Here is a 109,601-nt window from a genome sequence, read left to right as displayed (position 1 = left end):
TCTTTAAAAGTTTGGTCTCGATTGACCATCGAATTGGTGATAAAATAAGAAGAAAAATTCTTTGTAGCACTCATGTGTGTGCTTTGAGATGCTTAAAAAAAAGCTTCACGCATGACTTCGAGATCTCAAAATCTAACTCCGAGGTCTCAAAATCAAATTCTCGAAAAAAAATCATTCGTTCTCGAAAACTACGTCACTTTAGGGGAAGCCGTTTCTCACAATGTATAACTATCAACCTCTCCACATTTCTCGTTACCGCAAGTAAGGTTTTACGTCGATAATTATTTTGAAAAATTACCAATAGTGTCCACTGCCTTTAAAGCTTCATTTGGATAAAAAAAAAAAAATACAGCGCAAACCCGAAACAAAGAGTACGTCTCGTCTATCCTTGGACCCCCAACTAACAACATTGAAGCGAAGTGGCTCGTAAAAAGCCATTAATAGGCATACGCTTCCATGCGTAGGGCATATGTAATAATTTCATAATTGATTTATTTTCGGGGGATGTTAATCAGTGAAAATTCTAACAAGCCAAACATTGAAAATAAATATAAAGTTTAGTTGTTTCAATTGTTTCAAGAGGCTAAGTGACTTAGTTTGTTGAGTATTTGAATTTAGCCATAATATTGACATACCTCCATTTGAATTTACGTAGTGTGGTGCACCGTAGGCATATTATAGCTGTTGTTGTCGAGCAATAATCTGATGATAGAACGCACGTCACGGAGGTAGCGATGGCGAGGAATTTGCCGAATAAAGGAAAGCACACACGATTAATTAAGGCAATTAGGATTTAGCGTAGCCAAATGTCCTTGATGACAAAGAATCGTGGTACAGAAAAAAGAATCGTGGTACAGATAAACTGATGCCAGCTAATAGGCCCTACTCATCCCAAGTGGCTAACAACAATTGTCGAGTATAATTTAATTTTCCATCCTCTTTAGTTCAATTGGTACCACAATTTGAAAATGGATTTTTTTTGTTTTTCACATAATAGTGATCCCGATCTTCAGAAAACATTTTGTTTTTTAGGCTGTGAACTTCGAAAAGGTTTTTGGTCGAATGATATTAATGGAGGATTGTTTGTTTGTAAAAATTAATTTACAAGAACAAACATTCATGAAATTTGACATTTCCAGCCCATTGAGTTATCAATCTCACCTCTTTTTAATCCCTGTTGTTGGTGAGGGAGCACTGGTCACTAAAGCACTTGATGTACGTGGGTCCCGTGCCTGGATAACATTGGAGATCGGTGACCACTGCAACAAAATGACGAGAATTAGTGATTTTAGAAAGAAAGAAAAAAATGTTGACACAGTGACATCATCGTTGCATCATCTCCTTTCACTTTATTGATGTAATGCAATTACTCGACCCAAAATAACCCACAGCACCAACATCAATTGCTGTATGTTATTAAATCTTTAGACGTACACAATGATTACAAGTTGGACAGAGGCTGTCAAGGTTAAAACAAAAAAGTATAAAAACTGTCATCTAAGAGATGTGTAAAACCAGACCCCTAAACGTTAAAAATATAATAGCAACATTATACCAAAACCATAATTTATTTTCAATCCCAACTTTACAAAACCTTTTTTAACGCAATTTGCCAAGGTATACCCATACACAAATTAGACTTACAGTTAGATTGGTATAGCAATGATAAGCAATTGGGCCTGCAGTAAGAATTTTGTTGGATTTGAACGCCAGAGTTTTGTTGGTTGTTCCATATTCCTATGATTGAGTTTGGTTTAATACCTTTATTGCCCTTTATTGCACAACAATGAAAATACATAGTGGTGCAAAAGCTGAACATGCACGCAGATCAATAGTTGCCTGTTTGTGAATAAATAGTTGTGCGCGCATTGCACTACTCTGTCAATGTTTTAAAGGCAGTGGACACTATTGGTAATTACTCAAAATAATTATTAGTATAAAACTAGTAATTTTCCACGAATTTGATTTCGAGACCTCAAGTTTAGAACTTGAGGTCTCGAAATTAACCATCTAAACGCACACAACTACGAGTGACAAGGGTGTTTTTTCTTTCATTATTACCTCGCAACTTCAACGACCAATTGAGCTCAATTTTTCACAGGTTTGTTATTTCATGCATATGTTGACATACACCAAATGAGAAGACTGGTCTTTGACAATTACCAATAGTGTCCACTGTCTTTAAAGTCTGTTAGAAAAAGAAATAAAATTAATATGGGAGAAAAGAGGGGTGAAAGGGAGTTGCTAGACATTCAACTAAATAATTACAACTTATTCAGCAAATATTATTTTCCACGCCTGAAAAAAACAGAAAAACTGTTTTCCAAAAAATAACGATAAACATAATATTGAACCTAAGTGTGACCCCCCCCCCCCCCCCGCATGAAGAGCGATTTGTGGATCCGCGCCTGCTTACGGTTAGTTTGATGTTGGGCCATAAACTTACTAATATGAATTATTTTATATTTGAAAGGACAATCTGACATTTCTGCATCAGGATGGAAACGTGAGTCAAATTTGTGTTTTGTTTTGTCTTCGGCATTTTGGTTGGCTGACTAACCGCAGCATCATGCCAGCTTGCATGGAACACACGACACGTTCCCAGTCACCCCTATGAAATGATGTAAAAACAGCATATCGCTCGTGCAGATCTGTGCACACTAACACTGGGGGAGGTGCCGATTTCGCAGAGAAAGGGGGAAGCTAACGATTAGTAATAAGCTGTCAAATATCATCATGTGATTTGGTATTAAGACATCTTGCTTGGAGGTTTTTAGAGTTACTTTAGATAAATCTGAACTGGTTCTGAGTTCGGCCGTGTAGAAGGCATTTGGTGGTAGAGCGCTCCCTAATAAATCCCGTTATTGAAGATGTATCATGTTGAGTTATTCTACTTAATTGAAATGTATGCTTTTTCGTGCATGGCGCATGACACAAGTCTAATGGTGTTCCCAATAAACCGGGCATATCTCGCGCGTGTTCAAATTGGCACACGTTAACATACAACCTCGTTCTCTGTGGTGTATGATCTCACCGCGCCATTTTTCCCCTGATCATTATAAGCCCTAACCCAATCTTGAAATCCAAATAATTATTTGTAATATTTTAACAAAATATTAAATATCGTTGCATTCGATTAGCTTACAGTTGAAAGTACTCCACTTTCAATTCAGTCTATTTTCATCATATCAATTCGAAGAGGGAACAAAATCACAATTATAATAATAATAATAAGACGTTTGTAAAGCGCCTAATGCAAAAGCCTCTAAGCGCGTTAAAGAAACAATAAAATAAACAATTAGAGAAAGATACAAGATAAAAATAGGCAAACTACAAAAAAGAAGCTTTAAACAAATGACATTACATTGTAGTGCACTTTTATCTTGTATACTTTCTCAAAAACGTAAACCAACCATTACTAGCTGCACCGATTCGCAGCAAAACAAGTATCATAATAATTGTTTTGTTAAGCAGTTAAAATCTACGACCCTAATAAGGGGAGAGGACCCCCGTTAACGCGTGACCAACGAGTCCGGCGCCCATTGGTTGACGGAGTTGAAGCATCGTAGTAGCTTGTATATGAAACACGTCCCGCTCTCAATCTCTTCTACTGAAGAGACATTTCAGAAACCAGAGTGAAGTGTAGTACGGTACCAAGATGGCTCACTGCGAGGGAAAGTGGCTAGAGAAAAACCTGTTGATATTTCTCTTTGGAGTCCTCGTGTGGTTTTACCCGCTATCCTGCTTGTGCCTCGATCTCACAGGTAAGTATTTAATTAACGTAACTAGGGAACGAAACATACTTCAAAGCAAATTATTACTTCGGTTTTCGGAACTGTCCCTATATCGCTTTAAAATGTTGTTGGGAACATTTCATTGAACAAGTCTCGTTTTGAACTATCGCCCAAAAATCCAGAAAGATTATTTTAATGTCCACGCAGGAAATAAAATCTCTAAAATACGCAATAATAGAACCGTTAAGCTCTGATTCAAGGGACATGAAATGGAATGAAATAAAAACCTTTTATCTTTTTTTCTAATAAAATCATAACGAATTGAAATGTATTGTAAATATTTGACACTATCCAAAGCGGATTTTGTGGTTTCTACTAAAAGGTATAATTTTCATTAATATTAAATATGATTACCAAAATTACACATTCCCATCAAAACAAACATCGATCAAAAGGATTGCGTCCATAACGAATACACTTCCAAAATTGAATCATGTTCATTTCAGCGTTGGATCTCCATGGAATGCAAGCCAGCCAGATCTCGGACTACGACAATTCAAAATTTTCAGCCGCATCTCGAGCAGTTGACGGCAACTTAAATACAAGCTACGCTGATGGGTCTTGCTCTAACACTGGTAAGAGGAAAATTTATTAAAGTTAAAAATGTTTGCAAGATGCACATTACATTGGTGGGTAGAAGTGAGTGTAACTCGGGGCAAAGAACATACAATCCTCGCTTTTTAAAATTGTGTTTGGTGTTGTAATCTTCACACACTCGTATGGTATCGTCGGTTGCTCCAGGAACTGACGAGTGCGAATCATAAAATTCCTTGTTTAGAGAAGATCGCAGTTGAAGTTGAACTCGTGAACTCGTGGTTTTTTTTTTAACTGCTGTTAAGGATAGTGCTTACAATTTTTAGCAAAAACATTTGAAACAAAGTAAAACAAACTTCATCCTTAGTACGACCTGCCGATATATTTTTCAATCTTGCAACTATTTTGAGCAGTTAATAAATGTACTTTGAGCGGGTTTGAACCAACAAATCAACATGCCTGTGTCATATAATTTAGCGATATTTAAGTAAAGATTTGGGGCTACATTTAGGTCAGGCGAGGTTTAGGGCTCGGGCTACAATTAGAGGCCGCACAGACGTCTGTGCGGCACCTAAATGTAGCCCGAGCCCTAAATGTAGCCTGACCTAAATGTAGCTCCAAACATGTACCTAAATGTAGCCCGGACCTAAATGTAGCCCCAAACATGTACCCAAATGTAGCCCGGACCTAAATGAAGCCCCAAACATGTACCTAATTGTAGCCCGGACCTAAATGTAGCCCCAAACATGTACCTGAATGTAGCCCGGACCCAAATGTAGCCCCAAACATGTATCTAAATGTAGCCCGGACCTAAATGTAGCCCGAAACATGTATCTAAATGTAGCCCGGACCTAAATGTAGCCCCAAACATGTTTCTAAATGTAGCCCGGACCTAAATGTAGCCCCAAACATGTACCTAAATGTAGCCTGACCTAAATGTAGCCCCAAACATGTATCTAAATGTAGCCCGGACCTAAATGTAGCCCGAAACATGTACCTAATTGTAGCCCGGACCTAAATGTAGCCCCAAACATGTACCTTAATGTAGCCCGGACCCAAATGTAGCCCCAAACATGTATCTAAATGTAGCCCGGACCTAAATGTAGCCCGAAACATGTACCTAATTGTAGCCCGGACCTAAATGTAGCCCCAAACATGTACCTAAATGTAGCCCGGACCCAAATGTAGCCCCAAACATGTATCTAAATGTAGCCCGGACCTAAATGTAGCCCGAAACATGTATCTAAATGTAGCCCGGACCTAAATGTAGCCCCAAACATGTTTCTAAATGTAGCCCGGACCTAAATGTAGCCCAAAACATGTACCTAAATGTAGCACGGACCTAAATGTAGCCCCAAACATGTACCTTAATGTAGCCTGGACCTGAAATGAACTTAGCCACAGACATGACACTACTGCTTATGGTGTTCCAAAGACGAAACTCTGCGTCGCCGTCGCCGTCGCCGTCGCCGTTGCCTCCGCCTCTTGACTCTTGAGGGCGCTGTTTCACAATCCCGCACAAATCTATATTTAAAGATGTAAATGCGCCTTATATTCAGCAACATAATCTGAGTAAATGTGCTGTTGCGCCTTCAAGAGTTCAGAAATGTTTCCGTCGCCGTCGCCGCCGCAGTCGCCCTCGCCGTCGCCGTCGCCGTCGCTTCTGAATTTTTGCTCAACAGCACATTTTACTCAGATTATTACTGGATCGATTGCTGTCACGGTTGGTTTCGTTCCATCACATGTGCCGGAGCAAAGAGCAGGGCCCAATTTCATAGAGCTGCTAAGCATAAAAATTTGCTGAGCATGACAAAAACAGGATTTCTCAACCAAATTTCCACGTGATTTTCAGGATAATCAAACAACAGCTGAATACAAGTACCAAGCAATAATCAACAAATGTAAATTTTGTTGGTAATCCTGTTTGTATCAAGGAAGAAATTTCATGCTAAGCAAATTTTCGTGCTTGGCAGCTCTATGAAATTAAGCCCAGATTCGATCGTCAATACTGGTGGCTAAAAAAATTAATGAAGTATAGGTTTTCCCGGCTAATTTCAGCAAAAAAAGTCAATTATTTTCATTAACATGCATTCAAACTCACGCAGTTTCCCCTAATCCTCTCAAACTAGGGTTTCTTTTTAGCTATTAATGCATTCAATTTCGTTTTCGTGCACACTTGATGGCATTTTTCTCGTTCAGATTCGCTTCGGTCATTCTATTTCATTTTAGGTGTTCAAGATTACACTTTGACCATTCTTAAGTTGAATTTCTACTACCTATTAACAATTAATAAATACCTTGGACGGTTTCAAGATTCTGATTGGTCAAAACCCGGTCACGTGTGGGAGTGAAACGATGGTATAAAGACCGGCTTTGGAAAATAGCGAATTAGTGGCCACTAAATCAGCATACATTGTGTAAACTTTGCGCGTTGCACTGTATCGCATGCTTTATATCCATGTTAGTTTCATTGCAACTTCGCACGCGTGTAACAGGTGCGCGCGTATAACTGACGCTGAGCTCATGTGCGCGTTTTAATGCACAAAGAACAGCTTTCGTACAATCATTTGCCTCCTTTGACCCCAGTAGAGGCGCTGAACAGATCATTATTTAAAAGAGTCAGTCACTGGTCTCAAAGATCAGTAATGTGATTAATGCACGAAAGAGATGGGAACCATCAAAAGCTCAAATATGGCCCCTGAACATGTCTGGAAGTACCGCCGAGAGAAAAGTCACACAAAATTTTGACAATTTTAGCCGTTTAATTCGCTAAACAATGTATTTATTAATGGGAATAATAGTGTTCGGACCCGGTCTTCACTGCGTGGTATTGACCGGGTTGGTGGCTGGCGCTGTTAACGGACCGAGCCCGGCTCGGTCCGTTAACAGCGCCAGCCACCATTACCATGCCGGTCATTACCATGCAGTGCAGACCGGGTACTCGCACTGTTATTCCTTAAAGCCATTGGACACTTTCGGTAAACAGTATTGTCCAAAGGCCCACACTTCGTGTATCACAACGTATATATAAACTAGACATTAAGTGTTTGTGAACAAACACAAAGCTGTTCCGTGTTGTTTTGTTTGGATTATGTGCTTCAATGCCCAAGGAATCTTTAACGGAAAAAGAGGTTTCAAAAAAGTTGTGTAGCTCTTGATATAAGGTCACACTTCCCGGTTGACCCGTACAGTTTCGCTATTCCTATTGGTGGAGAGCGCGTCACGTGGATGTGTATAAACCTTTGTTAATGACCAGTAAAAAGTGTTGAAACATGGGCGTGACACGCGAGCTCGCACCTGTGCTTATATTATAAAACAGTTTCTTCATTCCTATGGGTCAAGAGCAACGGCCGGGACAGTTCTGCCACATCACGCGATACGCGCGACGCGCACAGCATTTTTCAACTGAATTTGAAATTTACCATGTTCAGATAGCAATTGATGTGTTGCAGGCGCAAAAATGGAAAACGTCTTTTAAAACATCATGTGATGACGCCATCATTACGTCATTTCACCATTCACAAGAACTTGCTAATATCTAACAATCTACAAAGTTTCAACATAATCGCATCATTACTTCGAGAGTTATACGACTTTAAAAGTGCACCTTTATTGCCGCGTCACGTGACCCCCGATGACGTCATTGATCTGAAACTTCACACATTGATGCCTGACAGTTAACGTGTGTGTAAAATTGAAAGTGATTACAAAAAATTTCACCGCAGACATCTTCAAAAAGTCCATTTTGAAGAGTTATTAACCTGCCGCTAGAGGGCGCTGTTGCAATGTGTGACGTCATCAACATTTTCTTTGAACTGCCCACCCTTGCTGGACACTTACGTCCTTGGGCAACTTCATAACTTTTACCACTTTTGAGTTACAGGGCACTTCCGTTTTTGGCCCGTTCCGACCGGAAGTAGATGTCATGTTAGGTCACGCACACGAAAAAAAAAAGACCTAATTTTTCCCTACCCAATCCCGCAAACAGAAACCTACGGTCTCTTTTGGCTGACTTGATATAGATTTTCAAACATTTCCCAGGAAATAATTAACCCTGCTCAGGGGCAGGGTTAAGGGATTCAACCATGGGGTAAGGCCTAGTATTTTTCTGAATGGCATTTTCAAAGGATTGCATAATAATGTCCATGATGATATAGGGCCAAGGTAATTAAAGGTTTTATAGAAAAAATACCGCATGGTTGATTTTGCACAATTTGACAATAGCAGTAGAAAGAAGAAGCAATCTTCCTTTCTAACACCAACAGTGCTGTTTTCCCATTGTGCAAAGAAAGAACACTGAATAGGCTTTAGCCCTATATTGTCTAGCATTTTTTCATGGCTTCATAAAGACTTTTAAATGTGTGTTTCTTCTTGAAAAAAACAAAACTATTATCCTACCGACCTATAGTTTTTTTTTTCCCCAAGGTTTTCAGTTTTTATCTGCAATGGTTAGGGGTCCGTTCATATCCAGCTTCACGCAGGCAGTCAGCCAATTTTTAGAAAACTTTTCCGTTTCTTGTAGGCCTATATGCCCATCTAGCTGTTTTTGGACTGCATCGTCGGCAAAAAATGCAACTAGTTTCAAAGTGTTATCATCACTCCATCGGTCACTTCTACCCATCGTAAGAAGTTGAGCAACAAATTGAACTAAAATATTTACTGTCAGGTGGTAGACAGCACTCCTTTAACCCTACCCCTTAACTGGGTAAATTATTTCCCGGGAAAATGTTATTTCCCCGGAATTTTTTTGTAGTGTGAACAGATCGACTAACATTTCCCGGGAATTTCCCGGGAAATACCTGTAGTGTGAAAAGCGCTTTAGTGTGAAAGGGGCTTGGTTTTATTTTTTATTATTTATTAGCCCGCCTTCGAACCAAAACACAAGCTGCGGCAGCCTCTGAGAAAAATCGATATTGTATCATAGGTGCTGTCATAACAACTCAAACGATTGGAACAGTGAGTTATTTACACTGCCGGGTCCATTTTTAACAAATCATCAACAATTTATTAGGGAAATTTCATCAGCGCTACGACATTAAAAATGTCAGTTCAAGATCGCTTGCTGCTTCCGGTGGTTGAATGGATGACCCAGTAAAAGGGAGTGAGAACCTGTTGATGTTTTATTTAATTAAGAGTGAACGGACACCAGTCGCAAGAATAATGTATAAGGAGAGGCTTGCATCTTACCTTATTTTTTTTTTTTTGTAAAAAAACAAAACAAAAAACATTAAGCTGTGTGCCGCTATACAGATAATCCAGAAAGGCTGAATAACCACCAGAAATAAAAGTATCTTAAAGGCAGTGGGCACTATTGGTATTTACTTAAAATAAATTTTAGCATAAAACTTAGGGAGCTGTTGATAGCATAAAACATTGTGAGAAACGACTCCCTCTGAAGTAACGTTGTTTTCGAGAAAGAAGTAATTTTCCACGAATTTGATTTCGAGACCTCAGAATAAATTGTTAGGTTTCAAAATCAAGCATCTAAAAGCACACAACTTCGAGTGACAATGGTGTTTTTCGTTCATTATTATCTTATTATCTCGCAACTTCGACAACCAATTGAGTTTAAATTTTAACAGATTTGTTAGTTTATGCATATGTTGAGATACACCAAGTGACAATTACCAATAGTGTCCAGTGTCTTTAAGCCGCAATCTTTTGTAATCTTTATATCAGCTTTTGGTGAACTCATTCTGTGGTATTCGATCATGCATGGGTAATTTTGTGCTATAGTTCCATTTCCATATTACCTCTTTGAGTTCTGTTTTCTGTTGTGTGCATTTGAAATAATGTCTTTACTATCAAAATATTATATTTGTAAATATTCTTATCTCAAAAAAACTGTCTTAATTCGACCTCTGGCTGTGATAACTTTGTTATAAATAAACCATAACAATACAATTCAATTTTCCCGGGGTTCTCTGATCAAGGGCCCCGGACAAAAAGCCCATGTAGGTTTTATCTGTAATGATTCGTGAATTTTCGCCGCGATCTTTTTCCAAGAAATGTATTAAAGACACTGGACACTGTTGGTAAGTGTCAAAGACCAGTTTTCTCACTTGGTGTATCTCAACATATGTATAAAATAACAAACCTGTGAAAATTTGGGCTCAATTGGTCGTCGAAGTTGCGAGATAATAATGAAAGAAAAAACACCCTTGTCACACGAAGTTGTGTGCGTTTAGATGGTTGACTTCGAGACCTCAAGTTCTAAATCTGAGGTCTCGAAATCAAATTCGTGGAAAATTACTTCTTTCTCGAAAACTATGTCACTTCAGAGGGAGCCGTTTCTCACAATGTTTTATACCATCAACCTCTCCCCATTACTCGTCACCAAGTAAGGTTTTATGCAAATAATTGTTTTGAGTAATTACCAATAGTGTCCACAAAGGTTGAAAGGAAAAGGAAAAAAAATAATCAAATCAGCTTGAAAAAGCTCCAAGAAATGTCAATGTTGGAACAACGAGTATTTGAATCCACAAACAGGGCCCATGCATGGTAGGCCTTGCGTTGATTTACTTTGTTGTTAACTTTTTTCGATGTTGTTATTAATTTTGTGTTATTCAGTCAAGCATTTTACACAAGATTACACACTAGACTTTTCAAGGGATTGACGTAAAACAATTAATTGATTACCAATCTTGTTTAGGCACCTTCATGTAAAAATACACTCATAACCTCCTCCCTCGCCTTTTCACGTCTTACTTCACCTTTAATAAAGACGTTCATATAACCACAACTTAGATGTAGTAACAATATGCATGTCCCTTTCGCACGCACATTATACACAACCATTACTCTCCGTGATCACGGTTCTCGTCTTTGGAGTTTGTTCATAGGTAGAGTTTGTTCATAGAGAGCTGTCTTTCTTTATTCTACTACCGCGGAGTATATCATCGGATGTTCGGGAGACTTCTCGGTTCTGAAAATAACTGTTCTGCTTTTTTGTTTAACTACTATAATACCTTCCTTCGGGTTACAAACTATAATGAGCAATAGTACTACATTGTACGGGGCACATGTTGTCAATGGCCAATAGGGGTATTACCCTCCTCTAGTTAGACAGATGTTTTGAAAACTTTAGAAAATTTACTTAACATTCAGAAATGTATGATATCTCAACTCCAAAATTTTCCTCAAAACGCACCCCGGATTTGTATTTAACAATCAAACAATTCTCCAAAATTTGAACCTGACAAAATAAGATTTTAAGGCAGCATTTTAAAATTGTCAATGACGAATAAACGCACTTGACACGTGTGGTTATTGTCAAGAGAACAGTTGTATGCTAACTTGTGTATCCCAACACTTGTTTAAAATAACAATTCTGTGAAAATTTGGGCTCAAGGTCATCGAATAAAAGGAACAAACAGCCTTACTGCATTATTTTGCGTGCTGTGAGATTCATAAGAACACCTCAGAGGGAGCCGTCTCCCACAATCTTGTTTACTACCAACAGCTCTCCGTTGCTCGTTACCAAGTAAGTTTTTATGCTAGCAATTATTAGTGTCCAGTGCCGTTAAAGCTCAAATTTAATTAAAACAAAACTAAAACGGCGAATCTACCATGGCTCGCTGCTGTATAATACGACGGATTATACGCATCTGAACCGAAACAGGGGTGATTCGCAGCACATGTGCTGTGTTGCTATTCGTCGTATATAAAATAAATATTGCACATATAGAAAAAACAAATACTGAGGCTTTAATTTTTACAATAATGTTGATGAAATGTGGCTGACAAAAGGCAAACTTGAACTTTACAACTTCGTGAATTTGTATGATCTTAATATTGACCGGTATTTGTTTAAAAACACTGAACACTATTTGTAATTGTCAAAGACTATTCTTCTTACTTGGTGTGTCTCAACATATATATAAAATAACAAACCTGTCAAGAATTGAGCTCAATTGGTCGTCGAAGTTGCGAGATAATAATGAAAGAAAAAATACCTTTGTCACACGAAGTTGTGTATTTCCAGATGCTTGATTTTGAGACCTCAAATCTAATTATGAGGTCTCCAAATTAAATTCGTGGAAAGTTACTTCTTTCTCTTTCTACGTTACTTCAAAGGGAGCCGTTTTAAACTATCAACAGCTCCCCCAAACTATAGATTGCTGAAGCTTATTTTATTTGAAATGAAATTGAATTAGCCGGGTGACTAATGTGAAAAAAAGTTCCCAGATAATTGGTGTGGATTTTTCTTTTCATAGTCTCGCAAACCATAAGTGTACGTTTTAAATTAGTTTTTTTAAGATAGGTGCAACTATGTCCTCTATGCAATACTATCCGGAGGACATTATTGCATATGCAATAATTTCCGCCAGGCGGTTTTGCATATGCAATCGTGTCCGCACGGACGCTGCTGCATAATGCAATTGTGTCCGCCTGGACACACTTGCATATGCAGTTGTGTCCGCCCCGTGCAAAAGCGTCATTGCAGTAAATTAAACGCCCTTGGTTGACGGAACACGTTCGCCATTTTGTACAGCTAAATGCATGTAATGAATGGCATTGGAAATGTTCGGCCGTTGGGTATTCGCTGCAATCATAAAATACGTAAATATTCATATGCATATGCAAAAGTGTCCGGAGTGGACAGTATTGCAGGGAGGACACAATTGAATCTAGACATGATTGCATTTGTGCACAAATGCATAGCTGTTTCGTCAATAACATTTTCAAATTTCTCAACTGAGTTTGAAATTTGTTGTGTTTCAAAGCAATTTGCCCAATGTGACATAAATAAATTTAAACAAATTGGATTGTACCATGTTCAGATAGCAATTTATGTGTTAAAAGTACAAAAATGAAAAAAATCATTAAAAAAATCATGTGATGACGCCATCAGGACGTCATTTCACCATTCACAAGAACTTGCCAATATCTAACAATCTACAAGGTTTCAACATAATCGCATCATTACTTCGAGAGTTATACGACTTCAAAAAGTGCACCTTTATTGCCGCGGCACTTGACCCCCGATGACGTCATTGATCTGAAACTTCACACACATGATGCCTGCCTGACCGTAGTGATGATAACGTCCAAGATCGCATCGTTTCTCGTAGGTTTGTCAACTACCTGCTTCAGGGCATGAGCTCTGCATATAGGATTGGTGTCAGTTCTGTTGAGATCCCCTATAAAATCACTAGGCCCACGTCTGGATGTTTTGAGTTCAGTAGATCGAGGGTTCTGACAATGTGATTAACCAGAGTTTGTTGCTGATGTTCCGATTTAGGTGGATGAGACAACCACACTCGATACTTGACGTGGGAGCCTATGGGGTCGGACCTGTAGCCACAGGCATTCAAGCTCTTCGGGCACTGTAATAATGGTTAGAACCATAGCGGGGATGTTGTCTCTAACATAAATCGCTACTCCACCCCCACTTCTTTCAGTTCTAATCTTGGTAAATATCTGGAGTGATCATGTTAAGAACAGCAATGTCAATTGGGGAGGAATATGGCTGCTTGAGGATAGCTTCAAGTTCATCAACTTTATTCATGGCTGAACGAATGTTTGTGAGGAAAAAAACCTGGGAGGGAGCTCAGCCTTGGGCAATTCGTGCTAGTAGTAGTTCAAGCAGGTTTTTGTTTGTGACACATCGGCACTGAGAGCACTGAGGGTAGACGTGGGTACGAGGTTGGTTTGGCAGATCGAGGTCTCACAATATACCTCAATTCTCCTTTGTAGAAGTTTCCCAGCACGACAACCACGTTTAGTTCTTTTGCAACATTGCTGGATCTCTAGACATTTGCTCAGTATGTCTTGGTTGGAAGAAACCCCGTTTTTATTGTTAATTTTGAGGCTTTTTAGGTAGCTAGAGCTATAGCTCTCCATTAGGCAGTTACTGTAGTGCTGGGGACCAGAATAGATAAAGTCATGTACCTAGTTAAAAGAATAGTTAAATGAACTTAATAAAATATATTGATTTTTTTTATATGATTTTTACATGCACTCATCTAATCTATCTATCCATCCATTCATTCATTCATCCAATCAATAATTTTTTTTATAAAATAATAACTAAATAGATGAACAAACAAACAAATAAACAAACAAACAAATAAGTAGATGTAGGTCCCTCGTGTTGTAATCAAAATAAAGCCGGTTTAAGCTAAGAGACAGATCAATGAGCCAATCTACTTAAAATTCAAATCTGCGTCCAACTAAATATTGTATTGCCCTCGGCCCCCTTACATCTTAATATTCGGACGGCTCTGTGCAGGATAGTGAAACAGCGCCCTCAAGAGTCCGGATGCGACGGCGACGGCGACGGCGACTGCGACGACGACTGCGACTGCGATGGCGACGGCGACGACGGCGACTGCGACTGCGACGGCGAATGCGACGGCGACGGCGACGGCGACGGAAGCATTTCTGAACTCTTGCAGGCGCAAGAGCACATTTTACTCAGATTATATTGCTGGATATAAGGCGCATTTACGGCTTTAAAGATAGTTTGGTGCAGGATTGTGAAACAGCACCCTCAAGAGTCAAGAGGCGGAGGCGACCGCGACGGCGACGGCGACGCAAAGTTTTGTCTTTGGAACACCATAAGCAGTAGTGTCATGTCTGTGGCTAAGTTCATTTAGGTCCGGGCTACATTTAGGTACATGTTTGGGGCTACATTTAGGTCCGGACTACATTTAGGTACATGTTTGGGGCTACATTTAGGTCCGGACTACATTTAGGTACACGTTTGGGGCTACATTTAGGTCCGGGCTACATTTAGGGCTCGGGTTACATTTAGGTGCCGCACAGACGTCATTATTCGAGGCTCGTGATTAACGCCAGAGAGTGGCTTCCGGACTAGGTCGGTCATCGTCACTCTTCTTTCACACATTCATTTCACATAGAGCTACGCAGTCAAATCTACATCAACACTAAATGTACATGTTTTCTACATGGTGGATGCACTAAACATAGTTATTACAGATGGACGCTGCATGCAGCAGACGACCGAAAGTAAGTTGTTCATATCTTTGTTTTGATTGGTCCGTGGTAATATGTTTTTTTCAGCTGCACCCACAATCACCCCGACCAATGAAAACACAGCCATTGAAAGCTCTTGTCACACGACATCATTGCATCCAATGATATCACTCGTTTTGAAAAGCAAGTACCTACGGATAAAGACAGTGGCCCAGTTAATGTGTCACAGGGAAATCTGTCCCCTATTGGGAAATTGCATAGACGAGAGAAGAAAAAAAACATTCCCGAGAGGGCGGTGTCACAACTGAAAAGGGCTTCGTGGAAACACAGAATAGTCACACCCGCGGTTTGTTGTATAAGTGATTCTGCACTACTTATACCTTTTGGGTTTCAGCCAATTATTGTCCTAATTTTCTGTAAATCATGCCTTCTCTTACGATGTTCATGTTGCAGGTTATAATGTCCATCCCTGGTGGAAGGTTGATCTGGAAGCAAACCACTGCCTCGGTCGTATCACCCTTGTCAACAGAGGAGATGATCGTAGTAAGTTCTTAAGCGTTAATAATTTAGAACGTGTTGATACTAACACTTATTAGTAACTGTTGTTGTTATGGATACTTTAACAATACTCATGGTGATTTATATGGTTTGTTCGCAGACAGAATTTCGTTAAGATAACTCTGACTTGAAAGGGAAGTTCTTATTGCAAACACCGACAAAATAATATAATCAAAGATTCTACTGCAATGCACATTGGTTTCTGCCAACCCAATGTCGTTGGTTGATGTTCGCGAGTATGCATTTGAACATAAATAATGTAACAACATGAAATGTTTTTATTGCCAAAGCCAGTAACATTGATAATCCTAGTATAACTGTACCAAACATCAAGTATTTGGACTAATTAAAAAAAAAATGTTGTGCATACTGAGTTAAAGCAAGTTTAACTAAGAGTTTAATTTTCATTGACAGATGAACGATTGAATGGTGCAGTGGTAAGGGCAGGCATACATAACGACATTTTCAACAACGCCGCGTGTGGGTTACCAGTGACAAGAGACCAAGCATCGATCCCTGGGGCACATCTACAGATTGTATGTGACCCTCCGGTGATTGCCCGGTACGTCAGTGTGGACGACGATTTTCATGTGAATGGAGAATGGGACAACCTCCTAACGCTCTGCGAAGTAATGGTTGAAGAGTACCCCATGGAAGACTGCCTTCAAACAACAGGTAAGGACATTAACAATAATATGAATTATGACAAAGAACGGTTTTTGCATTTTCTTGTAAAGGACCAATCTTGTAGAATGAGGAAATCTACAAACAATTTTTTATTATTATTCAGGTACACATCGTCTTGAATTGGTCTTTGGATGAACATTGTTTTGAGTAATTGCGTATTTCGGTTTTTGTCGGTTGTTTGAGAGTTTTACGTAGTGTGTCAAACTGCGCCAATTGGGGATTATTTCAAGAATCAATACTTAAGTTGGTTTATGACTGTTTTAGAATTAATGAAAAAACTGCGAGGGAAAGTGGCTAGAGAAAAACCTGTTGATATTTCTCTTTGGAATCCTCGTGTGGTTTTACCCGCTATCCTGCTTGTGCCTCGATCTCACAGGTAAGTATTTAATTAACGAAACTAACTAGGGAACGAAACATACTTCAAAGCAAATTATTACTTCGGTTTTCGGAACTGGTCTATATCGCTTAAAAATGTAGTTGGGAACGTTTCATTGAACAAGTCTCGTTTTGAGATATCGCCCAAAAATCCAGACAGATTATTTTAATGTCCACGCAGGAAATAAAATCTCTAAAATACGCAATAATAGGACCGTTAATCTCAGATTCAAGGGACATGAAATGAAATGAAACAAAAACCTTCATCTTTTTTTCTAATAAAATCATAACGAATTGAAATGTATTATAAATGTTTGACACTATCCAAAGCGGCTTTTGTGGTTTCTACTAAAAGGTATAACTTTCATTAATATTAAATATGATTACCAAAATTATACATTCCCATCAAAACAAACATCGATTAAAAGTATAGGATTGCGTCCACAACGAATACACTTCCAAAATTGAATCATGTTCATTTCAGCGTTGGATCTCCATGGAATGCAAGCCAGCCAGATCTCGGACTACGAGAATTCAAAATTTTCAGCCGCATCTCGAGCAGTTGACGGCAACTTAAATACAAGCTACGCTGATGGGTCTTGCTCTAACACTGGTAAGAGGAAAATTTATTAAAGTTAAAAATGTTTGCAAGATGCACATTACATTGGTGGGTAGAAGTGAGTGTAACTCGGGGCAAAGAACATACAATCCTCGCTTTTTAAAATTGTGTTCACACACTCGTACTTACAATTTTTAGCAAAAACATTTGAAACAAAGTAAAACAAACTTCCTCCTTAGTACGACCTGCTGATGTATTTTTCAATCTTGCAACTAATAAATGTACTTTGGGTTGGATAAAAACGAGGTTTAGGGCTCGGGCTGCAATTAGGGGCCGCACAGACGTCACACTTCGAGGCTCGTGAATAACGCCTGAGAGTGGCTTCCGGACAAGGTCGGTCCTCGTCCCTCTTCACCTTTCACCTACATTCATTTCACATAGAGATATGCGCAGTCAAATCTACACCAACACTAAATGCAAGTACATGTTTTCAACACGTTCTCGTTTTGGACAAAGACGCCTTTTTTCATATTAATGTTTTTCTTAAACACAAACCTACTGCTAGATATTCGTCGTATATGAAGTATGTGGAAGATTTGCTTCAACCGTTTCTTGGGCACAAGCCCATTGGGTTGTTTTTATTGTTCAACACCGCTACTCTAAACACCCCCATCCTCAATGTCTCCCCGACCTTTATGTTCCAACTACCCTTTCCCCAGAAACCCCTTCCTTTTACCCCCCCCCCCCTCCCTTTGTACCTCCCTTGTCTTCATAGAGTTTCATAAAAACATCATAAATTAGTTCTGCTGTAATCATTGACTCAGTGTTTGAACACAGAGACATCTGTCTCCCACCTCAAAACATCAATTAACAGTCGGGAAACTTTTACTACCAGAGACCATACCGAAAACATGTGTTGTTATCTATCCTATCCATCCCCCCCCACCCCCGCACAAAAACCCATTCCGTAAGGACTACCCACATATCGCCCCATACGTTCTTTAAAACTTTAATTTACATGATTCTCCATTAACAAGGGAAATACTTTCAGTGCGTTCCGGTATTACTTTATTTTTGTTTGTGCGTGTCCTCCTTCCTACAAACACTCTTTACGATGCTTATTATTCTACAAAACCATCAAAATGTTGTTTTTTGGTCACATATACAGTCTCGTCTTTATAGTCTGATTGCACAAGGGCTACGCGTTATTCTCTTTTCCCATACACACACTATGTTGTTGAATGGTATGTCGTTGTCGTGCAGCACCAATGATCGATCTCTAATAAACCCACACCCCCTTTCTTCCGTGGAGATATATAAAAACATCAAAGATAGTAAGTGCAGTTTTAACCGCCGTATTGACAGCTCCAAAAGCAACGTCCAAGCAACCAAGGGATGGTTTACTACCAGGGACCACACCAAAAACATGCGTTTTCCTCATCAACCTCTGCATTCTCTACCCATTTTCGTTTCCTACCCGCACTATCATACAAACGGCGCCTGCCCATCTATAGTAAAACTCTGTATAAAGATGCACTTATTTAATAAAATTTTTAAAAATCACAATTGTCTCATCTGATGGTCGGATACACAGCTACATGTATGATTCGCTTCTCCCCTTACACACTATGATTGCTACAATGAATGAAAGTGCGAGTTGTTTGACTCGTTTCAAATGAAAAACATGCATAATAAACTGGACTCAATAGATCGATTGCGCTCCATGCGTCACGTGACCTGTTGTGGGTTTTATTATATGTAAACAAACATGGGATAAAACGTGCGGTAAAAAGACATGATTACTGTTGCAATTTGTTGTTCAATAAAGACTCAATTCTCGAAATCACTGAAGAATATTCCGGGATTGTAACATGAGACCTTACCGGTGGCTGAACAATGCCAGTATTGGGTAAACACAGTTACACCAAATAGGAGCTGCAAATCCCTTATTTTTCACCCTCAAACTATTTGATTGGAAGGGGTAGCTGTCAACTATGAGTCGGATCAACTTCGTAATCTCCCTTCAGCCCGACTTGACGCTGTGCACAACGCAAACGGCGCGTGAGCATTTTGTAGTAGATTACTGGAAATATCAAACAGCAAATGTGATTTAAATCAATATCACAACGTTCAAATTAACAAAAAGGGCTTCGTTTTAAGTTAAGGGTTATTTAGCGAAAATACAGCCAATTATGGTCCGTCGGTACGAGTCTTCCCATGTCTTTACTGTGTAACTGTGTTTTTCAATACTCACTTAGGTCACGTGATCACATGAAAACATTTGTAATGCAATCGGTCTATTAAAGTGTTTAAATAATAACTATTCAAAGTGCAGATAAAAGCAACAGCTGTTAACAGGGTGGGTTTATGTGGGGTCTCGTATAAGAAGAAGAAGAATAAAATTAATAAAAGTAATTAAAAAAAAATAAAAAAGGACAAAAGAAAATGACAAAAAGAAAAGGATTTTAAGGCTATACCTAACTCGCAGGTCTTAACATTTGAATATATAGACAAAGGAGCAACGACAAAGATATATTAACTCAGCGTTATTTCACAGTTGATAGTGCAGTTTGGGACTGATGAGCAAACTACCGCCGAATGCACTTGGCACCAGGAGTCATCTGCCTTACTACCTAAACCGAAACGAGTCCTGAAACCGCAGCATCCGGAATGTTTGTGGTGTTTGTGTGGGTGTATGTGTGTGTGTGTCTTGGGGGGGGGGGGGTGGGAGCGGTGTCGGACAATGGAAACAACGCAATGGACTTTGTCCCCAGTTCAAGTAAATCTTATACCATAGATTGAACATCCACAGTAGATGGATATCTAGCAGTTATGGTGTTCGAAAGACGACACTTTGCGTCGCCGTCGCCGTCGCCATCAATGTCGCCGTCGCAGTCGCAGTCGCCGACGCCGTCACGGTCGCAGCCCTCGTCCCCCTAACATCTTTAAATATTTGGACAGCTCTGTGCAGGATAGTGAAACAGCGCCCTCAGGAGTCCGGAGGCGACGGCGATGACAACTGCGACGGCAACGGCGACGGCGATGGCGACCGCGACCGCGACGGCGACGGCGACAGCGACGCGAAGTGTCTTTTTTGGAACACCATTAAGCAGTAGTGCCATGTCTGTGGCTAAGTTCATTTAGGTCCGGGCTACATTTAGGTACGTGTTTGGGGCTACATTTAGGTCCGGGATACATCTAGGTACATGTTTGGGGCTACATTTAGGTCCGGGCTACATTTAGGGCTCGGGCTACATTACGGTGCCGCACACACGACATCATTGCATCCAATTATATCACTGACAGTGGCCCAGTTAATGTGTCACAGGGAAATCTGTTCCCTATTGGGAAATTGCATAGACGAGAGAAGAAAAAAAACATTCCCGAGAGGCGGTGTCACAACTGAAAAGGGCTTCGTGGAAACACAGAATAGTCACACCCGCGGTTTGCTGTATAAAAGTGATTCTGCACTACTTATACCTTTTGGGTTTCAGCCAATATTGTCCTAATTTTCTGTAAATCATGCCTTCTCTTACGATGTTCATGTTGCAGGTTATAATGCCCATCCCTGGTGGAAGGTTGACCTGGAAGCAAACCACTGCCTCGGTCGTATCACCCTTGTCAACAGAGGAGATGCTGGTAGTAAGTTCTTAAGCGTTAATAATTTAGAACGTGTTGATACTAACACTTATTAGTTGTTGTTATGGATACTATAACAATACTCATGGTGATTTCTATGGTTTGTTCGCAGACAGAATTTCGTTATTTTAAGATAACTCTGACTTGAAAGGGAAGTTCTTATTGCAAACACCGACAAAATATTTTAATCAAAGATTCTACTGCAATGCATATTGGTTTCTGCCAACCCAATGTCGTTGGTTGATGTTCGCGAGTATGCATTTGAACATAATTAATGTAACAACATGAAAAAATGTTATTGCCAAAGCCAGTAACATTGATAATCCTAGTATAACTGTACAAAACATCAAGCATTTGGACTAATTTGAAAAAAAAATGTTGTGCATCCTGAGTTAAAGCAAGTTTAACAAAGAGTTTAATTTCATTGACAGATGAACGATTGAATGGTGCGGTGGTAAGGGCAGGCATACATAACGACATTTTCAACAACGCCGCGTGTGGGTTACCAGTGACAAGAGACCAAGCATCGATCCCTGGGGCACACCTACAGATTGTATGTGACCCTCCGGTGATTGCCCGGTACGTCAGTGTGGACGACGATTTCCATGTGAATGGAGAATGGGACAACCTCCTAACGCTCTGCGAAGTAATGGTTGAAGAGTACCCCATGGAAGACTGCCTTCAAACAACAAGTAAGGACATTAACAAGAATATGAATTATGACAAAGAACGGTTTTTGCATTTTCTTGTAATGGACTAATCTTGTAGAATGAGGAAATCTACAAACAATTTTTTATTATTATTCAGGTACACATCGTCTTGAATTGGTCTTTGGATAAACATTGTATTGAGTAATTGCGTATTTCGGTTTTTGTTAGTTGTTTGAGAGTTTTACGTGTTGTGTCAAACTGCGCCAATTGGGGATAGTTTCAAGAATCAATACTTAAGTTGGTTTATTACTGTTTTAGAATTAATGAAAAAACGCCACTCACAAAATGTTAATAAAAGTGCGACACGGTCAATGTGTAGTTTAACTTGCTGCCCTGAACAGCTCATAAAAGATAACGCCATGAAAACCGGTTCGATTTTTTTTTTTAATCTAAGTTAATAATCAGTTTAAGTTATGTTTGTTGTTTGACAAAATCTAAGAAATCACATAAAATACCTCCTAATTTTCATTCTTTTTTGTCAGAGACGAAGGAAATATAAAATGCCACCGATTGCCGCTTTAATTCTCACTTTTTACAGAAGCCTGAACCTTCAAGAACAGTTTAAAACCAAATTTGGTTGCGACTTTTTGCGACTTTGGAAATTATTTAATTTTGAAGTATACCCCTATAATGAATGAGAGACGCCTGTTTTGACTCAACCACCTGTAACGACTCGATAGTGCGTGTGGTCAGCGATCACGTTTCTCTGTTCATCATCAAAGAAAGGACACCATTCATGAGTTTCACTTTTAGAAACTTTTATGAAAACACACTTTGCATCGCAAAATACTTTGTTCACACTGTTTTTGTTATACCCAGGTTAGCCAAACAAATGTTTGAACAAATTGTATGCCCTACGCATAATAATTAGTAGTTATAATAAAACTACTGCCGACCAATCACTACTTAGGAACATGATGACGTCATAGCCATTACGAAATCTACGTATCCAAAAATCCCTAAAAATCAACTTTTCACCATAAATATGTTGAAATATAATTTTGGCGCACTTAGATCCAATTCTGGCCCACTGTGTGTCGGTTGCTTGTTTCTTCGGCATTCTTGTTTTTTTTTAAGGGATTTACCGCCTACTGTGTCGTAATCTTTTCGAGAAAAAAAATATATGCAGAGACCTCGGAGAAGAGTTTTTTTTTTTTTTTTTAACGACCACAGCATGTTCTGGCTTTCTACTACTTGTTTCTAATTTGATTCAACCGCTATTGATATGTCCACAGTTGCAATGATCGTAAACCCGTCGGTCTCCATCACCTGCTTGTCCACTTTGATGTTTGTGGACAAAGAAATAACCAACGCACGCCCTCTGTCGGTCGTTCACATGAAGTCACCCATGCAATGTTTCATGCGTTGCAAGATGAATAACGAGTGTTGGTCTTTCGACTACGTCATGACTTCTGGTCAGTGCAGGCTCTACGATGTAAAGGCTGGAGACTTGAAGGCAGATGATCAGCCAGACTGCTTGGTGTATGCTGTAGTCCGTGGCTAGACCAGTATTGAAATATTACTTTACTTCGCAATCGATGGGCTGCATTTTCCCCCTTTTTTTAAAGAACAAATAACCCGTTTAACCATAACGATAAGGAATTCTTGGAGGGACACATTGTGATGAAAACAGGTTTATGAGCCAAAATTAAGTCCGAAATAAATCGAGTTCTTTATTTCCTACGTTCGAAACAATGTCGTAAAAAAAAATAATAATAATAATAATGATAATAATAATAATAATGTTTTCAGAGTATTATTTAAGAAATTTCTTTGTTTCGAGCGAACGGAAAATAAAGAAGTCAAACTATTTTATTTGACAGGTGATTTGTTCTGCCCTTTTGGATATTCGACTTGAGCCGCTTTGGGATCTCGGGATGACCCCAATCTGAAAAAGTCAATGCGACATTTGTTTCTTGTTAAACGGTGAACTCACAGACTTGGAAACCGAGCCTACTAAAAGGTAAACTGTAGATTTCCCGAAGATGCTATGACCAACAGTGACAGCATTGTTGGATATAATACTGACGTCTTAGGGTAATAAAAGTTGTCTATATCAAATCGATTCGTATTAGGGCGATGTCATCCAAATCAAGAATGATAACAAAAAAAAATATTGAAATTGGTATGTTGACACCCCCGAAATAGATTGTCCCCATCCTCATACTGCAAAGTCTTTGGAGATGACAGATTATATAAAGTAAAACATTAAGTAATAATGTATTGGCTACTGGGCAGGCAATAAAATCAATATCACAAACTTAGAAACCAAGCCTACAACCGTAGATTTCCCGATGATACCACATTATTGGATATATTACTGACTTATTAGGGTAATGAAACTGTCGTTAGTGAAACGAATTATTGACATTGGTTTGTCGACATGCCAAAATTTGAATGTCCCCATTCTTATACTGTGTAGTCGACATTGTTGATAAAATGATGTCGAATTCCTAGTGGTTTCAGTCAATCCGCACCCCATGCGTTAATAAGCCCAAATGTAAGGTTTTATCTGCAGTCTTTTGTGATGTATTCCATGCGTGAGCTCGGTTTAAATATATTTAATTAGTCCAAATGGTTTCTGAAATTCAGTCTTTTTCTGCCTTATTTGAAAAGTATTGACAGAAATTATGTAGCAGTAAATTGAAATAAAGAGCATATCTACCGTTTTGTATGAAAAATCGTTGCAACTAAAAAAAAACTGGACGTAAGAAAATGCTTCAAAAATAAAGAAAACAAGTCACAAAACACGGCATAATTGTTCCATTATGAACGTCGGCAACAGTCCCCAAATAGTATACACGGATAGATTGTTTCATAATTTTCCCAGAATTAATGTTAAAAGCGAGACCGGATCGTTCACCTAGTCCAGTCAGGATACAGCGATTTCCACCGGTAGTCCAAAACTCAACCATTAAACATCATGGTTTTCCTGCACGGTGATTGGCCGAAGATGACATCATCCATTGATTTGGCAGCTTGCTGTTCATCATGGGTATGGTGCCCCGACCGCCAAGCCAGCGTTAGTCAATAACAAAAGACCCTGTCAAGCATAAGCTGAATGAGCTGAATCTGGGGGGTCTGCTCATGCTAGACAGGGTCAACGAATCAAGACTAAAATAAAATATTGTATAAACAATGAAATCTGCAAAAGATGAAATTAAATCAGACTGTTTGAATGCTGAAGCTCAACAAAAAAGTGTTCCCTTTTTCGACCATCATAATTTCCTTTAAAACCTTATAATATCTAACACTTATTTTGTTCTGCTAGTCTTCTTTAAGCACACTTCATTAGTAATCGTAAAAGTTCGGTTACCATATACGTTGCGTCATCAAATAGCAAATACATTCATTGCATGAAAAATAATGCAAAATTAACCCCAACACATTTTTAGACTTCATACAAAAGGTTTTGGAGTTGTGACAAATTTCTTTTTTTAACCTACTTAAACTCATCTTTTTGGGGAAAACTATAATACTTCAAGCAATCATAATTCAAGGAAAGCGTTTCCAAAAACTGTTTGTAGCAATGTTGTCACGGATACATGACAGCAAATAAAAGCAACACAACCAATTAAGTTCATTGGGTTTGATTAAAACAAGCCACTCGTTTTTACAAATACTCTAATCCGGTTTAATATTTAAATTTAACTTTTACAGTTGTTTTAATTGAAATAGATGTTTAGTTTAAAATGCTTAATATTGTAAGTCTGAAAACTGTCATTGCATCGAGTTCAATTGAATATTTTTGTTTCGCACTGCAAATTTAAAAGGCATGACCTTGCCTAAACGATTGTGGTGTATCGAATATGTGTAGGCCTACATTGTCTCTAATTCCGTTGAGAGTTTAGTTGAACGCTTTTGTTAACCAATAGATGGCACTCTCTTATTTTAATGGTAGTCGCACCGCAAATTTTCAAGGATGTAAAACAGCATAGCTTTATGTTAATAAGGGATTTCATCTTAATTTAGTTATCTCAGTTGATACGTAACTTAAAACCTGTTGCAACAAAATCAGAAAAAAACTCACAAGCTTACCTTATCCGACTGTTTTCAACACTGTAAGTACAATTCAAATTGCACCCTGTCAAGCCACATGTAAGCAATCAGTCGAATACATGATTGGTCACAGTAAGGTGTGGCTATCACAGCCAGGTGTGGCTATTAGCCAAAGGCTATAAGACAAGCGTACGAATTCTGTGGGGATTTGTAAAGGGAGGGAGGTAGAATCATATTTTAATCAAAGGATTAATTCAGGTTAACTTCCTTCTTGAATTATTTTTGGCTAGGTGAAGGGAATTTTGCTTTGGTGTTAAATAAGGGAATCAATGTATGGTGAAGAGGTTTTCAACTTATGGTTTAATCCCGACGAGGTTTGGTTCTTGATAATTTTACCGAGACGAAGTCGAGATATATAATGAAGAAGCAGGCCTCGGCGGGTTTTCAACCACTAGTTGAAAACCGATTCAACACACTTTGATTCCCATTCATAAATACATTTTCGGTCAAAAAACATCAACACTTATGGTCAAAAAGTAAAGTAAATGCAAAAATTTTAATTTCCAATGATTTATTTCAACACAACACCCCTCCAGCTATGAAATGGTAAGGCCCAGTCAAGGCCCTCTGGTAAACAACTCCTTATAAGGGAATGCTCTGCGCGTCGCGCGTATCGCGTGATGTGGCACAACGTTACTGTCTCGGCCGTTGCTCTCGACCAATAGGAATGAAGAAACTGTCTTATAAGCACAGGTGCAAACTCACGTATCACGCCCATGTTTCAACACTTTTTACTGGTCATAAACAAAGGTTTATACACACCCACGTGACGCGCTCTCCACCAATAGGAACAGCGAAATTGTCTGATGTATTTATGAATGTTGTATTATGTTGGGGATGTGATGAACAAAATTTGTTTACAAACTGTCAGTTGTTAGTTTAGTCAACAATGGGCGGATAAATGCAATCTACGATCGAGAAAGGCAACCATAACCCACTCAACATGGAGTTATTGTAAATTAAAATAACTAGAGAAGAAGTATCGTTTGGAATTTTTGGAAGGATTTCTGTGAAGATTAGTTGTGTCATTTTTAAGGCCTAAATTTTGGGTTACCTTATAAATATTGTTTATTGGATACCACATGGTAAAAAAATGTACATGCTTAGCTAGATGTGTTGTACGGTTATGTTTATAAACTAAGCAGGATATTTATCGATGTTTTCAGTAATTTATAAAAACAGGTTGTAAGGTTAAATGAGAACATACAAGAATTATTCAGCTGTTTAAAGCACTGTCAACGTTTGGTAATTGTCGAAGACCAGTACTTTCACCTGGTTTATCTCAACATAATGTAATATTCATAAATTTGTAAACATTTTTGTCTCGATTGGTCTTGGAATTTGAAAGAAAATAATTTAAGAAAAAACATATTGCACGAATTTATGCGCTTTATATGCATGAGTGGCTTTAGACACGATGTCTTTCTCAGATTAAAATGTATATTTTGAGTAATCACCATGGAAACGTGTCCCGTTATACAGTTCTATTTGGAGCAAGAATTAGGAGGATAATAATGTATCGATGTGTTCAGTAATTTATAAAGCGGGTTGTTATGGCACATGAGAACTTACAATAATTATTAAAGACAGTGGACACTATTGGTGATTATCAAAGACCAGTCTTATCACTTGGTGTATCTCAACATATATGCATAAAATAACAAACCTGTGAAAATTTGAGCTCAATTGGTCATCGAAGTTGCGAGATAATAATGAAATAAAAAACAGCCCTGTCACACAATGGTGTGTGCTTACAGACGCTTGATTTCGAGACCTTAAGTTCTAAATCTGAGGTCTCGAACTCAAATTCATGGAAAATTACTTCTTTCTCGAAAACTACGTCACTTCAGAGAGAGCCGTTTCTCACAATGTTGTATACTACCAACCTTTCCCCCATTACTCGTTACCAAGGAAGGTTTTGTGCCTATAATTATTTTGAGTAATTACCAATAGTGTCCACTGCCTTTAAGCTGTTTAAAGACAGTGGTCACGTTTGGCAATAATATTGTCAAAGACCAGTGTTAGCAGTTGGTGTTATCACAATACAATGCAATGAAAAACAAATCTGTGAATATTTTGGGCTCGATTGATCATCGAAATGGTAAGAAAATAATAAAGGAAAAAATACAAATTATGTGCTTTCCAGATGCCTGAAAGGGCTTCAGGCGTGATGTCCTTGTCTGTTTAAAGTATTTTATCGCGTGAGAAATTACGTCTTTCTGAAATAATTTGTTACTTTAGAGGAAGTCTCACAACGTTATATAAAAAATACTATAAATTGCTCCCCCATTGCTCGTTACCGAGTACATCTGTATGCATTGTTTAGTAATTTATAATAACAAATTCTTATATAGCGCATTTCACAATAACCGTATCAATGATCTTTACATTAGTGTCCTAGTCATGGGGCCAATAACATCCCTGTAATGTTTCTCAGCTCCCTTGGGAGTATACAGCCCTGAGCTGCCTGTAAGGCGCTTGTGGCTTTTTCATACACAATAACAACCTCTACCCTCATTTATACCCCTGGGTGAAGAGAAGCACTTTTTACAGTAAAGTATCTTGCTCAAGGACAGAAGTGTCACGACCGGGATTCGAACCCACACTAATGTAACCAACCGACAATTGGAATACCCAGTCCTTTGTTTACGTAGTTATTTTTATTCACCGAATTCCTTTCCTTATAAGTAAGTTCAATTTATAAAGAATACTTGCAGTTCGCTGAGGCATTTAGGGTGTGGCGCGGAGCTATACTGCACTGGCAGTACATGGCTAATCATTCCTGCACAAGAAGCGACAGCGGCAAGACGTGTTTTAAGTGATTCGTTCTTTCCGTTACTTTTGGTTCACAACTTTAGCTAAATTAAGTTGTATAACATCTTCAAGCAATTAATGACACGCAGCTCCATGCCACCATTCAACGAAACCCGCCAGCACCATTCCAGCGAAGTTTCTGAGTAAGTTGCAAATTGTTATTATCAAATATTGGAATTGCTTTACTTGATATAAAGCCTATTAGACAATTGTTGAGCGTGTACATTTTCATTGCATTTAATATTGTGAACTTGTCGAGTTAGATTTTCATTGCTTTTAATTTTGGTACATTTTGTGGATTTGAATTGGTTCCACGAAACATCCTTTTCTGCCGAGACAGCCACTTAAGATTGGGCTGTAAAATTTACTATTGTGTTTAGATGACCTATGCGCCAAGTTGACTCTATTGGTTCCGTGAGATATTTCTGGTTAAACATTTTTTGAATTAATGTAAAGAAGGGTCATTAAATTAATTATTGATCAACGAAATGTAGTATTATTTAATAATGATAACGTTACATTAATTTCCATCTGGTATAAATCCCTTTTGATGTCTCTCACTGAGTCTAATCTTCGGGCTAGTTAAACCCGTCCCTACAACCTGTTAAGGTACGAGTAATACTCATTGTGTTTTCAAGGGTCTATGTAACTTTTGTGGGACAAAAAACACAATGTCCACAGATTTACACTAAACTTACACAGTTTGAAGATAATGATAGTATAAAGCTTCCCTGGAAATATTACGTGCTGAGGTGCTGTAGTTTTGGGGAAATGACTAAAACAATGTCACGAAAATAATTTTCTCATGAGCATAAAATTATTTTAATCATTTACAAACGTATTTTCATGACATTGTTTTACTCATTTCTCAAAAACTGCAGCACCTCAGTAAGTAACATTTGAAGGGAAGCTTTCCACTATCATTATCTTCAAACCCTGTAAGTTTAATGTAAATCTAAGGACATTTTGAAAAGGTACCTAAATCCTTTAAATTGTTTTAATATAAAAATGCCTCCATACAGTTTTGCGCCATAACAGATATGTTGAATTTTTGTGTAATCGACGAACGGTGTTCGTCTCTAACTGTGACGGTTCTTGAAGTGACAATTTCATTTAATAGAAATGCATTCTTTTGATTGAAGAACTAAGAGAATTTGTATAGTATATTGTAATAATTTTCTGTATTCGTTTTTCCACTCCCTTCAGTGCGAATGGAACAACATCATTCCCCATTTATTTTGCGGTAGCCTTTTTATGGCTTATAGACTTTATTTTTGTCGGCTCTTATTCCCAATAGCCTTACGATCTATAAAGCCTTACTTATTTGTTGTATTATAGTTTTGCATTGTTTCATCTAAAATAAACCACTGTTTCAATAACATCTGGAGTTTTCCAAAACCTGTTCTTTATTATTGTGTTCCTTGCCACTTGATTACACTATCAAACGTGGCCAGGACCTGTTCAGCTTCATTTGGAGCGAAAAATATTAAAACTACAGAGCAACCCGAAACAAGAGTCAGGTCTCAGTTGTCTTCGGACCCCAAGGTAAATAATTTAAAGCGATATGGCATATAAAAAGCCAATGACCCCCCCCCCCCCCTCCCCGAACAAAAACGGGAAAAAAAACGTGTGCCTTCTTACGTAGGGCACACGTTATAATTGCAAAACAAATTTTTAACATTGATAATGGCAGCAAAAATTCACTTTTCAACATAGGAATATCGGATTTCAAAGATATCTTGTCAGGAGTTACGAATCGAAATTTGAATAGGTCAAGGGTGAAGAGGTCAACCAGTAAAGACTCTACGTGTAGAATTAGCTCACTTATTAAAATACTGGTTTGCTATATAAATATCGGACTACAATAACTTTCAGGTCAAATTCTGGTCTTGACCGAAAGATTGGTCTAAGTGTCAAATTAAACACGTGCTGGATGTAAATATTTTCCAACTTGATTACCTGTATTTATTTCGTGTCTAATTGCCAAATTTTACCGGAGGTGTGTGTGACTCTCCAGAGGGCAATATCATTGAACTGGTTTCCCTCATTGTATAATAGCCACTTAAGCACGTTCAGAATCCTACTTTTGACCGCCATCGGTGAGTCAAGGCAATGTAAACTTGCACACGGTACCCTCAGCCAATGACAGGTGTTCATTGACCTCTGTGAGGGCGCTGTTTGGAGCTTCTGACGTCACATGCAAGGGAGTTTATTGGTTGACTGACGAAAAACAGCCCATTAGCTAGCCCAGTTATCTGGTGATTAGTCTGCACCACTCAGTTTGCGTACAACACTTGGCTTCTTTATTCTGTAAGTATTTGTGATACCGGCGAACGAGTGGTGGGTTGCCACTATGGCTCACTGCGAAGGAATGTTGCAGGAGAAAAACCTGTTGATATTTCTCTTTGGAATCCTCGTGTGGTTTTGCCCGCTATCCTGCTGGTGCCTCGATCTTACAGGTGAGTCTTTTAGATGCTTTCGAGAAAAAAAAATGAATTAACTCGAAATTTGAATTATTCCTATTCTAGACCTGTATACATATTATTAAGTCAATCTCTCAACCAACCAAATCCACATGCCAAATAAAGTAAAAGCGTTTACAGTCTACAATTGCTGTCTAATTTCAGTTCACTTTAAATAACTATACAAACAATTTTACATCAAATTAATGTTTTAAATGATATTTCAATTTGCCTAATCTTCAACAGTAGGCTAAACCACGAACAAAGAAAATGAACAAAGGTGTCAAATTAATGTGATTTGAAGGTAATGATATTAGAAAGCTTCCCTTAGAATATGTATAGTTGCTGAGGTACTGTTGTTTTTTACACTATTGGTAATTACTCAAAACAATTATTAGGATAACCACTAACTTGGTTACGATTAATGGGGAGCTGTTGATAGTGTAAAACATTGTGAGAAACGGCTCCCTCTGAAGTAACATAGTTGTCGAGAAAGAAGTAATTTTCCAGGAATTTGATTTCGAGACCTCAGCTTTAAAATTGATGTCTCGAAATCAAGCATCTGAAAGCACAAACCTTTGTGTGACAAGGGTATTTTTTCTTTCATTATTATCTCGCAACTTTGATGACCGAGGGAGCTAAAATTGTCACAGGTTTGTTATTGTATGCATAATGTTGAGATACAGCAAGTGAAAAGACTGGTCTTTGACAATTACCAATAGTGTCCAGCGTCTTTAACTGTAAAGTTTATGGATCGGACGAGTTGGTCTTTAAAAAGCGTTTGTAACCGTTTTTTTTTTTTTTTTAATGCATATGGCTGGAAAGATGTTTTAAAAGTAGAATACAATGATCCACACACATTTGCCTCGAAATTGCGTGGTTTTCCATTTACTGTGCGAACTAACACGGTCGGCCATTTATGGGATTCAAAAACTTGACTCCCATAAATGGCCGACCATGTTAGTCGACGAGGTAAAAGGAAAACCGTGCAATGATTGTGTGGATCGTTGTATTCTACTTTTACAACATCTTTCTACCCATAGAAATTTTATAACAAACGGTTACAAACGCTTTTCAAAGATCAAATCGTCCGATCCAAGGCACCGTGTTCCTTTAAGGCACACACTTTTTGTTTTCTAATCACTTTACAGAGGGGGTAGATCCAAGATTCCTGATTTGATTTGTTGAGTGTGTGTTATTTCTCCATAGTGTTTTCATTGACACGGATTTTAGAGTTACAATACGCTTCCTAATAACCAAAAACACAAGTACGAAAAACAATAAAATTTCAGTGCTTTGCTAACTTTTATTTTGCTTCCGTTTTAACGGATGCGTTAAAGAAATTGGGTTATATTTCTTACAGTGTTGGATCTTGATGAGATGCATGCCAGCCAGGTCTCGGACAACGGGGACTTTTCAGCAGATCTAGCGATTGACGGCAACTCAGACACAAATATCTATAATAGTCATTGTTCCCACACCAGTAAGTGTGAACTTTAAATAATAGGTTAATAAAGAAGGTGTAGGTCTAGAGCATATTATCCTGGCATGTTTACTTTGTTTGATGTTGGAATCTTATACGCTTTTTTATTTTATGTAAGCAACCATACAACCCAACCCTTAAAGGGAAGGTACACATTTGATTGTCAAAGACCAGTCTTCTCACTTATTGTATCCCAACATAAGCATCAAACAACAAGCCTGTGAAAATTTGAGCTAAATTGGTCATCGAAGTTGCGAGAAAATGATGAGAGAACAAACACCCTTGTTTGACGAATTTGTGTGCTTTCAGATAAAAGACTTTTGGCTAGAAGTCTTTTATTATTATAGTGAGAAATTACCTCTTTCTCAAAATATATGCTACTTTAGAGGGAGCCGTTTCTCACAATGTGTTATACTATAAACAGCTCTCCAATGCTTGTTACCAAGTCAGTTTTTAAGTTAATATTTGTTTTGAGTAATTACCAAACGTGTACCTTCCCTTTAACCAACATTACTATTTTATTTATTTTATTTGTATTGCCTTTTAACCAATGATTCTGCACCTATATTTCTTGGTTTCACCGTGATTTTTTCTCCACAATTCGACATCAAGACATCTCTTTTAATTCCTTGTTGTAGATGATTTTGATGCTCATCCCTGGTGGAAGGTGGACCTGGGCGCAAACCACTGCCTTGGTCGTATCACCCTTGTCAACAGAGGGGATTGCTGTCGTAAGTTCAAAACGTTGATACATTATAATTTAAAATGTCCTTTAAAAGACATAGTGGATGCTTATTATGACTGACCTGATCTGTAGGTTTATAGCAAGATACATTTGGTATCCGTAACCATAGAGTTTGTTTGGTTGATAATTGTGTCTTTTAACATTTATTTGAACTTCGACACTTGTTTATAATTGACCAACGAGGGCGCTATGATATCAAATTGGCGAGTAAGTGAAACAACTTCGTTAATGTGATAGGAGATACCAAACCCATAAAATTTGTTGTCCTTTTCATCAGGATAAAACTGACAAAACACCAGTCATAAGATTTATTTCGAGAAAATGGTTTGAACTCAACAGTTACGTAAGCCTATACACTCTTAAAGGCAGTGGACACTAATGGTAATTGTCAAAGACAAGTCTTCACAGTTGGTGTATCTCAACATATGCATAAAATAACAAACCTGTGAAAAGTTGAGCTCAATCGGTCATCGAACTTGTGAGATAATAATGAAAGAAAAAATACCCTTGTCACGGCGAAGTTGTGTGCGTTTAGATGATTTCGAGACCTCAAGTTTTAAACTTGAGGTCTCGAAATCAAATTCGTGGAAAATTACTTCTTTCTCGAAAACTATGGCACTTCAGAGGGAGCCATTTCTCACAATGTTTTCTACCATCAATCTCTCCCAATTACTCGTCACCAAGAAAGGTTTTACGCTAATAATTATTTTGAGTAATTACCTAAGTGTCCACTGCCTTTAGTTCAAGTGAGCAGAACGAGTTTTATTTTTATTGACAGCCGAAAGAATGAATGGCACAATCGTGAGAGCGGGCATAGAGAGCGACATTTTCAACAATGCCGCGTGCGGGCTACCAGTGACATCGGACCAAGCATCGATCCCTGGGGCACACATACCGATTGTGTGCGACCCGCCCGTGATTGCCCGGTACGTCAGTGTGGACGACGATGTTCCAACTGCAGACTCCAATGCACTAACACTGTGCGAAGTGATAGTCGAAGAGTACCCCATGGAAGACTGCGCTCTAATAGCAAGTAAGAAGAAGGAATAAAAACAAGAATTGTTTGGTTTATTTCTTTTCGTGAACTGCTGTTGTTGAATGGGGGAAAACAAGGAACAACGAAGTATTTTAAATCAGTACACATCATTTTGAACGGTCAACTTACTATATCATTGTACTTGCCATAAATAGTCCTGGGGTCGATTTCACAAAGAGTAATGACTAGTCCTAGGAGATAATATACACATTGCATGGATAGTCCTAGGACGAGTAACTGGTCCTAACTCAAGATAAGACTAGTCCTAACTCTTTGTGAAATCCACCCCTCGGAATGTTAAAATCATTGCGTCATTATCAATCTAGGGGTATTCAAATCCGTTCGGTTGTTTTATCGCTGTCCATTTGATTGGCAAAAATTCAGGTACTATTTGTGTTCGTATTCCGGTGTTCTTATTTTCAACCGACCTACCGCCGTTTACTTATGACGTAATCTTGTCGACAAAAGTGATGTAGAGATCTCGTAAAGTGCGTTTGTTTTAGCAAACAACTTCAACGTTTTGTACTTTTATATGTTATTATCTACATTTTTAAAATTCATTTTTTTATTTTCTGTATTTTTATAAACATGTATGTTTTTGTTGGAGAGGTCTGGGAGGGCACATCGCTTCGACGACAGTTTTTAAAACTTTTGCCTAACCCTTGACGGCCCCTGCCAACAAAGAATTATGTCCGAAGATTTAAAATAAAATAAATAAAATAAAATAACCGTTTTCTCGCATTCGACTACTGATTTTCTTTTTGTATTCAACAGCTCCCGATATGTCTACAGCTGCAATGATCGTAAACCCGTCGGTCTCCATCACCTGCTTGTCCACATTGATGTTTGTGGACAAAGAAATAACCAACGAACGCCCTCTGCTGGTCGTTCACATGAAGTCACCCATGCAATGTTTCATGCGTTGCAAGATTAATGGCGGGTGTTGGTCTTTCGACTACGTCATGACTTCTGGTCAGTGCAGGCTCTACGATGTAAAGGCTGGAGACGTGAAGGCAGATGATCAGCCAGGCTGCTTGGTGTATGCAGTAGTCCGTGGCTAGACCAGTATTGCAATATTAACTGACTCCGCACTCGATGTATTGCAAACTCATTTTGTTCATTTCTTTATTAAGTCTTATTAGTTTGTTAAACTGTAAAACACTTAACATAGAAACCACGGAGCAAGTTCCATCAATTTTTCGTCATCTCTAATTTATTTTAGGATGAACCGCCTCTAAAAAGTTCTACTCGATTTCTGTATGAGCTATCGGGTAGGCAAAACATATCACAGATTTGGAAACCCCAAAAAGATGATCATATTATCTCAAAAGTAACACCGAAATTTTTTGGGAAAAAAACATTTTGTCGAAATTTTTAAAGTAACATGTCGACATCCTAAGATTGTTCTTATGGTGATGACACCCGAAACAGGTTACTTGTTTGGTGCCCGACATCCCACAATAGAATGTCGTCATCCTAAGATACGAGAAAGTCATCATTTTGCAGGATGTCGTCAACCCTGGCTACTTTTATTTTCTATATTTTGTTGGCATAATTTTCGCATCTTTTTGATTGATTCCGTCATCATGGAATAGCTAAAACGAGGTCCGGGATGGGATTCGAACCCACGACCTATGCAATTCTAGAGCAGTGTCCTGCCAATATTAGGTATGTTTTTAGGATGTCATCATATTTTAACCATTACTAAGAATTCCAAACAACATGCTTTTATGATTTTTAATCACCGGCCATAACCCTATCTATATATAATATCTTCGTTTACACTACAGTTAATAGTTTGATAAATAAAGTTATGACAACATAAATTGAATATAATTGTGTCAATTATTTCCTTCAACTTCTACTACCCGGGGAAAGTGCCATAGAAATAATGTTCTTATTGAACTGTATCACTGGCAACGACCAACATACAGTACATGCACAAAGAAAACTATATAAAAGTTGTTTAGCGCCATCTCGTGAACCCACCTCTGTAGCATGAAGTGGGACATCGTTTAGCAGACTTCGAGGCTTGTGGCATTACACCAGAGATCCGTTATAAAGCCTACGTCAATCCCCATGCATGATCAGCTTTTACCTACATTCGATAGCCAATAACAATGCAGTCAAATGTCATTCGTATACATATAAAACATTTACTGACATACACAGTGCCTATTTCATGCATACGACCCAAACTTAGAGTTCCACATCTGTGTTTTGATTAGTCTGAGGTGATGTTTGTCAGCTGTACCCGCATCACATCGGACCAATCAAAACACAGATGTGAAAGCTTCCGTCACTGCACGTTTATCCAATGAAAATTCTTTCTTTTTCGTTTGAGGATTAACTCAAGACTGAGCCCAACAAAACTACTGACCTGGGCCAAATTTCATAGAGCTGTTTACCCGTTAGCAAATTTTGCTGCTTACTGTAGCAGACAAACAGGCTTATTTGTTAACGTATTTCACCATGATCTCTCCAGAAAGCTGGGCCCAATTTCATATAGCTGCTTAGCACACAAAATTGCTTAGCATGAAATTTCTTCCTTGATAAAAACAGCATTACCAACCAAATTTTCATTTGTATTTAGATGCTGTTTGCTTATCCTGAAAATCACCTGGATATTTTGTTGTTAATCCTGTTTTTATTTAGGCAAAATTGTCATACTAAGCAAATTTAAGTGCTTAGCAGCTCTATGAAATTGGGCCCAGAACATTTCTGGGTGTACATGCGTGTTCACCATTGCATTGGTCGTCACTCGTGTACTTACTGCGGGTTGGCTTGTTTGTACTCTTTGCTTATACGGTAAACAGCTTTATGAAATAGAAATTCTGCTATAAGGGACGCTCCGTAAGCACAAAACGGCTGTTTACATGTTTTATGATATTGGGCCATGCCATTAGACGTTTCAATGCATAAGACACCATCTCGAAGGGCCTTGTAAACACTAGTGCATCAACGATCGTTAATGCACTGTTTGTGATGCTGAATTTGCATCCGGTTGTCAATGAGACAAGGTCACGACAAACAACCTCGATAAGCATGCAGGCCCAGTTAAAGGCACGGGCCACAGTTGTTAATTATATAAACTAATTGCTAGCAATAAAACTTACGTAAAAAAGAGCCGTTGATATTATAAAACATTTGAGAGAAACGGATCCCTCTGAGGTAACGAAGTTTTCGAGAAAGAGGTAGTTTCTCACTCAAATAATCAAAGACTTCGGGACTGAAACCTTTTACTATACATCTGAAAGTACACAAAGTAATGCAACAAAGGTGTTTTTTCTGTCCTGGTTCTCTTGCAAAAATAATTACCAAATGAGCCCAAAATGTTCACAGATTTGTTTGCATATGCTGTGAGAACTCTAGTCTTTCACTATTACAAAACTTGACCAACGCCTTGATGGGGGGTCTGTGATCCTGTCTCTGCCTCTTCGACTCGCCGTTCATTACTCTTGTCTAGACTGGAAAAAAGACTAATGAGTCAGTCTACCCGCAGTACACTCGATTTAATAAGTCTCCTTTTGTGATTTATCTGCGCGAGTAGGCGTGATTTTTCATGCGTGACCTCGGTTTTAATACTAATTAGTCAAAAGGGCTTCTGAAATTCAGTCTTTTTCGGCCTTTTCTGAAAAGTCTCAACCAAAATAATGTACCAGTAAATTGAAACAAAGAGCATATCTGTCGTTATGTATTAAAAAAATCGGTGCAACTCAAATCCTATACAGGATTAATCTTAAGCTATGCAGAGTTTGGTGAAATCGACGGCTGCCATAGCTGGTCTACACAAAACGATTAAGGCTATGGCTACGGCTGGATTTCCTGATCATCATGCGTTGAAGTATATTGGACGTCCCTAGCAACACCTTTACCAAAAGTCGATAGCCGAAGCTCTAGCCGCTAGTTCAGATATGGTAAAGTAAACGTGTTCACGAAGGGCCATATGAACACCAAATCAACGATGTGTTAATAATCGTTGTCATGGATACCCTTGGGAGGCAAGCCGGCCGGTTAATTTCTGGGAAAATTTGCTAATTGGAGCAAAAATTATCATCAATTGTGTTTAAGCTGACCGCGAGAGCGTGTACGAGGTTTCGCGCAAATCTTGACATCCGGGCACCTCGAATAGCAACTACAGTTGCTTTTGATGAAAATTGATGTTTATTTATTAATTTCACCCATTATTTGTTTAAATAATTTTATCTATTAATTTATTAAATTTATATTGCGCGTTCTCCGACCAGCCTGTTCGTGGGCGAAAAAAACAAACCAAAAGAAATTTATAGGGAAAAAGTACACCAGTAGAAATAAGCAAAATTTGAATGAAAGACTAGAAGACAAAAACGTTACATGGACATCATAATACCGAGAAAAAAAATGCAAGTTAGGTTCATTAAATTATAGCATTTACGAAATTTACAATCAAATAAATATGTAGCATAAAAAATGACAGATTCAAAACTTACTGCACATCACAAATGCTCCCTTTATAAAATAAAAAGGGGGGTTAGGGGAAAAAGGGAAAATTTGGATATTGTAAAAGTAGACTACTCATCATTGGCGCTCCGAACTATACAAAGTGTACCAAACCATACCATATTATTTCAGCTTTTTTATAGAGTAGCATTACATAATTGATTTTTGCAACAAACTAGTTGCTGGCACTGTAGGTAACCCACCATGTACATAAACAACTGTGAAAGTTTTAAATTGATCGGCCATCTGGGTCACGAGAAAATAGTGAAAAACCGAACAACATGACAAAAACGCAAACTGAGCCTTTTAAACTCCTTTAACGGGAAATTAGTTTCATTTTTTCTCATCAATTTAAATTTGACATTTTTTTAGACAGAAATATTTCAAAGGATGTTTTCTACTATCAAAAGACCGTGTAAGTTTTATGTAAGTCTGTGATCTTAGACGAGTTTTTTTCTTACCAATTCTGTAATGTTCCTTTAATAACGATGATTATATAGGCTTAGCCATTTTGCACCGAAACTGACCACATTTTCCTGGCCACAAACTAACACCAAGGTTTAATTTACCTTCGCAACAAACGGCGAGCACCAACCTCAAAACATATGAAAAAAATAACGTTTCCACAAAGTCACACCCACCTTGTCTGTAGCGTGCATGGATGACCTACATTTTCACAAATTGACAAACAGAAAACGGAAAATCTATTGTTTGTAGAATCGATGGTTTTTTTTTCGAGCTCACCATAATTTCCAACAGCTTTCAATACCAAAACAGCGCTGTGAGAAGTATTTCGCTTCAAAGTGATGTTGTTATGTAAAAAAAAGAGTCCTGTGAAAACACATCACAAGCATATTATACGACGTTTGCAACTCTCGTGAGCAGGGTGTAATTTGATGTTCAAGAACCACGTCATAGTTACATTTCAAAAGTGAGTCTTATAATAGTTTCCCCAACTTAATTAAAAAAAAATTGCAATTCCTCAAAGCTTTTTGCAAGAGATAATGTGAAGATGGAAAAAACGTTAATTAAAAAGAAGAACAACATTGACGAACCCCACAAGTACAGCACGAATTGAACACCTGTTTTGTGTCTAGGGCTGTTCCCCCACAAGCCTCGGCTTATTTGAACAGCCTCCTACTAACTTGTTATATTGATACGTATTTTCAGCTTCATTGTAATTTGGCATGTTTACTCGTTGCTTGCATTGAATTACTATAACGTTATCTTAGTGATGCTGTATTTTCTAGTTGTTGCTACGGAAACAAATGTTACATTGAATAGGGGACTTACGGGACGCTTGGTGGCAGCAGACTTACCAGGTAAAATCTATTGTTCTCGGTAATGTGCGCGTGTTCGGAACCACGTTAACAATGAACATTACCTGGTAAGTCTGCTGCCACCTAGCGTTTCAAAGTCTACTTCTGAAAAAACGGGGAAAACACATAGATGTCTGTAGGAGCAAAACAATGTCAATTTAGTTAATAATAATGCTAATAGTAATAGTGGATTTTATAAAGAGCGCATATCCGTCCGGCGAACCCCTTCTTTGCACTGTTATCAATAATTTTAAATTTACCCCCATCATTCCAGATCGACCTGGGCAATCCTAATCCGTTGCTTTTAATGTAAGTTCAAAGGACCAACTAAGAAAATACTAACCACACATTGTTTTAAGTAGACTTGATAGACAATTGATTCAATGTTTGTCGCGGTGATAAGATCCCGACTCTCTCGATTCTCGCGACACTTGCGATGTTCTCGCAAGACTACCTGACCCCAGTGAGACTCAGCAGAGCCAGCAGCTTCTCGCGAGGTCAGTATGTTTTGCGAGAAGAATGAACGGGAAGCTATAGCTCCTGGGTGCACTACGCTGTCACAGCATTAAGGACTTGTGCACAAGTCCAATTGTACCCTGCGGTGTAATAATGAAGTCCATTTTGAACAAAAGTTGTTTACCCTGCCACGTTTTTCTTCAATTTTGAAATAAAAATCCATAAGTTCCCTATAAGACTAAGTCCCACAATTAAACCCAGGTCTGGTGGGGTTGACCATTGACCTGTTTTGTGAAACCCACACAACGTTTTGTTAACTTTATAGATCCGTGTTTAGGCAATCAATTCATCATCAACCCAGCTGCATGGATCACATCTATCACTTCTCTGAATTTTCAATATAAATAAAGGCACTGGACACATTTTGGTAGTTGTTCAAAGACCGGTATCTTAACTTGTGCCCAATCTCGTTGAGCTGCATGCTTAAGCAGTAAATGTTGCTTAGTCATCTTCTGCTAAACAGTATTGAGCAGGATACCAGTCACAAATTGTACACGTGATAAATGGTATTTTGGCTGGTGACCTTAGTTTGGTCAGCATACTTTGGTTGTGGTTAGCCGTTGTTGTGCTGCTCAGGGAATTTGGGCTGTGGTGGTTCCCAACATTTTGCATTAAATGTGAAAAATTCTGACTGAATTGGTCATCGAAGTTGCAAGAGATTAATAAAAGAAAAAATACCCTTGGTGCACAAATTCGTGTGCTTTCAGAAGTCTACGAAAACTATCTATGAAGGCTTTTAAAGGCAGTGGACACTATTGGTAATTACTAAAAATAATTATTAGCATAAAACCTTTCTTGGTGACAAGTAATGGGGAGAGGTTGGTGGTATAAAACATTGTGAGAAACAGCTCCATCTGAAGTGCCATAGTTTGGAGAAAGAAGTAATTTTCCACGAATTTGATTTCGAGACCTCAAGTTTAGAACTTGAGGTCTCGAAATCAACCATCTACACGCACACAACTTCGTGTGACAAGGGTGTTTTCTTCTTTCATTATTATCTCGCAACAATTGAATGACCGATTGAGCTAAAATTTTCACAGGTTTGTTATTTTATGCTTATGTTGAGATACACCAACTGTGAAGGCTAGTCTTTGACAATTACCAATAGTGTCCACTGCCTTTAACATTTTTAGTGAGGCCTCTTTCTCAAAAAGTACGTTACTTCAGAAGGGGATCCGTGTCTCACAATACTTTACTCTCCATAGCTCTCCGTTGCTCGTTGCCATGTAAATTTGTATGCTAACAATTATTTTGAGTAATTACCACAGTGCCTTTACAATGTTATTGAGAGAAACAATCACATTTTTCATGTGTTCTAGAGGGCATCTATCCTCATCTGTTTGTGGATGTATTAAAAAAAAAAAAAAAAAAAAAAATCAATCTATATACTTAATTTCCACCCACTCAAACAATACGTGGTTAAATTATTTGTTTTGTGTATTACACATTAAAGGCACTGAACACTAATGGTAATTACTCATTCAATTATCATTACTAGCATAACAACTTGATTGGTAACGAGCAAAGGTGAGCTGTTGATAGCATAGAATATTGTGAGAAACGGCTCCCTCTGAATAAATGTAGTTTCTGGGAAAGAGGTAATTTCTCACTCGAATAATAAAAGACTCAATGCTCAATTGAGTCAAAATTTTAAAAGATGTTATTTTATTCATAAAACACCAAGTGGGAATACTGGTCTTTGACAACTACCAAAGGTGTCCAGTGCATTTAAAGAGCGTCTCCGTTAAACGGGCGACAAGCCACTTAAAGGCACCGGATACCTTTGGTAATTGTCAAAGACCAATGTTCTCACTTGGTGTGTCCCAACTTATGCATAAAAAAACAACTGTGAGAATTTTGGCTCAATTGGTCATCAAATTTTCAAGAGGATAATGAAAGAAAAATACAGCCTTACTGCATTACTTGTTGTGCTTTCAGATGCACAATAAAAGGCTTCAGTCTAAGTCTTTTATTATTTGAGTGAGAAATTACCTCTTTCTCAAAAACTATGTTACTTCAGAGGGAGCCATTTCTCACAATGTTTCATACTTTTAACAGCACTCCAATAATGCTCGTTATAAAGTATGTTTTTATGTTAACAATTATGTTGAGATATTACCAATATTGTCCAGTGCCTTTAAACACTTATTCATAAATACCTACAGTTTCGCTATTCCTATTGGTGGAGAGCGCGTCTGGGGGGGGGGGGGTGTATAAACCTTTGTTTATCACCGGTAAAAAGTGTTAATTCATGCGACACGCGACCTTGCACCTGTTCTTTTTAAGACAGTTTCTTCATTCCTATTGGTCGAGAGCAACGGCTGAAACAGTTGTGCCACATCACGCGATTTTCGCGACGCGCACAGCATTCCCTTACAAGGAGTTGTTTACCCGAGGGCGGCGAAGGGCTTTACCATTTCATAGCTGGAGGGGTGTTGTGTTGAAAGGAATCATTTAACAATTATAATGTTTGCATTTATTTTACTTTTGACCAAAAAGTGATGATGTTTTTGACCGAAAATGTATTTATGAATGGGAATCAAAGTGTGTTGAATCGGTTTTCAACTAGTGGTTTAAACCCGCCGAGGTCTGGTTCTTTATAATTTACCTCGACTTCGTCTCGCTAAAATTATCAAGAACCAGGCCTCGTTGGGTTTAAACCACTAGTTGAAAACCTCTTCACCACACATTGATTCCCTTTATTAAAACTGGCCCGAATATCAAACGAGCAGTCAGACTATCTGAGAGCTTGCACGTATTTTTCTCATTAGTAAGCTATTGTGCTATCAGCAGACGATCTGGTGGATAGTGCAAAAATGGCTCGCTTGAAAGGAATATTGCTGGAGAAAAACCTGTTGATATATCTCTTTGGAATCCTCGTGTGCTTTTGCCCGCTTGGGTGCTGGGGAGTTTGTTACAAAGGTAAGTCATATTGTGAGCGTGTCTTACCAGTTAAAGACACTTCACATGCTTGTTATTTTATGCTTATGTTGGGATACACCAAGTGAGAAGACTGGTCTTTGACAATTACCAAACATGTACAGTGCCTTACAAAAGGGAAGTCTCCTTACAGACCAAGGCTATATTTCACCAAACACTAAGAAGATTCATCGTAAGAGATATTTGACCCTGGCCAAAGCAATGGGAGAAATTGGAGAAACTCACTTATACTGTTGTCAAGGTTATGTTATGTGCAATTAACAGGTGTATTTTTAAAGGCAGGGTTGTGGGTTCGAATCTCACTCGAGTAATCACATGAGTAAACTGTGCAAACATCGGTGTGTGGGTAAAAACAAAAATGATATGTATTTTTTGTTTCTTTTCTTTTTTTCCGAAATTATCATTTTTCTTTTACCATGTTCTCCTATACAAGTTTGTATTTAAGATACCCTTATGTTTTGTGTGTTGTGTAACGCACGTTAAAGAAGCCAGTGCACTTATCGAAGAAAATGATCCTGATTTGATTGGCAGCGTACTGCGCCACAGCACATTGTAAACCATTACATGTGCCAGGTTAAGGGGGTAGATTTCATATTTTGTTTTAAAACGTCTACAGTCCCGTATACCTTGCAGGGAAATACTAAGTGTGCGCTAAGAAGCAAAAGTACGGAGCGGCTAATAAAAATGTTGTATTATGATTTATTTTTTTTCAACAACAAAAAACACTTGACTCTAAAAATAAATAAAAAAATAAAAAAAATTGTGTGTAATTGTTGTCGGTGGGCGTAAGATAGCTCTGTTAATGCGTGGTAATTAAAGCCATTATACACTTTCGGTAAACAGTGTTGTCCAACTCCCACACTTCGTAAATCACAACTTGTATATAAAATAACAAACCTGTGAAAATTTAGGCTCAATCGGTCATCGGAGTCGGGAGAAAATAACGGGAAAACCCACTCCTGTTTTCGCGCGTTTCGCTGTGTCATGACATGTGTTTATAATAAATCCGTAATTCTCGCTATCGAGAATTTATATTGTTTTTATGTTTTTCTCAAAAAGTAAAGCATTTCATGGAACAGTGTTTCAATAGAAGTCTTTCACCATTACCTTCTGTAAACCCTGTAAATTAATTGTAAATCTGTGACCTTTTTTTTTTCCTGTACCGAAAGTGTATAATGGCTTTAACAAGTCTCCTGTCCATTCTTTGTACCGCTGTGGACAAAGATTCTGTCCCCCGATGAATATGTGTGTGTCCCCCTGAATATACCTGGCTATACCTATGCCAAAGTCCCCCGAGAGAGTGATTCCTTTCGCTATGATATTCTGTCCGCCGTGCTCAACGGATATTATGCCCTCGAAAGGAGAATGTGTCCCCCAGGCATAATCAAATACCGACGGAACTAATTTAATCGTGCTTTATTCCCCCACGCTGTACTGGTTTATTACAGAAATATTATCAAATTATTGCTCTGTTAAAGGCAGTGGACACTATTGGTACTTACTCAAAATAATTATTAGCATAAAACCTTCCTTGGTGACGAGTAATGGGGAGAGGTTGATAGTATGAAACATTGTGAGAAACGGCTCCCTCTGAAGTAGCGTAGTTTTCGAGAAAGAAGTAATTTTCCTCCAATTATTTTGATTTCAAGAACTCAGAATTAGATTTTGAGGTCTCGAATTCAAGCATCTGAAAGCACAAAACTTCATGTGACAAGGGTGTTATTTCTTTCATAGTTATCTCGCAACTTCGACGACCAATTGAGCTCAATTTTTCACAGGTTTGTTACTTTAATATTATTCCAGTCAAAATCTAATTCACCAAGGTATTTCATAAAATAAAGTAAATACCTTTAACTGCATGTAGTCTAGACTATGCACTTGGTGCATCGTCAATCATTTTAAATTGTCGTCGGCGGGCGTAAGTAGATATACTGCTTAGCAACTTAAACATTCTCATGTCCGTCGGGGATCCATGGAAGTTTTTTTTTTTTCATTACTATCTCGCAACTTCGACGACCGATTGAGCTCAAAAATTTACAGGTTTGTTAGTTTATGCATTATGACGTTGAGATACACCAAGTGAGAAGACTTGTCTTTGAAAATTACTAATAGTGTCCAGTGTCTTTAATGTTCCTGGTTTTATTCTATCAACCTCTCCCCATTACTCGTTACCAAGTAAGGTTTTATGGCAATAATTATTTTGAGTAATAAATTACCAATAGTGTCCACCATTTTCAAAACATGGTTCATTCCGAGTTCAATTATATTGCTTATAAACCATGTTTTGAAGACGGGAGTGTTATGGTTTATAGACCTGTTTTTTAAAGTCGTGCTTTCATTGTCTATAAACCTTGCTTTGAAGGTGCCTAACCTGGTTTAAACCGTTGTTAAAGGAACACGTTGCCTTGGATCGGTCGAGTTGGTCTGTGAAAAGCGTTTGTAATCGTTTTTTATAAAATGCATATAGGTAGAAAGATGTTGTTAAAGTAGAATACAATGATCCACACAAACATGCCTCGAAATTGCACGGTTTTCCTTTTACCTCGTCGACTAACACGGTCGGCCATTTATGGGAGTCAAATTTTTGACTCCCATAAATGGCCGACCGTGTTAGTTCGCAAAGTAATAGGAAAACCACGCAATTTCGAGGCAAACTTGTGTGGATCATTGTATTCTACTTTTAAAACATCTTTCCAACCATATGCATTTTATAAAAAACGGTTACAAACGCTTTTTATAGACCAACTCGTCCGATCCAAGGCAACGTGTTCCTTTAAGCTTTGATTGTATATTCATCGTATGTAAACCAAACAATTGACATATAATTGTAACAAACCATGGTAAAACAACTAATTGACAAGCCCCCCATCCCACCCATGTTCCCCTGCTAACAAACATCACAGCACGAAGTTGTTTGCTTTCAGATGCTTGATTTCGAGACCTCAAATTCTAAATCTGAGGTCTCGAAATCAAATTCGTGGAACTTATAATTCTTTCTCAAAAACTACATACCATCAGAGGGAGCCATTTCTCACAATGTTTTATATTATCAACCTCTCCCCATTACTCGTAATCAAGTAAGGTTTATATGATAATAATTATTTTGAGTAATTACCAATAGTGTACACTGCCTTCAAGAACCGGCTTTGTTATTTTGTTTTTCCAAGTGTTATCTAGGACAACTTAGAGTCGTTTCACACACTGTTTCGCCCTGCCCACAGTTGAAGTTTGCTTTATTTGCCTTGTATAAAAAAAAATGTGTTAATTAACTATTTGAAGTGGAAATCGTTCGGCTATAATTTGCCACACGACACACGTTTAAATATAAACAGCACTCTATTCAAACTTGAATTGATAGAACGACGAGCAATGCGAAACCTTATAGACCGTACGTACCATACACTCAAGTGCTGCACGCTGCCTGTTGCCGCGCCGTCATTGCTGGCTCGCGGCAGCGCAATGTTTTGTACACGAGGGAATCGTAAAATCGTAATCTTGTTAGCTTTTTTTATGCGAAATAAGTGTCTTTCTCAATAATTCCAACACTTCACCTCTGCAGGACAGTTTGAGAACATTAGGTACAATATGTTATTTAATTATTAAAAACTAAACAGATTATAAGTTTGGGCACGCACTAACACCAGTAAACTCCACTCTCTTATGATCATTCAAAAAAGAGCCATCCGGCTGGCAACACTCTCCAAACCACGTGATCACACATTACCTCTTTTTATCAAATTGCACACCCTTACACTTTCCGACATTAATAAATCTCAAACAGGCACCTTCATGTACGAATACACTCATAACCTCCTTCCTCGCCTTTTCACGTCTTACTTCACCTTTAATAAAGACGTCCATAACCACAACACTAGATCTAGTAACAACATGCATGTCTCTTTCACACGCACATCATACACATCAAACACTCTCCGTCACTATGGTCCTCGTCTTTGGAATTCGGTTGACCAGACTATCCAAACCTCATCCTCTGTGGCTAGGTTCAAAATATCTTATAAAAAGTTCCTTATTTCCCAGTATGTGACATAGTTTATATACCTATATTCTCATTGTAGTTTTCGCTTACTTTGTCATTGTCATTTTCTCCAGTAGTTCGTATGTATGTATGTCCGTCTGTCTGTCTGTCTGTTTGACGGTCTGTCTGTCTGTCTGTTTCGGCTATGTTTTGTCCTAAGCATTTACCTTTAGTTTATCTATTTTGTTATGTGAAGGCAAGCCGCTACAAGCTACCTGGCTTATTTTGGGCCTTGCCTCCACGCGTTTTCCGCCAGTTTATTCTTCTTTTTAATTCTATCATTTATATATACCTGTATGTATTACTATAATATTGTGGAAATGTTTTGTGGAAATAAATGTATATTGAATTGAATTGAATTGAATTGAATTGAATTAAGTTAATACTGAAATTCTATCGAAAAACCTGGGTCGATTTCACAAAGAGTTAAACATTATTAGGTCTAGTTCTAAGCTATGACTAGTCGTATGAGATGTAAAGTAAAACCGCATGAATAGTCTCAAGTTTGATCGAGTAACTCGTCAAAACTCGAGATAAGACTAGTCTTAACTCTGTGTGAAATCCACCACGTGCCTTCGATTTGTCATGTAAGATTCCCCACGTGCCAAAGTTATTTAAACACTCGTTTGTCATTTCTGTGCCAGAGCGTACACTTGTTTGATTAAAATGATTACCGTTCAATTAATAATAATAATGATAACCAATTCTTTACATTAGTGCCCTGGTCATAGGGCCAATAACATCACTCTTAAAGGAACACGTTGCCTTGGATCGGACGAGTTGGTCAAAACAAAAGCGTTTGTAACCGTTTTTTATAAAATGCATATGGTTGGAAAGATGTTATAAAAGTAGAATACAATGATCCACACAAGTTTGCCTCGAAATTGCGTGGTTTTCCTTCTACTGTGCGAACTAACATGGTCGGCCATTTATGGGAGTCAAAATTTTGACCCCCATAAATGGCCGACGTGTTAGTCGACGAGGTAAAAGGAAAACCACGCAATTTCGAGGCATGTTTGTGTGGATCATTGTATTCTACTTTTACAACATCTTTCTACCCATATGCATTTTATAAAAAACGGTTACAAACGCTTTTCAAAGACCAACTCGACCGATCCAAGGCAACGTGTTCCTTTAATGTTTCTCAGCTCCCTTGGGAGTATACAACCTGGTCAACAGTTAACCTCGCTCCAAAGTATCCTTCATTTACATAAATTATCAACCTCTACCCTCGCAGGTACCCATTTATACCCCCTGGGTGAAGAGAAGCAATAGTAAAGTATCTTGCTCAAGGACACAAGTCAAACGCTTTGACATCGATGGTTGAAAAATGTTTGTGGAGTCTCTGGTTAGCTAATATTCCACCTGCTCTCGATCCGTATTAATTTGCTTACAAGAAAATTAATTATTTGTCAAAAACTACAATATTTCAGAGGAACACTTCCCACAAAGTTTAATATTATCAACAGCTCTCCATTGCTCGTTACCAGTTAAGTTTTGTGTGCTAATAATTATTTAGAGTTACTACCAATCATAATGGTGTTCAGTGCCTTTCAGCTACATGACAAGTTAACTTTTTGGGGGTTAGATGCAATTTCTGGTTTAGAGAAAAAAATATCGTCCCGGATAGTGTTTAGGGGGTAAGTCTTGAATCGCCCTGTTTGTTGTAAAAATTATCACCGAGAGTTGAAAACGCCCCCACCGTAAAAACAAAGAACAAACACGTCTCTTTAATTAATGTGTTTTTCTTCCACAGCCGTGGATCTTCTTGGGAAAACTGCCAGCCAGGAATCAAATTACTATCACGTTACAGCTTTTCTTACAGCGGATCTAGCCATAGATGGCGACTCAAGAACACTCGTAAATGACTTCACCTGCTCTCTTACCAGTAAGTTGCGGAACTATGCTTTAAAGAACCCGTTGCCTTGGATCGGTTGAGTTGGTCTTATCAAAGCGTTTATGAAACCGTTTGTTATAAAATGCGTACGGTTAGATAGATGATTTGAAAGTAGAATATATATTGATCCACATAAACTTGCTTCGAAATTGCACGGTTTTCCTTAAAAGTCGCGAACAAACACGGTCGGCCATTCTGTGGAGTCAACATTTCGACTATAAAATGGCCGACCGTGTTAGTTCGCGACGTCCAACAAAAACCGTGCAGTTTCGAGGCATTTTTGAGTGGATTATTATTCTACTTTTAAATTATCTATCTAACCATAAATTATGCATTTCATAACAATGGTTTCAAACGCTTTTCAAATACCAACTCGCCTGATCCACGGCAACGTGTTCCTCAAGGGTCTGGGTATTTGTTGTAACTAACACAAAACACAATATCCAAAGATTTACATAACACGGTTTGGAGATAATGATGGAAAGTTTCCCTTAAAATATTACTTGCTGAGAGTTTTTTTTAGTTTTTGAGAAAGAGTAAAAGAGTCACGAAAATAATTATCGTTTCAGTGAGAGCATGGATGAATAATTGATTAGTCGTCGGTCAAAATGTCAAAGTATTTTACATCGTTTAGTTCTTTATTATGAACATTTAATTACTATGAACATTTTACCTGGTAAGTCTGCTGCCACCTAGTGTTCAAAAGTTTCCTATTGATCCAGTAAAAATAATCAATATAAAATTTATTTTAGAGTTCAGTCCTCATGCCTGGTGGAAGGTGGACTTGGGAGCCGACCATCTTCTCGGTCGCATCACCATCGTCAAGAGAGGTGACGGCATTAGTAAGTTTTACTACACCGTTTGTTTTAAAGACACTGGACACTATTGGTAATTGTCAAAGACTAGTCTTCTCACTTAATGTATCTCAACATACACATAAAAATAATAACAAACCTGTGAAAATTTGAGCTCAAATGGTCGTCGAAGTTGCGAGATAGTAATGAAAGAAAAACACACTTGTCACACGAAGTTGTGTGCTATCAGATGGTTGATTTCGAGACCTCAAATTCTAAATCTGAGGTCTCGAAATCAAATTCGTGGAAAATTACTTCTTTCTAAAAAACTATGTTACTTCAGAGGGAGCCGTTTCATACAATGTTTTATATTATCAACCTCTCCCCATTACTCGTACTAAGTTTTTGAGTAATTACCAATAGTGTCCACTGCCTTTAAATCACCCAAGCAAAAGCAAGTACATTCTTGCGTAAGAATGGAACAAAAAAACGTAAAACAACTAACTTCCTGGGGGAAAAAAGAATTAGCTGCTGCAACCAAAATGACCTGTACGGTATTATGGGATTCATGTCAAAAATAGTTAATGGCCTGACGTTTCGACCCTAGCAAAGATTTTCTCGAAGGCTAACAAAATAACTGTAATACAAAAATCATTTACTCGCACCATCCAGCGCTCGTTTGAGTGTTGAACCTGTTCTAACACCTGCCTCGCTTAACAGTATAGCATCGGCGTTTTTAAGTGACAATGTTTGACAGACTTATATTACAATCGATGGTGGCTGCCTTGAAGTTGAATGTTTCAGTTGATCACAACAAGAGATAATTAAAAAATAAAGCAAGGAAGAAGGAAATAAATGGTTACCTGTGGGATGTGGGTCTAGTCTGCCGATAGATAATTATTAATTTACTTACAGAGGGTCGTTTGACTGGTGCTCTTGTGAGGGTAGGCATAGACAGCGACATTTTCAACAATGCCGTGTGTGGGTCAGCAGTGACATGGGACCAAGCATCGATCCCTGGGGTACACATACAGGTTGTTTGCGACCCGCCTGTAATTACCCGGTACGTCAGTGTGGACAACAAGGCTAATGCGACAGCATTAGATGGTGTCAAAATAAGTCTGTGTGAAGTAATGGTTGAAGAGGTCCGCCCGGAAGAGGAATGCCCTAAAACAACAAGTAAGAAAAACTTTGAATACATGGTCTGCAATAACATTATGTGTGTATCAACTTGCATAGTTTATGTGTTTTCGAGAACTGTTCTTGCTTTGTATTTTATTGCCGCGGGCGGAGTATAGATTTTTCCGAATTTGTGAGACTTCCCATCAGTTCATAGATCACTCTAATCAGGTTCATTGAAATAGCTTGGCCCTTTTCTATCAAGATGACGTCATAACTAATTGTGCCCGGGTCATAATCTAAAATCTGTGCCAGGGGCACAGCAGTCGACTGTGTGGCCGCCCTGAAAATAAAGGCAGTCACTCACTCAGTACGCGTCCAATGTACGACTAACTTTCCGTCCGTGTAAACGGGACGAAGGCTATGGTTTGCGTATTATACCTGTTCGAAGTTTTTTGTGCAAGTTATGTGTGTTTGTGTCCACATGAAACCACTGTTTTGACGTTTACTAACGGTAGACCCACTTTTGTTCCTTTATTTAAAACCCAAGTTAAGTCAGTTACGGAGCCTTCATTCACCAAGTCGTGCATGTCCACCTTGCTCTACAACGGGAAATGTGTAAACGACCCAGGCCCTCTGTTAGATGAAGTTACCTCGAGGTCACCAATGCAATGTTTCCTGAGTTGCAAGAAGAATAACGAGTGTTTGTATTTCGACTACGTCACGACTTCGGGTCAGTGCAGACTCTACGATGTAAAGGCTGGAGACTTGGAAGCCATTGATGAGCCAGGCTGCTTGCTGTATATGATGGGCCGTGGCTAGACAGTTTTGCTAAAAAATATTCAGTATTCAGCCGATCTGAATAACCTTTTTAAATAATTATTGGAAAGAGATTGTAGGGTAGTGATATTTGAAAATCAGTTTCTTGTATAGACCAATCCGACGCGCACCGGGCGCACAAGACAGTGTTGAGTACCACGCGCCACTGCTGCGTGTACATGTGCCTAGTTTTGTGCACAAAGACATTTAGAGTACCAGATTTAGACAAAATTTTTGTTTCATGTCGATCGTCACACAAATTGCAAAAGTTTTGCAATAATTATTTGCATATTTAAATTCGGTGGTAATTAGCAATCTTTAAGGTCAATTTCATGAGGAAATCATGTTCCCTTTCACGCTTTATGGAAATAAGATGTTTTCCTCAACGACTTACACAATTTTCTTAGCAGGACATCATGATATACCAATGTAGAAACAAAATAGAAACCGAATACTCTTGAAAAGGGTGCTTGCGTCTTAGGCGAGTTAGGGGTCAAAGACTGCATGGCGGCGCCCAGCACTTGCGCGCCTCGATTGGTTTATTGTTGTCATAACGAACTGGTAAATATTTGTGACGATTTTTTTCATGTCTGTGTGCAAAAGTGTGAAATAAGCTGGATAAAATTGTTTGGCCGATTTTACCATAAACTAGCTGTAAGAGAAAAAGAGTAATTATTAATCGTGAATTTATTGTAGGGATCTCGACACTTATCTCACCAATCATGCTAACCCGGAAAGGGTTAACGTGGGATTTTAACACGGATTCCAGATCATAGTGTACCTGGAAATGTGACAGGCCCAAATAAGCCGGAAAATAAAAGTGTATATCATCGTACAACTTTGAAACAAAACGACTCATGTTTCCCTAAAATTATATTAATTTTTTGCTTGACCACTTTTTTCATCTCTGTATGACCCATATTCTGAGTCACAATAACCCAGGTAAGCAGGGGTCAAACTAGACTTGATTCAAGTCCCATTCTCGTGTGAGAGGTCCCTATGCATCACCCCCAACTAATTACTATAAAGCAACACGTAGCATACACAGTACAGTGCGCGCTCGTCGCCGTCCAAATGTGGTCCCGAGCATGCGGAACAGGTTGGGGAAAGCAGAGCATCAATAAAAAAAACAGTAGTTTCCTGAGCACGGGATCGGGACTTGAGTCAAGTCTAGGGTCAAACTTACTTAGAATAAATTATGAAAGAAGAAAGCAAATGAGATTTAGTATTTACTCCTGGTCACGCTTCTCGGGGTCAGGCTCCCAAATCCGTTCCAGAACCGTTTGTATTGTCTTGTTATTCCCACCAGATAGTCTTGAAAGAATTACCCCACCCGATCAGGGTCAAACGAAAAAGGAGTGTGACTTGGTATCCCTACATCAGAGCCATTGGGAGGAGAGTTGTGACAATTTGCAACTAGAAGCCATTTTGTGTCTCAGCTGCCCATCGGGTTGTATTGCATTTGGAAACAAATGGCAGTCAGCAACCACGTGGCCAAATAAAACTGGTCACTATTTCGCAACTCTCTCGATCAGAGCTCTCCCAACATCAAAGTTGTGTTTTGAGAGAGATTGCGCCACCAGGGACGACCAGTTTTCTTCGGTCACGTGGTTGCTGGGCGTCATTATTTTGATCCCAACGCACGGAACAACCCAAAGGGCAGACTTATCTGTTTTCATGTATTCGTTAATGCCGTTGGTGAAGGGGGTGGAGTGGGCTTAGCATGAGATTTCTTCCATGGTAAAAACAGGTTCACCAACCAGATTTCCATTTGTTTCATATTGCTTGTTATATCCTCTGCTTACCAGTTTTCACGCTATTATGCCTTTTTCTTTGAATTGGAAAAAAAATAATGATGCCATATATCAACCGATGCCCTAATTATCTTCATTTGTTAATATTAAGTATGCAAACATGTATTAAAACTTGATGGACATTGAAATGTTCACACCACACACCGATCTTCGAAAACTTCAACTGGCCCCATTTGTTTTGAGTTTTTCCTGTTTTCACGGCAAACGAGAAAGTATGGTTTCCCGGTGAAGCCATGCATGGAAGAAACATCTGCAGTGACTTCAAGTGTTCTTTGAGACTCTGTGTATGACTGTATAGCCAGCAGTTGCCTTCATTTTATTCAAAATATTTTTTTTATAATTAATTTTTAAAATTACCATGGAAACTTGCACACACAAAAATATATATATATAAAGTGTGAATAATTACTGGCTTCCAAATCTGATTTTTTTTTTTCTTGTTTTTCTTCTCATATTTATAATAAAGCGTATAAATAAACAGTGATAATTGAATCAACAAGCTGATGTTTAAATTTTAATATTAATAATAGTATTGATACGAGGGTTACAAAATAAAAATCTCCAAAAATATTAGAAAATGATATAAGGCACATGGCTTCTTTAAGCCTCGGTATTTTTTTTCAAGAATGCTCAGCAAAACATTCAGTCACATGATTTTGATCATCATGAATTGTGAATTGAAATAGCGTTTGATGAAACTTTTTCGGTGGGCAAATATTTTTATATGGCCTCAACATTATGACATATTTTTGTACCTTGTAGAAATGCCTAAAGTACCAAACTTTTTGCATTTGCAAGTGCAAATGACCAGTGGAGCCTTACGACTACGTGTTTCTAAGTTTTGGTCAAGGGGGAGAGGAGACTCTTTGCTTGGCAAATAAAACCACACAATTTTCATCTAGGGACTGTTTACATCGCGCACAGAGAGGTAAAAAATTTGCCACGATTTTAGGGACACCTCGAAAACAGGACCTCCTACGATACTGGTATTCAGGTGTTGTTTGCTTATCCTGTATAGAATCACATGGAAATTTGGTTGGTATTCCGTTTTTCTCAAGGAAGATATTTCATGCTAATGCAAAATTGTTGTGAAATTGGGCTCTTATCGTTTATCGAATGAAATGATTGTATCCAATGAAATCACTGGTTCAGAAAAGCAAGTACCAGTCTTTTGTCCTTGCGGGTCTCCGGCAGAGACATAGCACCAAAAACTATAGGCGTGCGGGGTCCAAGCCCGAGCCCAATTATTTTTTGTCCGTGGTTTCGAAAACGGCCGATGAGCGTCTATTTTGGTATAGCGCCCTCTGTTGTCAAATACCATGACCTCGAAAAATTAAATCTGCAGCAACAACTTTCTGTGAAAAACGAGTTACGATCGACAGCAGGAATAGAGTTTTAGTGATACTTTTGGTAAGTTCTTTTGTTTCGTTCTTTGCATATGAATTAGTGGTCATTGTCAATATTTTGATAATTTCAAGAGTTTGAGAAATTGTCTGTTTGTTGTCTGAGATGAAAAGGTTAGTATCAAGAACTACGAACGGAACTACGTACGTTCCAACGCTAAAAAACTTAACCGTCAAGCAAGGAAGGTGTGGTTAAATTTGTCAGATTGTCAGAAAGAAGGATCGGAGCATAGATGCAGGGCAGGGTAGAAATGTTGGAGTTAAAGACATTGGACACTATTGGTAATTGTCAAAGACCAGTCTTCTCACTTGGTGTATCTCAACATATGCATAAAATAACAAACCTGTGAAAATTTGAGCTCAATCGGGCGCAGAAGTTGCGCCATAGGCATAAGATTAAGAATGAAAGAAAAAACACCCTTCTAAGTTCTTGTCACACAAAGTTGTGTGCTTTCTGATGCTTGATTTCGAGACCTCAAGTTCTAAACTTGAGGTCTCGAAATCAAATTCGTGGAAAATTACTTCTTTTTCAGAAACTATGTCACTTTAGAGGGAGCTGTTTCTCACAATGTTTTATACTATCAACCTCTCCCCATTACTCGTATTCGTAATCAAGAAAGGTTTTATGATGATAATTATTTTGAGTATTATTACCAATAGTGTCCACTGCCTTTAATAAACCTGATGAATGAATATATACTTCATTATAAATACTTGACAAAATGAGGCACAGATCTTCTCTTCTTATTTATATTTATGCAGGGTTCGTCTTCAAGCAGTTCCAGTTCCTTGCACAATTAGGGACTGGAACTGCTTGAAGACGTACATTGTACCCTGCACTCTCACCCTCTCTAGATGCATTCAAGAATGCACTGATGAGGGTCTCACCTAGTTAGTAATCTTGCTGGCCAGTTTTTACTTGCACCATGTATATTTTTGCACCTGATTGGCTTACGGTCTCATGGTTTCACGCTTGCGCCCAGCCACAGTGGGGTAATCTTCAAATTTTCTGAAGCAGCACTTTAAAGGAAGAAGAAGAAGAGGAAGAGTATGATTATGATCGACAGTGACAACATTTCAAAAAAAGGAATACAGCGCCCCAGTTACTGGGTCTACACCATGCATTGATACCATACAAAGTGAGGTGTTTTCTTTACGTATGTAGATTACTGACTAAGAATAAACCCTAATGACGATGTCAAATGAAAGATTCCAATATACTCTTCTTTATTCCTCTACAGATGTATTTGAAAACGATGCCTCGGCAAGATAGAAAACTAGCGTTATCGGAGTCCATATCCTCGTATCAAGATTTCCCATCGAGGTCGCCAATTCGTGATGATCAGTTTACAGCCAGTAGATCACCACGGACAGTCACGGCTGCGCCAGAGAGTAACAGCAGAGGTAAGACTCACAAAATTGTGTGTGTGCCTTGAGTTAAGGATTTGAAACTTGAAGTCTTTCTTTGACGCTTTGTGGTAGCACCATGTGTAAATTTTTTTGAGTAGTGGTGGCTCATTGTTTTGATCAGTATGGCAGCACGAATGCCAGTCAACTTGCCCCCCAGCAAATTCGCCCACTACTAAGTCGCCCCTCACTTACAAAGTTGCCCCCTCTCAAAGTGGCCCCTTACAAAGTCGCCTCCTGACAGTGTCACCCCTCGACATAATTGGCCCGCTGTGAGTTTGAGCGATAAAGTCATTTCACAAAGCGCCGGCGCAAAATTGTTAGTTTGTGGCCTGATATGTTTCAAACTCTTTTTATAGACTTTCAGGAAAGTACAGAAATTAATGAAAATTAAACACACAAATTATGTAGCATGCTTGCACACCAAAACTCAAGTAATTTGATTGAAAAAGGCCCTACTTCAATTTCAAATAAGTAAATAGGGTAAATAGCCATCATCATCCCAGCAATCAGACAGTTAAACAAAAATAAGTATAGGTTTGACAATTTAAGACAACCAAACTTTTGAGATGCACAAATTTTAAAAATAAATTACTTCTTCAATTCAATCTCAAAACCAGGAAATAAAGTAAGTAAACCATCCTGATTCCTATCACCCCAACAAAGTTCGGCAATTGGTGGGGCGACTTTGTCAGGGGGCGACTCTGGGTGTCAGGGGGTGACTTTGTGAGGGGCCACTTCGATAGGGGGCAACTTTGTAAGTGAGGGGGCGACTTTGCTAGGGGGCCACATCGTAGTTGGCGACTTTGATGGGGGGCGAGTTGACTGGTTACCGGTAGCACGGTTGATACTTTGAATTGTTCCCATTTACCTACTGTACAGCTGTAAGGTCAGCTTTATTGAATCTACAAGAGAAAATCCGCAAGTTGGAGCAAGAGAGAGCCCAGGCGGAAGGGAACCTGAAATCACTGGCCAGTGAAACCACACACTATCGAGATTTAATGCAGAGACAACAACATGTGAAGCAAGCGCCCAACGTACCCAGTACTAAGCACTCCAAAGGTAAAATAATGTGAAGTCTTGTGCGCAGCGAAAACGAGATTGCGACCCAAACAAAGACTATAGTTTTCTATGAAATCAAATCTTCTTAATTTTTATATCAAAAATTTATGAAAATAAAAATAACCGAAGTATAATGTTATGAATGCAGTTAAAATTTGTAGCCTATACAATGCAAACATTTACAGTAAAACAAAATTATACTTATTTGAGCGAAAACTTCTAAATTCCTTATTTACTATACTACGCTTCACCACTAATGTGCAGTTACAGCCACCATTTCCTGCTTAGCACAAAATTGTTGCTGTGTGACAGGAAAAAGTTGATACATCATGTACGCATCCACTCAAGCAAGAATGTTTCTGCTTCTGCAAGTGTAAAATATTCGCTTACAGTAATTGAGAAGTGCTACGAGACTCGCTCATGTCACTATGATAAACTAAGGGAATCAATGTGTGGTGCAGAGGTTTTCAGCTAGTGGTTTAAACTTAACGAGGCCTGGTTCTTCATAATTTTACCGAGATGAAGTCAAGGTAAATTATCAAGAACCAGGCCTCGGTGGGTTTAAACCACTAGTTGAAAACCGATTCAACACACTTTGATTCCCATTCATAAATACCTTTTCGGTCAAAAAACATCAACACTTTATGGTCAAAAAGTGAAACAAATGAAAAATTATAATTGTTCAATGATTTCTTTTACAACAACACCCCTCCAGCTATGAAATGGTAAGGCCCTCGGGTAAACAACTCCTTATAAGGGAATGCTGTGCGCGTTGCGCGTATCGCTTGATGTGGTACAACTGTCCCGGCTGTTGCTCTCGACCAATAGGAATGGAGAAACTGTCTTAAAAGCACACGTGCAAGCTCATGTGTCACGCCCATGTTTCAACACATTTTACTGGTCACAAACAAAGGTTTATACACACCCACGTGACGCGCTCTCCACTAATAGGAATAGCGAAACTGTCTGAGGTATTTATGAATAGTAAATATAGCTGTATCATGTCCGCAGGTTAAAATTCAGGTCTGTGTACCTTTTGTTTTTTAAATAGAGCTGCAGAGCCAACTTGCCGGTGCTGAAAGTCGTAGCGAGTTATTAGAGAAACAACTAGAGTACATGAGAAACATGGTACGCAGCGCCGAACAGGAGAGAAACAGCGCCCTCAAGCAGCAGGAGCTACAGACCAGGCAACATGTGCAGGTGACGAGTGATCAAGTGAGCAGTCAGGGAGTGAAACTTAACAGCCTTGAGAGGGAGCATGAGCAACTGAAAGCTACGCAAGCTTTGGCCGAGGTACGCTCCTACTCCCGGCAGGGAAAACATTGTATATTTTTCAGGCATGAAATTCTTCCTACTTTAGTCTGATTTTCAATGTTTCTCTCTTCTTGTCCTTGGAAAAATCTGAAAAATTGTGATTTATATAGCTTGATTTGTCTATAAGAGCCAACACCATGTGTATCTTAGTTAGTCTTTGTACTCAAAATGTTTTACTACTTTTTCCAAGCTAAAGATATTGTGCCTGATTTAGGTTCTTTTTGCAACATGATCATGTAGTAAATTATGTTAAAGGCAGTGGACACTATTGGTCATGTTGGTAGTTGTCAAAGACCAGTCTTCTCACTTGGTGTATATCAACATATACATAAAATAACAAACCTGTGAAAATTTGAGCTCGATTGGTCGTCGGAGTTGCGAGATAACTATGAAAGAAAAAACAACCTTGTCACACGAAGTTGTGTGCGTTTAGATGGTTGATTTCAAGACCTCAAGTTCTAAATCTGAGGTCTCGAAATCAAATTCGTTGAAAATTACATTTTTCTCGAAAACTATGGCACTTCAGAGGGAAACGTTTCTCACTATGTTTTATACCATCAACTTCTCCCCATTCCTCGTCACCAAGAAAGGTTTTATGCTTATAATTATTTTGAGTAATTACCAATAGTGTCCACTGCCTTTAAAGGAACACGTTGCCTTGGATCGGTCGAGTTTGTCTTTGAAAAGCGTTTTTAACCGCTTGTTATAAAATGCATATGGGTAGAAAGATGTTGTAAAAGTAAAATACAATGATCCACACAAACATGCCTCTAAATTGCGTGGTTTTCCTTTTACCTCGTCGACTAACACGGTCGGCCATTTATGGGAGTCAAATTGTTGACTCCCATAAATGGCCGGCCGTGTTAGTTCGCACAGTAAAAGGAAAACCACGCAATTCTGAGGCAAATATGTGTTGATCATTGTATTCTACTTTTAAAACATCTTTCCAACCATATGCATTTTATAACAAACGGTTAAAAACGCTTTTTTGTCGACCAACTCGTCCGATCCAAGGCAACGTGTTCCTTTAAACATCCAATGCATGCACATTGTAATGCTTGCCCCATACTCAACATGTTCCAATTGAAATTTACAATTTCCACACAGAGGTGCCCTTTGCAAAGAGAAAAGGCCTTGGTGCCCTTGCCTTTTTCAATCACAAAGCATCAGGCCTGTTTATGTTATGGCTGAGCAGTTAACGGTTAAAGAGAACCAGACGCAAGCTCTTTGAGAATTTCTTAGATATGGTGCTTTATAGATGTAGTTATTACTTTTGATATTATTTTACACCCGTATTTGAGGTTTTATTACTTTACAAACATAATGAACGTGCATTTTGTTTTGAATTGTAATTTGAACAGAGTAAAATTCAAGATTTAGAGCACAAGTTGAAAGAAGGCAGACACCAAAGAGAAATACTGCAGTCAAGAGCTGCCCAGGTAAGCATGCTAAGCACACAAATATCTTGCTTAGCAAAAACAGGTTACCAGTCAATGTTTCCTTAAGTTTTCATTGTTGCAACTGGCGCCACACTCAATATTTGCTAAGCAAAGAAGTTTGCTAAGCAGTATTTTCTGCTCGGCAGGTTTATGAAATCAGGCCATGGTGTGTTGTAGCTGAGCGATCAAGTGCAATGGTTCCAATTTTTTGTGTTGCTGATCAGCAAATTTGAGGTTTGAGTCTCAGTCTTGAACAAGCAAAGCAAAATCCACATTTGTTTTCCTGAGAAACTGAACTCTTCTTTTTGCCAAACAATTACTTTCCAGACCACTCTTGATCAATAAACTCAGTTTACCGGGAGCGTCACAAAATGACAAACTCAAATGATGAAATCCATACAAAATGCGACCTCAAAAGAATGCGACCCCAATAAAATATTATTTTAAATGTTTCTTTTTTCTTTTGTAGTTGCAGACTGAAGTAAAATGCAAAGAGATTTTGGGTGAGTCTAATCCTTCGCACAAGGTGAAGAGAGCCAAGAAGAAGAAGACCAAACCGTCTAGCAAGAAACACACCATAGAGTTGCCATCTCAACGTAGAGTTCCCTGCACCTCCAGACATCTACGGTTGAAGATGGAGAATGTTCCATTCATTGCTGGACAGGTAGGCTCTTCACCAACTTCAGTGTTATACTTCGGTAACATCCGTGAAGTTTGATTGGTCGAGAACCAACTATGTGACGTGCAACAAAAACGCATGTACCACGGCTGTATCGCGCGGCGAGTAACATGAGTGATGTTAGCCGGTGTACTTATCTTGATTTTTTCCACCTCTGGTCGATTTTCAACGCTTAGTACGAAACTACATGTATGTAAAATGTTTGAAGATGCCAGCAGAACTTTGAGAAGAGGAATAGAATAATAATGTAGCCAAGGTGTAACAAAACAATTGTTGCACGCTGTGACTGGGGTCCGTGGGTTTTGTACACCCTCGAGAGGGGAAATGGCACCCTCCTCTTTGCCTGGGGTGCCTTTTTCCCCCTCGGGTGAACAAGACATCATGGACCCCTTTCACAATGGCAACAGTTGTGTAGTGTTCTCCCTGAGCAATGGTCTGTTTGCCAATAGACCGATCCATTAAGCTCCGCCCCTGTGCGTGTTATCAATCACAACGCAACGAAGGTCCGACAAATAAGGTCCGACATGCGTGCGCGTATCTTGGCGCGCGCGGCAGAGTTGTGCAGTAAGGCATTGGAGAGGCTCACGTGTTCTTGCTCACACTTGCGACGTGGGCGGAGCCTACTGGATCAGTCTATTGGTAGATAAACCAGCCGGTGTAAGGTAAAAATTTTCTCCAAGTAGTATGGTTGCCTTGTTCAGTGCGGGAAAAACCTTCCCTATTTAATAAGGCAATAACCGTGTAAGGTGCAAAGTTTCACTGTGTAGTGTTGATTTGGGTTAGTGGCTGGCTGCTGTTAAAGGCAGTGGACACTATTGGTAATTACTCAAAATAATTATTAGCGTAAAACCTTTTTTGGTAATGAGTAATGGGGAGAGGTTGATAGTATAAAACATTGTGTGAAACGGCTCCCTCTGAAGTAATGTACTATTTGAGGAAGAAGTAATTTTCCACGAATTTGATTTTGAGACCTCAGATTTAGAACTTGAGGTCTCAAAATCAAGCATCTGAAAGCACACAACTTCGTGTGACAAGGTTTTTTTTCTTCCATTATTATCTTGCAATTTCGACCAGCGATTGAAATCAAATTTTCACAGATTTGTTATTTTATGCATATGTTGAGATACACCAACTGTGAAGGCTAGTCTTTGACAATTACCAATAGTGTCCTCTTTGACAATTACTAATAGTGTCCAGTGTCTTTAACTGACCAACCTGAAGACAAAATCAATTGAACAGCGGCCAACCAAGGTCATCTGACTATATCATGCGCGGAACAGCCAAAATTAAAAATTGCCACTTATAAACAGTGACTGATAGTTAAATGGTCATACAGTTGGAGGGTTAACAAACTTCATTTGTTTATTTCTACAGGCTACAACCCCCAGCCATAATGTTAACGTCAACATGCAGAACTTAATAGCTCTGATGAAGACACACAATTCTGCGTATTGCGGTAATCCACCTGCCAAGGGACGGCCGAACAGCGGTCTGACTAAGACGGCCAAGTCACGTTCGGTATCGGTAACTAGTAGCGATAGTGACCTCTCTGATTTACTACTGGGGCTACAAGATGAGTTTGGACAGTTAGCATTGTGAGTACGGAAATCATGCATCACTTCCGAAATATTGAACTGATTTTGAATTTATTTAACATGTTAAAAACTCATATGTGAGGATCTCAGTACAAAAATCATTGGACCCCAGTGTCGTGGGTATTTACTTAAATGACCTGTGTCATCACATGTTTACAAAAGAGCCACAGAGCCTGGACTTCCTGCAGGCACGATTTGTACGCCAAGTAGATTTATCGGATGTTCGGGTGACTTCTCAGTTCTGAAAAGAACTGTCTGGCTTTTTAAGTACTACCCACGCGGAAGGTATAGAAAAATTGGCTTGGACTACTGCAGCTTATAGACCATGTGAACTTTGTTTACAATTAGTGTGACCTTGTACATTCTTTGGGTATTCTGGCAGGCTAGATACCTGCGCAGGTCATATGGGAAAGTTGACATTTTGTGTCATAATGTCTACACAGATCCAAGAATTATGAAAGTAAAAGCTGGACAAGTTTTGAGATGTGCCCTCTTTCATCATATCAAAAGTTGATAAGAATTAGACAGTGCAATCTCCATAATAAGAGTTTATGATTTCTTCCATTAGGCTGTGTACAAATCGTGCCTGCAGGAAGTCCAGGCTCTGTGGCTCTTTTGTAAACATGTGATGACACAGGTCACATCGTCTATACGATCGTAATTAACTGAACATAGATCTGCAAAAATAATGAGCACTGTGCGATGCCATCAGAACTTGCATCACAGACAGTGTTTTCACACTATTTTATCCATTTTTTTTTCCTTTTTGTTTGTTTGTTTGTTTTAGTGAACATCAAGAAATCACCAAACAAATCCAGGAGACAACAGAACAAAGGCTACAAGAAGATCTAGAGCAGGAATTATCGGCAATATGTGCTAGAATGGAGTCCAAAGGGGACCAGATTAGCAAACTAAAAAGACACAAGCAAAAGGTGAGCACTAAAGACAGATTGAGGATTGGTAGGACTTGAAACTTTGCATGGTCTAACAAAAACCATCTTTTAAGAAAACCCCAGGGCCCAATTTCATAGAGCTGCTTACAGCCAAAAAAATGCAGAAATGAGCAGGATACCAGTCAAAAGAGATTAACACAAGACATGGTAGCCTGGCTCGTAATCTTATTTTGGTAAACACCATTTTGTTGTGCTTTGCTACTTTTTGTTCTTAGGATCGGTCGCGTTGGTCTTTGAAAAGCGTTTCTAACCGTTTGTAATAAAATGCAAATGGGTAGAAAGATGTTGTAAAAGTAGAATACAATGATCCACACAAACATGCCTCGAAATTGCACGGTTTACCTTTTACCTCGTCGACTAACATGGTCGGCCATTTATGGGAGTCAAATTTTTTACTCCATAAATGGCCGACCGTGTTAGTCAGCAAAGTAAAAGGAAAACCACACAATTTTGAGGCAAATTTGTGTGGATTATTGTATTCTACTTTTAAAACATCTTTCCAACCATAATGCATTTTATAAAAAACGGTTACAAACGCTTTTTATAGACCAACTCGACCGATCCAAGGCAACGTGTTCCTTTCAGCAGCTCTGTGAAATTTGGCCCTGGCCAAAACACTACGGGTTGAATAATCATTTGCTTCTGCTGTCCTTTCATTATGGAATGACTTCCCAAATCATATTAAACTTTCCCCATCACTAGCCTTGCTTAAAACTTCCTTCAAGACTCACCTAATAGGGACTGTAATAACATTCTCTTCTTCAAATGTGTGGCTGTGCCATGAGTACCTCAAAGATAGATACCGCCGCTTTATAGGCTATGCTTAATCGTAGAAATAATCGTAACGGCTTTATTTTCTGTCTTACACCTGTCAGTTTTGTCCTGTTAGTTTTGTCCTGTATTTTTAATGTATGTCTGTTTTTTGGGTCTGTCTGTTCATAGGCTGGGGAACAAAAGCTGTGCTTCTCCCTGGACCTAGATGTTGCAATTTGTTTAAAGTTTCACCTTTTAATCTCTTTTATATTTACCCCCAAAAAATATGACAAGGCACTTTTACTATAAAGTATACTTTAAACCCCTCTTTCTCAGTTTCATCATTTCACGTTTCTTGTTGTTTCTATTGTCAAAACTTTAGAACCAAAGGTGGTAACAACATTGGAGCATTGATAAATGCTCTTCTAAACAAATTAAAGGATGACCTAGGTCAACAAGCCACTCACTTTGCTTGTTCGCATCACATTATGTTTTTATCTATTTATTTACCTAGTTTATTTTTATTTTTGTAGTGTTGTCTCAGTGAAGAAGTGTAATTTAAAAACAAATTTATAAAAAAAATTCTTCACAGATTACAAAAAAGACGACCGTCAACACAGCAAGACCGAAGCCAGTGCGCAAAGTGTGGTCACCATCTCCAGCAACAACATCAGCCATGAATGACGGAGAGGTTAAAGTCATCACTACAGTGAAGACCAGAGGTAAAGGCATCCAAGTGGTCAGCCCTGACCATCACTCACAGAGAAACCAGTGTCTGCTGAAGAACATGAAGACTCTACAAACGTCTCTCCGTAAACATGACGTGAGTTGGGATTAACTGGCTCACCGTTTTGCCTTTATCACGACGGCGAAGTAAACATGACTTCCACCACTGACCAGTGGGGTCTTGTCTTTGGTGAATTTTGTCTTCCGCGAGCATTGTAGTAATGACCATGATGACCCTCATGGTGTTGGTTTAGTCAGTACACACTGTACAGCTCACGCCACGCACACCCATGAGCAAGTTCGATCAACGACCATAGTCAGATAGTTAACCATAGTTCGACTTACTCTGATCGAACCCGCGTTTAGTCAACGATTGTTGGACCAATCTAGTCGACTATTCGCGACCAACCACTCGAGCTGGTTGAGGTTGGTCGCATCGTTGGTTACCAATAGCAATTTGTCATATCACAGTGTGCTGCAGGCAGAGAGGACCAGTTATTCTTAAAATAGCTGAAAAGGAGTGAGTATGGACTTTTTATGTGTTTACGACATAGAGGTATGGTTCACGGTCATCTTTTTCACATACGGTCGCTAGAAAATGACTAGAGTCGTTCGCACTTTTATTTCAGCGCTCATGCGCTTCGTACATCACAACTAACCACTTGACGGCGATTGTACCCTGATCAAACTTGCTCCATTCTGTGCAGTGCAGTATTGACTGTACAGTTCAGGCAGGTAGTGCTGCGCAAAGAAAGAAAAGGAAAAAAAAAAAAGGAAACAAAAAATGAACACGGAACTCAAACACATTGCTCAAGGCTAGGCCATTTGCAGCTCTTGTGTGCTATAATAATATGTTCTCTAAAGATTTAACTTCAAGAGAAAGGTCATTTTCTAATTGGGAAAACATTGTGTGAACATGTGGTAAGTCCACTTACTATCTCAAGCATTGTGAGTGAACGTCATTGTTCTCAGGTCTTCTATGTTTATGTATTGCTTGCTTACTAATTTCAACAGTACTACTGCATTACACTGTGGATTGTACATAATATTCCATGTTTATTTTTTGTTGTCCAACTGTTCGTCTGTGTGTTGCGATGCTACCTAAACGGGACAAAAACACAATGTCCACAGATTAACACTAAACTTACACAGTTTGAAGATAATGATAGTAGAAAGCTTCCCTGAAAATATTACTTGCAGAGATGCGGTAGTTTTTGAGGAATGAGTAAAACAGTGTCATGAAAGTCATTATTTGTCTCATTGATCATGAGACTAAAATTATTTAAGCATGTAAAAACGTTCTTTCATGACATTGTTTTACTCATTTCTCAAAAACTACAGCACCTCAGCAACTTATATTTCAAGGTACGCTTTCTACTATCATTATCATCAAACGGTGTAGGTTTAATGTAAATCTGTGGACATTGTGTTTTGTGTTACAAAAAGTACCCAAATACTTTAATACGATTTTTCAAGTGCTACATCTACAGACCATGTGATTTTTGAGATCACATGCTGACAAAAGATCCGCAGAGCCTAGACTTCCTGCAGAAAGTATTTACAAATCTCAGCGGAAGATAATAATAATAATGATAATAACTGTATTTATAACGCACCTTTTGCCAAAGGATGCAAAGCGCCAAAGGAGTGGGGCGAAGTTTGAGATATTAGACCTAATCCTTAGCACCATGTAATGGTTTGCAAGGTGCTGTGGCACAATATGCTGCCAATCCAGCCAGGAACACCGGGGCTAACCCCTTCTCTTTACGATAAGTGCACTGGGTTCTTTTACATCGTTTACACAACACAAACGGCTTTACTTCCCATCCGAGGGACGGGACTAAGCAATGGTTAAGTGTCTTGCTTAAGGACACAAGTGTCAAGGCTGGGGATTCGAACCCACACTCTACTGATCAGAAACACCAGAGTTTGAATTCAGTGCTCTTAACCGCTCGGCCATAACACTTCCAGATAACACTGAAACATTTCACTTCATTGGGGTTGCACCATAGTTTCTGGTGTACCCTTTTTGATATGCAGTAAAGGGAAACATCGACAAACTGGTTATAAATAACAGGCATGGTATTTTTCCCATTGCCCTTTGAAACAAAAATCAGATTTTTGTTCACTTAATAGCCTGAAAAATAGCCTGTGGAAGTGTCGTGGCCAAGCGGCTAAGAGCACCGAATTCAAACTCTGGTGTTTCTGATCAGTAGAGTGTGGGTTCGAATCCCCAGCCATGACAATTGTGTCCTTAAGCAAGACACTTTAAAAACCTGGTTTATAACTTATGTCTTTTACGTGGAAATTAGGATGGAAATTTAAAAAAATTCCCCTACATTTATGACCAGTGTTGTGTCTTGCCTGCCATGAAAGCCCTGGATTTTACATAACATGGACACCTTGTTTTTAAAGGTCACAAAAGAATACATAAATGTAGTTGCCTCACTATGCATTAATTTTGTTGTTTTCACTATGCAAAGTTTAATATTCCTTTTTTATTGTACTTTACTCACACCTTAGATTTTTGTTTCTGCTATGCAAAAATTTCAATCCATGTAGCTAAAGTTTCTTTTTCTTTTTTTGGATTTTGTATAATACATAATTTATGATGTAAATTATTTAACTGTGTAAATAATAATTAATTGATTAGTGCTCATATTCATAATTTATGAAGTTAACAATTGATTGTGCCAGTTTAGTTCAGTGCTTGAATGTAGCCTGGCTTAATCCAATGGTAGTTGTTTAGCGTATAAAGGCTGGCTGGGGTGGGGGGGGGGGCCTGTGGCCCTCAGCCCCTCACATATATTTCGAGTGCTTGCCTGGAAATTCATCTTTGAGAGGGCAAGGCCATTTGCATATTGCAAAGGGCACTTGAATTGGAATACCTGTAAAGTATTGAGAGACTTTTGAAGGGGCACCATAGCCAAGACCAGGGGCAACAGACGTCATGGCCTTCAGCAATTCCTGGCCCCCACCCCAACATAAATAGTTTACCACAGAAAGGAGGAAAGAAGGCATAGCCTGATAAAGACTATGCCTTAATTCATGTTTACAATTTCATAAGAAAATACTTGCAATTATCTGGAACCAAGAATGACCCCCCCCCCCCAAAAAAAAAAAAAAAAAAAAAAAAAAAAAAAACTAAACCACCACGGACAAAAACCAATCCCTCTTGTAAATTCATTTTGTATTTATTTATCTTCATTTGTATTTTTGCACCGAGAAATAACTTTAGTTATTTAGACGGCAGCTGCAGACTGGTCATCCCAATCTGAGTGGTTCTTGCATTTTCTTGAAGAATAAAATAGAAATTTAAAGTATAACATTTTGTATTAACTAGGTAATGATTCCTAAAATGCATTGAGGCTTGTAAATCTCTGATTAATACAAATTAATACAGCATTTTGTATTTAGATGTTTGTGTTGATTTTTGTTTTAATGAAATCAATATGTAATTAAAGAGTCGTGTTTTGTCTGAAAAATAAAATGAGGAGTCAGTAATGTTAATTTTTGTCAGCGTGAATTAAATGTCTGTTGCATTTTTTCTTTCAATTTGTTCAGTAACTTTACACAACAGTTTGAGAAAGAGCTAGCTAAAAAGTAAAACATCCTTTTTCTTTTGGCAACTCACACCGGTTATCTTCATGTATTGTCCTTTTCAAAACAGTGAACTTAATTGGTTCATGCACAAACCAGCAGGGGTGCTATTTAACGACCCAAGTAAGAGAATTAAATGTAAACATACTCGGTGATAATTTGATGTATCTTTCTGAGTTGTTGTGGCCAAACTTGGTCATTCTTTGTAAACTTGGTAATAATGTGTTCAAAAATCAAAACCGCATCCAAAAAAGGATAGGGGCATCTGGACCATGCACGGAATGCGGATTGACCGCAAGTCAAAAAGTTTTAGGATGTAATTTTATTTTACCTAGTTCACTTAGTTATGTTAGCAGCAAACAAACAGATATCCCCTACTGCACTAGGTTAAAAAAAATCTATAATGCGTTTCAAATTGGGCGCATTTTTAAATGGGCTCATGTACCGCGCATTCTTGCTAAACACGAATAAGTATCCGAACTAATGATCACTGCTTGTAAAAGATTCAACTTTACCCAGTCCTCCCTTACTTTCCACACTTGACCATTGCGAACCAACACTGTACTCGATGTAATACAAAGACGCATAAATAAAAGTGTGACTAAAGCTGAAAGTTCATGTGTTTATTAATTGTGCGTAAAATCAAGTTCATACTATGCCAACAATGTACACAAATACATAGAGTTCATTGCGACTCCTCCATCATGGACAGAGAGGGACCAGTTTTCTTCTGTTACATTTTCGGTCCAAATGCATCACATATTCATTAAAAAAATGGCAATGTGCTTGAGTGTAGACGCTGCGCAGGACCCCCAGCCAATTACAGCCCTACACGCGTGCATGTTTCATAAAAATAGATGGGGTCTACACTTTGTGGCAGATGGTCACAGTAACTTGAGCCGATTAATTTTAAGACAAAAACAATTTTCCTCGTTTTTTTCTTTTCTTCTTGTTTTCTTTTTGTGAGAACTATCTTTATTTTTGTCATGTGGGGCATATGGAAATTAATTGTTGGGTGACCTGATGGCACGCCCATATATAGAGCTATATATTCGTATATTCCCCACCGCGGCCCACTGTTGTACACTAGATCTGGAAGGACTGGGTGAAGTTTAGTAATTACTGGGGACGCATGCAATAATTGCATCGGATACTTGGTGTTTAGAAATTAGCTTCAGACCGTTTGAGAATAAGAATCTAGGTCACTTTCCTGTGTCTGCCTGTGGCTGGCTGCATGTGTCGTACATGTTTTTGTGAATTGTAGTCTTGTGGAGCTCGAGTGTGTTGTGCTAAATTGTGTGTATTCTCCATATTCTAGAGCCATATCGGTAAGGTGTTTGTTAAAGAATTATGTTTGGTTTAAATTTGACTATCTGACTGAGCAGTTTACTAGCCGGGGAAGTCCACACGTAGGATTAAAGTTTGGTGCGGGCTTTACGCCGACGACGCACAGTAATGACAGTGACTTTATGACTTGGTAATTTCTCACCGACCTAAAAATAGTACTACGAAGTACTTGAACTAAACCCTGCAATCATTTATATATAGCCTATATAGGCCTAGAATTTAAGTTGTTAAAAGCAGAAGAAGGCGGATGTTTATAATAATGTTCCTCCCTGCAGAGGAGAATGAGCAGTGGTGAGTGGTGAGAAACTGAAGTGAATGAAAGAAGTTCAAAATCAATCATTCTAATTTCAATCCCAGTTCAAATTATCATTATGATTGTCATTGTAACTATATTATTAAGAAGGATAACCTTCTTGACCTGCCACCACTTTTTCACTCATTTTTACAAAAAGGGATATCTCATATTGAGGTTTAAATCAAATTATAATTTATTTCACATCGAATGAAAAAGTGGTGGCATGATGATGATACGGAAACATTCCTAATATAATATTATTATACTTTTTTTCCCCCACATACACTTTATTTTGCAGTGGGCATATGTATACATTAAATGTACTCCTACTTACGAAAGAGTCCTATAATCTATATAATCCTAGAACTATGAAAAATTAGGTTTGTGCGCTATTGTCTCGAAACCGTACGGTAGCGGAACATCTTCAGATCATCACCTGCACAGCAGCAGGCGGACACATGCTTTCCCCATTCTATCCTGTCTTGTGCTAGTCTCAGAATCTCCAGCGGGGAGAGCAGAACATCCGGTAAAGAAACTAATCTTGCAGGGTTCAGCGTAAAGTAGGCGCTGACGACCTTGAGCAAGTTCGAGTGGGCCCGTGGTTGACTACAGACCAGCAATGTACATTCGCAGTGATGCACTCACTCGAACAACTCATTTTGAAGTCTAGTCAACCTTCCACCTTTTCGGTGCAGTGTCACTGGTTCCCCTTTGTGCTTTACACATGTTAGAATGGAATATGCTGTTGGGACCAGTGAAGAAACAATGGGCTCGAGGCTGGTTCCAAATGGTCGACCACAGTAGTCAACCAATGGTCGACCAGCCTGGGTTCGAGTGCGAATGGTCAACCTAAAGTTAATCATTGTGCACACTCGAACTTGCTCCTTGTTTGTGCCGGCCATATGACATGGGGAGTAGAGAGCATAGATAAAGAGTGGCTCATTAGTAGGCTTCCGCAGGATGTGTCTAACCTATCTGAGTTGTCCCCCTGATGGCAGCAAACGAGAAGGCCCAAGGGTTAGGTAGTTCAGCTTACATGTTAAGTCGAAGGTTGCAAGTTCAAAGTCAGGGCTCGATTTCACAAAGCACTGACATCAGTGCTTACTGACGTTATAATATAATAATAATAATTTGGGGGGCTAATCATCCTTACTCGCAGCTACATTGTAAGAGCTGAATTTCGAAGGACGCGGGTACAACGTGTTCGAGAAGCAGGCATGCAAGGGCGCCTTTGGCTACCAGCCTCATCAACCCATTATGACCACGGAGCACAGTCAAGATCGAAAGTGTTTGATTTTTCCCGAGGGAGGAAAACCGAATAGTCTGGAAAACCCTCGTGGCACAGCAGAGAACCAACGCACAACTCAACTCACATGGCCCTGGCCGGGAATTGAACCGAGGGCACCTTGGTGAGAGGCGAGCGCCTTATGCACAATCCAACTGTGCCATGTTAGCACTGACGTCAGTGCTTTCATCTTACGATGAATGTCAAGACATACATTCGTCGTAAGATGAGTTGTCAGTATCGCCATAGTGATTTGTATTGTGGCATCACACTTTACTAAGCACCTACGATTGATTCGAGTTAAGATTAATCGTAGCTCTTTGTGAAATCGGCCCCTGCTCTAGTAAATTTTTCTGTGTTTCAATTTCTGAGTATGAAGTGCTTGTTTCCTCTTGCAGAACTTCGAGCAAAACTTCAACAATGACTGACAAGGCAGTAACCGTAGAAGTAAATGAAGATGAGAAACCAACATGTCTGAGTGCAGCTCCTGAAAGCAATGACCAGACAGAAAACGCCAAACCGGAAAAGGAAATACTTCCCAAATGCACAGTTCGATCAGACAGCTCGGCTAGTTCAAGGAAGGATGGAAAAGACGGGAAGAAAGAAGGGAAAAAGAGCAAAAAAGGTTTGTGGAAAACAAAAATCCTGTGTTTTTTGTTTAGTGAGAAAAGATAATTACTGAGGCTGAAAGAGGAAATGTCTTGGTGAACTGTGCCTTGATGATTTTACAAACACGGAACAGGGTATTTTAGATTGCAGAGTACTTCCTGAGAAAGATATTCACTGGTCTTGAACCTCGCTCTTGAAGGGGCACATTTTTGCTCCGGTTAGGGGCATCTCTGCAATGTACATGTTTGAGGAAAAATGTCCAGTTGTAATGGAACTTTATAAATGGCACCACAGCAAAAGCACAGAGCATACATGTAACAGCAATTGCTGTGTGTGCGGTTGGTGATTTCGAGAAGTAGTAAACCACAGGGAAACTGAGTGGGTAAATTTTTAATAATTTGGGGTTGATTTTATTTTCTAGTGAAGGATGCAGATCACTTCAGTCGAGCTGTCCTGCAAAATCTCACCGGGCTTCAAACCACGGAAGAAAAGATTGGCTGTCTTAGTAAGAAATATGCAGAATTGGTAAGCATGGTTTTAATTAACTGTCCAAAGTCATAAAAAAAACAATAAATTTGAATGGTTAGACAGTAGGAGGTTTGACAGTACTGTGTAGATGCATTCACCACATGATACAGTAGGCTGGCATAGTTTATCTATCATTTAAAACCTCAGTGGATGATCTGAAATGGTCGTACAGTAGGAGGGTTGACCGTGTACATGTACTGTGTAGATGTATTCACCACAAGATACAATAAAATACAAAAATAAGGGTCAGGCGGACCCAGAGTAAATCAACCCCACAGAGGATGATATTGATTGGTCATGTTGGTCAGACAGTTGGAGTGTTGACTCATTTATATGGATTCATACATGAATTGAAGGCTGGCACCGTTTTCTTTTCTCAAATTTGCTGGTTTTGCTTTTAATGTTCGTAGATGGTAGACAAAGCTTAAATCCCATAAATTGTCCTACTTTTTTCCAAGTAACAAGTATCATGTTTGTATAATAAGAACTAGTTATTGTTATTAGTAGTAGTAAAACCACAATCGGATGTGATGGATTGGTCAGACATTTAGAAGGCTAACTATTGGTTCTTGATGTTCAAAGATGGCAGTCATAGAGCATAAATCCCACCCATAAAATGTTTCTACTTTTAAAAAAGATTTACCCAGTCAGTTTCCCTCGTGGTTTATATAGATGATCCCCTGGCTGCCACTTCCCAGGCTGTATCGTAATTTGGGTGTGATCCCTGGCTACACTGCAGTTAACGGTTGTATGGCTTCGGACTGGCACCACCGAACAAAGATATTGACAAAATAGGGACACCGCCAATATAGGGCTAGATAGCTCAGTTGGTAGAGCATCGACACGTTAATCCGGAGGTCGTTGGTTCGAATCCCACTCTAGTAAATTCTTTGTTCAACCCCAAAAGTTTATCATGTCTGTATTTAAGAACTATTTATTATGTTTAGTAGTAGTAAAACCACTGTGGATATTATTTTGTTTGATGTTCATAGATGGTAGAGCATAAAACCCTCCAAAGGGATTCCAAGGTACAGCAGAAGCATCAAGCGTTGTTACAGAGGGAACGAGATCAGCTTCAGAGTGAACACGGCAGAGCGCTGCTGGCTAAGAGCAAACTGGAAAGCTTGTGCAGAGAGCTCCAGCGCCATAACAAGTCAATCAAGGTAAAACCATTCATTTTCCGAATAGCCCAAATTACCCACAGCAATAGACCGATCCATTAGGCTCCGCCCACGGCGCACATGTGAGCAAGAACACTAGAGCCTCTCCAATGCCATTCTGCACAACTCTGCCAAGCATACGCGCACGCATGTCGGACCTTATTTTTTTCAGACTTTTGGTGGCGCAATGGGTTGTGATTGGTCAATACGCAATGGGGCGGAGCTTAATGGATTGTTCTACATGTATTATGGGATGGTAGACACAATGGTGCCGGGCAGGCTCGCCCAGAACTAACAAATTTTGCAGTCCCACCAAATCTTTTTTTTTACCATCTGCCTGGGTAGTAGTTAAAAAGCCAGACAGTTCCTTTCAGAATCGAGAAGTCTCCCGAACATCCAATAATCTACTCTGCGGTAGTAGAAGAAAGAAAGACGGTTCTCTAAGTACAAACTCTACCCGGGATGTAGATACACACATGGTGTTACTGCAAACCAAATATACAAATATAATCACGTGAGAAAATTTCAGCTAAATACAGCGTCTACTTGCTGAGAAAACAGCAAAACATTGTCACTGTTTTCACTTTATAAAAAAATGATCCATAGTGAATGAATTTCTGTTTTAGGAACTTAGGATGTTGTTAGAAGTTTCTTGACTTTTGTTACTTAAACAGGAAGAGAGTTTGCAGAGAACTAAAGAAGAGGAGGAAAAAAGGAAGGAGGTCTCGGCCAAGTTTCAGGTGAGACAATCTCAAGAGTTTGTTTTAATTGTTTTTCAATAAATGGATGTATCGAAAGGAAAGGCCATCAACCCTTCTCATTATATTTCGTTTTAAAGTATTTTCGAGAGGAAGTTTGTTAGAAACTCAAGATGAAACTAACGCCAAACTTAAATAATGTCTGGTCAACGATTGTGAATCTCTCAGCCCTCTTGATCCAATAGCTCATTGTTAACACAGAGGTTGCAGGTTTCAGTGCCGCTCTAGTCGTATATATTTTTGTTAACCCAATGTATTTGATTTCCTGACAGCAAACTATCAATGAGATCACAGCCCAGATGCAGGATAACCACACCCGCAACCTCAAACTGAAAGAAGAAAACCTGGAGCTAGCAACCAAGCTGAAGAGTCTCGTGGAACAATACGAACGAAGAGAAGAGGTTGGTCAAATTACTACACAGAAAGTAGTACAAACATTTAACAGTCATGTCTATAGACCTTTATCACTGTTTGGCCATCTTGATTTTACTCCATTCTAACTCATTGTGACCAAATTGAGGCTAGACGAAATAGTAGTCTGTTGCCATGCGCAATGAAAGTAGCATTCATTATTGTATTGGAAACGGGGAACATGACCAAGATGGTGACAGTGTGATTAAAGGTCTATAAAGTGCCAGTTGGGATTGGGATGACAAATGTTTTAGACTACACCAGGTCTGATACTTCACGGAGGCAATGAAGGCGACTGCCTCCCTGCCCCCTGGTCACTGCCTTGGTGCCCTTGAAATGCTACAGTAGAAATTTACAATTTCCCCATAATGTAAATGTAGGCCGTCCCTTTAGGAGAAAATGCCTCATGGTGCCCTTGCCCTTTCAAAAGCGAATCAAACAGGCCTGCAGCACACTGTTTACTCACAGGCTAGATAACTAGCTGAGCAGTCCAGAGACTTTGCAGAGTAGCAGAAGTTGTGCGTTGACAAAAACTGGTCTTTTCGGGAAAAACTCTGGAGGGGGCACTCTATGGACGATCCGGCCCGTCAATCAAACTGTCCGCATTCACCCATTTGACCAATCACAGCAATGATTGTGGTCGGACAAACTCGGTCAGGCGTGCGCGTATATTTGGCATGCGCGGCAGATTCGTGCAGAATGTCATTGGGAGTGCTCGTACACGTGTCTTGCTCATGTGCACAGTGGGCGGAGCTTAGTGGAAAGCCGGAACGGTCCATTGTGATTTGCTGGTCGGTATTGAATCAAGTTTTGTTGTGTTTATTTTCTTGACAGCACATCGAGAAGTTGTTTAAGCACAAGGAACTGGAGTCGCAGCTGTTTGATGCCAAGATACAGCAGGCAAATATCGCAATGCTGGAGGAGAAAGAAAGAAACCAAAGAGAGAAAGCTCTGGTAAGTAGAAGTATATTCGATGCTGCAGAATATTATTTGAGAAAATAGAAGCTATTGCAAATCACTACCAACCAAAAGGGTTCTACATATGGTATAAATGCCCCCAAACATGCCAAAAGTTGGTGATCTAATGTTTTGCCCCAGCAGAGTCTTTCTTGAAAGTTAAATGAGATTACAACACACACAAACAGGTAAACTGGTTTAACAGAAGCAGTCAGAGTGGAAACATGAAAACACGCCAACTGCCAAGTAATAAACCACAAGGTCTGACTGGTTAATTACTTGATTCTTGAAATACAAATTTGAATCCCTATAAAACATTGTGAGAAACAGCTCCCTCTGAAGTGACGTAGTTTTCGAGAAAGAAGTAATTTTCCACGAATTTGATTTCGAGACCTCAGATTTAGAATTTGTGGTCTCAAAATCAAGCATCTGAAAGCACACAACTTCGTGCGACAAGGGTGTTTTTTCTTTCATTAATATCTTGCAACTTTGACGACCGATTGAGCTCAAATTTTCACAGATTTGTTATTTTATGCATATGTTGAGATACACCAACTGTGAAGGCTAGCCTTTGACAATTACCAATAGTGTCCCCTTTGACAATTACTAATACTGTCCAGTGTCTTTAACTGACCAACCTGAAGGCAAAATCAATTGAACAGCGGCCAACCAAGGTCATCTGACTATATCATGCACGGAACAGCCAAAATTAAAAATTGCCACTTATAAACAGTGACTGATAGTTAAATGGTCATACAGTTGGAGGGTTAACAAACTTCATTCGTTTATTTCTACAGGCTACAACCCCCAGCCATAATGTTAACGTCAACATGCAGAACTTAATAGCTTAATGTTTGTTATTTTATGCATATGTTGAGATACACCAACTGTGAAGACTAGTCTTTGACAATTACCATTAGTGTCCAGTGTCTTTAAAGGATTAACTCATCTTTATGTGTGTATGTTTGTAATTTTTATATTATTTTGTGTAATAGTTGTTGGCTGATGCGACTGATAGTCAGAGAAAGTGTGAACTGCTCACCAAGCAAGAATCTCAACTTAAAACACAGGTTGGTTACTGTTTCAGTTCAAAACTTAAAAACTCTGTAATCCACTGGTTAAAGGGAAACTCTGCCTTGAGACCGGGCGTTTTGGAATAGAAAAAGCGTGTCATGGCCGAGTGGTTTAGAGCATCAAGTTCAAGTTCTTGTGGTTAAGTCATCGGAGTGTGGGTGAGCAAGATACTTTACTATAATTGCTTCTCTTCATAAATGGTTACCTCCGAGGGTAGAGGTTGACATTGTGTATGAAAAAACCTTTGGGGGGCCTTTGGAAAGATTACAGGAATGATATTGGCCCAATGACCAGGGGTGGATTTCACAAAGAGTTAAAACTAGTCTTAACTCGAGTTAGGATTAGCCATACGTTTTTAGTATCTCCTAGGACTATTCCTAAGTTAGGACAGGTCCTAACTCTTTGTCAAATCCACCCCAGGGCACTAATGTAAAGCGCATTGAGACTGTTATAGTGAAATGCGCTAATAAGACTTTGATAAAAAATGATTCGAGTGCTTTTTAAAAATGTCCACAGATTAACACGGTTTGAAGATATTGATAGTAGAAAGCTTCCCTTTAAATATTACTTACTTACTGAGGTGCTGTAGCTTTTAAGAAATTAGTAAAACAAGTCACAAAATTATTTTTTGTCTCAGTGAGACGAACATTATTTTAGCAAGTAAAAACGTATATAACCAGTTATTGGTTATGGTATTATACCATAATCATAGCATAACTGGTTATTACATTTTGAGACAAACAACATTTTTGTGACCTTGTTTTACTCATTTCTTAATAACTACAGCACTTCAAGGGAAGCTTTCTACTATCATTATCTTCAAACTGTGCAGCTTAAATTTAAATCTGTGGACATTGTGTTTTGTGTTAGAAAAAAGTACCTAGACCCTTTAATATGCTGTGGATGGGGTTGTTTTTTCACATCCCACTCACATGCCTGACTTGAAGAGGTCACCTCAAAGTTACTCATAATAAGGGAATCAATGTGTGGTGAAGAGGTTTTCAACTAGTGGTCAATCCCAACGAGGGGGAGGTAAATTATAAAGAACCAGGCCTTGGCAGGTTTAAACCACTAGTTGAAAACCGATTAAACACACTTTGAATCCCATTCGTAAATACCTTTTCGGTCAACAAAAACATCATCACTTTTGGGTCAAAAAGTAAAATAAATGCAAAAAATATAATTGTTAAATGATTTCTTTCAACACAACACCCCTCCAGCTATGAAATGGTAAAGCCCTCCGCCGCCCTCGGGTAAACAACTCCTTATAAGGGAATGCTGTGCGTGTATCGCGTGATGTGGCACAACTGTTTCAGCTGTTGCTCTCGACCAATAGGAATGAAGAAACTGTCTTATACAGTTATAAGAACAGGTGCAAGGTCGCGTGTCACGCCCATGAATTAACACTTTTTACCGGTCATAAACAAAGGTTTATACACACCCACGTGACGCGCTCTCCACCAATAGGAATAGCGAAACTGTCTGAGGTATTTATGAATCAGGGTGTGTTGTTGTTGTTTTTTCTTAATAGCTAACAGTATACACAGAGAAGTTTGAGGAATTTCAGAGCACACTGACAAAGAGTAATGAGGTGTTTCAAACATTCAAGCAAGAAATGGATAAAGTAAGTAGTTCTCTGTATTTTCTGTCACCTATTATTAAATAAGTAGTTCAGAATAAATTTGCAACAATCATTAAGATAAACTATTCAGAATATCCCAAATGGCAAGTTAGGGCTCTTAAAATCGAAGATAAACCACTAAGTGGAAACATTCATCGTCCTTCTTCCAAACTTGCCCTACAGTTTAAAAAAAATCCTTCCGGCAATAACTGCATTTAGCTCATTTAGCTCATATCTCTGATATCTTCCTCAACAATTGCGCCATCTTGAATTTCTTGTCAACTTTCAAATCGTCACTTGAAACTCATCTTTTCAGTACTTGTTATTCTGTTTAATTGTTTTTACTGTTTAAATGCACTGGACACTATTGGTGATTACTAAAAAATAATTGTTTGCATAAAAACTAACTTGGTAACGAGCAATGGAGAGCTGTTAATAGTATAAAACATTGTGAGAAATGGCTCCCTCTGAAGTAACGTAGATTTTTGAGAGAGAGGTAAATTCTCAATCAAATATTAAACGACCTCAGGCCTGAAGCCTTTCATTGGGCATTGAAAGCACACAAATTTGTGCAACAGGGGTGTATTTCACTTTCATTATTCTCTTGCAACTTCTCACTCAAATATTAAACGACTTCAGGCCTGAAGCCTTTCATTGGGCATTGAAAGCACACAAATTTGTGCAACAGGGGTGTATTTCACTTTCATTATTCTCTTGCAACCTCTCACTCAAATATTAAAAGACTCCATGCCTTAAGTTTCGATGATCAATTGAGTCAACGTTTTCACAGATTTGTTATTTTATGCACATTATAAGTTATCACACAACAAGTGGAATATGGAAAAATATAGCGCTTCTGCGTCCCATATCCAACGAGGCCGACGCTATATTTTCTGTATTTCCACGAGCGCGCGTGTGATAACATATTTATCTTCAAGCAAACTTGGCGCCTGACATAGAACACACAAGACGCAGGTAGTGATATTAGCCGTGCAATATAGGTTTTTATCATCACTCCGTTCTGCAAATCTGATTGGAGGATTAGCGCGTATTTGAAGAAAAATGGGGATACAGCTAGTGAGAATATTGGTCTTTGACAATTATAAAACGTGTCCAGTGATCTAATAATGCACCATGACCGATACTGGCGCTTAATAAGTGCTTATTCTTGTATTAATTTTAATTTATTTCAGATGACAAAGAAGATAAAGAAGCTTGAGAGCGAGACTAACATGTGGCGTGTACGATGGGAAAACACCAACAAGTCACTCCTTAACATGGCTGAACAGGTAAGTAAAATATAAAATCAGGCTTGAGTGTGAGACTAGCATATGGCGTGTATGATGGGAAAACACCAACAAGTCACTCCTTATCATGGCTGAACAGGTAAGGAAGATACATAATCAGGCTTGAGTGTGAGACTAGCATATGGCGTGTGCGATGGGAAAACACCTACAAGTCACTCCTTATCATGGCTGAACAGGTAAGGAAAATACATAATAAGGCTTGAGAGTGAGACTAGCATGTGGCGTGTATGATGGGAAAACACCAACAAGTCACTCCTTATCCTGGCTGAACAGGTAAGGAAGATACATAATCAGGCTTGAGAGTGAGACTAGCATATGGTGTGCACGATGGGAAAACACCAACAAGTCACTCCTTATCCTGGCTGAACAGGTAAGGAAGATACATAATCAGGCTTGAGTGTGAGACTAGCATATGGCGTGTGCGATGGGAAAACACCAACAAGTCACTCCTTATCCTGGCTGAACAGGTAAGGAAAATACATGATCAGGCTTGAGAGCGAGACTAACATGTGGCATGTACGTTGGGAAAACACCAACAAGTCACTCCTTATCATGGCTGAACAGGTAAAGAAAATACATAATCAGACTTGAGACTGAGACTAGCATATGGTGTGCATGATGGGAAAACACCAAAAAGTCGCTTCTTATCATGGCTGAACAGGTAAGGATGAGTGATACTATCATATAATGTGCACAGTGGGGGAAAAAAACAAATCCTTTTAAAAAATACTTTTGCTTTCAACCACAAGAGCTTTTTCCATTTTTTTATGGCCACAGATCATTTTCTTACCCCACACCATTTCTTTGGAATAGAGGTCGTTCAGACACAGTACTAAAGTTGGTTTAAGTCATGGTTCAACCCGATCGAGTTCAACTCTGTGTGTCGGAACGGTTCTAAAGTTAGTCCGAATGGAGTTCAACCCACAAAAGATAAACCGTCCAGGGAGGGGGTTTATCTTTAGACCGCTTTGGGTTTATCTTTTAACACTGTGTGGACAGAATAAAAAAGACTACATCCGGTTTAACTCACAACAGACGACCCATTGACCTCCGTAATCATTATGTAAACACACGGTGACCAATGAACAGGCCAATAAACAGGATGTTAGAGTAACAGGGTCGCGTTTGCTTTGACCTCTTAAAACCAAAGATACACCGTATTGGGTTTAACTCAGTGCTGTCTGAACGCAAGGGGTTTTTATTTTTATGACCACCCCCTGCTGCTCGTAGAAGTTAAACCGGTTCGGGTCTAACTTAGTACGCTGTCTGAACATACCCATAGTCTTCCTGTGCATATTCACCAGTTGTTCTATACACTGTTTTAAGTCTCTGTTTAAAACTTTTTTGAAGCTGCTTATTTGTAATCTGCTTACTACTCAAACTGTATCTTTCACTCATTGTATATTTTATTGTTCTCTTGATGAGCTTAGAGGCTTTGGCATTAGTAAGGCCCTTTACAAATGTCTTCATTATTACTATTATTATTATTTAGGGAATAAATATGTGCTTGGCTGGTTTTAAACACTCTGTTTAATACCGGTTGCAGTCTGGATGCGATAATTACCCGAGCTGGAGGCGAGGGTAATTATCAGCATCCAGAGAACGAACGCAACAGCAGTAGTCTGGTACCCTCTTATTTTGTCAAAACTCGGCGTTTCAACAGAAGATTTTACAGTTCTTGTTTGACGATTGATTGTGCGCGACGTACATGAAGTTTTTTGACGATTCTACCAGGAAAATGGAGGACAATGAGCCCCGTCCGCGATTTGTTTTACTTACTGAAGATGAATTACGAGATTTTATAGACTCAGCAGATTCAAAGAACACTAAAAGCAGCATAAAATACGTCGAAAGAATTGTTCAACAGTACTGTTCTGTATGCAACACAACGTTGGAGATAGTGGATCACATGAACGCAGTGTTGAATGAAGAATAAAGGTGTTGTGTGAATTAATTTGTATTAAAGTATACAGATAGAATCAAAGGACGGGGTGTTATAAAACAAATATTGACTGCTTTGTCTCGTGGTATAGTTTCGCTGAGGGAAGATAGTCTGCTCCGGGGATCACCTCGAGTGACAAGTTTTACTAAGCCACTTGAAGCAGTCAATATTTGTATACTATTTTGCATTAAACCTAGGCAGTATAAATAATAATAGTACTGATAGTAGGTCTAGAAATGGAAATAACACGATAATACGTTAAAGAAAAGGGATTGTACGATTTTGATTTTCAGTTGTGGGCAACTCATGAAAATGTTTGCGAATTAACACGTCATTCGTCTTAAGAATCTCTCATGTCATCCCTTTTTTTGTGATGAATTCAAGATAAAAGGTTGTTCTGTTATTTTTTCAGAAAACGCACCATGAGCGGGAGGCTACAGAGAGTCGTAGTAAAGTAGTTCGTTTAGAGAAGCTGTGTCGTGCATTACAGGGTGAACGCAACGCTCTACTAGACAAAGAAAGGACAGTCGCAGGTGGGTGTCATGGACAAGATGAACATTTTATTTATTTATTTTTTTTTTTATCCCGGGGGATTCTTATTTATTGATCGCTTGTTTCACACCAGAAAAAAGCTAGAGCAATAATATAAAAAGTCTTGGGCGCACCGGATTGGAAAAAGCGTGTCTAACAAAAATTATTTTTTTTGTCTGAAATCAAATGATTGTTTTAAATTATATCTACGAAGAAATGTTAACATTAAAAACACTCACTAGAATTGAGTTTTAGCTTTTATATTTAATACACAAATAATTTGTTTGTTTGTATACTTTTTAACAGTTCCACTCACATCATGCCTGTAATAATGATGTGCATTTTTTTCACAGCAAACGAAACCGAAGGAGTATCGTCTGATGTCACCAACTCCAAGGCACAAGATACGAACGTATCATCAAGTCAACAGGAGACAGCAGCAGTGCAGGATCCTACCAGTAACTCCGCAGCATCTCCGTCAAACTCCGAGTCTGCCGGCGACACTCATCAGGAGAATCAGTGTATCCAGTCAGACAGTGGTCAAGGGAGCGAAGAGGCGTCCAGTGGAAAATGAGCCCTGGGTTCCGTTAATAATTAGTAGCTCTAGCAATAATTAACTAGTTTTGCTTTGTTATGCTTAGTAAGAGCCTTGTTTTGAATGGTAATTTTTTACAGGGCAATATGGAGGCAACCAACTTCACTGAATACATGAGAAACATTTTTGCTGCACAGGATCGTGTTTTTTTTGGTGTTTTTTTGACAAAATCTCTCAGGAAAAATAATGAACCGATTGTCTTTTTAATTTGTTGCGATATTTGTTTCGTCTTGGCGATTGCCTGGAACTGGTTGCTTGAAATGGTCTTTTGTGACAAGGCTCTCGAGCTCCAGGGCTGTGTAACGCTAGGTGATTTATACAGGTAAATAGATCTGAGCAACATTCAACATTAATATAATAATAATAATAAGACTTGTAATGCGCACGTATCCACGTGCAGTAAAAACCAACAACAAACAAAACAAAACAAAGAAAAACAGACACAACAAAATTAGTCCTTGAAAACCTGTGATAAAAGTTAAGTTTTGAGAAGAGATTTGAATTTTGTGGTAGAGCGTTCCAGATAAGTGACGCAGCTGAAGAAAAAGACCTGTCACCCCATGAGTGTCGAGACTTGGGTTCAATGAGGAGAAGTATGGAACTTGAGCGAAGAAACAAGGAAAATATCCATTCTCGCTTAAGGTAGGGTCAAACTTGGGTACTGACCCCCAAAGGAAATCATGTAGCTTTTATGCGAAAGCCTACTTGTTAATACATGGTCGCAAGCTTGTAATGGTCGTCAGTATCATTGAAATTAGTTTGTCTGAAACCTGCCACTGTTGATTAGAAATCACTGCAGATGATTTTTATTTGGCCAAAGATGCATTTCCTTCATTACTCGCTGCCACTTTCCAAAACATGGATAGATTCGATGTTGTCAGTGAAAATACCTCACAGTTTTTGGCTGTTTTCTCAATTAGTTAGCAATGTGTTCAACTGAAACTTTCACGGGTGACTTTTATTGTATCTTTCTTGACAAAACAGTTGATGATGAAAAACCCCCAAAACAAGTTGTAAGCCTACCTTTAACTTGTTTACTGAATGTTCACGGTGGCTTGGTAAAATACTGTAAGAAAAATGTCGCTCGGTATTAATACCAAAATGTTCTGTTTGTGGGCTGTTCAGTTGGTTGCTTTCCTATTGCCTATAAAAGTTACCTAGTGTGACAAGACTGTAAGTTGTAGCATTTGTTTAATTTTTTTAAAAAGAAGAGTGCAGGGTGTGTGTTGGAGAGGGGGGGGGGCGCTAGGTGGGACTCGTGGTCAAAGTTTTTCAAGTAGGAAATTATTGCCAAATGTACATGTCATGTTTTGATGTCTTTCGCATACGCTGTCTGTAAGTGGTCTGTGATTCAAACCTAATAAGCTATGCCCGCTTTTCACACTTTGCGATTATCGCAAGCCCGTTGGAAATATTAGTTTGCTTTTCATATTTGCGCAAGAACTTCATCGACGGACCACAGAGGGTGGGGGTAGGGACCTCAATCTCTGCCTAAATAAAAGTACGGGTGACACCATAGAGAAGAACTAGAGGGGACCTGCCCACCATTTTGTAAGATGAACATTGTTTGCGCGTTAAATATGAAGTAGGCCTTCGTACACGTTGGTGTGTGTATGATACATAATACACGCTATGCGATGTTGTTTTTCAACTTAAACAATGCGCGCATGCTGTGCCGCGTGTAATGCCTCCTGCTGGCATTTAGAGAGAGAGAGGGACTCAGCTTGTATCATGAACTTTGGTAGTTTTAATCACGTTAACACTTGGCTGCCATCTTGATGGAAAGGTACATGAGTGAGGGGTTATAGACTCTCGAGGGCGCTCGTCCTGTATGTATGCATGTGTGAATGTGACACCGCGTAACTACATGTAGGCCAGTGCGCCCTGTAGCTTTTATATATAACTCTATGTGTGGCACCCTCAGCGCCATCTTTTTTCATGGCTACTTGATTTGGCAAATAATTCATGATTGGGAATTTTTAATCATTGGGCAACGCATGCAAGTTTTACCAATCTTTTTGAAAAGGTGCCTGAGGATTTGACAGAAATTAAAGATGTACAAAGAAAGGTTTTACAAATTTTCCTACATTATTTTGCTTGTTAAAGGCTTGTACTATTTGTACTTTTGGGGGGTTGAACAAAGAATTGACTAGAGTGGGATTCGAACCAACGACCTCCATTAAATAACGCTGAACATTAAACATGACAGCACCCTCTAAACTTGTACAGCATTACTTTATGATATCATCAGCAAATGATCTATGTAGAAAGTTTGCAAGGCACAGTATAAATACTGTATAAAGCAGATACTAAGCCAATGACCTCTCAACAAATTTTCTGAGATTTTCTGGTGCTGTGGCTTACGTTGCAGGTGGCTTGTTGTAGTTTCAAAAATACGGTTGGGTTCCAAACTCCCTCACAGGATTGAAATATTATAAATTCATACTTTTATGGCCAAGGTTAGTTTGATTTAAAGGAAAGGTATACATTTGGACATTGTTCTTTCTTAATAAAAGGCGGTGGACATAATTGGTAATTACTCAAAATAATTATGAGAATAAAACCTTACTTCGTGACGAGTAATGGGGGAGAAGTTGATAGTATAAAACATTGTGAGAAACGGCTCCCTCTGAAGTGACATAGTTTTCGAGAAAGAACTTCTTTCACGAAGCAATTTTCCACGAATTTGATTTCGAGACCTCAGATTCAGAATGTGAGGTCTCGAAATCAACCATCTTAAAAAAGCACACAACTTCGTATGACAAGGGTGTTTTTCCTTTCATTATTATCTCACAACTTCGACGACCAATTGAGCTCAATTTTTTCCAGGTTTGTTATTTTATGCATATGTTGAGATACATGTTGAGAAGACTGGTCTTTGACAATTACCAATAGTGTCCAGTGTCTTTGAAAATTTTCCGCCCCAGAAACGGGCCTTAATAGTTAGGACTCTGTATCTGTGTACAGAGGAAAAGTCCATAGGGCTACACTATGGGGCTGATGCAACTATGGGGCTGATGTTGGTTGGCAAACACCATAGAGTTGTGCACTATGCAGACGCGCAATCGCGTCTGCGTCATGCACCCATTAGCCGTGTACAAAACGGCGCGAAGTTCCCTCATTTTGCCAACCAAAACGTTAGTGCGCACGCGCTATGTGCAATTTACATATTTCATGGGAAGGGTCTATTACCAATAGTGTCCAGTGTCTTTAAAATTCATCGCAATACAAACTTACTTGGTTTGAAGTTCAGCAGCTTTCGGTAGTATAACACTTGTTTCAGACAGGTGCGCCAGAGTCGCGCCGAATATAAATTCTGAATTACGTACACAAGAGGTTTGACGTCTGAGAATCATTTCACTTTGAAGTAATGTGGTTATGAAAAATTATAGAAATTTATTTCTCGAAAAATTTGAATCAGAGAAGTGTTGCTGGCACTTGTGTCTCTCAGATTGTGTTTTCCAATTACAGATTATTCTTCCTGTGTGGACATAATCGCTTCGGTGTGTTTTCTTAAAAAAGTGATCACCTTTTGATCTGAAATTTTTACGGGTTAGTTTTATTGTATTAGGTTTACATTTATATAGAATTAAAACAACTAGAATGTTCCAAAAAAACAAAGGTATATCTTCCCTTTAAGACACTGGATACTATTGGTTAACACTTAAAAGTAATTGTTAGCATAAAAACTTACTTGTTAATGATCAATGGAGAGCTGTTGATAGTATAAAACATTGTGAGAAACGGCTCCCTCTGAAGTAACGTAGTTTTCGAGAAAGAAATAATTTTCCACTAAAATATTTGATTTCAAGACCTCCACATTAGATTTTGAGGTCTCAAAATCAAGCATCTGAAAGCACACAACTTTGTGTGACAAGGGTGGTTTTTTTCTTCCATTATTATCTCGCAACTTCGACGATCGATTGAGTTAAAATTTTCACAGGTTTGTTATTTTGTGCGTATATGTTGAGATACACCAAGTGAGAAGACTGGTCTTTGACAATTACCAAAAGTGTTCAGTGTCTTTAGCGATAGTTGTTGACAATTATTAATATTATCAAGAACCACAAGACAACTAATTTTCCACCAGAATCTTCTGGAATTGTGTACAGTGAGATATTTAGAAGCCAACGTAGTAAAGAAATAAGAAATTCAATTTTTGGATGAAAAGGAAAGTTTTGTATTATAATGAATAATAAAAATTGTTATGTCAGTGCACACATGACATGCCCTCAGCATTACGCTGACAATTTATTTATGTTGTCCAATCGCATTTATCCAGTCTCATGTCATCTCAAATATCGACTACTGTAATGCCATCTTCTACAGAATGACAGAGCAACAGTTATCAGATCTCCAGACTACAACTAAGTGGAATGTCATGGCCGAGCGGTTAAAAGCGCCGGATTCAAGCTCTGGTGTTAGATCAACAGAGTGTGGGTTCGAATCCCAGTCGTGACACTTGTGTCCTTGAGCGCGTGACACCTGTGTCCTTGAGCAAGACACTTAACTACAAGCTTCTCTCTACCAAGGGGTAAATTGGTACCTGTGAGGGCAAAGATGGTTCTTGTTTGATTTAGCCGAGTGGCGCATTTGTTGCACAAGGCTGTATACTCCCCAGGGAGCTGAGATGGTTTAAGGAATGATTGCAAAGTGACCAGTAGTAATAATGTGAGGCATGGACTCACTTTGGGAGTTAAAAGTGCTATATAAAAACTAACTATTATTATTATAATTATTATTACAACAAATTAAAAACCACGCAGCCTGCTTAATAACTGGAACTACCCAATTCCAACACGTCACCCCCGTCCTTCATTGACTACAATGGCTTCTATCAGAATAAAGTAAAAAAAATAATGCTCTTTGTCTTGAACTGCCTTCACTACTCGGCACCTGTTTACCCAGGGGTGAGAGTCATTACTAATGAAAAAGTTTGAAACTTGGATACAAATTCAAAGGTATGTTGAAATGATGGCATATCTACCGTTTGGTAACCACTGGGATTATAGATTCCAAGGAACTTTTGGAAACAGTATCCACAACACTAGAGAAGTAGACCAATGAGCAGGATTTCTTTATTTGTGGAAAAAGATATTGGCTGATTTTCTTCACTAGGCCGACAGAAAGTCTGAATTCAGACAAAAGTCTGAGCAATCTCATCCCTGCTACATCAACAATCTTCTATCCATTTTTCATCGTCACAGAAACTCTGTAAACAACACTTACTTTTACCATGGAGGAATAAAATTCATATATTCCTCCATGCTTATACTCTCTGTGTAAGAAATACATGTAATTGGTTGAGGCCCCTTTGGTTACAGCAGTCCCAGCATAGAACAAACTCCCTCCAGAAGTGCCAGTCTGATGTCTGACTCAAGGGTAGTTCAAGAAAATTTTAAAGACTGAACTATTTAGAGCGCATTTATTTGTGTACTGCTGTTTCTTTCTTGATCTTGTGTCTAGGTTGTGGGTTTATTATCTTTTATGTCAGCTGGACATCACAATGCACAATGTCAACTCAAATACACAGCCATGCTTCCTACTTGGCAAGATAAAGAGTGCATCACAAACTACATGTAACTGAGTTTGACCTGAGAGCCCCTCAAGGAAGTTTAAAGGCACTGGACACTATTGGTAATTACTCAAAATAATTATTAGCATAACACCTTACTTGGTAAACGTTTATGGGGAGAGGTTGATACATGTAGTATAAAACTTTGTGAGAAACAGCTCCCTCTGAAGTGACAGTAGTTTTCGAGAAAGAAGTAATTTTCCATGAATTTAGAGACCTCAGAATTAGAATTTTAAGGTCTCAAAATCAAGCATTAAGAAGTACACAATTCCGTTTGACAAGGGTGTTTTTTTCTTTCACTATTATCTCGTAACTTCGACTACCAATTGAACTCAAATTTTCACCAACAGTGTCCAGTGTCTTTAAAGCCATTGGAAACTTTCGGTAAACAGTAATGTCCAAGGCCCACACTTGACAACTTATATATAAAATAACAAACCTGTGAAAATTTAGGCTCAATTGGTCATCGGAGTCCGGAGAAAATAACGGGAAAACCCACCCTTGTTTCCGCACGTTTCGCCGTGTCACGACATGTGTTTAAAATAAACCCGTAATTCTCGATATCGAGAATTGATATTGTCTGAATGTTTTCTCAAAAAGTAAACCGATTCATGGAGTAATATTTCAAGAGAAGTCTCACCATTACCTCATGTAAACCATGTAAGTTATTTGTAAATCTGTGAACTTTTTTTTTTTTCTGTTCCGAAAGTGTCCAGTGTCTTTAAGCTCATGATATACATTAACCACTAGATCACAAAACCACACATTTTCCTAAAAATATTTTTCATACAAGGTGATCATTGATTTTATTTCGTAGGTTTAATGGGGTTATCGATCATAAATAAGTATTGATAAAGATGTCTTCAATTTGTAAATTATACATGCACGTTTAATTTTGCTTCACAATATTTGCTCATGAAAAGGAAATGAAAACAACAAAATGGTGTTTAAAAAAAAAAAATCTTAATTATATCATTATAATTATCATGCAAATAATCACAATACATTCCATTGGAAAACACAAAAATGGCTGTAGTTAAATTTTTAGTTTGATAATCAAACACTTATGTCAAACAGAGTCAGTGACAAAACCCAAAAATATAAATACAAAATTAATTCTGCCTTCAGCAAGGGTTTGTGGGGGGGGGGAAGGGGGTCATTAAAAATGCAAAAAGAAACACTAATACTTATTTAAAGCCCGGTCCATACTTCCTGCGAATGCAAATGCGATACGAATATTGACGTCACAAATTCGCAACGAAACTCGCACTGAGTTGAGTTGTGTTCAACTCTCTTACGAATATTGCAGCGGGGGGTTGAAAGAGGGGTTGTGACGTCAAATTCACATCAAATTCGCATCGCATTCGCAGGAGGTATGAACCGGGCTTAACAGTTCTGGAGTGTGCAAACCCCCTTTTCGCCCTTAACACATTTTGTTTCGGTAAACAAATTTCACTGCCCCTAAATCCAAATCCGACAAATCCTAACAATTTTTACAAACTGAACAGAACATTTTGGCTTATTTTTTTTACACAATGAACTATGACAATGAAATCAACTAACTATTGCTTGTATCTTACGTGTCTTTAAAAGGTAAGGTCGAAGATTGGTTTTTGTCCATTTGTTTTTAAAGGGACATGTTGCCTTGGATCGGTCGAGTTGGTCCATGAAAAGCGTTTGAAACCGTTTGTTATGAAATCAACTATGGTTAGCAAGATGTTTTAAAAGTAGAATTAATGATCCACACAAACATGCATCGAAATTGCATGGTTTTCCTTATACGTAGTGAACAAACACAGCACCCCATTTTGTGGAGTCAAGTTTTTTACTCCATAAAGTAGCCGACCGTGTTAGAAAAACCACGCAATTTCCAGGCATGTATGTGTGGATCATTATATTCTACTTTAAAAACATCTTTCTAACCATATCGATTTTAATAACAAATGATTTTAAATGGTTTTCATGGACCAACTCGGCCGATCCACAGCAACGTGTCTCTTTATTAAAGAAATGCAAAAAAACCTTGTCACAGTTTTTTCATCAAGAATAATAAATCCATCAAAGTTGAGCAAAAGTGAGTGGGTATGACAAGAAAACAGCCTTGGCCTTTGTTGCCCCTCGTCTTAGCCTTGGTGCCCCTTCAAAAGTTTCCCATAGCCTTTAAGATGAATATATGGGAACCCATGGCAAGGATATATTTGTCATAGGGGAAGACGGGACGTGTATGATGCAATTAGTAGCATAAATGATTACCAATCATAATTTTAGCAAATATGTGGCCTGTCGACGAATGGAGTTTAATATACCTTGTAAATGTTCTTAACATAAATAAACAACTGTTTGTTCTTACTTTCCAAGAAGAAAACATCAGTTTCTTATTTATAAAATCCCAAGTCACCGTCGCCAATAAACAAATCCACACACATGTGTGTGACTGTGTCCATGTCAAAACAACCATGTAGTCTGTTTACGGCCTTGATAAAAATCTAGTCCCGCTCTTCTATCACACGTTTTGATTTAGAACTCTTTCATGCTTTCTCTTATTACATTTACCGTGGACGACCATAACTGCCCACGTGATATCTAACAAAATGTTTCTGATCAGCAAAGTTTGGGTTCGATTCCCAGTCGTGACATCTGTGTTTTTAAGCAAGACGCTCAACCATTGCTTCGTCCTTTGGATGGGACGTAAAGCTGTTGGTCCCATGTGTTGTGTAACGCACGTAAAAGAACCCAGTGCACTTATTGAAAATAGAAGGTGTTCGCCCCAGTGTTTCTGGCTGGATTGCGCCACAGCACCTTCTAAACCATTACATGGTGCTAAGGATTAGGTCTCATAACTCAAACGTAGTCCCACATACCTTGCAGGAAATACTGTATGTTACAGCGCCAGGAGCGTCACTGAGTGACGGATAGGCGCGCTATAATAATAAGAAGCCACTAATAATATTATTATAATAATGGTAATAGAATTTCAAAGGCTTCTTTGAAAGGCTTTTATCAACTAACTGATTCTTCCGCGCACAAAAAGTCACTTGGTAACTTATAAATTACGAAAAAACACTTGCTTAAATGAGTTACAGTAATACAGTATACACTTTTAAATTATACACAATGAAAAAGAGCAGACAAGATTTTACTATTCCTTAAATCCAAAAACTGAAATAGAATTCAATCGCATCTCCAACAGTTGAGTAAAAAGTTGTTAAAAATTACAAACACTTTAGAACATTCAATCCTGTGAACTCCACATACATACATAACCAATGCTGGATGGCTGTGGGGTGACGTTAAGACCATTATAAATACAAGATCCATTTTCATGATTTTGTAGTCCGAATTGTTTTCCCTTATCTTGGGACCATTACTTCATAGAGTTTTTCGTTATAACACCAAACTTACTGTCCCTCAAACCAACTTATTTCTTCAGCGGTATACCAAACATCTTCCTGATACAGGAAGCACACAATACATGTACATGTGTACATTATAACGTCCCATAATTACAGTCTATGTGTAATTTGTGGGCGAGTGTATGGCTGCTTTTGGATCGCCACAGCTCAGGCTCTGGCTTACGTACTGTCCACCTCCTTGATGTCCAATACTGATGCCAAGCCCAAGCTTTAAGATTTTCCAATGGAAGGGCACTACACAAAATGGGAATGGCCTGGCCTTCTCGTAGATGAAAATCCAGGCCAGGGGTCTTTCTCAAACCTCAGCTTAGGCTACGGCTTAGGCTCTGGCTAAGCTTGGGCGATACCACAATATTATTGAATATCGCGATACTAATTTGGAAACGATTTCGATATCGGACGATTTGGTTTTAATCGAAATAATGAAAATCGCGATATCGACTAAGTATCGCAATATCGCGATGTACATTATATTCCCTAGCTGAGACATCTTGCACCCCATAGGTCTGGAGTAAAACCAGACGAATAGGTCATTATAAACACCTCTCTTATGCTATCACTGTCTCTTCTACAACTTTCACTGGGAGTTTGAAGACTGAAGATGTTAAATTTAATTAATGGCAATTATATCGTTGGCGATAAATCGTGAATAAAATAAATCGATATCGCCCAAGCTTAGCTTCTGGCTCCAGGCACTTATTTTGCGCAATATGAGCTGCTCCAAAATGCAGGTTAAAAGCCGAGGTGCATACGCAGAGTGCGGAGCCTAAGCCTGAGCCGGAGCCCAAGTCGAGGTTTGAGAAAGGCCCCTGGAACTTGATTGCTGTAATGTAAGCAGCCCCATGAAATTGCGTCCTATTTCTCTCTCATATTGCTAGGATTCAGAAGTCTGGGAAACTGCTGAGGCTAAAGAGCGACATCCCATCTTGAAAGTCACCCTTGGATGACCCCGCCTTTTTGCATCCACACGGACATGTGCAGTTGCAGAGCGGGCACGGCGGGCTCCGAGAGTCCTTACTATCTATGGTGATACCGTAGTTGGAATCCACTTGTGGTTGGGTTTCGGCAGGTTGTTTTGTATTCTTGATGTTCAACCACTGTTCGATCATATCGTCCTTCTGCTGACGATTCTTCCACGAATCCTCACACGAGCATGGCCGAGTAGAAGAACTCTTCTCAGGTTGGGCGGGGCTTTTAACAACTCCTGAACCGGCATTTTGATTGGTGGAAGTACAGGGAGCCGACGATGTGGCTGTCAACTGAGGAGAAGTGAAGGGTAGCTTTGGAGATGTCGCATGGTGAGGAATAAGGGTTCGGCTGGTATCCATGCCAGGGTCGCCGGCTGTAGTAGTATGATCTTTATCTGAGGGTAATTTAGACGCAAGGGGAATACAGCTGGTACATTCTGATGTGGATGAGGAGGTCTGGATGATGCCCACTTTACCACCGTCGTCTGTGATCAGTTGGATCTGTGTCTGCGAATGTGCGCTTGAGTTGGAATGCATGACGGCGTGATCGGGGGAGGAAATAGTGAGCATGACCGGCGCGGGGCAGTGGTTCGCCGTGGCCGCTTTGCAGGGTTGGGATATGGTTACGCCAACGGGCGCCACGGGGAGACACGACGTGGTAGCACTCCGCGTAGTCTGGATGACTTTTGCACATTCGCCGGATGTGTTGCCCTGCTGGCTGTAATGCACACAGGTATCGGACGTCTTCTGGTGAGACACGGCGCAGACGTGGCTCTGGCCAGCCGTGACGGTGTTTGTGCCTTCGGTATTGCTGTTGTTTTGCTTGCCGATCACCGACACGTTACACGTGTGATGGGGAAGCGGTTGTGGAGCGATGACAACTTGAGTTGGAGTTTGACAGTCGGGATTGATGGTTATAATGAGGTTTTGGCCGACCGTGCCTGAACATGCTGAAGGGATGCTGTGAATGATGACAGACTGGCCCGTATGTTGTGCTTGAGGTTCCACTGCTCCTGTAATTAAAGAAAGAATAATAATGGCAACTCTTATATATACAACATTGTCAGAAACAGCTCCCTCTGAAGTAACATAGTTTTCGAGAGAAAGAAGTAATTTTCCACGATTTTGATTTTGAGACCTCAGATTTAGAATTTGAGGTCTCGAAATCAAGCATCTGAAAGCACACAACTTCGTGTGACAAGGGTGTTTTTTCTTCCATTTGTATCTCGCAACTTCAACAACCAATTAAGTTCAAATTTTCACAGGTTTGTTATTTTGTGTAATTTTCAATCCGGATAGTGTGCGACTGTTTCACACTGCAAGGTCTTACACGGGTCGAGGCAGGACACGGCTACTTTTTATGTACTCAGTGCCTTTTGTACGCGTTTTTTCTTAACGTGCTGGTCAACTGTAGTGTGCGCGGATGGCGCCACACACACTCAACACGGATCGAAAATTAACCTGTTCTCTAACTTGTTCACACAACGGCTTTTGATTCGTGTTAGAATCTTCAACACGGATAGAGATTTATCAACCCACCTCCCAGGCAGAGTTGGTTTCGACCAGTCAAAGCGCCATATCCGGATCGACACTGTGTTGAAAAGTTGTAGTGTGAAGGACAGTGCACATTATCCGGATCGTATCCGTGTCCACAAGATTTTTTGTAGTGTATAAGGCCTTATAGTAAGAAGAATATTACGCCTTTATATAGATCAATAACACATGTTGTTATTTTAACCAACCTATTTGGTGTTGTGTATTTGATGATCCAGCTGAAGGCAAGTTATGTATGTCAACCATTTCAACGTCTGCGTTGACCTTTTGACTTGCAGGATTTGCAGCAGCAGTCAGATCTGGAATCTAAAATCAATCACAACAAAGGCATACATAATGGTACATCCTTTTAAATTCTCAGAAGTAGGCCTACAGTTATGTTTCCTGCTGAACTACAATCACAGTTGGAGGGTCGACTCTGTACTGTGTAGATGCATTCACCAAATGATATTATATGTGACCCACTCTGTGAAAATGAGTCAGATGTCGCCCAATGCATTATTATGTACTGGACAGTTCAATGTGACAAATACATACATATATATATATATATATATATATTTTTTTTTACTCAAAATAATTGTTAGCATAAAAACTTACTTGGTAACGAGTAATGGGGAGAGGTTGATAGTATAAAACCCTGTGAGAAACAGCTCCCTCTGAAGTAACATAGTTTTCGAGAAAGAACTAATTTTCCATGAATTTGATTTCAAGACCTAAGATTTAGAACTTGAGGTCTTGAAATCAAGCATGAGAAAGCACACAACTTCGTGTGACCAGGGTGTTTTTATCTCATTATTATCACGCAACTTCGATGATCGATTGAGCTGAAATTTTCACAGGTTTGTTATGTTACACATATGTTGAGATACAGCAAGTGAGAAGACTGGTTTTTGACAATTACCAATAGTGTCCACTGTCTTTAAAACCAATGGATTGTATTGAATGGTCTGACAGTAGGGTAGAAGAGGCAATTCACCCAACCATTCACAATTACTATTTACCTTTGTTGGTATTGCAGTTTTACTTTTTGATCCACATGTACAACCAGTAGCAGATGAACTCGCTGTACCAGCTATGCTAGATTCATCAGCAGTTTCCATCATTGAAGCAGTTGCCTTTTGATAAACAAACAATAATAATAATAGTAGTAGTGGCTTCTCATGAATTTCACCTTTGACAGGGCAAGACCATTTTCATTTTGCAAAGGGCACTTTAATTGGAAAATCTTAAAGTCAATGGAATACTTTTGAAGCAGCACAAAGGCCAAGACCAGGGGCAACGAAGGTTAGGCCCTCCAAAGCCTCCTTATAATTCCAGGCTTGTTATTTAGTGCTAAATTCCGTCACTCTGTGACACTCATGGCACTCCAAACATTTTTACCAAGCTAAATCAATCTCAACAACCTTCTCTGCCCTCACAGGTACCCATTTACCACTTGGCTCGAGAACACAAGTGTTATGGCCGGGACGATACAACCTGGGAAGCAGTAGTATGAATCTAGGGATTAACATTGATAGATAGTTCGGAACCCTGGCGACATAATATTTGAATTTTACCTAAAAATTGATAATTCTACAGTCGCTGCAAGGGTTTGTAAGTTGCATTATACAACACAAAATTGATCTAAATATATTCTCAACAAAGATTACTAAAGCCAAGCGAGAAAAGAGAAGACAATGAAAACATTTTGGGTGAACTGTTCACTCCAGGGTGAAGAAAAACATTGATAAATTTTTTTGTTCAATGACACAATAGTTGTCATGATTGGGATTCGAACCCAACTGAATATCAGGGAATATTTAATCTATCAATTTTATTTGTGAAGCCTAGGACTCTTGGAAAAAGCAAACTAAATTACTGTACTAGCATAGAACCCAATGGAGAGAAGACAAGGAAGGCAGTTTCTATTTTAGATGTTGGAGGAAAACTCCAGAGAATTATTAATAATTGTTACTATTATATTTGATAAACTTACTACCTCCTGACTAGCGCCCTCTAGAGATGCAACTGTTGATGACGCCGAAGATGAAGTGGACTGTTTATCGTGTCCTTTCTTATGACTCTTAAGGCTGTACTGCGTGTTGAAGGTACGCTTACATCCATCCTTCTGACACGTGTACGGCTTCTCACCTGTATATTAACAAAACAAGAACTCATCAATAAAAATCAACTTCAAGGTTGGTAGGTTCTGGGTTTTAATAGTTACTTTCCTGGTTTCTTTTAGCTGGTAATGTTTTGGGATATTTTTCTTCATTTTGTGCTTCTGACTACTAGCTACCTTCAATTTAAAGGAAATCCATACTCTAAACAAAAGTTTTAAATTAAAGCTCTTTGCAAACTCTTCAACAATATAATGGATACAGTAAGAGTAAATGATAGAGGTTTAGTGGTAATGGAGGGATTGACTACATCTTTTACCTGTGTGCGTTCTGACGTGCGTTTTAAGGTGATGGCTCGCAGCAAAGCCTTTTCCGCAAAAATAACACCTGCAAAAATGTAAATAAGAAGAGTTTAAAGACAAAATACAGGATTTATATATAATGTGATTATTCCCAAGAACAAAAAGAGTTTCCATCTGAAAAAATACCGTAGGAGTGTCAGAAAAATAACAAAAATATAGGAGTGTCAAAACAAAAAGGTGACTGGTCATACATCTATAGGGGTTTAAACCATAGAGTTATAAGAACTACATGTAGAGGGCGCAGGATGTTTCTTGCACAAACGCAACAAGACCGCAAGGAGGCCACTGACGCAAATCTTTGCCAAATGTGGAAGTGTCGTGGCTGAGCGGTTAAGACCACCGAATTCAAACTCTGGTGTTTCTGATCAGCAGAGTGTGGGTTTGAATCCCCAGCCGTGACACTTGTGTCCTTAAGCAAGACACTTCACCACTGCTTCGTCCTTCGGATGGGACGTTTAGTCGTTGGTCCCTTGTGTTATGTAAAGCATGTAAAAGAATTCAGTGCACTTAATTGAAAAGAGAAGGGGTTTGCCCCGATGTTCCTGGTCCGATCGGCAGCAAATTGCGCCACAGCACCTTGTAAAACATTCCATGGTGCTATCAGAATTAGGTCTCATAATGTAGTTCCACATCTTGCAGGGAATACTGTATGTTACAGCGCCAGTGAGGAGCGTGACTGAGTGACGGACATGTGCGATATAAGAAGCCACAATTAGTCTGAGTTTGGCCAGCGGACCATGCCAGTTAAACCACCCAAGGACTGTTTTAAGGGAGGACGCTGACATACTTACTTGAACGGTTTCTCCCCAGTGTGCGTCCTGATATGTTTTCTAAGATCACTGAGAGTTGTGAAAAACTTGGTGCATCCCTCGGAGTCACAGTTAAAAGTTGATCCAGTGTGTAATCTCTGATGAGCTTTCAATCTGTAGGATGTCATCAGAAGATTTAGTTAATGTGTAGAACCAAATTTTTTTTTACTCCACAAAATGCCACGACCGTCTAAGTTCATGAAGTCAAAGGAAAACCAATCAATTTAAGGGAGTTTTCCTTTGTATATAACAATATATAGGTAATGCAGAGAGAAATTGAAGAATAATTATTTGAATATCTTCAAGTGTAAGACCCTGCGAATGCTTTGTGCCAATTTCATTGCGCCACAATTGGAAAGGGGCACGTACCGATTATTGTGTTACAAAAATTTGATTCGCATTCGCATTCGCAGAAAGTACATAACCAGGATTTAAAAGTAAAAGTTAAAACAGTGATATTCTTGTGAAGTTGTGGTATGTGTGATTACTAAAAGTTCATCACAGCAAATAATTCTTACCGATAAAGTGTATTGAAGGATTTTTGACATCCTTCCAAAACACAGGAATAAGGGCGTTCTTTCGTGTGGACGCGCACATGGATCTTCAGGCTGTAACTCGTTAAAAACGCTTTCCCGCAACCTTTTTCTTTGCACACAAAACTGAAGTCCCCCGTGTGCGTTTTAAGATGCGTTTTCAAGTTCCCAGCCGTACTGTACGTACGATTACAACGTTCAAATTCACAGTTGTATCTGTGAATCTCCTTCTTTTTGGTCGTGGGGTTTTGGCTCTCCATGGTCAGGGTTGCCCCAGCGATATCGTCGGCCATGAAGGCATATCCAGCCATGCCAGGGGCAGGGCTGATTTGTGTCTGGATTTGATCCGCTGAAATCGTATGGTGGATGAAGCCATCACAGCCATGGCCGCAGTTTCCGTCGTGTTTGTCACAGTCTGCATCGGGGCTCGAAGAGCCCAGGGTCCCATGATGATGAACGCCCGTAAGATCATCAGTTATATTCGTGGTAGACTGGAGACTCCCTAAGCTCAACGTAACATTGTTGACGTCGTCATTGTTGACGGGGTTCGGCGGGTTGGGATCGTCTTTATCGGCATCTGAGATACAATGAATGTAAACCAACGTACGATCAAACTCGAAGGACCCGGTATCCCCCTCCTGGCAGTCAGCGTCGAAGTCGTTATCTTCATCTTCCGACTCCTCGTCATTTTCTCCTACATCAAACGCATCTACGCCCAAACCATCAACATCGGCAGGGTCGGAGTTGTCGTAGTCCGCCATTTTTGCTTGATCATTCACACTTCTTGTTTACCAGATACACTGTACATACGTTCACTATAGTCCTAGAATATGTAGCATTACAGTCTACACACACGTCGTCCGTAGTTATGTACCCGTCCCGTATAAATAATTCGCCAACGACTGTCATTAACCGTCAGTGTTATGTGTTAATGGGGGAAAGACCCCGAAGTGCATTGTTGTCCGGGGGGGGGGTGAATACATTGATATCCCAGAATGGACCATTTAACCATCTAAGAGGGGGTAAGGTCCCATATTATTTTATTGGATGATGTGGATAATTAAAAACTATTAGGGAAATAGTGTAAGATTTCGTTGTCCTGGGGGTGGGGCGTGAGTATGGGGGGAATTCCTTGATATCCTAGAATGGACCATTCAACTATTGAGGTGGTAAGGTCACATATTATTTTATTGGATGATGTGGTTAGTAAGGTCACATATTATTTTATTGGATGATGTGGTTAATTAAAAACTTTTAGGGAGGTGGTGTAAGATTTTTGGCTAATTCAATGACTACAAAAAGTTCTGTAATCTGTGTATGTGTTTCTGAGTACTTTCAGTTGTGAAGTCATCTCTCGGCAGACGACGCAATCACCTGCGAGCATTCTAACCCGGGAAGTTAAAGACTTTTGTAGATTATTTAAGTATGAGATGAATAAGAGAGGAGGACCATATCATCATAAGATCACTGGCTTTGGGAGTCTATAACGTTAACAAGTTTTTTTTTTTTTTTTTTTTGGGGGGGGGGGGCACCTTTAGCTGTGAATTGGGCCATTTAGTACCGGATATAACTTTCGAATTATGCTAATTTCATCAAGCACGGCATCCTACTGTGCATTTTACACCAGGCAACCCGGTCCAAATAAGCAACAAATCGAGAGGGATTCGAACCCCTCACCCGCACCCAATTTGAACAGTGGGTGCGTTCGATTAGCTTCCCCGGGTCGACCCCGGTGTGTGGCACTTTCTTTTACGAGGACGAACGTGTGTAGATAATTACCCACGTTCGTCCTGGTGGGAAAAAACCGCCACACACCGGGGTAGACCCAGGGAAGCTAAACGAACGCACCCAGTGTGTCGGAGATCAGAGTCAGGTAATTAATGGCAATTAGTGGCCGTATGCGGGCGCCCTTCAAAAAGCATTGCCGCCATCTTTGTATTTATGCACAAAAGTCGAAAAACTACAGCCGTCTTTATTTATCGTTCCCGGTTTGTAAACAACAACAGCTATGTGGACTTGTACTGTGTGGAAAAGACTGTGACAAAGCAAGTGAAGTATGACGACAGTGAAAGAGTTATTTGGGCCTTTCAGCGGCAGGATAACTGGCAGTTTTACCGACAAGGTCATTTCATTAACGCGGCATTAATTTGCGGAAAGTGGTCCGCGCGCGCAAGACAATGAATGGACAAGATACAACAACGAACTGAGTGAAACGGAAGTGACAGCCATGCTCTAATTGATCGAATGCACAAGCGTGTGTTTCAATAACGACTTATTATCCAGTATTTATTGAATTTCCAACGCCAAATGCATACGTTTTCTTCACGGGTACCTAAAGTTGAGAAGTTAAACTAGAAAATTTTACACAATAGAAAATTGATTGATGCGACATAGAAATTAGAATTTTTTTAAGTCAGTTATTGAATTGATATTGTTTCTTGGATTGATTCTCAAATCATTGATTGACCTGTTTGTCAGGCCTGGCTGTTTAAAACTGTTGAATCATCACACAGAGAACGAATGAACTTGTCAAAGTATTCCTCTTTGAAACAAAAGGCCTTGTTGAAGAAAGTTTGTGCAATGTCAATCACAACAACATCAACAACAGCAGCAACAACACATCCACCACTGTTTGCATGTACCAAATGCAACAGCCGTCATCCATTTGAAGAACTCTCACAAGGACAACAGCTGTGCAAGGTAAACATACATAGAATCATCTGCTGGGCCCAATTTCACAAAGCACAAAAACATTTCTACTAAGCACAGAAAAATATTGCTAAGCAGAAACTGGTGCCCGAAAAGTTTCCGTATGGCCCCACCACTTTTTCATTCGATATGAAATAATAAAGTATCTAATTTACCTCAATGAGATATCCTTTTTCGTAAAAATAAGTGAAAAAGTGGTGGCGCCATATGGAATGTTATCCCTGGTGCCAGCCAAAAGTCCATGAAGTTTTTTGAAGTGAGTGAGTGACTGCCCCCTCAGTTATTATGCTTGGCATATAATTTTGCTAAGCAGTACTCCTGCTTAAATATGAAATAGCTTTATGAAATTGGGCCCTGGCCATTTCCAACAATTTCAATCATTCTGATTTTTTGGATGTGTATCAACAACTTTACATTCATTCCAATTGCAAGTTGAATAATTTTTTATAATGCAATCAATGTCTTCCCTATGCATGAGTAAACATATTGAATGCTCAGTGCAAGCCAATAACGCAGCTGATATGCAAGTTTTATTTTATTTGCAATTTTTTTTTCTTCTTTTTTTTTTGGGGGGGGGGTGGTGGGACTCAAATCTTAAAAGAATCCGTTTAGAAAACCCCATTTTGCAGGAAAAAACAAAGGTAAATTAGATATCAAGTAAAAAACTGATATCAGGTTTCAAACTTGATAAATTTACCTTTGGTTTCAATTCAGCACAAATTTCAACAAAAATTTGTTTCAAGAATGCCCCAGTTTTGAAAATTCCTTGGGAAAACCCTGATGAAGTTAGACTTGTGGACAAATGATAAGTGTACTGGGCAGTAGTTTTCGGGAGTAGGCCTACATGTATATACTAAATTAGGCCAATGCTAGCCCAGGTTAGACTCCTCCGTTTAACTGACTGACGTCCTACCAGGGCTAGGCCACTGCCAGTTTTAAAAACAAATATACGGCAAATATTCACACAATCTTTCAATTATGCTTTAATTTTTTTCATTTTGCAGGAATGCAGAGGTTCCTATCCAGTGGTGAAATGTACTTACTGCAGAGCTGAATTCCAACAGGAAAAGTATGCCATATTGAAATGTAGAAAAACACTATTCAATGCCATGCATCTGTCTGAATCAATCAAGTGACTTCAGCTATGGCTGTGGGGATGACTGGGCTGGTGGTGTGGCTATGGATGTGGGTTGGGCTGTAGCTGTCGGTATTGCTTTGAGTATGGATTTGGCTAAGCTGTGGGTATGGCTATGCTATCGCTATGGATAAGAAATTTGATCATTTTGTCCATAGCCAGTAGCCACTGCTGAAGCCTTTAGGGACCTAGTCAAAATTTGGCGAGTCGGTCCATGAAAAGCGTTTGAAACCCATTGTTATATGCATAATGTTTGATGTTTTAAAAGTAGAATACAATGATCCATACATACATGCCTCCAAATTGCATGGTTTTCCTTTAACATGGTGAACTAACATGACACGCCATTCTGTAGAGTCATATGTTTTACTCCACAAAATGACAAACCAGAAAGTAAAAGGAAAACCCTGCAAATTTGTTTGTGTGGACCATTGTATTCTACTTTTAAAACATCTTTCAAACCATGCATTTTTCTTACAAAAAAATAAAGATTTTCATCTAGACCAACTCGCTGATCCAAGGCAACGTGTTCGGTCCCTTTAAAGGATTTGGGTACCTTTTCAAAATGTCCATAGATTTACATTTAACTAACAGGGTTTGAAGATTTGACTTTGGAGTTTTCGAGAAATGAGTAAAACAATGTCATGAAAATACGTTTGTAAATAATTAAAATAATTTTCGTCTCATGAGACGAAAATTATTTTCATGACATTGTTTTACTCATTTCCTAAAAACTACAGCACCTCAGCACATTATATTTTCAGAGAAGCTTTCTACTATCATTATCTTCAAACTGTAAGTTTAGTGTAAATCTGTGGACATTGTGTTTTTTGTCCGACAAAAGTTACATAGACCCTTTAATATTTATAAGTTCTGATTAGTATCTGATACATAAACTACAGCTGCACATATACATGTATCATCTGTCCACGATTTCTGTCTTATATTCTACACATTTTTCACAATCTCTTCTTTCATGTTTGTGAAAAACAAAACAACATTGATATGTGTTCTCATTTCTTTCTCACCCAGCAAAAGCAGCACAAACACAATCTGCAAGAAATGCGCACAAAATGTCAAGCTCTATGGCACTGTAAGTTTTAAGTGTTTCGTGTTGTTTGTGTTTAACTCTTCTCACACTGTGTCTCTTATCTGCGTGGTATACAGCCCTGGGGAGGCCCTGGGATTTTATTACCCAACATTTAATACCCCGGCGCACTGTTACCCTATTCCACGGGCTTCCACGTTTTTAATTGTTTTTTATGCAAGTCGCCAGACATACAAGGCCTGAAGGTGTGGGGTACCATTATTTTTTTTTCCAGAGGCCTTTGCCACCTTCTCCTAGGGCTGAAATAGGGTTATCCCTTTTACAGTCCATTCGGATGTAGGCTTGGGTATCATCAATCCGAAGCATGGCCGGTAGAGCAGAAAGCACTACCTCCCCAATTTTACGTAGCAAGTGTCAACGACCGGGATTCGAACCCACACTCTGCTGATCAAATACCAGAGCTTGAATCAAGTGCTCTTAACCGCTCGGCCATGATGACACGCCACGTTACAAGAAAACTCCAGGGTTTGTCCACTTACTCGTACTCTGGAGAAGGGGTGGATATCCTCGGATATGCCCATCACTCGAGGCAAACCGATCAAAGTGATCAAAGTGTGAAAAGGCAGGCCATTATTCCCTAGAGAAACACACCAGGGAATAAAGTAATGTGAAAAGGGCTTTTGTGTGTGTAAAGGCCCGGTCCCACTGCAGCGATAACGAGAACGATAACGATCACGATGTAAAGAGAACGCGTTCTATTGGTTGAATTGCTCCACGCAGAATACGCACACGCTCATTCAACCAATAGAATGCGTTCTCTTGGCGTCGTTATCGTTCTCGTTATCGCTGCAGTGGGACCGGGCCTTAAGACCTGTCTGGCTATTTTACGAAATGCACCCTACAATTTGCACTAATTCCCTTATAGTTTTGAGCAGACGAGGTGCTCATTTTCCCCCACAAGAAACTGCATTAAGTGTGAACTGAACATAGGATGGTGGTGGGATGAAAAGCTCCATGGCTTTAATTGTGAATTGGCTCAATGGTGTGAAAGGGGCTTGTGTGTGTTAAATATGCATGTAGAATCTATTGTCACTTGCCCCTGTACATTCATTCAACAGGAGTTGATTTTTGAATGAGGTTATGGTATTGATTGGCACTTGCCCACTAAGCTGCTTAGTACAGAAAACTCTTGCTGGGCGGAAACGGGTTACCGGCCAAACCTTGTCATGTAAAATGTAATGTACATAACTTGTGACTGGTATCTCTGCACATATTTGCTTAGCGAATGATATCTGCCCAACAGCTTGAAGAAATTGGATACCGGACTTGGCCTTGGTGCAACCTCTGTTGGAAAGTCAGTAGGTCAATTTTTCCAAGCTCACTGGTTGCGCTTTGCCCTGTTGCTACTTCCGGTTACTTCTTAAGCCGGCATATATGTCTTCCGTACCTTTTTTCTGCCCGGTTCATAAGCGATTCTTATTACAGAATTTGACATTTTTAATGAGACGATAATATCTTTGCAGACAACCTTGTACCACAAATATCTTGCCCATGCAGGCCTTGAACTTTGCTCTTGAACAGACACAGCAACTTTTCTCTGTCATGGGGCACTTCCATGGGGAAAATATAAATTTGTATTGGAATCTTGCAGAGGGCACCACAGCCAAAGCACAGGGCACCACAGGAATTAGCTTTTCTGAGATATGGCAGACACCATAAGATTGCACTGTTTGGTTATGGTGTATACAGACAATTTTACCCGAACCTATGTGTTGTAGAAACGTGTCCGCCATATCTGTTAAAAAAAGGCATATTACTATTTGTGCCAAGGGTTATTTTGAGGTCTGCCCTTGCGATAATCCGTTCCTACTTGATATTAGCAGTCGCTGATTCCAGTGAAAAGATATTGCAATTCATTGTTGTCTTTTGTTTCTCTGTCTTTTATAGCCAAAGCCGTGCGAATACTGCAATGTGATTGCAGCATTTATCGGTAACAAATGTCAACGCTGCGCAAACTCTGAGAAGAAGTACGGCCCTCCACACACGTGTGAGCAGTGCAAGCAGAAATGTGGCTTCGACAGAAAAGAAGAAAGAAAAAAGGTATGCGTTTGCAATTCAAACAGAAAAATGTGTGCACCATTTCGACATGTCAGTGCAAAAAATGACATGTCATCTCCAAAAATAGCCTTTAACCTTTTGCAAGAACTGACTCTCACCCCTAAAGAACATTTGTACCATTCCCACTTTTGAGATACTCCCTAAAGACAATATAATCAAAAAGTGATGCCATACTATTTACTCAATGTTTTTTGTTTGTTTAGGTTGATGGGAAACTTCTTTGTTGGTTATGCACGCTGTCCTATAAGAGGGTTCTTCAGAAGGCTAAGAAGCGGAAGTACGAGTTAGCAAGCAGTCATCACCGAACCACTCAGCAAAGTAAAGACAACAACGAAGTGGACTCCAGTAAATCAGACGAGAAGGTGGACAAAGTCGCTAATAGGTTAGTTTCAAAGTTACCATCCAATGATGCGAGAGTGCATCAGTGTCTTTTGGGGGAGAGTAAATTGACATTGGGGCTGAAGCAGGGTATACAGGCCTGGGTATGCCTGAGGGCATAGCACACAGTTGACTGAAGTTGGCATAGGGGCTCAAGCAGGGTATTGTGCACAGTTAAGTCACCATAGGGGCTCAAGCAGGGTATAGTGCACAGTTGACTCAAGTCACCATTGGGGCTCAAGCAGGGTATAGTACACAGTTGACTAAAGTCGCCATTGGGGCTCAAGCAGGGTATAGTACACAGTTGACTAAAGTCACCATTGAGGCTCAAGCAGGGTATAGTGCACAGTTGACTGAAGTCACCATTGGGGCTCAAGCAGGGTATAGTGCACAGTTGACTAAAGTCACCATTGAGGCTCAAGCAGGGTATAGTACACAGTTGACTAAAGTCACCATTGGGGCTCAAGCAGGGTATTGTGCACAGTTGACTAAAGTCACCATTGGGGCTCAAGCAGGGTATTGTGCACAGTTGACTAAAGTCACCATTGGGGCTCAAGCAGGGTATAGTGCACAGTTGACTAAAGTCACCATTGAGGCTCAAGCAGGGTATAGTACACAGTTGACTAAAGTCACCATTGGGGCTCAAGCAGGGTATTGTGCACAGTTGACTAAAGTCACCATTGGGGCTCAAGCAGGGTATAGTGCACAGTTGACTGAAGTCACCATTGGGGCTCAAGCAGGGTATAGTGCACAGTTGACTGAAGTCACCATTGGGGCTCAAGCAGGGTATAGTGCACAGTTGACTGAAGTCACCATTGGGGCTCAAGCAGGGTATAGTGCACAGTTGACTAAAGTCACCATTGGGGCTCAAGCAGGGTATTGTGCACAGTTGACTGAAGTCACCATTGGGGCTCAAGCAGGGTATAGTGCACAGTTGACTGAAGTCACCATTGGGGCTCAAGCAGGGTATAGTGCACAGTTGACTAAAGTCACCATTGGGGCTCAAGCAGGGTATAGTGCACAGTTGACTAAAGTCACCATTGGGGCTCAAGCTGGGTATTGTGCACAGTTGACTTAAGTCGCCATTGGGGCTCAAGCAGGGTATTGTGCACAGTTGACTAAAGTCACCATTGGGGCTCAAGCTGGGTATAGTACACAGTTGACTAAAGTCACCATTGGGGCTCAAGCAGGGTATTGTGCACAGTTGACTAAAATCACCATTGTGGCTCAAGCAGGGTATAGTGCACAGTTGACTAAAGTCAAAGTCACCATTGGGGCTCAAGCTGGGTATTGTGCACAGTTGACTAAAGTCACCATTGGGGCTCAAGCTGGGTATTGTGCACAGTTGACTTAAGTCGCCATTGGGGCTCAAGCAGGGTATTGTGCACAGTTGACTGAAGTCACCATTGGGGCTCAAGCAGGGTATAGTGCACAGTTGACTAAAGTCACCATTGGGGCTCAATCAGGGTATTGTGCACAGTTGACTAAAGTCACCATTGGGGCTCAAGCAGGGTATAGTGCACAGTTGACTGAAGTCACCATTGGGGCTCAAGCAGGGTATAGTGCACAGTTGACTAAAGTCACCATTGGGGCTCAAGCAGGGTATAGTGCACAGTTGACTAAAGTCACCATTGGGGCTCAAGCTGGGTATTGTGCACAGTTGACTTAAGTCGCCATTGGGGCTCAAGCAGGGTATTGTGCACAGTTGACTAAAGTCACCATTGGGGCTCAAGCTGGGTATAGTACACAGTTGACTAAAGTCACCATTGGGGCTCAAGCAGGGTATTGTGCACAGTTGACTAAAATCACCATTGTGGCTCAAGCAGGGTATAGTGCACAGTTGACTAAAGTCAAAGTCACCATTGGGGCTCAAGCAGGGTATTGTGCACAGTTGACTAAAGTCACCATTGGGGCTCAAGCAGGGTATTGTGCACAGTTGACTAAAGTCACCATTGGGGTTTAAGCAGGGTATTGTGCACAGTTGACTTAAGTCGCCATTGGGGCTGAAATAGTTAAACCATGTTTTCCCAGAAGGTATTCTTCGTTAAAGTCAAACCCTGGAGAGGAATTCTTCAGAAAAGGGAACAATTGAGAAACTTATGAAACTGTAGGCCTATTGTAGAGCATTGTGAGTTAGCGCAAAACATGCAGGGGTTGATGTCACAAAGATAGTCGTAACAAAGAACTAGTCCTACAACTCTTTAGGGGTTATTAAAAAACCTAAGCTAGGATCTCGGCCTTATTCAAGATAAGACTGGTCTTAATTCTTTGTAAAATCCACCCCTGGGCTCAACCTCATAAGAGCTGATGAAGCACAGAAAGTAGCTAAGCACAATTTATGCTTTTCAGAATAAAGGTACTACCCAAAATACCATTCTACATCTACCATGTGACTGGTATCATGCTTTCTTATTGCAAAGCGAAAAGCAATATCTGCTTCTTAAGCAGCTCTACGAAATTGGGTCTTGCAAGGTCAATGCCATAGATCTCTATCATACTGTCACCATCTTGGTCATATTCCCTGTTTCCAATAACAGTAATGAATGCTAACATTCATTGTGCAAACATGGCGCCAGACTATTACTTCGTCCAGCCTCAGCTTGGTTACAATGCGTTGGAATGGAGTAAAATCAAGATGGCCACACCGTGATAAAGTTCTATTTGCAAAATACTTGTTATTCTTAAACCATCCATTGCTCTTGTGTGTAGCAGGTCTGCACCAGAGCCTAACAAGAAGATGGAACCTGAGCCTAACAAGAGGGTTAAGACTGACTACTCAAGTAACGGCATCCTACCTTCATCATTGTAAGTAGTTGTCATTTCAACTTCCAGCATTCCCCAAACTTTACTGGACACTATTGGTAGTTACTCAAAATAATGGACCCTTCCCATGAAATATGCTAATTACATTCACGCATGCCTACAGACCCTATTGGTTGGCAAATGCCATAGAGTTGTGAACTAAGCAGACGCGCAATCGCGTGTGCGTCATGCAGCCATGTACAAAACAGCGCGATGTTCCCTCATTTTGTCAACCCAAATGTTTATAGGATTTGAGGCATTGCATGGTGAGGTATCAATGTATATTTGCTTTGCGGTAACACCATGTGTGTATCTACTTGCCAGGTAGAGTTGTTCTTAGGGAACTGTCTTGCTTTATTCTACTGCCGCGGAGTAGATAATCGGAGGTTCGGGAGACTTCTCGGTTCTGAAAAGAACTGTCCTGCTTTTTAACTATTACCAGGGCGGATGGTATAGAAAATAGACTGGACTACTACTTTAGCTTATAGGATCGTAATAAACTGTACTGCCACGGAGTCAGTTCTGAATTGGTCTCAGCGTTTCGACTAGCTTGCTCTAGTCATCGTCAGGAGACTGATGTACATGTACGCGCTATGTGTAATTTACATATTTCAT

The 109,601-nt window shown here is 39.3% G+C and overlaps 7 protein-coding genes across 11 annotated transcripts in view; 6 read left to right on the top strand and 1 right to left on the bottom strand.

Annotated features, from left to right (window-relative positions):
- The first annotated feature begins 15,241 nt into the window (after nt 1-15,241).
- Nucleotides 15,242-23,301, top strand: LOC139947367 (uncharacterized). The gene is made up of 8 exons (XM_071945263.1): nt 15,242-15,302; nt 15,723-15,812; nt 16,242-16,502; nt 16,813-16,890; nt 17,374-17,502; nt 21,001-21,090; nt 21,519-21,779; nt 23,033-23,301. Exons 1-8 carry the CDS (start codon nt 15,242-15,244, stop codon nt 23,299-23,301), a joined length of 1,239 nt encoding a protein of 412 aa, XP_071801364.1.
- A 7,722-nt stretch (nt 23,302-31,023) lies between these two features.
- LOC139947479 (uncharacterized) lies at nt 31,024-36,086 on the top strand. Its single transcript, XM_071945402.1, has 5 exons — nt 31,024-31,129; nt 32,496-32,615; nt 33,254-33,346; nt 34,139-34,393; nt 35,189-36,086. The coding sequence occupies exons 1-5, from the start codon at nt 31,024-31,026 to the stop codon at nt 35,455-35,457; spliced, it is 843 nt and encodes a 280-aa protein (XP_071801503.1). The 3' UTR covers nt 35,458-36,086.
- A 7,327-nt stretch (nt 36,087-43,413) lies between these two features.
- On the top strand, nt 43,414-54,476 carry LOC139947170 (fucolectin-3-like). Of its 2 annotated transcripts, XM_071945031.1 has the most exons (5): nt 43,414-43,632; nt 49,443-49,574; nt 50,336-50,425; nt 51,293-51,556; nt 52,047-54,473. In XM_071945031.1, the coding sequence occupies exons 1-5, from the start codon at nt 43,527-43,529 to the stop codon at nt 52,316-52,318; spliced, it is 864 nt and encodes a 287-aa protein (XP_071801132.1). In that variant the 5' UTR covers nt 43,414-43,526; the 3' UTR covers nt 52,319-54,473. The 2 variants fall into 2 exon arrangements, with proteins under 2 accessions (XP_071801132.1, XP_071801134.1); XM_071945033.1 differs by lacking the exon at nt 50,336-50,425 and having other exon boundaries at nt 52,047-54,476.
- A 964-nt stretch (nt 54,477-55,440) lies between these two features.
- LOC139947442 (centrosomal protein of 57 kDa-like) lies at nt 55,441-68,970 on the top strand. 2 transcript variants are annotated; one of them, XM_071945349.1, is made up of 9 exons: nt 55,441-55,539; nt 56,774-56,936; nt 57,822-58,001; nt 59,053-59,294; nt 60,677-60,754; nt 61,224-61,418; nt 62,808-63,028; nt 63,816-63,960; nt 65,327-68,970. In XM_071945349.1, exons 2-9 carry the CDS (start codon nt 56,774-56,776, stop codon nt 65,570-65,572), a joined length of 1,470 nt encoding a protein of 489 aa, XP_071801450.1. In that variant the 5' UTR covers nt 55,441-55,539; the 3' UTR covers nt 65,573-68,970. The 2 variants fall into 2 exon arrangements, with proteins under 2 accessions (XP_071801450.1, XP_071801451.1); XM_071945350.1 differs by lacking the exon at nt 55,441-55,539 and adding an exon at nt 55,789-55,814.
- A 1,284-nt stretch (nt 68,971-70,254) lies between these two features.
- LOC139946938 (beta-taxilin-like) lies at nt 70,255-87,705 on the top strand. Its single transcript, XM_071944725.1, has 12 exons — nt 70,255-70,388; nt 72,386-72,612; nt 73,018-73,121; nt 74,117-74,287; nt 74,959-75,024; nt 75,315-75,443; nt 76,288-76,407; nt 77,406-77,480; nt 79,016-79,108; nt 80,299-80,394; nt 82,767-82,887; nt 83,239-87,705. The coding sequence occupies exons 2-12, from the start codon at nt 72,408-72,410 to the stop codon at nt 83,457-83,459; spliced, it is 1,401 nt and encodes a 466-aa protein (XP_071800826.1). The 5' UTR covers nt 70,255-70,388; nt 72,386-72,407; the 3' UTR covers nt 83,460-87,705.
- Nucleotides 87,706-89,853: 2,148 nt separating this feature from the next.
- Nucleotides 89,854-99,582, bottom strand: LOC139947285 (uncharacterized). 2 transcript variants are annotated; one of them, XM_071945170.1, is made up of 7 exons: nt 98,782-99,582; nt 98,246-98,377; nt 97,412-97,479; nt 96,969-97,123; nt 95,995-96,108; nt 95,179-95,296; nt 89,854-94,449 (listed from the first exon to the last, which is right to left on the bottom strand). In XM_071945170.1, exons 1-7 carry the CDS (start codon nt 99,555-99,557, stop codon nt 93,350-93,352), a joined length of 2,463 nt encoding a protein of 820 aa, XP_071801271.1. In that variant the 5' UTR covers nt 99,558-99,582; the 3' UTR covers nt 89,854-93,349. The 2 variants fall into 2 exon arrangements, with proteins under 2 accessions (XP_071801271.1, XP_071801272.1); XM_071945171.1 differs by having other exon boundaries at nt 96,972-97,123.
- A 1,145-nt stretch (nt 99,583-100,727) lies between these two features.
- LOC139946936 (protein FAM76A-like) overlaps nt 100,728-109,601 on the top strand; it is a 14,974-nt gene continuing 6,100 nt past the window's right edge. The window contains exons 1-6 of one of the 2 annotated variants that reach the window (XM_071944724.1): nt 100,728-101,496; nt 102,510-102,574; nt 103,673-103,733; nt 105,636-105,788; nt 106,010-106,188; nt 108,897-108,989. In XM_071944724.1, coding sequence (XP_071800825.1) covers nt 101,317-101,496; nt 102,510-102,574; nt 103,673-103,733; nt 105,636-105,788; nt 106,010-106,188; nt 108,897-108,989 — 731 coding nt within the window. In that variant the 5' untranslated portion in view covers nt 100,728-101,316. Of the gene's footprint in view, nt 101,497-102,509; nt 102,575-103,672; nt 103,734-105,635; nt 105,789-106,009; nt 106,189-108,893; nt 108,990-109,601 lie in introns of both variants that reach the window. The other variant, XM_071944723.1, reaches the window with a different exon arrangement.

Source organism: Asterias amurensis, chromosome 14, assembly GCF_032118995.1.
Source record: "Asterias amurensis chromosome 14, ASM3211899v1".
NCBI classification, from domain to species: Eukaryota; Metazoa; Echinodermata; class Asteroidea; order Forcipulatida; family Asteriidae; genus Asterias; species Asterias amurensis.
Note: the sequence above shows the minus strand (reverse complement) of the source record. Positions and strands in the feature narration are given on the sequence as shown.

Bases quoted from the DNA above. Each gene is read 5' to 3' on its own strand.
- LOC139947285 (XM_071945170.1), bottom strand. From the start codon at position 99,557: ATGGCGGACTACGACAACTCCGACCCTGCCGATGTTGATGGTTTGGGC. The intron at 97,480-98,245 runs GTAAGTATGTCA...ACATTTTTGCAG, and splicing joins ACTGGGGAGAAACCGTTCAA to GTGTTATTTTTGCGGAAAAG. The intron at 96,109-96,968 runs GTAAGTTTATCA...GTTTATCAAAAG, and splicing joins AGGGCGCTAGTCAGGAGGTA to GCAACTGCTTCAATGATGGA.
- LOC139947442 (XM_071945349.1), top strand. From the start codon at position 56,774: ATGTATTTGAAAACGATGCCTCGGCAAGATAGAAAACTAGCGTTATCG. The intron at 58,002-59,052 runs GTAAAATAATGT...TTTTTTAAATAG, and splicing joins CAGTACTAAGCACTCCAAAG to AGCTGCAGAGCCAACTTGCC. The intron at 59,295-60,676 runs GTACGCTCCTAC...TAATTTGAACAG, and splicing joins CTACGCAAGCTTTGGCCGAG to AGTAAAATTCAAGATTTAGA.
- LOC139947479 (XM_071945402.1), top strand. From the start codon at position 31,024: ATGGCTCACTGCGAAGGAATGTTGCAGGAGAAAAACCTGTTGATATTT. The intron at 31,130-32,495 runs GTGAGTCTTTTA...TATTTCTTACAG, and splicing joins CTGGTGCCTCGATCTTACAG to TGTTGGATCTTGATGAGATG. The intron at 32,616-33,253 runs GTAAGTGTGAAC...TCCTTGTTGTAG, and splicing joins TAGTCATTGTTCCCACACCA to ATGATTTTGATGCTCATCCC.
- LOC139947367 (XM_071945263.1), top strand. From the start codon at position 15,242: ATGGTGGATGCACTAAACATAGTTATTACAGATGGACGCTGCATGCAG. The intron at 15,813-16,241 runs GTAAGTTCTTAA...TTTCATTGACAG, and splicing joins CAACAGAGGAGATGATCGTA to ATGAACGATTGAATGGTGCA. The intron at 16,503-16,812 runs GTAAGGACATTA...GAAAGTGGCTAG, and splicing joins AGACTGCCTTCAAACAACAG to AGAAAAACCTGTTGATATTT.
- LOC139947170 (XM_071945031.1), top strand. From the start codon at position 43,527: ATGGCTCGCTTGAAAGGAATATTGCTGGAGAAAAACCTGTTGATATAT. The intron at 43,633-49,442 runs GTAAGTCATATT...TTTCTTCCACAG, and splicing joins CTGGGGAGTTTGTTACAAAG to CCGTGGATCTTCTTGGGAAA. The intron at 51,557-52,046 runs GTAAGAAAAACT...TTAAAACCCAAG, and splicing joins GGAATGCCCTAAAACAACAA to TTAAGTCAGTTACGGAGCCT.
- LOC139946938 (XM_071944725.1), top strand. From the start codon at position 72,408: ATGACTGACAAGGCAGTAACCGTAGAAGTAAATGAAGATGAGAAACCA. The intron at 74,288-74,958 runs GTAAAACCATTC...TTACTTAAACAG, and splicing joins GCCATAACAAGTCAATCAAG to GAAGAGAGTTTGCAGAGAAC. The intron at 77,481-79,015 runs GTTGGTTACTGT...TTTTCTTAATAG, and splicing joins AATCTCAACTTAAAACACAG to CTAACAGTATACACAGAGAA.